We start from the raw sequence: 144,039 nt of genomic DNA on the forward strand, positions 1-144,039 counted from the left end.
CTGGACCAGACAGATAAATAGATAAACCTTCAAGCACACACAATTACTTTAGTGTTCTCCAGATTGAATTTTAAACATAAGGAATCTTAACTATCCTAAGAAATTTGGAAATAAGTGAATAACTGATTTCACCAATTATTTACTGGGAGATTATTTTGGGGAGATCATCAGCAGGTTGATTAAAAAAAATCAGAGTCAGAGATACTTAATTTGTTTTTAAATGCCAGATTTTGTATAATTTCAAGAAATATTCTTTCTAAAGTAACAATCCAGCAGTTAACTCAAAACAGTAACTCAATAATTCTCTGTAAGACACACTACTTCTCACAGGATTTGAAACAGCCAAATGGTACTTTTTCTTTGAAGATAGTTTTTCTTTAAAGGGCCATGCTGAACTGCACCTTTTCTACATGGATGTATGCTTACAGATCTCATCATCTTCTATATTTAGAGAGATGAGCTTTCCAAAGGAAGATAGGCAGCCAATGAGGAGGATCCCATCAAAAGAGAGGTGAGTTACTATGGTTACTTTTCAGGAGATTGAGTAACAGTGAACCGCTGCTCCCGGCCAAATGGACCCAGAGCAGGACCTAAAAAGATTGTTGCTCCCCATACGTGTTGATTCAATTAGTCCAGACTATACGATGTCATTTTAGCCTTAACCACAGGCTTTCCATGGTGCTTACTGCTTCCAGCTCTCCTAGCCACACACGGGCAGCGAAGTCAAAGGAAAAACACGGAGGGCTGAAAACTTGCGAACACAAACCTAGTAACGATGGGCAGGGGAATCCTTGAGAACCAATTTCATTATTAAAAAAAAAAAAATGAAATCAGGCTATTCGGGACCACCACCTGGCCGCTTTTCAATCCCTGAGGGCGGAGTAGGATCCCAGAACAGTCCCTATCCTCACCCTCAATGAAACGGGTCTTTTCTGAGCCTCAGGGGAAGGCACATTGCTGGATGAATCCAGACATACCTTGCGAGCTGGGTCCACTGACCAGGAGATCGGCGCATGCACCTGTTTCGTAGAGGCGCGGGGCTCCGTGCTCCCTCCCGCTTTTGCGGAGCTGTCACTCTTCAGCGGGGCGCTGACAGCGGCGGCGGCAGCGCGACAGCGACAGCGGCAGCAGCGGCAACTGCAGCTCGGCGGGCAGCCCTGGCTCCTGCAGGTCGGTCCCTCCAGTCTCTGAAGCGCCTCTCGCTCCGGGTTCGGAACGCGAGGCGGGCGCGCAGCTGTTCTCCGCTCGCATTGGACCAGAGGGAGCAGATGTTACCCGGTTGCTAGGAGCGTTGCTAGGAGGCGATGACGCCCCTCCACAGCTCGGGAGCAACTTTCCTGTAGGTCGGGTGCGCTGGCGGGGGCTGCTGGGAGCTAGGTTTGAGAACTGGAACGAAGAGGGGCAGCGAACAAAGAGCCCCAAACAGGGGGGGTCCTTTTCTCGCCGAAGCTGGGTCCTGGAGAGCTGGGGAGCTGCGGGTGGGCGAGGGCCGCAACTCCGTGCCCGGGCCTTCGGGCCCTGCTCCCGTGGACCTGGGCAGGTGACGGGGGCCGCCCCCCGCCCCGCCGCCGTCGCCCCAGTCACGGTCACTCGCTGCAGGCCGGCCGTAGCTGGGTGTCCCCTGGGGTGATAGGGTTTGGGAATGGGAGTGGGATGGCACTTTCAGCGACTGAGGAAGCGGCAGAACTTGGTCAGTGCCTTTTAAACACGGAGACCCACTGGGATGCTCTGTGCCTTGGGGCAGGACCCTGGCCATGGGAGAGATGGAGGAGTGTGTGTGTGACCTGGGGTGAGGCTTGTGGGATGAGGACTACAGGAACTTCCGCCTTCTGGGACTCTCCTCCCCAGTGTGTTCCTGTTTGTGTCTTCAGGTTTTCACAGTTGATAGATTTTGAAGCGGGAAGAACTAATCCATGAAAATCAGACCAGAGTCTCATCCTGTTACTGGGTATGGCTGCCAATATGGTGCCAAAGATTTCAGAAAAAAATGACCCGGTGGGCTCAAACACTGCCTTTATGGAGTGAGGAAGTCTTCATTTTGATCCAATGGCTAATTAAAACCTCAGGCTAATATGTAAGCTTCTTTAAACTAAAAATATATAAAACAGAAGGTTCTTTTCACAAAGGAAACTGGAGAAGGTATGCCTGTTTCAGTCAATTATACTTCAGTTTAAATTTACCCAAAGGATTGATTGTATTGTTTCTGATATCTCACTCAAGGCATGCTTTTTTTTTTTTTTTAATCATTTGTCGTTGTTCAATGGGGTTGTCATTCTTGGAGGGGAGGGATGATGAGGTCAAAGTGGACAAATCTGGGTAGCCAGTGAGCCAAATTAAAGAAAGATAAAATGACAAACCTAGCAGAAGAGGATTGTCCAAAGCAGAGAGGGAATCCCTCAGAGAGGGAATCTCATTGAAGACTGATATACACCACTTCCGTTGTTCCCTATAGGGTCAGGCCAGGGCCAGAAAGGAAGAGAGCACCACTGGGAATCAATTAAAAAGAAAAGTTGCTGTCTTTGGAGCCAGGGCAGGGCTGCCATGCAGTGTCATGTTGACTCCTGCAAAGGCAGACATTTTTGCAAGGCTGAGGGGCCACACAAAGTAGCCCTACAAATCTCATCGGCCGCTGCTTCCTCAGGCACCCAGTACCAACTTCACACCTGTGACCAAACTTGGAGTTAACAATCTGTTAGCCTAAAGATGTAAAAAGCCGATAACCTTGTGTTAACAATGAACTTGATTACAGGAATCCTTTAGCAATGTATATCAAATCATCACAGGTACACTTGAAATATCTTAAGATTTTATTTGTCAATTATACCTCAAGGGTGGTCCAGTCACGCTAGCTTTTCTTTTCCTTGAGTGGGGAAGGTTCTCGCTTGCCTCAGGTATTTTGTACAGGCTCTCTTCTTCCTTAACGTGCCTCCCTATTACCTGGCTTACTCCTACTCAGCTTTCATGTCACAGCTTAAATACCACTTTCTCATAGTGGCTTTCCCTCACAGCTTCCCACTGGCTAGGTTAGCCTCCTAATTACATTCCCAAATCATCCTACTGGTCCCATTTATCAATCGTCATCACACCAGGTTTTCAGCTGGTTGCACCTTGTTAACACTGTGTTTCCGGTACTGGGCACACAGGGCCTAGGACATCAAAGGTGATCATGAGCACTTGTGGATGGAAGGAGCCACCCTGCCTGGCTCAAGGTCCCTTGTTTTTACCTTAGCTATGTAGCTCTAAGTTACTGAACTTACACAAGCCATGAGGGCAGTCACTGGTTGCTGTCCTTTCAATTAAGTAAAGGAAAGGGGCAAAGCCCGTCATATAGAAAATTGTCTTCTGCCCTTTATGAGACATGTTGATAGAAAAAATTCTTTTTCTTCTTAAAGCATCTTATAAAGGTCTCTACCTGGATTTTACTGGCATTGAGAAATTACCTCAGAATTTTTTTATATATTTTTCTAATCGTGTTCTCTCTGGGTCCTTCAAAGTAAGTGTGATCTGAACTGATCTGTTTCATCTTTCCTTAAAATACTCCTCTATCTCAGGTTAAAAGTAGCCTCCATCATCACAAGCTGTAGCTCTATGGAGCAAAAAATTAAAAGTTAAAAAAAACCCAAAAACCTCTTTGGAGAGCAGCTAGCTAACTTGACCAATATGGACAGCACTTCTAGTATAGTTGATCAGAAGAGACCAGGAAACCTCCTTCTCTGTTGTCAGTATAACTCACCAAATAATTGCCAGATCCCTTCTTCACCGGGGACTCCCTCATGAAAAATAACAGCTGTCGGAAGACATGATGGAAAGGTCAGAGTTATCTCAAGGTCACGGAATGGCTTGGTAGCAAAGCCAGAACTAGAGCACAGGTATGAACTTAATCCTTCCTGGACTACTTATGTCTGCAGATACAATTTTATAAATTCCTCAATTCCCCAGGCAAGTGATCAGAGCACATCTCCCACTAAATATTTTGGATTTTAAAATTAAATATTTAAATACCGTACAGTCCACCTTAGAATCCATCTGAATTGTTATCTTCTCGCCTCAAGACAACCCTTGAATCTTGTCCCTCATTGAGACGACCACAGATGTAATGCAAATCCGTCTCCTGCTCCTTATCTGTTTGCTAAAAACAATGAGATGTTTCATTATGTGGTAGAATGCACATTAAAATTCATCAGAGCTCCAAATTGTCACCAAGCTTCCTCTTGAGCCATGTCTCTGAGTCTCCCTGGAGAACCCCAGGGCAACTGTAAAGAGACTATGGAGTTTGCAAGACATATAATGTGATTTGATTCATCAATAAAAGGTTACTCAAGATTTTTTTTTAAATTATTACAAGAGACTTTAAGAGCCATAGTCACGGATAACCATCTCAATTATTTTAACATTTAAAGATGGGTAAATCTCTGTTGAAGGAATGTCAGAAATAGCAATCGTTTGTCAAGTTTTTGGTTCTGCAGATGATTTACTTTAAAACTATTCCCTCTGCAATATTCTGTTTCTGCTCACAATTTCATATGACTTGCTTTGGTGTTTTCAACAGGTTACATATGAATGTAGTGCACATACCCATGTAGAAATGCCTCACCATACTCAGGGCCGTCAGCTCTGAGTGAGCAATTAAAATCCTCAGTCAGCCCATAATGTTCCAGTTCCACCATGGGTTAGGAAAAACTGAAGCAACAAATGAGCTTACAGTTTGCCAGTTTTCCTTAAATAATTGCCACTCCTACATTTGAAATAAGACAGTTTTTGTAAAAAGGAAAAAAAAAAATGTGTGTGCTCCTGTGTAGAAGCTTCTCACCAAATGAATTCATTTTCCTGTACATACAAATAAACTACAATCCCCAGCCTTCTCAAATATAAGTGGAGCCATGTGACTCATTCTGACCAAAGGAGTTTATTTTTTTTTAATAATTTATTATGTTATGTTAGTCACCATACAATACATCATTAGTTTTTGATGTGGTGATCCATGATCCATTGTTTGCGTATAACACCCAGTGCTCCATTCAATACGTTCCCTCCTTAATACCCATCACCAGGCTAACCCATCCCCCCACCCCCCTCCCCTCTAAATAACCCTCAGTTTGTTTCTCGGAGTCCATAGTCTCTCATGGTTCATCTCCCCCTCCGATTCCCCCCCCTTCATTTTTCCCTTCCTTCTCCTAATGTCCTCCATGCTATTCCTTATGTTCCACCAATAAGTGAAACCATATGATAATTGACTTTCTCTGCTTGACTTATTTCACTTAGCATAATCTCCTCCAGTCCCATCCATGTTGATGCAAATGTTGGGTATTCATCCTTTCTGATGGCTGAGTAATATCCCATTGTATATATGGACCACATCTTCTTTATCCATTCATCTGTTGAAGGGCATCTCGGCTCCTTCCACAGTTTGGCTATTGTGGACATTGCTCCTATGAACATTGGGGTGCATATGGCCCTTCTTTTCACTACATCTGTATCTTTGGGGTAAATACCCAGTAGTGCAATTGCTGGGTCATAGGGTAGCTCTATTTTTAACTTTTTGATGAACCTCCACACTGTTTTCCAAAGTGGCTGTACCAACTTGCATTCCCACCAACAGTGTAAGAGGGTTCCCCTTTCTCTACAACCTCTCCAACATTTCTGTTTACAGAAGTGGTGATCACTGCCTCTAACCCTGGTCCCTTAACTGTCCGTTTGATTCTCCTGCTTTTTCTTCCTCCTCCATTTGCATGGCCACATATTCCTTCAGAAGCCCTAAGAACTCTGGGATGGCCCTCAGTCCCTAAGATGCTGCTAAGAAAGAAAGCTGCATGGGCAAAAAAACATCTTAGTGAGAAATAAACCTATCCTATGCAGACTCACTGACACTTAGGGTTGTTTATTATAACAAGTAGCATTAATTACTTCAACTAATACAATTTGCAAAAATGGTAAAAATAGATTTTCCCTGAAACATCTAGAGACTTCGTTTGTTTGTTTGTTTGTTTGTGGGATGTCAATGACGTTTTTACTGTTATGGAGGTCTGACCATAATAGCCCTGCCCTTGTATTTCTAGCTCGCTGCATCAGAACCTTGTAAGCCTGTTCACACTGAGTATACACAGAGGGGCCAGGACTCCAGACAAAAGCCTCTCTGATGAACAATTACCTACCCTCTTGTATAGGAATACCTATATTTTGCCTTCTCAGAATCCTCTTCAGATGCAATTTAGTTATTTCAGGTGATCTTTATGTATATATAGCTCCTTACTTACCCAATATTCGCCACTCTAACATTTGAGTTGAACTATGTTGATTCATGCATGTGTTTAACATAAAAGCCTCGAGCATCCTAAAACCAAAGTAAATAATAGGGGTCATAAATGTAACACTCATCGTTCTAATATATATGTCTGCAGTTGGCATGGTTTTGGAGTTAATGGTCTCTGTATATACTAAATTAAGCAATATCATTCAGACCCATAAAATTTGCATGTTGATGCTGCAAAACTGTATCTTTTTTTAGCATAAAAAATTTCACACGTATACATATAAGCCATCTGCTTAAACTTTATTGATAAAACCAGTAGCAGCAGTTTTACAAAATTAGAATGATTTTCAGTTTTGAACTATCGTGAGTTCAGTTGCAGCAGACATTTTGTACAAACTGGGACTAATACTTCTTCTATGTTTCTGCTTTAAACAAAAAGCAACTTGAATGTATCCTCATGCATTTAAATATCTAATACAGAAATAGTTTTTAGGCTGCATAAAATATGCTTCCAACATCACTGTTAAGACAGAACATCTGCTTGAAGCATTATTTGTACAAGAGAAACAGTAATTCTTCTAATCACAAACCTATTCTCTAGCACAGGTAAACAATTTTATATTTTCTAACATATTTTCAAGGGTGTTTCTATCCCGAGAGTACGGACATTATTAAAAATTTCCCTGGCTTGCCCAGTTCGAACACAAGATATAACAGTACAGTGGTCATACATTAAAACCACTGTTACGAAATCTTGAACATTATAAAAGGTAGAAAGGTATTCTAGTTTTTAAGGTTAACAAAAAAATTTCCAAACCTCTTCCTATACACTAATTATTCATCAATAGAAGTAATTTTAGAAATGGGTGGATGATTACATTCTATGGCTGTTTGTTTTGGTAACGGCTGGAGATACATTCATGCTTCATAAATAGAAGACACTATAAGTCAGTAAGTCACACTGTGAGGAACACAGGGACACCTACATGGAATGTCCTGAAGATTTCAGGAGTTTCTCACATGAGAGTTCAACCCCTTGGAGGAGAAAATACTTTTTGTTTCTCTCTTGAACTTCTGGACCACCCAGGGATTGCTTCTCTGCTGGAAAACTCTGGAGGAGAAAATCTGACAGCAGTCAGATCTAGAAATGCCCATGAAGTGATGGGACAGGTTTGGAGAAGCTCCTACCTTACACTAACAAGTCTGCCCTGGAACAATGAATTTGCCCAAGGAAGCCTTCTTGTGACTTAGAAATCTAAAGGAAGACCAGATTTTAAGCCACGTTATGCCAAATTGTCCCCGCAAGTGAAATCCATAAAGTCTTGACCACCATTCAAAACCACCAAACATTCAGGACCCTCAATTCCATATAACTCATTGAAGTAAACACGAGATAGAAAAGGTACAGGCTAACAATATTAATACATCCCCAGCATCCAGCTGTGAGTTGAACAGAAATACAAAGTACACTCCCTGCTGAGAACAGTGTGCTCTATGTAGGGTAAAATCTTCCCAAAATAGTTACATATGTTCAAAATGAATGAATCATTCACATTTACTTTTTTTTGCATGCAAGTTCTTCAAGGACACCCATCAAAAGTTGGGATTTAAAGGAAAACCAATAAAATATTTTAAAACAACAGAGTTGCACACAGTATGCATATGGTGAAACATAAATGTGTGAATGTGAACAACTGTTTCGGATGCCATACGAAGACCAAAAAAAAAAAAAAAAAAAAAAGAGAGTCAAATTTTTCTTGCACTTTGAACACCAAATATTGCTATGAAATCTTGGATGTACCTTGAAAAAAAATTTTTTTTAAATCCTTACTTTTTTTTCACTGGGAGATGATAAATGGTATTTAGGAAGAAAATGATTATGTGGGTAAGGAAAGTCACTTGGGAGGGGAAAGCTGGAGAAGTCTAATTCTCCAAGAGAAATATAATAACATAGATTGAAGGACTTTTTTTTGGTGGGGGAAGCATCTTTCCAAATACTGTATTCAAATTCCATTTTGTGAAAAAAAAAAATGCTATCCAACTTAATACTTTCCCTGTACTCAAAGTTAAATTGTTCTAAAAAAGAAAGGTCTGTGTTCAACTCAAAGATTGGCAAGCCTGCCGAAAAGATGGATTTGCAATTTGTTCTGTGGTCAGCGTGTCTGAACAAAAGAATTTGAGCCTAATACTTTATTTCTAGCTTCTCAGAGGCAGAACAGCTAAAGACCGTTCCGACTGTAACTTTTAGTCAAATAACTGACACTCTATGAATATAGCTCGATGATTGGCAGAGATCTAGAAGTGTCAATTACTTTGATATATTAACATAAAAAAAGAATTGATTTAACCTTAAAATAAAAAATAAGAAAATATCTCACAGCCTTCAAAAACTCTCAACTCTGCAAAGTGTATTTCCATCTATTACCTGATCACGCCTGTGGCCCTCGTCTGTAGTGGGGACTCTGAGTGTTTGTGATATTAATGAAGGAATGAATGAATCTCATTCTTATCACAACGTGGTGAAAACAAGTAAAAAGAGTATTACTATTCCCGGCTGAAAGATACAAAATTGAAGGCTTAGAGAACTTGTGACTTGACATTCATTTTAGAGCTCATTAAGGGAAGACTTGGTATAGAACATAGGCCTCATTAATTTTAATCTAATCCAATATTCTTTCCACAACCACTTGCATCTCCGCAACAATGCCTGGTTCCACAGGTTGTTGCAGCTACAAAGCAAAGGGCAGTCAGTGCACATGAAAATGTCAGAATGTTTCCTAGATATTGATCATCAGTCAGGTCTTCCCATTCACCCAGTGTGATTATCAGTGTTATCATTCCAATATTCACCACTTGTCCATTCAGCCTATACATTTTCATGGGTCATCCTTCTATCCATAATGCAGAGCTCCTGCATGATCCAGATGCTTACGTACCACTTGCAGCTAATTTACACAATTGACTATGACGGTACAATCACAAAGCTTCCTTTCTCTTGGCAGCAGTGGCAAATGTAAAGTCATATACACTAGTAACAGAAGGTGGTTTTCTGTCATGAATCAGTAATAATGTAATTAGCACTTTTTATCAATGTATATTTAAATCAGTGCTCAACAACAGAGAATACCACAGAGTCACTAAATTTGGGGATCGTATCCTCATTGCCTTCAGAACTTTCTCTGCTTAGATTCCAATTGTGAAATTACATAATGTTTTCCATGAATCTTCTCCTCAAAGGTGAATCAAGCCTAATACCACATAGGTGAAATTCATGCCAGATTAGAAATTGCTACATGTCAGTTGATGCATCATACGGATTAATCCATCCAGTTTTCTTGAGAACATGCACATTAACAAAATGTACAATAGCAATCAGAACTAAAAATAAAAGTAAATAATGAACAGACCAGTACCTCCAGACAATGGGATATTATTATTCAGCGCTAAAAAGAAATGAACTATGAAGCCGTGAAAAGACAGGAAGGAAACTTAAATGCATATCACTACATGAAAGCAGCCAATCTAAAAAGACTACATACTGTATGATTCCAACCATATGACATTCTGGAAAAAGCAAAGCTAAGGAGACAGTAAATGATCACTGGTTGCCAAAAGTTAGGGAGGAGGGATGAATAGGCAGAGCACAGAAAAATTTTAAGGTAATGGAACACCAGGAGTGAACCCTAATGTAAAATATGGAATTTGGGTGGTAATGATGTGCCAGTGTAGGTCGTCACAGTAACAGACGTACCCACTCCTGTGGGGTATGCCCATCGCGGGGGACACTGGGCAAGGATGGGGCAGGGCGTGCACAGGAACTCTGTAGTTTCCACTCAAATTTGCTATAAACCTAAAATTGCTCAAAAAAAGTTTATTAATTTTTTTAAAAAGCAAGTAGATCACAAAGACCATTATGCCTTTTTCCATGGAAATAGAGGTCAGATCTTATTTCAAAATATTATTATAGAAATGTCTTGGTCACACTCAAGTATACAAATACTAACTTCTTATTCACAAACTTAAAATAATAGAATCTGTAATGAAATTAAAATTTTAAATTCTGGAAAACATTTTGTATTTCATAATAACAAACTTTAAGTTACACCTGCATTAGTATGGTGGCATAATAAAAGACAACAATATAATTTGGTGTAGTTGTGAATTAATAAAGATTATCATGGCCCACGGGGAAATGGAAAAATTAGTAAGCTTTGCTTAAGGTGCCAACTATAAGGAACTTGACAAACTCTTAAGAGAGAGGTGTGGCCCCAGAATGTGAACATAGTACACAGAATAGCTTCCATGGAAATACAGTCTTTTAGTGTATGTACTCCTCACCAATCAGAGTTTTTAGCGGCAGCCTTTTAATATCTTTTCCCCAAAATCAAGGTCTTCATCAAGTAAGAGATGTAAAATTTTTTATTATGGACCATCACGGGGCAACACTAAAAGACTTTCTTCAGTAAGAATTTTTAGGCCATCAAAGATTCTGACCTGGAATCATGGATTGAGACATATATAGGTGATATTTAAGGTAAGTTTCTATGATGTTAAAAATTATAAGCAATAAATCTACTGGAAAAACTCCTACTTCGTCTCCTGTTATAAAATTGAAATTAAGAGATTGTTTGAGACTGGTTCATCTGCCAAGGAAGGGACACTCCCAATGTTGACCTTTACCCATTTTATAGGGATGTCCCAAATGTGTTTAGTGTATAATATCTAAGACAAATGTTAATCAAAAGAACCAGATCGGTAAGGAGGGATCTTTGTTTCATACCCTTACCCCTTTATCTGGCAGCTACTCTTTCCAGTTCACTCTTTCAAAAAGTAAAAAGTAGCAAAGCCTCTCAGCTATTAAAACATGGAGCTTCTAAGAACCGTGTCACATTTGTTTGTACAGACCTAGCATTCCAGGCTCTGACCTGCTTACAGCTTTATAAAAGGTATTCAATGTTCAATTATAAAAGTGAAAAATACTAAATATCCAACTTCCATTTCAAGCTATAACTTATTTCATTACTGGAATGGAATGCTGCATTTCCTCTCTCAGATGTAAAATACATCCATTTATTTTGAAGGGAAGCATAGCCTGATAAACAGGACATTTATTTCTTAATCAGAGGCAGAGTAATAACCTCCATTTTCCTTAAATCTTCTCCTTTTCAACAGGGAGTAAAGAAATCATTGCAGAAATACATTTGACAGAAATTAAAGGCCATAAAAGATCTTATTGTTTACCTAGCTTTAAAAAATGGAGTATTTAGAAATAAAACAATTGAACTCAAACCATTCTCCAGCCCCTAGTCCAGAGCCTGGGATAAATACACTCAGTATCTTTTGAATGAATAAATTTTGTATTAAAAAAAAAACAGTAAGTAGATACTTTGAGGGGAAAATGAAGTACACAAAAATAATGCATAAATATGGCGGTACCAATGGGCAGGCAGCCTTCTCACCACCCTCAAAGTAGAGTTGGTAGGTAGCATTGTTGCTCAAAGGCGTGAAGTAAAAACTCCCATGGAGACAGCTTAAGGCAGCATCAGTAAGCAAGGGAGAGCAGGTAGCAACATTCAGGGGTGGTTTATTCTAGGAATGTCCACAGGGCTCCATGACTGCCTCTGAGTTTGTTCTAGAAAGCCTCAAGCTGTTTTACAGTTTCCACAGTGGCTATAAATACAGAGGATTATTGTCTGTGTCTAGGATACTGCTTTGAGACCCAGGGGAAACAAAAACACCATAGGAGAGGAAACTCACCCAGAGCCTGCAGGCATCTCCAAAGTCACCTAAACAAAGCCCAAACAGCAACTCCCCAGAGAAGACCTTCTATGATGCAGAGAAAAATCAGTGTGGAAACAATGTCCAAAGGGGAAGAGGACAGGGCTAGAGTGTTGTTATTGTTGATTCTATTTGGAGGTTACATACAAAATATTAGACTGAGAACTTTAAAAAGGCTATCTTCCTGGCTGCCCTCTTGTTCTCCTTTAGACAGAACCCACACTCCACACAGAGATTTCTATCTTAAAAGCCTTCCAAAGATGATCCTGTGCTCTCCCTGGATGATTCCCCCTCCAACGTGACTAAGACCCACTCCAGGTCCCGGCTTCTTAGACACTCTCTCCAATACATTCAGTAAATACATCTCACCTCCTTCCAACAATAACCCATAACAAGGAACTCTGCTTTTTATGGCACATGACTGGATCAACTGAACAACTGTTGATAAACATTGTTTTTATCATGATGACTAAGTGCTTCAATTGCTTCAATGTGTAATCACACCACTCCAAAAAGTTGGAAAAAAAAAAAAAAGATTTTAAGTCCTGTACTATCCCAAATAGCCTGGTGCTAGACCCAAGAAAATCCAATGAAACACATCTTGAATTGATGCAAAACAACCATCGTATCGTTCTCATGTCTAAGTTAAACTCTTGTGACTTGATTTAAATGGAAGCTCTCTGTCCATGTGACCAAGAAGAGAAGGAACACATTGTCCCCTCAGTAAGAGCTCTTCACATTCTGGATAACTATTCCTAGAAATCACTCTACAGCCTTTGAACTCCCATCTGTCCCCTTTAACTTCCCTATGCGCTGAGTTATTCCCAACAAAACCCCCTAAGCTAAGTGATTCTTCTCAAGTTTCCCCGTTTCTCCTTAATCAGAAATCCTAGAACCGGAGTCAGCACGGTGGCAATCTAGCAATGTTGGGAATGCAGGCTCATACTTCCCCATCCCAGAATCACATCTGGTTTAAAATGGCAAGTAGTGCATGACTGCTACTTGGCACTTGGTTACCCTAAACTTGAGGTGGTTTATTCCTGACCACTTCTGCAGATCAAATGTCCACAAAAGTTCCTCTAAATTCTCAGGAAACTCTCCTTTTTACTCATGGTCTGAACACTTGAGAGCAACTCAACATGCATTCTATTACATCAAGTCACTCTCTAAAACCCTCTTCAAAAAAGAGAGAGTGTGAACTCTCAACGAATTCCTTTCATTGTGATCTCCTAAGGGAAAGAGTGATAAATAATTGGTCCTGAAAAGAACTTTTCAGTTAAACAGTTAGATGAGTTTTGATAGCTGCATTAGGTCAGTTTTAAAAATTTGCCTATGAAGATATAATATGGATGTATAGCATAGGCTAAAAAACTGTCTGTTTTTAAATGAGTATCAGCAAATTGCCACACCATTTTTTTTCCTTTTTCACACCAAAATTGAAATAGGTACTCAAGCTGTCACCTTACCAACTCTTTGGATGGGTATATGGTGCTCTGTCCAGGTCTGAACTGTAGAGAAGAGCTGAGGTTGAAGGGAGTCTTGTGTCTGACTTAGCAAGATGTGCACACAAGCACCAAGGTTTTGTATTCCCTCCAAACTAAGGGGGTGAAAGACAAAGATCTGGTTATTGTACCTCATTTGGGACTTATTAAGACTCAAAATGCCAGGCTTATCTCTTTTTACTTTACCCTGTAAGACTTCTTTTTCTTTACAAATTTAGACCAGCTTTAGGAGTCTACCCTTTTAAAGGTATCTGAGAATTGTTTATAGCCTTTCTCTAATGTTACTATTACTTCCACTAGACAGAGAAACAAATCTTAAAGGCTTTATTCTTGATTAAGTATGGTTGGGGGTGGGGGGAAATTGAATGCTTATTTTATGCCAGGCTCAATGCTGTTATTGTCTTTTAAAAAACCTGATGAGGTAGGTATCACTTTTTTTGAAGAATTTTGTTTGAAGAATCAGGGACACAGACTGGGTAAGTAATTTTCTTAAGGCCATACAGCTAACGGAGTTCCATCCAAAGCCAGGGGAAGACTGCAGCCTTTGCCAACTTCATCGAACTGGCTGGGTCTCACTTCCCTCGTCATTAAGGATTTGCTGGAATTCCACAAGTTGTGAAAAAATAATAGCTAGTTAACCTGAAATGTCTTTTGGTTTATTATTTTACTCTTCTTGAATATATGCTAGCGGGGGCTGAAGGTATCTAGCAATATTTATTTATTCTTTAATTCTTCTATACACAAGCTCTATGATTTGTTTTTTATAGTTTTGCCTAACTTTCCTTTTTGGAACAAATGAATGATTTTTTTTAAGACAAAATACTTTTGCCATTTCAGGATTATCTATCATTTTTGTTTGTTGTGGATCAAATAGAATAGAATGTGCTCTGGTCACAGTTCCCTTAAAGAGGGGACACTGCATGGGTTTTCTGGCCCTGTTTATTATTAAGGCATGCATCTCCATTTGGTTTTATGTCATCTACAAATAATCTTCTTCTATCACTTTTCTGATCCTAACATACTGAGTTCTCTGCTGCAACAGGATAGCCGGGCTTTTGGGAGCCCCACAGTTCAATGCTGAACCATCAGTTTCATAAACTCAGTGGCTATTGGAGGAGAACTTTCGCTTAACCTGGTGGTAGTTTCAACCTAAACGATGCATTACTTGAAAGGAAAAGCATTTTGGTTCTCAGATAAGACCATCTAGTACAACCACGATGTAAAGCACTGAGACTGACCGAGAGGTGACAACAATTTGTAAAATCTCGCGGAAGTTCCTATGCTGCGAAGACAGAGGCTAGGTTCTCACTGCAGCTCCTCACGCTACAGAGGACATCAGTGTTCAAGCTCAGTCCATACTGTCACTGAAGAAGGAGCAGAGGGCCCAGTGCCGAAAGTGAACGACAACGCAGTAGCCTACTCTCTTGGCCCCCCTTGCAGTCACAGGATTCTTTCTCGAACTTTGTACAGGTGGATGCCAAGCGTAATCCATCCGACAGCAGTATAAGTTCTTCTACTGTTAAGGAAGGCAAGACCTCCCTCCCAGCTACGCTACATCAGCAAAAACAGGGTCCCAAACAGCTGTGCATCACACAGGGAGCCAGTGAAGGAGAGAGAAGCAAGAGCAGATGCCTGGCTGCCTGGTGAATGGCCCATTTACAAATTCAACAATAGTCAGAGGGGAGCAGGGAGCACAAGAGCCACCACCGTGATTGGTGAAACCAGCACTTCTCAATTCAGTGTAAACTAATGCCCTGAAAGAAGACACACTATAAAGCAGATTTCCATAAACCCAGTGCATCATTTACCCTCTGTAGTATTATTTCAAAAGCACTGTTTTCAGGAAAAATCACGGAAGGAACTACTCATGCAACAAATACTGTGCTTCTTCAATTTCAAATGTCTCTGTGAGATGTTAATTATTAGCTAGATCAAATAGGCAAAAGGAGCTTTTTCCACCGTGGAACCAACTAATTATCTTTCATAACTGTTAAAAAGCAAATGTAGCTGTAAGGGCTCTAGTGAAAAGAAAAACATGCTGAGTGCATTGTGTCTAGACTTTGCCAGGCAAATAAGGGAGTTGAAATGTACAAAATCAAAAGATCTTACTAAACCAGAATTTCAAATCAATGTAAAAAAAAAAATCCAGCCTCGTATTTTAATGTATCTTGTCATTAGCATTTTATATTTATACAGTCAGCTTTAGACTGCTGTATATTCAAGATGTACATGCATCCTACGTGGTGAATAGCATCAACATAGTAAAATTACAAAAATTAAAAATGCTTTTCAGGCATCTCGTTCCTTAAAACGCTGCACATTCCTGTAACAGCCTCATAGGCAGGCTATTGGAAAAGAGATCACACCCACAAGGATAGCTTCACCGTACCAGCAGAAAACCCTAAAAATGGGTGGGTCAAGGCAGCAGAAAACGAAGCATAGGTGATGATTTGGCACCATAAGACAAGGGATGCAGCAAAACATAGAGCAGGAAAATATAAGGGGGGAAAATCCAGGACGGTCAGTACAATATATGCAGGTTTTTTTTTCAAATGTAAATTTTAAAGTGAATGCTGCTTTTATGTTACTGCATAAAGGAAAGCATAACAAGGCTGCTTTACTTCCCTTTAAACACAAGCGCGGAAAGAGAGTGAGGGATGTGAAAAGCCAATTCTCTGTGCCACTACTTAGTCAATTGCACTCAGTCCTACTCGATGACACAGCCACACTGCAAAGACCACTCAGCAGTTAATGGATATAATGTTGGAAAAGCACTTTGAGGTTTCCAAAGAAAGGTAGGGTAAAAACCCAAAGGAGCATGGTTTTATTACTTCTTCCCAATAACTGAGCAGTGTTATAGATGAAACTCCCATGACCTAAAAAGAAATTAAGATATTAATTTATTTTGCTAATTCTGATTCTTCCATATGAAATCACTTCTTTCACAAATGGGTACTTGAAATCACAGAAGAATTATCTGTGCCCTGGTCTCTTCTTGTCAGGATAACCATTACACACTGCATGGTAAGGAATAAGTATGTTCTTCAAGTGTTACAGCCTACGTTTACAATCTGTCAAATGTAGAGCTGAGGAGGGGTTCTGTGTTTCTAACTGTATACATCCATCACTAGCTCCCACTCTTCCCACAGACAGCAATAAGTCAACAATGAAACATAAAAGCTAAAAATAAGTGACTGAGCAATTGCTCAGAAGAGCTGAACATTAGGCGCGGTGTTACATGGACACACATTCCTCCCCCCCCCCCTTTTTTTTTTACTGACAATTTCAGGTAATTAAAATTAAGGACTCACATATAACCAAAGGAAAATAAACATGCACTGCACAAATATGTAAAAGCCAGTCAGAGATACAATTTCATGCTTATCACCGGACAAGATGAGTGTTATGAATGGCACATGCCCAGAATGCAAGTAGTGACTAATAGACGCTGCTGCAAATGCCATGGAAAATGACAATTATAGGCACTTCAAATGCTCAAAACAAACAAACAAACAAAAAAACAAAACAAAACTCGGTGTCATTTCACACAAGCTGAAAATATTTCTTCATTCACAGGTATCATAACATGTTCATTTCTAAGAGTCAATTAAATCAACATTTATTAAGGACACATTATATACAATTTACTATGCTCTAATGAGGGAAAATAACTGCATAAAAAAGAATAAGGTTTACATGCAGGTGTGCATTCAAAATATATGTATGTGTATATATCATTGAATATAGAAAAAGTATAATCTAAAGGAGAACACTTGATTCAGAAAATCAACAAATCCATGACTTAAATATGGGTTTTTTTGTTTTGTTTTGTTTTCTTCTCATTCTGTAAGAATTTATTAGGTGAGAAAATAGCATAAAAACCTTGAAAATTACAAGTTGGAAATCTTACATATTAAAAGGAAACAAGATGTCTTTCAACAGTGTTTTTGAACTCTGTTTTACCTTCAAAATGATTCACCTAACCAAATCTCATAGGAAACCACAATATATAAGTGAGATAAAGAAAGGTATTTAATGAACACAAATTTGTTTTATAAGTATGAGTTTATAACATTTATTTTTTAAGTAAATAAATGAGTTTTCTTCACAGAGAGAAAAATGTAAAATAGGGGATTCTGGATGACGGTTACACTCTCTTATGAGCCTTGGCATCCGATTCGTTTCTGTAGTGGGGGGGGTTTTGGCACCATATTAACAAAATTCTGATTCATATACATACCTGGTTACAAATAGTGAAATTTAACAGCTCCCTTGCGATCTCAGGTTACTCTTCAATCAAACAGAGACAGCAAGAGATGCTTCATTCCTGAGGTTGAACCCAGACTCAATGATCTATTAACACAAAATAACTCATCATCACTGTTCTCAACTGTGGTTAATTTGCCATAAAGTACACTTGACCGTGTATGTGTTTTTTTAAATTATAATATCTGAATCCAAATCAAACCTTTGAGAGACCCAAAGATCCTGCCCAGAATGTCCCAGAGGTTAGTAGACTCTAATACCTATTTGTAAGCCTGTCTTTAAAACGCCTACCAGCATGTGCTGAGTTGGTATCAGTGGCCAAAACATTGGTGGCCAGGGCAGATGTCACATGCAAATGCCTGCTGGCAGAACTAAGATTCAAGCAAGGTGTGCCATCTGCAGATTTGCTGGCCTTTGGTTTCCTTCATTTCCTCCCAATGGTCTTGTTCCTCTTCTCCGCTACTGTTTTGGCCCAGAGCAATCCAACCAATCATCTCTTTACGCTTCATAGTACGCCTGTTATAAACGGAAATCATCAGTGTGACATCAGAGAGCTGAAAGAGGGCCACCTGGAAAGCAAAGGTCTCCTTGTAGACTGGATTGGGCTGACCACGTCGAATGGACGTCTTACAGCGGGACATCTCTTGACCCACAGAATCGAGAAGAAAGAGCTTTCCGTATGTATCTAAGGAAAAAAACAACAGAAATGAGAAAACATCAGAGCTTACTGTGTTGCTAGTTTTGTTGTAATATTTACATGGGATCCAAACTTTTCCTTTTTAACATACTGAGCAGCATCCTTAGGCCTGGTATTTGCCGTAGGACTAACACACTTTCCATGAATTATTAAGGAAAGGGATTATTACCTTCAATGGTTAATGTTTCATGCAGCCCACCATGGGCACCTTGCTGACGTTCATTAGAAGCTCTATACATACAGAGGTGTATACATGCATAAGCATGCGTGCAATGGTGTGTGTGGACATGCGTGGTTCTTCAGCCACATTTTATTTATGTAACAAGATAAATATATACATTTTGTTCTATGTGTATTTTTCTTTTCATAATCAAAATACTGTTTTAGGCCTAGATTAAAGAGTATCTTCTCTTCTCACTCTCCACATATTCTTTGGACCATATTATCCACTCAATGACAAGTACCAAACCTTTAACTCTGGCCTAGACTTCTCGTCCAAGCTCAAGATCCAGCTCAATACATTTTTTCCTGTGGACATCCTGCACATGTCTCACTCTTCATGTCCCCAACACTTAAAACTTGCTGCTCCAGTATTCCCCATCTCTCTGCAAACAGTAGTGTCATCCACTCAATTTATCCACATCAGGAGTCAGGACGACATTTTTGACAAGACTGGCTCCTCACTCCTAGTCCGGCCAATCAATCACCAAGTTCTGTTGATTCTATGTCCTAAATAGCTCCCAACTCCACCCACTTCTTTCCATCCCTGAGGCCACTGAACTCCATGCACAGCAATCTCCAGTCACTAGCCTCTCTCACTTGCATTACGGCAGGTCTCCTCACCCATCTCCCATCACCAGGCTGCCCAATCCCACAGTCAGAGGGAGCTTAAAATGCAAATCTGTTTATGTCACTCTCACTAATAGACAAAGACGAAACCTTCAATACTGCCCATTAATCTCAGGGCAAAAATGAAATTTCTTGGTATAGATGACATACTCTGATCCTTTTACCTTTCCGTTTCACTGGGCACCCCTGCTTCCTTTATATGCTGCGTTCCTTCTATACTGACCTCCCTTCATCCCTCCAACCCACCCTTCTCCTTCTCTTTCACTTCTGCACAAACTGTGCATGCTCTGAAACCACGAGTGATAAACACCTTCCCTTGGTTTCTATTCATTAGTTCAGTCTGGTTGTGGCTTTATGCAGGAATTTTTGCTGACCACTTGCTCCTGTTCCGACCAGCTCAGATTCAGATAACCCTTCCGTGGGCTCCATCAAAATCTAGCTTCAGGTTATCCCAGGACTTTGCTGCCTGCTTACTCATCTGCAAGGCTCTCAGTTTGAAGGAGGAATTGCCTGTGTACAACTGTACCCCTGGTTCCTGGCCTAGTGTCCAACACATGGTAGACATTCAATATATATTAAACATTTTGTAACGAACGTGCATGACCCTCCAGCAGGCTTGACTTCCTTTTTTCTTTTGGTCTTGGGTTTTCAAACTTGCAAAATGAAGATAAACCCCTTGGTTTTATCACCCTTGCACTGGAATGCTATAAAATGGGATTAGCCTCATATGTTTAGCAATTTATAGAAAGGAAAAAAATTATCCAAATTTTATTAACATAATCTACTACTGCTGCTAAAATTCCTGAATAGATAATTGCAAAGAAAATTATCCCCAAAGGCAATTATATTTTTATTAAAATCACTCAACTCATCAATTTCTTGACCCTCTCTTAATGACAATATTTACCACTACCTTATGTGTGTCTTAGCCTTTAAAAAAGAAAATCTAAGTGTTAGGACATTTCGCAGATTCTATCATTCTGTATATTCTGTTCAATGCAGGCTGAAAGCTGATTTGTGTTTACTACTCACTTTCCCACCTAACAACCAGTCAAACTTTTGAAAGTGTAAATCCAGATCTCTGTAATTTACTGTTCTCTACAAGAGCATTGCAAGATGGGAAACAAATTACAACCTGCAGTTTTCTTTCTATGTTGATCTTTTTCTATTCCAGTTTGATGTGTTATTTTATTCACTTATCTGCTGAGAAACACAAGGTGTGAAATTACACTTCAGTGTGAAAACACTTCTCTGTCTCAGAAACAGGCCTCTCCACTCTTCAAACTGCTCTTCTGAGAAAGCTGTCAGAAAACCAGCAATAGGGGAGTGAATTTGTGTTTCCACAGCTGTACAGCTCCATGATTCCTATAGGAGAAGTTCAATCCAGTCCCTGAGCCGCTCTGGCAATTCTTGCCTTGGTTTTGGCAGTGGGAATTGAGTTAATCTTGCAAACAAAAGACCTGCTCATTTCACAAAGTGCAATTTCAATCTTTATCCTGTCACAGATCACTTTCTAATGACAAGAAAGGCCATTTACTACCAAACCGCCATCACCGAAGCTGAATGATATGTGTATGACAAAAGGGGAAAATAATCATTTGATAAACAATCCAGTCTGAGGGCACCTAACCAAAAGAAGGGAAACGTTGCTGATTGTTCCAGCTCAAAGGGAACCTTTCCTCAGCAGTGATAATGTGTTTACTTTTCAGTGTCCGGAGCCAAGGCTGTGCCCAGGAAAGTCAACCTGTGAGGAACAGTGCAGAGTACACCTGAGGTCTTTTGGGGTTCAGTGACTTATTCCAATGAGTGCCAGCCAGAATGGACGAAGAAAGGACCAAGTCAATATACAACTTCACTGAATTCTGTTTTAATTTTTTGGAATTGATAATATTTGCTACAAAACAATACCAAGCAATATTTTATCTTCTGATGAGGATTCAGGTTGCCCCTCAGTGGCTCTAGTAACTCAAAACCATCATCAAAAGGTTGAATGGGTCATAATTCCTTGATAGTCCTCGATTCCACTCTTCTGACCCAGCTGTGGCAGCTGCTTTACCAGTCACTGTCTCCTTCTCCATAAAGGAAGATGCCATGTGTACCAGAAAATAATTATAAGAGTACACAATCCTCAATTTATCATGGCATAAAAGTATGTCATTTGAAACTCAGAAGTCATGTTTCCAAAGAAACAGCACAATACCATAGTGGTTACTTATGGAGCTCATACAAAACACTGCCCATTTGCAGCATGATGTTCTACCAATAGTACATCAGACCCCGCCTTGGGGCAAGACTGGGGCACCATGATTGTCAGGGCAAGGGAAAGGAATTCCATCACTTAACCTCCCCTTCCCTTTTAATTTAGTAATAATTACAGGATATTTTAAACATACATAAAGAGAGTAGAGAACAATATTACACACACCCAAATATCCACCACACAGACTTGTGATATTTAACATTTGTCATATTTACTACTGACCTTTTGCTTTTTGTTTGATTTTTAGGAAACAAAATATTATAATTGAGGATCCTTGGGTATTCCTCCTTGATCCTTTTTTTTTTTTTTAAAGATTTTATTTATTTATTTGACAGAGAAAGACACAGCGAGAGAGGGAACACAAGCAGGGGGAGTGGGAGAGGGAGAAGCAGACTCCCTGCCGAGCAGGAAGCCCGATGCGGGACTCGATCCCGGGACTCCAGGATCATGACCTGAGCCGAAGGCAGTCGCTTAACCAACTGAGCCACCCAGGCGCCCCTCTCCTTGATCCTTTTTGATTTCTTCTCTCACTAAAGGTAATTACTAGCCTGGATTTGGAGTTCATCATTTTCATTGTGTAAGTAGACATAAATAAAGATAGCCAAAATATACTTAACAGAATTTTGCACATTTAAAAGTATTTAGCATTTTACTGTAGGTATTCCTGAAACTTGCCTTTGTTCATTCCACATTAAATTTTTTATATTACCTATATTGATATATACATCTGTGATTCATTTATTTTAACTGCTGTATAGTGTTCTAAACCACAATTCACTTGTCCATTCTCTTAATTAATGGATATTTATTTATAATAACCAAGAATGGAAACAATATCACTGAACATTTTTCTATATTTTGTACTGTACCAAAATTTGATAATTTCTCCAGTATATATCTAGGAGTGGATTGCTGGCTCTTTATAAATTCTAGATACAAAATCTATGTTATATTTATTGCTAGTATCTTCTCTCTGTTCTTATCCTTTTATTTTATAGTGACTTTTATAGGATAACTGCTTTATATTTTTGTGGAGTCTGATTCATAAATGTTTTCCTTTTCAGGTTATGGGCTAAAAGAAATTCTTTTTTTTTTCTTTAAAGATTTTATTTATTTATTTGAGAGAGAGTGACCCTGTGCACATGAGCAGGGGAGGGGCAGAAGGAGAGGAAGAAGCCAACTCCCCGCTGAGCAGGGAGCTGGACATGGGGCTCTGGGGCTCGATCCCAGGAACCTGGGAACATGACCTGAGCAGAAGGCAGATGCTTAAATGACTGAGCCACCCAGGCACCCCTCATTAAAAGAAAAAAATTTTTTTTAAGATTTTATTTATTCATTAGAGAGAGAGAGAGCACACAAGGAGGGGGAGAGGGAGAGGGAGAGGCAGACTCCCCGCTGAGTTGGGAGTCCTGACGTAGGGCTCGTTCCCAGGACCTGGAGATCATGATCTGAGCCGAAGGCAGATGCTTAACCATCTGAGCGACCCAGGTGCCCCTAAAAGAAATTCTTTAAGAAACCCTACCCAGGACGCCTTGGTGGCTCAGTCGGTTGAGCGTCTGCCTTCGGCTCAGGTCATGATCCCAGGGTCCTGGGATCGAGTCCCGCATCGGGCTCCCTGCTCTGCGGGGAGCCTGCTTCTCCCTCTGCCTCTGTCTCTCATGAATAAATTAAAAAAAAAAGAAATCCTACCCAAACTCAATAGTCTCATATATTTTCTTCTACGAGTCATAAGAATTTATTTTTCATATTTGATATTTAATCTACCTGAAATCGATCTTTATGTGTGGTGTGAAGTAGGGATCTATTTATTTTTTCCATATGGGAAGCATTATTCATTAAATAGCCCATTATCTCCACAACTGATTTGTAATACAATGTCAGGTACCAACTTTCCGGGCTTGAGTGTCTTTCCCTCACCTGATCATAGTAATTAACATCATTTTATAATATGCCTTTGTATCTGCTAGGGAGACTCCTACTATTGTCTTTTTAAAAACTTTTCATTATTTTAAGTTCTTGTTTAACTGGCTGTTGCATATGAACTTAGGATCAGCCTGTCAAGTTGTTGTTGTTCTTTTTTTTTTTTTTTTTTTTTTTTTTTTTTTTTAAAGATTTTATTTATTTATTCATGAGAGACAGAGAGAGAGAGGCAGAGGGAGAAGCAGGCTCCCAAGGAGCAGAGAGCCCGATGCGGGACTCGATCCCAGGACCCCGGGATCATGACCTGAGCCGAAGGCAGACGCTTAACCATCTGAGCCACCCAGGCGCCCCTGTTCTTTTTAAAGCAAAATATACAAAAGCACCAAAACCCTGTGGGGATTTTGATTGGGCTTGTACTGGATATATAGATTAATTTGGGAAAAGTTGTCTTCACAATACAGAACATTCTCACCAATGAACATAGTTTACCCACCTAGTTTTCTTTTGTGTCTTTCAAAAACCTTTGTATCTTTTTCCATAATTTTCTTTTCTTACTCATCTTTTATTAATGTTATCCTTTGGTACATTAGGTATTTTCTTACTGTTGTGCATAGTAATGTTTTAAAACTCTTCTTTCTTTCCTTTTTTTTTTAAGAGGGGAGGAGGGGCAGAGGGAGAGAGAGAATCTTAAGCAGGCTCCATGCCCAGCAGAGAGCCTGACCGGAGGCCGGATCTCAGGACTTTGAGGTCATGACCTGAGTTGAAATCAAGAGTCGGGCGCTTAACCAACTGAACCACTGAGGCACCCTTAAAACTCTTCTTCCTAACTATTCCTGATGTATTAGAAAATAATTGGTTTTGTATGAGAAACTTATTAGTTCAAATATGTAGATCTTCTAATGTAAACAATCATTTTTTTTTTTACAAATAATGGCAGTTTTCTTTCTTTCACGCTTTAAATTTTTATTTTTTTCTTATCCTAATGAATTGTCTTGAGCCTCCAGTCCAATATTGAATAAGAGTGATGACAGTGGGAATCCTTATTTCGTTCCTGACTTTAATAAAGGGATTTCAGGATTAAGGATGACAGTGCAGATTTTCTTTAAATGCCCACTAACGAGATTAAGCAAGTTCTGTACCTCATATTAGTTGTTGATATTGAACACCATTTTCTCCTTCCTAAGCAATTTCCTGTATCAAAGGGGCATAAAATTTAAAACTGCATTTCCCTAAATCTCCTGCCAGTAAGATCCCACTAATGAAAGCATCTTGTTTGAGACTGGAAGATAGAAGAAAAGGGGAGCCGCATCTCTCCAGACCCAGTAACTGGCAAAGTAGGGGTTTTGCCCATGGTGTTCAAACATCCTTATGAGAATCTCTTCTTTCCTGCACAAACAGCTCAGACCATTTTGGCATCTTTCCTGTGATGTCTGTACATCTAGATTTCCTGAGGGAGCTTCAACCCTACAATAAATGTGTAATACTGGACTCAAAATATCTAGACTATTCCTATTTCCCTGACAAAATCTGACTGATATTGTAAGTGATAATCTGAACTGGAATGTTTCCATAAAAAAAACAACAACAACAAAACAACGTAAGAATGGGCACTGGCATCGAAGGTGGGTGCCAGATGATGAAGAGATCAGAGGCTAGGATAGTGGAGACCCATACTCCATATTATGTGATGGTGAAATCCCCATCTGACCTAAGTTAGGAGGAAGGGCATACAGCCAGTGAGTTTTTTGCTCTCCTAGGGAAAGAGATTGGAAAAGAGAATGCTAGAAGTGTATTCAGTACTACTAGCTTCACTTGGGGGGCAGAGAGAGGCAAAAGGTAAGCTTGGTAAAGAACTGGCCAGTGTGCAAGGTAAACAGAAAGGAAAAAGAAGGAATACTGAAATGCAGACCTTTCTGTGGTTAGAAAAGCTAACTGCTTCCAGACCTCCAAACAGTGAGAAATGGATTTCAGAAGAATTCAAACAATAGAGGCCAAACAAACCTTCTCAGGTGAATAAGGTGATAATATCACACTAAGGACGTAGGCTTCATACCAGATTTGAGTTGACTGGGCCTTCTGACTGAGTTCTGAATAACGGAATATGAGAAATGATAGTAATTACCTTCAATCATGACTATATTCAAGTACTCCCACCCAAGCAAGACATCTCCCATGCTGTCCCTTCCCTGTCCACGACAACAATGCAGGTCACATTTTGAATATGATTGTATTGTCTCATTAAATGGAATGAGCCTGTGTGCCTTCTTCCCAGCAGAGAGGAGTCATTTGACTCACTACAAACAGTGATGCAAAGGAGAAATAAACTTTTGCTGTGTCCAGCCACCCAGATGGCAGGGCTTGTTTGTTACTGCATCTTAGCCTACCCTATACTAACACCCTTTTCTTATCCATCTGCTGAGTTCTCTTTATCAATAATGGACAGTGCATTCTCTCAAAAGCTTCTTTTGCACCTGTTGGGATAACCATAATGGTTTCTCATATGTCAGCTAATATGGTGAACTACACTAGCGGATTTTCCTCAAGTTAAATCCTTCTTACTTGCCCAGGCTAAGCTCAATTTGTTGGTAATTAGAATTTTTTTTCTTATACATTATGAGGCAAGGTGGGCCAACATAAACTACAGTGTAGGTGGAAGGATGTGGGGAGGGGAGACAGGGAGAGATTGGGAGCAAGAGAAATAATCTAGCATTATATCTATCTTTTACATAGCAGTTTTAGTCCTTTTACATTTATTATGATCACTGATACAATTTTTATTTATTTTTATTGTTTTGGTTTGTGTTTCTATACTGCATTTTCTATGCCTTTAAATACCCTTTCCTGATTTCTATTGATCCACTGAATTTTCTTTATTCTAATTTGTTCCCTCTAATGCTTTGAAAGTTAGATGAAAACTTTAACATGTGCTTTGATTTAATGTCTAAAATTAATCAATATCTCCACTCTCCTCTTGAGCAACATAAGGATCTCAGAATTCTTTGATTTCCATCTTCCCTTCTCATTCTTCATTTTATTTCTCTTTGTTGTTGTACTCCCAATATATTAGTCATTTTTCCTACTGCTGCTGTATTGTTTCTTGCAGTCTATACATGCTGAAATTTACCTACATGTGTACCAGTTTTTTTGTTCATTATTCCTTTCTGAACTTCACTATTTCCTTCTAAGTTCAATTTCTTTCTTCCTGAAATACATCAGTTAGTAGTTCTCTCAGTGATAAACCCTTTCAAACTTTGTGGAAAACATCTTTATTTTTCCTTCACTCAAACAGAACACTAAAAGCTGAGACTGTTTTTCTCTTGAACTGGTGATATTGTCCCCTTCTCCTCTGGCTTCTGTCATTGCTGTTGAGAAGTCTGTCCTCAGTCTTTTTTTTTTTTTCTTAATATTTTATTTATTTATTTGTCAGAGAGAAAGAGCACAAAGCAGGGGGAGCAGCAGGCGGAGGTTGAAGCAGGCTTCCTGCTGAGCAAGGAGCCCAATGCGGGACTCGATCCTAGGACCCCAGGATCATGACCTGAGCCTAAGGCAGATACTTAACCGACTGAGCCACCCAGGCATCCCTAGAAGTCTGTCCTCAGGCTTACTGCCATCCTTCTGCAGGTAACTTGGTTTAAAAACAAAACAAAACAAAAAAACAAAACAACCACCACCAACAAACTAAACAGCTTGATTGAGATATAATTTATGTATCATGGCAATGGTATTTCCCCCTCGTTGCTTTTCTGTCTAGAGTTTCTGACTAACTTTAATATTGCTGTGGGAATTAAGTGAGTTAATGGAAGTAAAGGATTATCACCTATGCACTCTGTAAATTAGTGCCACATATAAATCTTTGTTTGAATTGGCCATAATTCTGAGCACACAGTGGTTGCTAATAAACACTATATTTAGCTGAAAAATGGGCCAGGATTTTGAAAGGTGGTATGCCCCATATCTGTTCATTTTCATTTAGTCCTTTTTCCCCCTGCACTCCATTTGTACAGCTCACCCTCTGCATCCCACCTGTTCTTCACACTCGACATGAGGCAGCTTGATATGCTTTTTTGTTTTTCTTTGCTCTAGTCTCTGCTATTGTGAGTGCCTAACAAGGTTAATATGGTGCTGCTTTAAGTATTATCATTTGGGATGTAATTATCACATGTGGCTAATCATGCACATGCTGAGAGGCGGGGAACTTGTTGTTTTTAACTGGAGGGGACATCTTAATGTTAGTTTTTGACAAGAACCATTATATGTGTGTATATACACACACACATATATACAACGCAGTAACGCACTGTAGAAAGAGACATAGTGAAAATAAAGATGGAGAAAGAGAACCTACCAACAGAATAGCTAATACATTTTTTTTTAACTTAGCACTTGTATCGGTAACATTAGCTTGTTAACCTCATTTAAAAGGGAAGGAAATGAAATTCAGAGAGGTTAAATCAACTGTCGAGGCCATGCAGTAATTGGGTGGCAGGCAGAACAGAGCTGCTAAATTGTTAGTGAATTGCTTTCCCATGAAGCCAAATTCGAAGGATAATCAAATGTTTCTAATTCTCCATGGAAACTTTTTCAAAAGCATTTGTAAATGCATATTGGGATTTCATATGACTACTAGATGCTACAAACTGCTTTTTCACCTGGACCATCAACCATGTACAGATGTGGAGACTATTCCTTGCCATCAGTTTGTAGACTAGCCTACACCACCTTAACAGCAATAATGAAAATATTTTTGAACACTGGCCACACATACTAAATGAGGTATTACCTTGAAAATGACTGGCATGACTCTTGGCACACTGTTATGTGATTAGTTCACGTTGTTACTTCATTTATATGTTGTTTCTAAATAGGTTCAATGGGCTAGTTTCAGTAATTTTCAAATAGCCTATTTTATCATCCCTAGCCCACCTATTATTTAAAAAACAACAACAACAACATATAACATGGGCATTTTCCAAAAATAAAGAAGAAAAAGATATGTAGACAGATGTAAATCTAGATACAAGTCTATCTATCTGTATCTACATCTACATCTATCTGTCCATCCATCCATCCATCCATCCATCCATTGGATGAACAGAGAAAAGGTTAAAGTTAGAAATCAGGAAGTGCCTAATCACATACTTTCTCTTGGGATGGGTGTGGTTTATAGAGGGTGCTACAGAAGATGCACTCAGGTTCAGTTGCTTGGTACTCTATCCTGTCCAAGGTTGAGTCAGGGGAATAAGGTTGGACCTTGAGATGTCAACATAATCAAAAACAATGTAATTCTAACCACAGAAGCTAAGGTTCATGTTTTATTTTTACCCACCTGATCCAGCTGAACTATTCTAGACCAGACTAGCTTTTTCTGCCTAATATTGTATAAATAGAATTTTCAAATACACTGAAAATTTGAAATAATTGTACAGTGGATACCCATATACTTACTTCCTAGATTCTTCATTTGTTATATTTTGCTTTGTGTTATGGACTGAATGTGTGTATTCTCCCCAAAGTTATATGTTGAAGCCTTAATCCCCAACGTGATGGTATTTGGATGTGTGACCTTTAGGAGGTGATTAGGTCATGAGGGTGGATCCCTCATGAATGAGATTAGTGCCCTTATAAGAAAAGACAAGAGAGAGATGATTTCTCTCTCTGCCATGTGAGGATACAGCAAGAAGGTATCTGTCTGCAAAGCAGGAAGAGGAACCGAATCAGCTGGACTTCGATCTTGAACTTCCCAGCCTCCAGAACTGTGAGAAATAAATTTCTGTGAAGCCACTTAGCATATGGCATTTTTGTTGTAGTAGCCCAAGCTCAGACCATTTTCTTTCTCATATACCTGCATATCTATCTACCCATCAATCCCTCTTAGCTGTATTCATCATTATTCTTCACCCCTAAACATTTCTGCATACATTTAAATAACCAGAGCTCAATATTTTATGGTTCTTTTCTACTTTAAGGTAAAATTTACACACAGTGAAATGCACAAAGCCTAGTACCATTTGGTAAGTTTGACAAATGCAAACATCCATTTAACTCATACTCCCATCGAAATATAGAACATGCCCATCACCTCAGAATATTCTTTCATGTCCATGCCCAGTTCATCTCGACACTGATACCAATCCTGAGGCAACCACTCTTCTGCTTATTCTCACTATAGATGAGTTTTGCTTATTCGAGCACTTCCTATGAATGGAGTCATGTAACAGGTACTCAGTATGTTTTTGAGATCCCACGTTAATTTCCTTTTTAGTTGTTGAAGAGTATTCCACTATATAAATATATCTTTGTTTATTCATTCATGTGGACATGAGGGCTCTTTGCAGTTTTGCCATTATGAATAAATCTGTTCTGAACATTCTTGTGCAGGTTTTTTCTTCTTCTTCTTCTTCTTCTTCTTCTTCTTCTTCTTCTTCTTCTTCTTTTTAACATGTGGATAAATGCCTAAAAATAGAACTGTTGGATTTTCAGCACAAGTTTAGTTGTATAAGAAACTGCCAGGCCTTTTCCCAAGTGGTTGTTCCATTCCCACCAACAATGTATTCTCCACATCCTCGCCAACACTTGATGGAATCAGCCTTACTTTTAGCCTTTCTAGTGCATGTCATGGAGACTCATATCTAAGAATGCTCTCACCAGCTTCTGCCCATCAAAGCAAAACCTGCCTCTCACTGAGCCCTCTCCCCCAGGTATTTACCTTGGAAGTTGGAGAAGGGGAGCTTACATTTCAGTGGTTTATTTCTTCTAAGGCCCTAATAGAGAAGAGGAATTTCGTATACTATCTGTCTGCCTTTCCACTATCTTGCTTAGAAAGAAAAGTTTAAAATGTCCGAACAGTCATCCAACTGGATCAAGCTGGCGAGTTCAAAGTTCTCCTCTGTTTCATGATACATTTTGAGGCAAAAGATTCTCCCTTCTAAATCTCAGCCTTTCTCCCAGTTTCTAGCAATATTTAGAAACTTTGATATTCGAGAGAAGAAAATTTCCCAATATTCAGGCTCAACCTATTCTCTCTCAGGCTTCTCTAAGGACCATTCTTCAATTATCATAGCTACTCTGTAAAGCAGGATTGGTGTCCCCTGTTTACAGAAGAGGGAACTGTCCCTTAGCCCAGAGTCTTATGTGCAGGGTTTTAGGACCCTCACACGAGTGTTCCCACACATGCCTCTCCCCTTGCGGGCAGCTCCTCATGGTAGACTCTGACCCATGATGCTCTGGTGGTACCTCCTACCCTCCATCCACCTCATGGGGACAGTGCACTTGGCCGTCTCCCTCAGCCACCCATCAGCCCCAGGCCCACTCATCCCCTAGCCTGCATCCTCTCTCCTCCCCACTTTCTTCCAACTCTGCTCAGTTATCTCATAAAACTCCTGTTCTGTCTCTTATTTTCTTCCATATGGGAACTAAAAATGTACCCTCAGCTTGCCTGATGACTGCCAAAGTAGTGCTGGTGGCATAATAAAGTGAGACATAATGAAGAACCAACGCCATCAACATCTAAAGCCCTCGAAAGTACCAAGAGATCCCTTTTACAATCTCCACAAAGGCACCTTCTACTTTCTCAACCCCTCCTAATTAAACTGGCTTTTCCTCAAGTGCTGGAATTCTACCTAAACAAAAAACTTTTGTCTTCACTACTGGGTTTCTGTTTTAATGAACAGCATCACAGCAACATTGTTTTCTATTACTTTGGTTGCAAAGATACAGCATGTCAGTTAGGGTTTAAATTAAATTGCAACATTATGTCTACAAAAAATCATGTAGCAAATGCCAAACTGACTTCAACTTCTGGAATAAAGTCAATTTCTAAATTAGGACTTGCCTTTTTTTTTCTGTTCAGTTTTAAATATTTGTTACAAGAATTTCCTCTTTGGCATGTTTTCTCTTATATAGAAATGTATAATGATACAATAGTACCATCCTCAACATCACAGCTTTCTATGTAGTATTTCTACCTAGAAAGTATATATGATTACAATTCCATTTTACAGATGAGGAAACTGAAATTCAGGAAAGTTTAATAACTTCCAGCTAGTAAGTGGCAGAGCCTGAATTCACACCTTAGTTTGTTAGCCTCCAGCTGATGCTTTCTTAGCTTCCATATTACCACCCAGCACACAGATTAAAGCTTCCCAGCGTGGATTGGAACAGGTCATGACTGTGTGATTCACCTCCCCACCATTCTCTGCAGCTCCACCATGTTCCTCCCAAGTAGTTATCCAGATCTCACCAAATTCCAGGAGGATAGGGGAAAACTGGAAAAAGCTCTAAAAGAAGAGCAGTAAATCCAGATCTTTAATAAATCCAGAGCTATTTTAAAAAAACAAAGCTGTATCTAGCAAAGAGACTAGCTGTGTGATTAATAATCAGCACCTATGATGTATGTTAAACAGCTCTCACGTGGCCATGAGCATCAACACAGAACATGGCTTATGTACCCACTCTCTTGTTAGCCAGTGTGCTGGGTTTCCCTTATTACGTTGCTCTAATGGTGTTAATAGACTGACTAACAAGATACACTGAACAAAGACTTTGTGGGCTGCAGCACAGATAAAGACTAAGAAGAGTGAGAGCCTGGATTTGGCTATAGAAGCTGACACTTTTCTACCAGCTTGGCTGGCTCCTCGCCTGATGCTGACATGTGAGGCAAGAGCCTATTGACTCCTTTAGCCTACCACGTTGTTATCAACTTCATCCTTATTTCAGTGAGACTCTGGTCCCTGGGATGGACAGGCTCACTTGCCCTCCACACTACCTTTCTAGTTTACCTTCTGGACTTGAAAGGCTGGAAATGCAACAACATTTTTCAGACTCTCTTGCAGCTAGAATTCTAGATACAAATTAGGTTCCTCTGGTTGTATGAACTTGCATGAGATCCAGAAGGCAGAAGTGAGGCAGAAACCATCTTCCTGTCCCCTTTTAAGCTATTTTTGCTGACAATCATTAAAACCGAGCTAGTATTTAGCAGCATTATTCCAAATCTCAGTCTCTAACTTCTTGTGTCCTCATAGGCAGTTGTGGCTGTTTCCAGCAGCACCATTTTTATTCCAGCTTTCTGAGCCCGAGACTGCAGCTACAGGAGTGTCTTGGGCCCCTCTTTCTAGTGGTGATCTCCAAAGTGGTAGCTCTCCTGGTAAGTCAGGCTTATCTTGCCCCAGATCCTCTTCCACCTCCTCCTCTGTCGGCACCATAACCCTAACATTTCTTGTATGCACACTGTGTGTTAGGCACTAGGCTAAATGCTTTATAGAAATCATTTTATTTAATCCCCACCACCACCAAAAACCCATAAGGAAAGTGTTATTGGGGCACCTGGGTGGCTCAGTCGTTAAGCGTCTGCCTTCGGCTCAGGTCATGATCCCAGGGCCCTAGGATCAAGCCCCATATCAGGCTCCCTGCTCCACGGGAAGCCTGCTTCTCCCTCTCCCACTCCCCCTGCTTGTGTTCCCTCTCTTGCTGTGTCTCTTTCTGTCAAATAAATAAATAAATAAATAAAATCTTAAAAAAAAAAAAAAAGAAAGTATTATTAATATCACTTTGTTCCAGATGAACCTACTGAAATTCAGAATAGAGAGTTAAATTGTACTGGATCAGAGCGAAGCTAATGGCTAAGTGGGTAGAGCTGGACTTTGCCCCCAGATCTGCCTCACTCCAAAGCCTATGCTCGGCCTCTTTAAAGGTATTTGCAGGCCTGGAACCTATTAGCAGATTTTAATTGCCCATACACATTATGTTGCTGAAGAGACATCATTCTTTTCCCTTTAACCATATACATGTAGGGGCCAGTCTATTTTGCATCAAGATATATCCAGATATCGAAGAAGCCTTCAATCTAATTAGATAGAAAGGCATTTAAAATATTAAGAGGTATCACTTTGTAAAAACATGTCTAAGTCATTCTGAAATCACTTCTTTATAAAAGTTAAAGAATTAAGACCAAAGCAAACACGCCTTCTGCTTGCTCCTGGAAGGCCCAGAGCTGGGCGTCCAGACATGCACTTACCAGGCGCTCTATTAACAGCAAGGTTTCGGAAATGGCTGCCTTTGATCATTTCCACGGATAATCGCCCCGTTGTGGCGTTGTAGGACAGCCCCACCAACAGCTCTGGCGCTCCTCCATGAGACAGCGACTGTGTGGATGAAGCGCTATCACTGTGAGAAACTGCAGATGGGCTGAGCGGAGACTCTCCACTCTGGAGGGGAAGAACAACAAAGAACCCATTGGTCCACGCTGCACTACTCTCTTACAGAAAGCCGATATTATGTTTGGTGAAACCGTGGCCCAATCTCAACTGCTGCCAAAGATTACTAACAGCGCACTTGGTGTGAATGATAATGGGCCTGGGGAGTGCAGTCATGGATGAGACGCCCCACGTTATTCGCTGACATATTTGCTTCGAGAGCTGTCTCCATTCAACATTTCCTCTCTAAAGACAAAATGGACAAAGATATTATTACTAGTGTAAATCAAATGCTCTCAGATACACTAAGAGCTAATAATACATTTAATATAGACCCAAATTCCCTCCTTTGTCATTTGTGCTTGGATGTTTCTATGGAACCCATCCGCTCTAGGCATGAGTTTTGTTTCTGTTCGCTGCAGCTTCTTGATGAATATAGCAACACAGGAGGCACTTTGTCTTCACTAGAAAAGAAATGACCATGACCATCTACCACCCCATAGAACATTTGGCCCCTAGTTCTGCTTCCTAGGGGTGTCAGGAACACACCAGATGCTATTACTGCTCCCCCCCCATTGAGGAAATGAATTACAATGAAAATGAGCACTTTTATAACTGTTTGGTAAAACAGTCCATGATTGGACTGTGGATCTCAGAGACTTTGCACACACCAGGTGAGCCTAGAAGAGAGACGATGCTTTCTGTCCTGTTTATTCACGCACCTGCTTCTCCAAAGTGCCCACCTTTCTACACCAGACACATTGGGAGGAGGAGAGCAAAGTAAGCCAGGATGTTGACTCTCACCTCAAGAAGCATAGTGGGCACTGGCCCTGGGGCAGGGCGGTGGGGGGCAAGACAGCCAGCCTCCAAGAACCACCACCTCCTCCACCAGAAACAAGTGCATCAGACTTAGCTCAAACTTTCTTCTCAACATCTGAAGTCATTTCCTAAACTTGTTATCAAAAACCCCACAAAGGGATGCCTCAGTGGCTCAGGTCATGATCCCAGAGTCCTGGGATCGAGCCCTGGTCAGGCTCCTTGCTCAGCGGGGAGCCTGCTTCTCCCTCTCCCACTCCCCCTGCTTGTACTCTCTCTCTCTGACAAATAATTAAATAAACTCTTTTTTTAAAAAAACCCACAAAATAAACACATTAAAAGGAATTAAATATTCTTCACATCTGTAGGAAAAAATCTTGTTGACCAAGCCATGGCAGAGCCCTGGGCTTTCAAGAACACAATATGAAAACTATAGAGAGAGCTGGTTTTGATAGTTGCCACATAGGCCCTGCTGTCTAGATGATGACAATCCAGTAGTGACATATTTGCTTAGTTTGGGTAAGGATCACCCCTCCCCTGTGCTTCTACAGAAGCATCTACCAAGGCACCTATCACAACAGAGCTTGCCTCTCCCATCACATTTGAATCCTTGTAAATTACTCAGTCTAGTGCATAGCCCAATGCCTGGCATATAATCATGATTAACAGATAACTGATGAATTTTTACCTTCCAAGTTCTTTCACACTGGCTCATCTTCCCCACTCAACTCTGTGTCTCTAGGACAGGACCTGGCACAGAGAGATAGGGGTGAGATCATACCTACTCCTATGCCTTATAGTGCAGGATTCCTTCTGACCTCCTCTGACTTCTATTTTCCATGATTTCACATATACTTTACTCAGAGCTTAAGAAAAAAGAGAGATTTAAGCAGAAGTGAGAAATGATCTGGCTTATGGTTTTTTGGGTTTTTTTTTTTTAGATTTTATTTACTTTAGAGAGAGGTAGAGAGCACGAGTGGGGGGAGGGGCAGAGGGAAAGAGAGAATCCTATGCAGACTCCGCGCTGAGCTCGGGGCCAGATGTGGGGCTCCATCCCAGGATGGAGATCATGACCTGAACCAAAATCCAGAGTTGGACACTTAATGGACTGAGCCACCCAAGTGCCCCTAAAAGGTTCATCTGGGTCCCTGGGTTGGGAATAGTCTGTAAGGGGCAAAGGCAAAAGCAGGAAGACCACTGGAAGACCATTTCAATAATCCAGCAGAGTTAGGTTCTGGTTATAGTTTGAAGATAGAGCCCAGAGGATTTCAGGTTGACCTGAACAACTAAAAGGATGAAATTGCCTTTAGCCAAGATGGGAAGGCTGCAGGCAGAATAGATTTAGGGAGACAACTCTGGAGATACTAATTTTGAGATAGCTATTAAAAATTTAAGTGGCTGGATCTCCCATCACTACACTCCAGGCTTTCTGGCTCCTTTCCTCCCCCTAGACAGGACAAGCTCCTTCCTACTTCTCGATGCCTGCATGTGCCATTTCCTCCGCCTAGAATCCTTGGTCATCCACATGTCACCAGTCTTGATCCCTTGATTTGTGGAGTTCTGTGTTTTATTACCACCTCAAAGACACATTCTCTGGCCCTCCTTAACCAACAGCAGCCTCTATCCCTCTCTCTCTCCCCTTGCAAACCCTGGTTTTCTCTTGTTGCCCCTCATCCACCAGGCTGAAAGCTCTTGAGAGCAGAGGCATCACCCTTTTTGTTCTTTCCCCCATCCCCTCTGCCTGTACAGCACCTGACATGGCAGGCACTCAGTAAACGTTTCTGAATGGATGACTGATTGGCCCAATAGCCCAAGATGAGCTACCTGATCTTTTTACATGGTTTTTAGAAGGAGGCCCTCATACTAGATGACATTTAACCCCCAGCAATAGTGGGTTGTCCATCTTGGAGACATACAAGCTGTGTGGGGATGCAGAGGATAAGGCACACGGGAGGAGCGCGGGCATACACATGGAAGGTCTTAGGAGTGGCTGGAGATCAGGGCTGCCGTGGTAGCCTACTCAGACACACATGTTAAGGAGCTCCCCTTCAAAGTCCCATCTCTGAGATCCATCATAATGCAGAGTAAGGGTGGCGCAAGAGGGAGATGGTCAGACCACAGGTCAGTTAATCAGCAGGCTACACTTGCTGTCATTTCCAAAAATGGACAGGAAATACATCCATCGGCTTATAGGGAAGATGGACACGAAGAAAAAAAAACCATTGTACCATGAAGTGCAAATCATGGCTTATAAGGATGGGGAGAGCCAAATGGAAAATTAAATTAAGGTGTTTGAATTCACAGGCTGAATGTACTAAATCAAGGGCTGACAATTCCAGATCCTTGAACATACCCGCATCATTAGCAGCACCATTTAACATACTCACGCTGATATTACTTCTTGGCTCCAGAACCAGAGTCACTTTCATTTCCCCTTCTGGGTGCAGGTGCCTGAGATGGAATAGCTTCTCTCCCATCATTCTCTCACGGGTCATCTTGCGGGCAGCATACAGACGGAAGCGGGCAGCACAGGCAGCCACATGTCTGGGCTCCAGCTTGGTGAAGGTGACCTTCTCCGTGAAGACAGGGTTGGGGCCTCTCTGTATGCTTGTCCTGCCCCTCTGATTCTTACTGGGCAGCAGCACTACGTGAACTTGCCAGGAGTTGACACCACTTCGGTCCTTATCTGGGAGGCCCTGTGCTCTGACAATGGTCACTGTGAGCTTCTGGCTGGAGGCTCTATATTCGAAGATGACATCCAGGTCACCACATTTTGAGATGGGCTCCAAGACCCCAGCTGGCACCTGGAAATTGGCCCCATCCTGTTCCTGTTGCAGATAGAGGAAGAGATTAGGAATGCAAATGATAATGCCCAAATACCCTTTGGTGAGATGGTGCCCCTCTGTGCTCCTTCGGAACCCTGTACTTTTTGACTGCTAGCACATATCCCTATACATTAGAAGGGTCTAGACATAGACATACCGGTCTATGTCTCCTTTGGACTGTGACTTCTCTAGGGGTACAGTCTGGCATATGGTGAGCCTTCATGAATGTTTTTGGAATGAATGAAGAAAGCTTTTATAATTTGCAAAGTGTTTTTATATACACTGACTCTCAAAAAGTACAAGTGACCGCTATCATTGAAACTGAGATACTAAGTCTAAAATTAGTCAACTATGCAACTGCCAAGAAACAACTTTTTCTGGAGTCCCCAGGAGAAATGGTTGAGTCTGGGCCTGTGTTCCAAGGGCCAGGACTTCCTGCAGATGAGAATCCTTATGGGGCCCAATGACAGGTGATCCTTCAGTAGATTTTCAAGCTGCATGGGAGAAAAGGTTTTAGAGTTGAGCTTCTCAAACGTTCACGTGGACTTGAGTCACTCAGAGTTTCTGATTCCGTAGGCCTGGGGTGGGGCCCGAGACTCTGAACATCTCAGGTCCTGAGGATGCCACAGCTAGCCTCAAGATACACTTTGAGTACGAAGGGTTTAGGAGGACACCTACAGCAACCACTTAGCAAACAGCAACACTGGATGCGGAGACAGAACCCCTGGGTTGAAAGCATAACTCTACCACGTGCTAGCTTTTTGGTTCTGGCCAAAAAGGCCACCCTCTCTGCGCTCTAGCTGCAAAATGAGCATTCAGATGCCTACGTGATGGAGTGCTGTGGTGAGGTTTTATGAGATAGGGAAAAATACCTGGCTTAGACCAGACTCCATCAATATCTATTCCCATCAATGGATTGATGCTGCCTATTTTCAAGCATGGGCCCCTCATTATAAAATAGCAGCCTTAGACAACAATGCACCCATAGCCACTCAGATCTGATGACCTCACAGAGAAAGCTGAGCTGACCTGCATTACTACAGTGAAGTACTCTCCAACAAACTATAAAGAATGTCAACATAATTTGATTTTTTTCTATGAAGGCATGGTACTTTAAACTTTGAGCTGATTCTTGTTGTAAATCGGAATCCATTCTCATTTATGTAATTGAACACCAGACTTTGCTAATTTAAAGACTACTTTAAAATATATAATAAAGCACCTCAAAAATGCACATTCATCAACAGGACTTTCCCCGCAGAGTTGAGGTAAAAGTGCACAGTTCCCTGGAGTGAGACATCCTCGGGAACCCAGGGTCTACCACTTCCTCCCCCTAGGGCATTGGACGAGTTATCTAATCCTTTCCACTCTTGGTTTTCTTCAAGAGTAAAACGGGGATGAAAACTATTTATAGGGTTGTTGTGAAAATGAAAGGATTTGACACGCAGAAGACATGGAATAAATGCCTTCTCTTTTAAAATTCACATTAGTCTACCAAGAAAATTTAGGCTTCTTGCAAAATAAGGGAAGCTCCTTATATTCTTTCCTCAGCATGCATTCATGTGAGAGTGTTTCTATTCAGAGGTACTTAGTTTCAAGTGATAAAAGTGGTTGCTATAGAGACTTCTGAATACAACTGACTAGTGTAGATATAATATTAGAAGCAAGTCTCCAAGGAGTTAGGCTAACTCAGAAATCAAGTCACAGTCTTCTGTTAAAACTCCCATCTATTTTAGCTTACTCTTGATCATCTCTATATTGCTTGCTGGATCAGAAGTAATGATAGCCAACATCCACTAAGCCCTTTCTTGTGCCGGGTACCGTACTAAACCCTTTACAGATGGCAAAAGCCCACTGTTAATGCACTTTAGACCTTCTTGTTTTAGACCTTTTGTTAGATCTCCCCCTACAGGTGCAGTCTTTCAGGCTCTAAGTAGCTTCGGCCTGACACAGCCCAAGGAGGTCCCACCTCCTGCCCATGCGATGCAACTCTCAACTCCCACTACAGGCCTCTCTGTTGATGTTAAGGCTTGGAAAGTTACAGAATCCTGGCTGGCATTCATGTATATAAAGTCCAGCAAGTGTGTGAGGTTAATGCCCCATGCAGGAAACTTGTCTCCCCTTGGACAAGTGTCCTGAGAGCAGTTTAATACAGCTTCTTACCGCACAGTCCCACACGATCAAGCCATGGGTCACACTTAGTGATGGCCAACTTGATTACACATTCTCATATGGCTCTCCCTTCTTCCCTGCCTCACTCCCCGCCTTGTCCCTCACTCTTGTTCCCAGGGATTGTATATCCTGACAAAGTAGGCTCTGCTTTTTGGGAAATCCAGCTAAGAAATATTATCTTTTAAAATATTCACATTAACCTAATGAAGGAGGAATTTTAATATCTTCATTTTATGGGGGAGGAAACTTAAGATTTAGAAACTCACTCCCTGCCCCCAACCTCATATGCCCTGCCAGGACGATGCAGGATTTTCCAGTATTAATGCTCAAAATCCCAAACCTTATGTCGAACTACGATGTCTTCCTTCTTCTCCCCAAGTCTCTCACCATAGCTATTTATGTTTGTAGTAAGTGTGTGGGGTGAGGCGGGGGTAAGATGAAAGATGGAAAGACATACTACTTTGAATTTCACATCCTTTTAAGTCCCTGCTCTTAATTATAGTTAATAGTTCCCAGTTTTGTCAGCAACTTCAATGCAAGGTAAAAATATTCGGGTCACTGAGTCTCTCTCCACTTATCCATCAGGCTATCTATTCAGACAAATGCTTGCTCCACCTGCAGGTCTGTGGAAGTCCTTTGGAGGTCTCTGAAATGACTCTCCTCAGAACCCTGCCTAAGACAGAGCTGGAGGCCATAGCCAGGCTCTGGACAGGGCCGAGCCAAGCAGTAGCACAGGGAAGCTGGGCTGTGTGGCCCCTTCCTGGGTTGATCTGAAACAAAGATTTGGGAAGGCTGGTATTTTCATAGCAATTAATTATTTCAACACACGTTACCTATCACCAGGCTCTCCTCATGCAGGTACTGTTAATACCACTAATCCATCTGACCTTCCTGCAAGGTAAAAATCTCTTCATTTTTATCCCCATTTGGCAGATTTTAATTAACTTCTCAAGGCCAACGAGTTAATCAGTGGAAAGCAGAGATGAAAAGTGGGACACCTGCCTCCCTGTGTGCTCAAAATCGCCAGCCACCCTCCCATTGTCTTCCCTGCCAAGCCTTGGGTCTGCAGGAAAAAGTCGATGGCCTTTTCCAGCAGAGAAGAGCAGTGTTCAAAAATCCATCAGCCTAACAGGTAGTCACACTGCATGGCTGGTTTCCTTCTGGGGCAAAATAAATTATTCTCTTAGTTCTAATATCCCGATTTTTCTTTAAGATGGGAATACCTGTGTCATGCTGTCAAAACCCTCGTAGGTTTAAAGATTTTCTATCAGATTGAAAGCCTTTGTGTTTTAGTAAGATAGGGTTGATGGCATCTCTGTGGCCCCAAATAAACAGACCTGCAATATGTTCCCGATGCCAGATACACAGGGGGAGACAGGGTTCTTAATACAGCTAAGAGGCAAATAAATCAATTCTTAAAAGGCAAGCTAAGCCTGCAAAGCAGGCAGTTACAGGAACTGCCTCCGAGCTGTATCTGAGGTTCTACCGTAGGAGCACCAAATTACAGTTTTTGTCTCAAAATAGATAGGAGGTTGAATGGAGCACACAGAGATGTCTGGGTATTTTTGGAGTCTGGGAACATTCAGTGCTCTCAACACCAAATCTTCTATGAAAGCTCCACGAGTTAGGCAGATGGGAGGTTACCTGAAGAAAGCAATCCCAAGCCTCAGGGAACAGTTATCAAGGGACAGAGTATTAAGAGGCAGGTAAACAGCTGTGTTTTGTTTTTGTGGTGAGAAAGCCAAAAAGAATATTTTAAATGTTAAATGTTTTGTGTGGAATTTGATAGGACTCCTTCACAGTAAACCAACTGGGAAGCAGAATTAAAAAAAAAATAAATTAAAAAAAAAAAACTTTTAAGGTTAATAGCTTTGGGTATCTCTATATGCAGGGCTGCTCTCGACAAGCCACAAACCACGTATCCAAGTTACTGTTTCTTGTCCTCAGCGGTAACACCAACACGTGGGCACACACCCACCCACGTGTGCGCACCTCCTTATGCTCTCTCTACACATCCCAGTGCATTAACAGTAAGGTTTTGGAACATGATTTTCTGTGATTATTTTTTTCTTCTCCTGGAGGAGCATTTGGTATGTATGACAGTCTAGGTCCTAATAAGAGATTCTACCAGTTTATTTCCCCAGGCAGACTGACGCTAACAAAATCCATTCACTTTTCTCTTCCCTCTTGCCCTACAAATTATATTAATATTTTATATACATACATTACATATTCATCAAAATTAATTTCAAAGTAGGCATTAGACATTTATTATTTTACATCTCTTAATGTCATAGATCATAATAAAAGAGATCTAGCTAATAAAGAATAACCAAAAATGCCTGTTAGATAACATAATGTTTGCAAATCTTTATCACAGTGCCTGGCACATAGTCCTTGCTTAATAAATGGTAGTGTCTATAATAATCACCTCCAATCATACCTCTGGGCGGTTAGGCATATTCTGGAGTAAGTTTTAAATAAGAAATAAATTTAGAAGGAGCATCTTTTATCAGAGATTTATTCCAAAAAGCAATGTCAATGGCCGGAGGGCCATCACAAATTAATGCCATCCCCTAAATCTTGAATTCAATCCAAATCCAACAAATACACAGCAAGATCTTCATCATAATATCTTGCAGCATTTCATTTAGAAGGCCATTGTATTTTAGTCTAATTTTCAAATAATTCTTTTGTTCAAGTAATTGTAACTCAAGATTTGGAGCAAATAAAAATAGACTCCGTTTTAATTGAAACCATGAAGGAAATAAACCAGTCTTCTCTGAAGAACTAAAAACCCTTTTATATAAACAAGAAGTGTAATTGTTGCTGGTTCCATTCTGCCACCACTCTTTTTCGCCTCTATTTTGATAGAAATTTATTTATGATTCTTTTATTGTGTACCCCCTTTGATTGGTACACATAGGGGCTGTGACTTGGTCATCTGAAAAAAAATTTTATTTCAAATAAAGTCTCCTTAGGTCTTTGTTTTTCAAGGCAATGCTTCCTTTTGGGAGAAATTTTTTTTCTTGAGGCATGGGGAGCAAGAGGAAAGCAAGAACTCACCAGAGAGCACACAACACTCAAGCAAAAAAAAGAATGGAAAACAAATAACTTGCCTCTGGACTCCACATGGAAGAGCTATCAGCAGCATAGGACTCTTCAAATCCCCGGTTATTAAAGGCTGTCTCCAATTCCAGGAGACCGAGGCTGCGAGGCATACTGGTCTTTTGGGGAGCTGCGCCATGGTGCCTGGTGTTCCCCACCTCACATGGGGACTGTGAATGGGCAGAAACAGGGTCATCTTCACCGTAGGACAGATTCTCAGAATAACTCAGCTGGCTGGCTCCATCCAAATCTAAATTTGCAATAAGGAAACTATCAAGACCTCAAAAGCAAAGCCTATCAAATAACACCTGCAGAAACATAACTGCATCCACATGGTGGATAAACTTGGTCTTTATAACCAAACAGACCATTAGTTCATTACATGGGGTATAAGAAGGTTTAATACTTTCGGGCGCCTGGGTGGCTCAGTCGGTTAAGCGACTGCCTTCGGCTCAGGTCATGATCCTGGAGTCCCTGGATCGAGTCCCGCATCGGGCTCCCTGCTCGGCAGGGAGTCTGCTTCTCCCTCTGACCCTCCCCCCTCTCATGTGCTCTCTCTCTCTCTCTGTCAAATAATAAAATAAAATCTTTAAAAAAAAAAAAAGAAGGTTTAATACTTTCTAATAATATGACTATGAAGGACGTGTGTTAATGTTAAAAGGGTAAAATAAACATACTAGCATTTTGTTGGAACTAACGGCCACAAGACCTTGGGGATAGATCTAGAAAGCAAGAGCAACAATCTACTATGGAGATCATATTGTGTCCTGACTCTACCATTCTTCTTTCTGTCTTCCATGCTCTCATCTTACCCTCTCCTTGGAAGGCTTCAGTGGTTCTCTCAAGTAAAAAGTTCTCTACTTGATCCACGGAAGGAACACTGGACTTGGATTCAGATGATCTGGATTTAAATCCTAACTCTGCATTAAGAATTTACACAAAATTTGAACTGCCCAAACCTTTGTTTCCTTATCTATAAAATGATTATAAAAACCATTAGAGAATCACTGTGGACACATGAAATAATGGCCCCCTAGCAGTCACTAGTTTTCCATAAATATTAGCCTTGCTTGCTTGTCTGTCCCCAACTGGCCTCATCCAACCCAGTAAACCACATTTTCTACTGCCTCCCACTTCGCCGTCACCTGCGGCCCCATGGGCTCATGAAAACACTAGTTGTGGATTTCTGTTCACTGTGGTCCTCAAACCCCCTCTCCCTCAAACTGCCCTCTCCTTCTTGTCCATCCAAAGCCCAACAACACCTGAATCTTCCCTGACTTCTTGGACTCAGTGTTTTTCTCTGACCTTAGTGTTATTCTACTTTCTCTGTCAGTGCTCCCTCACCTATGCCTCTCCCTCCTCTGCTCTAAAGTTTAGGGGTTACCCTCAGACAGTAGAGAAAAACAGGCGAGGTCTTCCTAAGCAATAGCTTTCGCCCTGACTTTCTTCCCACATCCAGAAGGTAGCCAAGAATGTATTCTCTCTTTGGTCTCCTGTCTCCTCCGGAAGCCACCATCCCGGTATAAGAGAAAATTAGAGATATAGACAAGATGAGTGAGTGGAATGACAAAGTATAGATCATGAATTCAGCTCTTATTTACACCGTATGGCAGCAACTGTTTCCACTGTTGGTCTTAAAGCCTCATTGAGAACATAATCTCCTTGGAGGTGCTAAGCCACATACCTATGCTTTCTAGTCTTTATCCACCAGTGGGTTTCACAAAACTCTCCAATAACTTTCAAGACTAGGCAGGTTAACAAATATTTGAAGCAGCCAGGTGTGCGGCAAAATGGAGTAGTGGAGACAGTGGTTTACCAGACAGTTTATGACCCACCTGCAGTAAACAGGCAAACTTAAAAAATATATTATCACCCTATGCAGACTATACAAAAACATCTTTAGGCAGACTTAGTACTCAGAGCACAACTTCAAACTCCCGATTTGGGATTTTGCAAAACCGTGGCAATCCACTGAGAAGTTCCCCTAACTGCCTTGTTATTCTTAATAATTCAGTTCAGGCCCCTTGGAAACACTTTCATAGGACACCATAACATTTTTACACTCACACACTCAGTTATTTGGCAAACACACTTTAAAAAGGCCACAGAAAATGACAGAACAAGGGATATTCCATATGCAAAACCCTACAACATAAAGCAGAATTGTCTTCTAAGGCTCTAATTAGCACATCCATTCCTCATATACATGAACACTAAAATGTCCTATTAAACAGTAGGTCATCCATCAACGTGTGCAGCACCCAGCAGGATTTCAGCACAAAATCTAACTTTGCCAAGAAATTACCCCCATAAAATTGTCTCATGACTTTAACTCCTACAGTGATAATACCTAGATCAGTAATAAGGGAATTTTCAAAAGCTACATTAAGCCTTGAAAAGCTATTCATAACTGAAAAACATAAGAACTATATTAATGTAACAAACCATTTTCCTTGACAGACAAGCAAGGAATGAATTAGAAAAGCAAAGCTGGGGTACAAGTCATGAGACAGAGGAAAAAGAAAGGGGATTCACCATTACATAAAGCAATCTTCCCATCCTATAAGTTAAAGAAGACCGTGTCACCTTAAACACATACAGAAATGTAACTGCCTATTGTCAGAGAAATGTATCCTAGCTTCTTAGAAATTACAGGCCATAATTATGTCACACCATATTTATTTTAACAGAAAATTTTGCACTTTTTAATCCATATCCCACTTTGACATGGTATAACCCCATTATCCAGTTACTTTATTTTACACTCCCAAACCCTTCCCTCCTACCACCATCCACAATACAAATACTTTTGCCCACCATCTACAATGGTCAGTTTTATGTGTCAGCTTGGCCAAGCTATAAGCCTCAATTAATCAATCAAACACTAATTGAGGAGATACTGTGGAGGTATTTTGTAGATGTGACTAAAGCCCTTAAGCAGTTGACTTCAAGTAAAGGAGATTATCTACATAATTAGTCCATTGAAAGCCTTAAGAGGAGAACCGAGGTATCCTTGGACACAAAGAAATTTCACCTATGGATTTCAGAGCTCTAAATTTCTGTTTCTTAGCCAGCTCCAGCAATAGCATAGGCCAATTCCTGGCAATAAATCTCTTGATATATATACCACTCTCATATCACCTTTTTAAAAAAAAAATTTTAAGTAAACTCTACCCCAACATGGGGCTTGAACTCATGACCCTGAGATCAAGAGTTGCATGCTCTACCAACTGAGACAGCCAGGCACCCCAATGTCACCTTGATATATATAAAATCCTAATTGATACACCATCCCAAACAAAACTGAGCACAGATTCCAGGGATAATTGAGCTGTTTTAAATGACACCAGGAATGTAATGTCTAGCTTTTTTGAAACATCCTAAGAACTACGTATTTCACAAGCAAAAATAAGGCTTTGCCCAAAAACAATTAAATAAACAAACAAACAAATAAATAAATGCCCCAATAAGCAGACGATTATCCTGCAGCCCGCTTTTCAGACCCACAGACCTGCTATGCAGCCTCTAATCCGGATCACTTAGCACAAACCCCTTCATGACAGTTAATGCACAGCTACACTAAGTCCGGTAAATGAGACAAGAGAGAACTTGCCAGGGATACGAAGATAGCATTTGCTTGGTTCTAACAACCTCCCCACTCCATCTAGAATGAAGGGTCCTGCTTGATGAAACATGAGACAACCTACCAATAACTCATTCATGGTTCAGATTTTACTTAGATTTGGACCTTTACTTTCACTGGTCCAACATTTTGAAAGCATTTTTAAAGTGGAAGAATTGTCTACAATTAAATTTTATCTTAGAAAATCATATTTAAGGTAGAGTGAAAAAAAGCTAAATAGATGGAGGACAGGCAAAAAAAACAAAAAACAAAAAACCCACAACTCCTCTCTGGGGTGCATGCTTAATCTCTTCCTTATTCTTAACTGCTGAAAACAAATTCACAAATCTAAAGATGAACAAAGAGAAATTACACAGAACAAAAAACCATGCAATAAAAATTACATTAACATTTCCATGGCATTTGATAACCTAAAATTTAACATGCAGTTACCCCCTCCTATGAAAACCCTGCTGATTTTCTTCAAAATCTACAGGTAATTTATCCAGTGCAGTGTGCTTTTCTTCCCTCCAATAGAGAAAGAAATGTGATCTTTCCTGTCACTCTCTGTCAAGTTTTTCAGAATCGCCAGTTATGAATAAAATTATTGCTAATTCCAGAAGCGGTGAGGGTGAGAATGGTTGTCAGGACTCTCGGAACATGGGCCATTTGTATAAATCAGAAACTAGACATTTGGGCTTTGGGGAAATGGGGCCATTAGCTTTAGAATGCAGTGAGCTGCTCCTAGGGAATCAACTGCTATTAACTTTCATTAGCTAACATTTGCCCTCTCAGCGGAGAGGGAGGAGCGCTGTGATGGAACACCAGCAAAAGAGAGAACAGGAGAGGGGTGAGTGAATGACAGAGGTCCGTAGCTACCGATACAATACGGTGGTCACCCACCTGGCACTAACAGGAACAGCAATAAAATACGTTATGTTGGCCCATATCAGTAAGTACAATTACATGACAGCGAATTATTACATTTCTGCTGACAAATAAATAAGGTTCTTTCTGTATATTTTCCTTTTTAAAATTTTTACTTCATTCTTTTTCGGGCTGCCTCATCCACCTCATCAAACCAGACATTTCTTCTCTGTTATCTTCTCTCAATCTTGGAATCTCCTTTTTCTCTTTCTATTGCTAAGTGTTGCAAAGTATGGAAGACCTACAACTACGCCCCCGTTGGTTTGACTGACCATGTGTCCAAAGGAAAGAAGGATAAGATTAGAGAGCGCAGGTCATTTAGACCAGGTCACTTAAGCGGGCGGTGTGACATTTCTTCTAGCTTTCTACCTAATACGATTCACAAACCCTTCCCTGTTTCAGTATCCGGTGCCTACTCAGGGTTCTGGGCATGAAAGAGTCAGAGAAATGCCTGACCTTCACTAGGGAAAGCACTAAGAAATATTTTACTGTTCTTTTGCCAGGTTATTTTGTGTGAGCGGTGTGGAGGGAGGATTCTTCACAAGGCCAACCTACCATAACAAGCCACAAGCTGTGCTTACTCTACCTCAGGGTATTTCCCCTCCCCACTGTGGAAGGTGCTCAGTCTGAAGACGCCGGAGAATGGCAGAAGACGCTGCTCTTGCTCAGCAAGCAATTCTCCTGTGGGGCAGGGGATGGAGGCGGGGAGGAGGGGGACGACAGAAACTACTGGGAATGAGGGCAGATGTGCAGGGTATGTGCCGTTTGGAAAAGGTTATTCAACATTACTGTAATACATGTTTTTATTTAAAAGATAAAACATACCTGTGGCTTTAATAATACGAACTACTAAAAGAAAGATTTCAAAAACTGTCTGAGGCTATATAGATAGCTAGAAAATAGACTCTGACTCCAAATGAGAGAAAAGGCACAGAATCTCAATGTCAGCAAACAAGTTATGTGAAATGTTTATATTTATCAGAAGAGATTAAGATTTTATAAAGCTTAATAAATACCATGCTAGTTCTAACCATTAGTGTTCAAAATATACCAAATGATAACCTGTAAGGAAGGAAGGAGTCCCACAAATCAGGGGTCAAGGTTTTGGCACTTCTTATCCATTCCTTCTCCCAGTTCCCTGCATGACATCCCCTCTGCGAGGTTTGAAAGAACCCCTTTACTCTGTTCCAGCCTCTAGGTCTTGCCCCATTTTCTTTTCCTCTCTGGACCCTAGATACAAGTATAGTGATTGACTCAAAGGTGTTCTTACCATTGTCCTTCCCTGTTCTAGATAAAGAAAGTGTTTCATGCAAAGAATACCTTCACAGGCAGACACTTCTGTGTTATCCTCCTCATGGGTAGAGAGCAGGTGGCTGAATTTTGATTTTTGTTCCAATCCCACCTGCTTTCCTTTTTCAGATGCTTCTGAATGGAAACTCTGGGACCGGGACACAGAAATCTCAAATTGTTTGATCACCTCTTCATCACTGTCAGAAGATGTGCATGGCTCTTCATCATCTCCAAAGCTGTTAACTGGGAGCAAACAAGAGCCGTGAGTCTCATGTGGGGCTCACAAGAATTCAGAGATCAATAATCCAGAGAAATAGAAGAACATGGAAGAACATGAATGATTAGTCTGGATAAAGCAGGCCCAAACCAGACAGAAAGATTTTAAAGCATTTTTTGAAACACAAATTTGAGTCCAAAGAAATAACACAGGAAAATAAAGCTTATGTGGGCAAGTAGAAATACATGGCCGGAACCCAGGAGGAACCATCAGGACACCCCTAGTTGACATAATAAGACCTTTTGTTGAGCAGGGCAGCCCTGCTGATTTGTTGCATTGCTGACATGTGCTTATAACTGGGAACAGGACATTTGACAATGATGACAGAAAATATGCTCTTAGCCTCACCTCTTATTAAAACACAAAGAGCCAAGCCCCACTCCAGAGAAGACATACTTGCAACTGAGAACTTCTAATAGTATCCTAGTTTTGAAGAGACACCCACAGTAGTGTATGCAATTTATACAAAACAAAACTAGTTTTTATTATAATGTTCTGATGTCTTTCTCAGCACCAACAACCCAACCCAAACACCCTTTGAATTATTTGTACCACTTTCCCCATATCAGCTCACTGGTCCTTTCAGTTTCTCCAACTAGCCAAGATGGTTCTTCCCTTTGAGTTTTTTGTCTTTGTTGTTCTTCTGCCTGGAACCTTCCTGCTCCTGGTGTTTTCCTGGCTAGCTCCTCTCACCACTGAGGTGTCAGCTCCACTGTCACTTCATCCTAAACTCGGCCTCATTATCCCACCTTTAGCAATTTTCTTCAAAACACTTCTATTCCTCTCTTCTCCCCCCATGACGTCCATGAAAATGAAGACATCATTTGTTTTGGTACCTGATGTCTCTCCATTATGTAAAACAATGCCTGTTGCATAGTAAGTGCTTAACAAATGCTTGTTAAATCTTGAAGAAACTGGTGAAGATCCAGTGTTTTCTCCCAAGACTGAGCACCCCCCACCCTCCCCACCCACACACACTCACCCAGGGTTCCCTGTGCCCGGAATATTTTCCCCCAACCCCTGTCTGGACTAGTCAAGAATCTAGCTCATCATCAGGACTCAGTATAGGCATCACTTCTAGAAAGCTTTTCACTGACCCCTTAAATCAGGTTCAGGGCTTCTTCCATGAGCTGTAAAATAGCTGTCAGCCCTGCCCTATCAGTGTTCCCTCCAGCCTTGTGACAGATTTACCTATTTAATTCCCAACCATTCCACCTAACCTGTACACGTCAGGAGAGTAAGGGGCACAACGGATCGCACCTTCCCATCCCTTCAGGCCCTATCTCCATGCCAGGCATACGGCAGGCTACTCTGTAAATATTTGCTGAAAGTAAACTGGAAATTATAAATAATGTTTTTTTTTTTTTTTTTTCAGACAGAGAGAGAGAGTTGGGAGGGGGTTGGGAGAGAGGGAGAGAGAGAGAGAGAGAATCTTAAGCAGGTTCCACACCCAGCATGGAGCCAGACAGAGGGCTCTATCTCACGACCCTGAGATCACAACCTGAGCCAAAATCAAGAGTCAGGCACTGAACTGACTGAGCCACCCTGAAGCCCCAATGGGAAATTATTTTTTAGAAATTTGTTCCTTCCATCCAAAACTCATACAGTAATTCTTGGGAAGAGTATGGCTATTAATTCACAGATGGGTCCTGAAGATCACATCTGAATCAGAAGCTAAGAAAAAATTATAAAAACACTTTTTAAGTGAGAGAAAATACTTTAAATACCAGCCTGGTCAAAACATCTATTCTCTGTCTTATTTAAGAGTTGATATTCCTGAGTTTGTTTAGAAGATTAGTAATAATAATAATCACTTATTTGTTTGTTTGTTTATGTGCCAGGAACTGTCCTAAGTGCCTTACACATATTATCTCATTTAATCCACATGAAACACCCATTATTGCTCTCATTTTCCAAGTGAGAAAATCGAGAAAAAGAGAAGTCTACAACTGGCTGAAGATTATACTCCCAATAAAGGGTAGAACTGAGATTTGAATCAAGGTAGCCTGTCTCTAGAGGCCATGTTTCTAATTATTATTCTGAAGAACCAGAGAGAGGCAGTGGAAAGAACCCTTCTGTATGCTCACATCAACCAGCTCAGTCCCTGTGGTCAAATCTCTTAACCTGTCTGGATCATTTCTAATGTCCGGATCCTTTCCCAGGTCTTCTCTAGATCTAAGTTTTCTGACTCCAACTTCCTAACGTCAACACTGGATCTGTGTTGCTCTTTTATGAAGCAGCTGATCCAAGAATACAAGAGCACATCACTGTCAGCTCACTCAATTCTGTTGGCTGTGACCAGCACCAGTAAGACTTGAAAAGCTGTGTCAAAAGACACTAGATCGGAGGGGGAGACGAACCATGAGAGACTATGGACTCTGAGAAACAAACTGAGGGTTCCAGAGGGGAGGGAGGTGGGCGGATGGGTTAGCCTGGTGATGGGTATTAAGGAGGGCACGTACTGCATGGAGCACTGGGTGTTATATGCAAACAATGAATCATGGAACACTACATCAAAAACTAATGATGCAATGTATGGTGATTAACATAACATAATAAAATAAAATTAGATTTCTTTAGGTTATTGAAAAAAAAAAAAAGGACACTAGATGCTCCGCTAATACTAAAAACCATCACAAGAGGCAGTCTTCCCATGTCTCAACATACTGTGCAAAGCACCTGTTGTGGGACAGACCATCACATATGAGAGAGACCCAGAGACCAATGGAGCAAAATGAAACTCCCTTCACCATTAGAGCAAGGGACCAGCTAAGCACCTGGGAAGGAGTTAGGGGGATGTATGCATGGGAGGGTTATTTGGATGAGCAATTCATTGGCGTTCTAAGTCTGAGATTCCATTCCATTTATATTATGAGGTCAGATTTTTAAATGTAAGTAGTCATAGTCATCAGTCTCAAATTGAGTGAGTGGATATTTCCTCATCTATAAAATCAATAATTGAAATTCATTAATTTTTTTAGAATTCATTAATTTACCATTATATGATCCCTGAGGTTTTTTTTTTTTTTTTTTCCCCAGTGAGTCACTGATCATCCACAGAGGAAAGATTTCCATTTCACTAAACATATACTACATTCCAGACACCTTCTTGGGACTTTCCATATATTATCCCATTTAACCATCACAGCAACACCATGAAGTAAGGATCATTATTATTCCCATCCTAGAGATGGAAAACAGAGGTACAGAAAGTTAAGTAACTTGGCCTAAGCAACAAAGTTAGCAAAGTAACAAAATGGGACTTGCACACAGAACCTATGTTTTTATCTAATGTGCATATCATCAAACGTTATTGCGTGAGGACACTAGAGCCATACCTAGTTTACTTTTCAGAGTGAGTGAGGGTGCTCTGCCTCTTCCACCCTGAAATCTGCCAGGAGGTTGCTTCCTCTGTGAGAAGAGAAGAGCAGTAACCCCTGTGGGAATGAATACACACAGGCAGGCTGCAGCATAACTGGCCTATTGCTCCTCATGAGATTATAAATAAAACTGCATGTGCTATTCTAAGCCTCACTCCCCAAGCATCTCAGGGAATTCTCCATTTAAAAATGAAACCCGCCATCCTTCCTAAAAACCTCTCGGCAGCTACATAAGTTACTAGCGGCACTATTACAATAATAAAAGCAATTCCATATACAGCCTGTGTCCTGTGCAGGCACTATTCTAGAACTTTACATATTTTAACTTATTTACTCTTTACAATAACCTAAAGAATAGGTACTTTATCATTCCCATTCTGTGGATGGGAAAACTGAGACAAAGTGAGGTTAGTAATTTGCCAGAGTCATAACAGCTAGTAGATAGCAGAACCGAGATTCAAACCCAGGCTATATTGCTCCAAAGTCAATGTAAATGAACATAATGCTCCCTCTACCATCTGCTGCCTCAAGAGAAAAAAAAAAAAACTTTCTTGAATCCTGGTCAAAATCTACACAACTTTGTTTTATCACTAAGAACACAAAATCACATAGGTTGAGCTGGAAAGAATTTTTATAACCATCTTTTTTTTTAGAGAGATTTTATTTATTTATTTGACACAGAGGGAGAGAGAGAGCACAAGCAGGGGGAGCTGCAGGCAGAGGGAGAGGGAGAAGCAGGGGGCTCGATCCTAGGACCCTGGGATCATGACCTGAGCCGAAGGCAGGCGCTTAACCAACTGAGCCACCCAGGCGCCCCTATAAGCATCTTTTTAAAAGATTCCTACTACTTGCCTTGTAATGAGTCTATGTCAACAACTAAATAGCTGATCTGGATTTCATTCAACTTAAATTTTTGAAAATCACAAAATCTCATCTCAGTTGTGACAATTATTTCAGAGATAAGATAGTACTTTCTGAAACACCCTATAAATAACAAGTTAAGACCTCTTTCATGCTAAGTACCTGGGAAATAACACAGTGGCAATTTGTATTAAAATCGTCACCCCTTCATCCAATTAGCTTGCTAAAATAATAGGGAAAAAATTGGACAGTTACCATGGATGTGGATACATCTTAAAGCTGAGATTGTTCATTTCACTCCAACACAGAATACAGAGGGATCATAGATAGCACCCAAATCTCCACCACCAAAGAGAAGGCAGACTCTTCGGCAACCTTTCTGATGCTTGGCCACCCAGCTTCATGCCTTTGTTCACACACTGCCGAGGTGCTATTGTGGGATTCTTGCACTGGCAGGAAGTTTGTCCTGGAAAGGTAGACAGGGCTGACTGAAGACCCCTCAATGCCAAACTCCTACTGCAACGGAGTCAGAATGTCCCTCCCTCTAATTTTTAATGATTTTTTTTTCTAGTTTAAGTAGGAAGGGGCAGAGCAAGGCCATCTTTATCTTTCACATTTAAGTAAAGACGGTGGGGCCCCAGAGCCACAGAATCTGCCTGCCAGTCAAGGCCAGAGTGGTGAAGAGTGTGGAATCCGGAGCCAAGCTGCCTAGCTTTGAATTTGGGATCTTCCATTTGCTAGTTTGAGACCTAAGCAAGTTCCTTATTCTTTCTGAATTCTGGTGTCCTTATTTTGAGATTCCTTACTTCTTAATGTTGTTGAGAGAACTAAGTGAAATAAATTACGCCTGGGTGACTCGGTTGGTTAAGCGTCTGCCTTCGGCTTGGGTCATGATCCCAGGAGTCTGGGATCGAGCCTGTTTCTCCCTCTCCCTCTGCCACTCCCCCTGCTTGTTCTCTCTCTCTCTCTCTCAAATAAATAAATAAAATCTTTTGAAAAAATAAATGAAATACACCACTTAGCACATGCCTAGTATATGATATATTCAAAAATGTTTTATTAGTAGTATTAGGATTAGTAGCCCCCATCACAGCAGTGCCCTGGTTGGAAACCCTTTTATGAAGCCTTGCATTTACATGCGAAGGAAAGAATGTGCCTGTTCTTGCAGGGTCTAACTTGAAAACTCATCATCAGGGTTGTTGTAGGGGAAAGGTGGAAGAAACAAGGGCTGGGAGAGGAGAAGATAAAGCCGATAATGTGAATTGTGTTACCTTCTTTACCTCACTATCCTTTTTCTCAAGCCTGGAGGTGCAGTGCTCTCTAAGAGTTGGCAATGCTGGCTGGATGTGGGCAGTGCCCAATGCCTGCTCATTTTCTTGTTTCTTTTAAGGCAACAAAACAACCAACTGGTGATACAAGGGGAGGATTTCTTAAGCCTGTCTGCTATTTCACAGATGGAGTTAGAATTTGTAAATGATCGGGCGCCTGGGTGGCTCAGTTGGTTAAGCGACTGCCTTCGGCTCAGGTCATGATCCTGGAGTCCCTGGATCGAGTCCCGCATCGGGCTCCCTGCTCAGCGGGGAGTCTGCTTCTCCCTCTGGCCCTCCCCCCTCTCATGTGCTCTCTCTCATTCTCTCTCTCTCAAATAAATAAATAAAATCTTTAAAAAAAAAAAAGAATTTGTACATGATCAGTGCAGCTCTGAGCTTATTAATTTGTTCCCACCCACATAGGAGCAATTAGGTGGAAGGAAGTACTGCTCATATCTTATACATGGGAAGTGGAGACAGGTGGGAAGGGTTGTGCTCAGTGGTGCAGTACCTGGGTGCTACTTTTAGCTACAATTGCAGGAAATCCCTTATATACTAGATTTCTCAAATACCCACAGTGAACGTCTGCCCAGGGTGGCTGGATAAGGATGGAAATAACAGCAAGTTGGTTAAAGTGAAAAAGTGGAAGGGAGGTCAAATGAGACAACTGCCCATTTCAGATCCTAAGAAAGTGGCCACATTTCTAGAAACACCATCTAGCCATTATTGGATTCAGGTAGGAGAGAAAAAGATTTTTATTTATTATCCAGCCTTAGGGGTTTTTTTCAGACTATGTTCTGTGGAAGTCTAGGGTTCCACAAAGGAGTTTCAAGGCCACTACAAAAGTGGACATATGCGCGGCTGTGCTGAGTAGTTTGGGCCATACATTCTTTAGAATCAGGGCTATTTTGTTCTAATATTATTTATATTTTTATAAGATTCTGTTGGGGAAAAAAATAGGAGCACTGACACTTTTTAAAAGTTTGAAAAACATTGGTATAACCCAACTCCCTCATTCTACAGAACAGAAACTGGGTCTGAGGTTACTTAAGGGACTCACCTATAGTCAAATAGCTAATTAGTGGCAAAGGACTAACACCAGAGGAAGGACCGTGCACACCTGCTTTGTCACCCTGAACCTTGTGTGAGATATTTTGATGACTCCATTTCCTATATGCACAAAGAGATGGCACTTGTAACAGATGTGAGTGAGTCAAAAAGAAAATCTTTTATTAAAACTAGTTACAGATCACTATATTAGGGAAAAGTTACAACATCGAAGATTCGAGTTCTGATAACAGCAGAATAAGTGATCTGAACTCATCTACAAGTAACAATTATAAATTCATGAAAAAAAATTTAAGTCAACTATTTGAAGGCACAGAGAACTAAACAAGAGCAGGGACAATCTGCAGAGGTTCCAACTTTTGAAAGAAGGAAACTTCCCTGGGAGAGATACATGGTTACATTGCTTTTCTGCTAAAAGTACCGCCAAGTCTATGAAGTACAGGGCATCTAGGACTCTGGGAGACACAGAAGCCTTATTGACTTAAGGTGTCAGAGGACAGAATTCAGGGCAGCCGAAAATATAGGGGGAAACACCATAAAGGAGGGAACAGAAAAAGAACTCCAAAATCTGCATATGAACTTGGCAAACACTTGCCTGAAACCTGAAATACGAATGCAGGGGAAAGAATCCAAGAAACCCCCCAAAGTAACAGCTACAGGGCTAAATAATCTGAGTAGACATTTGGGCCGCAGCCTATTTCAGGAGCCAAGAGTTTGAATCTGGCCAAGTTAGAGACCCCAGGTATTCCATTAAAACTCTAGACAGATCAACCTTAGAGCTAAGACTAAAAGTAAAACTGAAACAAACCCAACAGAACAAAGTATGAAGCCAATACTCCAAAAGATCAAAGGAATCAACTAATAATGTAATTGTGTGCTAAAACAAAAAGTAACTTACTTCTCTTCCCCACCAGGCCCAAACTCATCCAAGATAAGAAAGGAAGCATCGTGAAAGCATCAGGGGTGGGGTGATTGCCTCAGGCTATGGGGATCACACAAAGGCTGTACCGTAATAGGCAGTATTCTGAACAGACCTGTATCCATACTCACTAGGCCCTCATTTCTCATTATCTGACTCTCTCAACTACAAATGTTTCCTGAACACTTGACTTTGACAATCACTTTCAGGTTCATCACTGCAACAAGGGCTCACCTGGACAAGAGCAAGTGCTAAACTGTTAACCTCCCTGACTCTTTTCAGCTCTGCTCTCTAATACACATACCTCCAACAAGGGAATTTCTTGATAGGACCCAAGTGTTGTGTTGTTTTCCTGCTATAGTGGCATTTACATACAAATGAATGGCCAAGACTGTAATTTACTCTGCTGAGAACTGTGGTGACCTGATAATTAAATTTCTGCACATGCAGAGAAAACATAAAACCAGAATGGTTGCTCTTGCTTTCTTTTCCCCAACCCCCAACACTTTTCTATCACTCCAATGAATCCTTACAAGCACATGTGAATCAACATTTTAATTTACAAATGTTCTGATTAGGAAGACAAAAAACAAATTCCATTGCCATGGATACTAAAATGAAGGGCCTCGGATGGGTAACCAAGGCTGAGAGAGATAATAAACGGATCTTGAGATGTGCAGGTGTTGTGAGTTTTTTAAATTCTAGCTATTCAGTTCATTCACTCATCTTTCCATTCCATGCTGCAAATCATTCTCAAGGAAGTTTCCAAAGTTATTGTTTTATCTTGCAATAGAGCCTAGTTAAGCTACAGAGATAATTTCTATAAGGCTGTCTCAAACTCTCCTCGATACCAAATCTACAGTAAATATATCCAAATATATCATGATAACTGAAAAGAAATAGGTTAAAAATGCTCACTTGGCTAAGTAAGAGCTTTTTTAGAAGAAAAATAAAAATCATGTTCCAAGAAAAGGCACACAATTCATACATCATATATTCAATGGTGGTATGCATAAATTAGAATAGCAGCCCTCAATGATGCCACTGATAGATAATGAATAACTTCTCTCCATTTGCAGAAAAGTTAGTGGAAAATTTTCCAAATGTTTGACTTTTCCCATGAAGTTTCTGTCCCTTGGGTGCCTGTTATCCCATATGCTGACATGCACAAGCAGGTTAAAAAAAAAAAAATTAACAAAGAAATGAAGTAGCTAATCATGCTTCTTTCCTTAGTTGTTTTGTCATGGATATGCATACTCATACTGTGTTACATGGCTTACATCATCTAGTCGTATTTTCCCACTGGCAAAATGAGTCCTGCTTCATGATGAAAATACATACATCAAAATTGCATGGGGTGCCACCAAAATCACATCAATTTTCATTATGGAACCACCTGAACAAGCCAGGCACCACTGAATTAGAAATGTTGCCCTGAGTATAATAATGTCCCTTGTTCCATCCATATTCTTAACTGCCATGTAGAGCTTACCTCCTGTTATTTATCTTACTTACGTTTTCTAAATGGGTTTATATGGCTGTGACTCCTCTAACATGTTCAAGGAATTTGTGGTCTTAATTCATTCTTCTCTACTCTATCCCCTTAGTGTCCAACACAGTTAGGAATAAAGCAAATCCTTCAATAATGAATAAATAAATGAACTTAAAATTAGTACAGTAGTGTATTAGCCAGATTATTCAGAGAAACAGAACCAATGGTGGAGATATACGATTTGTATTTACTTATTATAAGGTATTGGCTCATACAATTACGGAGGCTGAGAAGTTCCGAGGTCTATAACTGGCAAGCTGGAGACCCAGGAGACCAGTGGGGTAGTTCCAGGCCGACTGAGGGCCTGAGAACAAGGAGAGCCAATGGTGTACATTCTAGTCCAAGATCAGGTGAAGACCGATGTTTTTGTTCAAGCAGTCAGGCAGACAAAGTTCTCTCTTACTCAGCTTTTCTGCTCTATTCAGGTCTTCAATGGATCGGGTGAGGCCCACCCACATTCGGGAGGGCAGTTTGCTCTCCACAGTCTACCAATTCAAATGTTAATCTCCTCCAGAAACATCCTCCCAGATACACCCAGAATAATATCTGATCCCCTGTGTTGGCACCTGTAGCACAATCAAATGACACATAAAATTAACTATCACAAATATCATACAAAGGCAAATGCAAAGTGGGAAGAATACCAAAGAGAAGCAAGTCATACATAGGTTTTTATCCCAGCTCTTGACACTTCCCAACTGGGTGATCTTGGGTGAACTTCAGTTTATTCATCTTTAAAAATTAGACCAGCTTTTGGAAGTCTGAGGCCATATAAAACTCCTCCTGCTACAAACTCATAGAAATGCTGATAAAGGGCACCTGGGTGGCTCAGTCATAAAGCGTCTGCCCTCGGCTCAGGTCATGATCCCAGGGTCCTGGGATCGAGCCCCACATCGGGCTCCCTGCTCAGCGGGAAGCCTGCTTCTCCCTCTTCCACTCCCCCTGCTTGTGTTCTCTCTCTCGCTGTCTCTCTCTCTGTCAAATAAATAAATAAAATCTTAAAAAAAAAAAAAAAGAAATGCTGATAAAATTCGAAAGATACCTGGTATTATCCCAGAGGGGTAACCCACTTGTTTGGCTGATATCTAGGATATTAAAGGCCTTGGCTTCATGCAAGGCTGGATCCAGGACCCTAGCATAAAACTACTACTCTTTAATAGAGGCTGCCCTTTCTATGAAGAGGGGACTAGTAAATTTCAGCTAAAGTTTGGACCTAGAGAAGTAGCAAGGAAGATTACTACCCACTGGGGTTGTAAATAAGAAAAAAATCATTCTATGAGAAATAAAAACATCAAGTCTACCTCTCACAGAGACATAGTACCAACACAGCACAGACATGTGAAGGTAAGAAATTAATAAGGGAAATGGGTAAGCACCTATGAAATCCAGGAGACCCAACAGAAGTGCAAAATTGCGCTATAGGAATACTTCCATAAGGCAGCGTAGGATTACACCCTTCACCAAGCACAAATATACCCCTTCTAAAGATGAGCTAACCAGAAAACACACAGAACATAATACACAAGAGGTATTAAACTGTCTTGAGGTGAGATGGAAAACAATCTAAGAACACATGGTGATTTAAATATGTGGAAGATTTACAAAAATTAACCATGTATTAGGCCACAGAGGAAGCCTCAAAAATGTAATTATACCACATTCTAATCTCAATACAGTTAGAAATAAAAGACTTTTTAAAAATTAAAAAATGCCTTTTGGAAACCAGAATACACATTTTTAAATAATTGATGGGTCAAAGAAGAAACCCTAATTGGAATGATAAAATATTTATAACTGAAAAATAATGAACACATCACATATCATACACTTGTGGGATATATTTAAAGTGGTACTTAAAAGAAATTTATGGATTCATTTAGGGTATATATTAGAAATCAAGAAAAAGACTGAAAAATTAATATGATAAATGGTCAATTCAAGATGTTATTGATCAACAGTTTAAACCAAAGCAAAGTACATGGAAGAAATAAAAAAGATAAGAAGTAGATATTAATAAAAAAGTTAATACAAAGAAAACATTAGAATCTAGGGAAGATGAAGACAGTCTCTTAAAGATAAGCCACTGACAAGCTTAAGACAAAGAACACATTTATAGATATAATGGACACTTAAAAATCACAAGAGAACACAAACAAGTTTTAACAATTTTAAAAAGAACAAATAGATAACATATAGACTGATAACCACTAAAGAAGTAACAGGTAGAAAAAAATTCAAAAAGTGACACATCACATCCAGATAGTTTTGTATAACTTTTTCCAACTTACAGTTAATAGGTAACTGCTCTTTTATATAAGCCATTCTAGAAAGAAAGACTTCTTGTATCACTTTTTAAGGATAGCTATAAACTCAATAAGGGAATTTATATAATAGATCAATCTCTTATAATGCTAGTTGCAAATATTATAAACTAAGCAGCAAACAAAATTTATGATATATCAAAAACAAATACATTGAGAGTAAGAATTTATAACAGACATGCAATGAAGTTTAAGCATCAGGAAAATCTCTTAAATGTACTTAACCACATTAATAGATTAAATATGAAAATGTATAATCATCTCAACAGATGTGGAAAATCATTAAATAGGTTTCAACACCCATTCATGACAATGATTCTCAGTAACTTGGAATAGAAAGAAATTTTCTCCACCTGAAAAAGAAAATCTACCATGCATCACAATCAAAGTAAACTTTAACATTCCTTAGAGACTATAAAAGACAAGAGCACTTGATGTTATCACTTCCTTGCAATTCTGTACTGGAGGTCTCAAAAGCACTATAAGACAAGAAAGATAAATGAAGGGCATGTGTTGGAAAGCAAGAAATGAAATGTCAAGAGATTGAACTTTCCACGTTAAAAAAAAAAATCCAAGAGAAGCCAAGGTCAACCTTTCAATTATTAAGGGTTCATCAAGGGGATGTCTGCCTCTAATCAAGATGAAATAACAAGTACTAAATTTAGCCTCACGTGTGAAACAACTAAAAACCTGGACATAAACAATGGTTCTGAAAATATTGAACATTAAGCAACTAAAAACAGGGATTCCTGAGAGATGAGAAATAAGCAAGTAAGTTCTATGCTTACCCAAACTGACTGCCTGAAGAAAGTTTTGAGGCAAAGCTGATGTTCTCCCTGATTTGAGGAGAGGGACTTAGGGGGCCAAGACTGTGAGGACTTGCTAAAACAGTACTGAAGAGGAGAGCTACAAAGAGAACTCAGAGATCTGCTGTATTTGGAGTCTTCAGACAAACACTGATAAGTGCATGTGAGGAAAAATATTGAAGCCATAGAATTAATGGAAATGATTGGAGGTAACAGTACCTGGAGCTCACACAGAACCAGGAATATTGCCTGTTTCAAATAGCAAGCATAGAAAACCCCCTCATTAGTGGGGCATTAGTTAAACTACTTGGGAGGTTTTTGCCTCAGTAGGAAGGAGCAATTAGCCCAAGATAAAACATTACTTCAGCCCTACCTAACAAAGTTTAAAACCAAGACCTGAAAGGATCAAACAGTTTCCAAGTAACTTATCCATGTTCCAGAACCAAGCTCAAGAAGAGTTACACATCCAGCATGCAACAAGGTAAAATTTACAATGTACGCCATCTGATCCAACATTTCTAGGCATGCTGAGAAGCAGAAAAATATCACCCATAGTGAAGATAAAGCCAATCAATTGAAATGGTCTAAGAAATCACACAGATAGCAGAATTTGTAGGCAAGGACACTAAAACAATAAATATCACTATATTCCATATATTCAAGAAACTAAAAAAGAAAGACAACATTATAGAGATATGAAAGATTCAAATGAAACTTAGAGATGAAAACTACACTAAGATGAAAAACTACATTGATTGGAATTAATGGCAGATTGTACACTCCAGAAAGAAAGACTAGTGAGCCTGAAAACGTAGCAATAGAAACCTATCCAAAATGACACAGAGAAATATAATCACTGTAAAATTTGAACAGAGAACCAGCGAGCAGTGGGGACAACTTCAGGTCTTCATGTAATTGGAGACCCTGAAGGAAGGAGAGGAGCAGAAAAAAAAAAATCTGAAAAAAGGCATGTACAGACAATCTTCTCCATGTTTGATGAAAGTGATAAACCCACCAATTCAAGAAGCTCAACACATCCTAAGTCCAAGAAGTATGGTGAAAACTACACCAAGGCACACCATAACGAAATAGCTAAAAACCAGTGAGAGATAATTGGGAACAAAACAACAGAGTGAACCCTAATGTAAACTATGGACTGTAGTTAGTAGTAATATATCAGTTTGTTTCATCAATTGTAACAAATGTACCACACCAATCCAAGATGTTAATAATAGGAGAAACTGGGCAGGAGGAGAGAGAGTATATGGCAATTCTCCATAATTTTTGCCCAATTTTTCTACAAACATAAAACCACTCTAAAAATAGTCCATTTATTTTTTTTAAAAAAGTAGTCAAAGGAAAAAAGACAGTTTATGAGCAGAGGAGTATAGATAAGAACAGCAGGTTTCTCACTGTGAAATCCCACAGTGAAGAAATATTTTTAAAGTGCTAAAAGAAAAACACTGACAGAATTCTATACCCAGAGAAGGTATCTTTCAAAAACAAAGGGAAAATAAAGACTTTTCAGAAAGAATTCATCACCAATAAAACAGGAATTTTAAAAGAAGTCCTTCAAACAGGAAAAAAAAAAAGATAGGATATAAATCTGCATCTATACAAAGAAATGAAGAGCAGAGCACCTGCTATGTGGGTAAATACATAAAAGTTTGGATTCTTATTATTAAAATTTTTTTTTAATTTCCCAACTTTTATATATGTGCTATATTATACAGATGTTTATCTATATAAATCTAGAATCTTTCTCTCTCTTTTGGTAATGACATCCTGATTTTCTTTTTAGGAAACCACTCCTCTCCAAATTTCAATCCATGACGTTGGGGTGAGGCTGACCTTTATCTTAGGGTAGGCAAACAACTCAAATCTGGTCAATGACAGCCAGCCCTGGGCCTTTGCTGGAAATATTGAAAAGGAGCACTCCCATTCCTGCAGCTAGGGTTGATAAGCTAGTAGGATGTAAGCCTGTATCTGCCAGCACCTGGAGGATAGCCTGTCTTAGAAAGAAGCCAACACCGAAAAAAAGAAGAACCAAGAATTGTAGATTCCTGATACCCACTGTGAATGGGAGCCAATCATTCCTACATCCAGAATAACCCACTGGGCTTTTCACTTATGTGAGCCAATAAACTATTGTGTGCATGTGTGTGTGTTTAAGCCCCTTTTGAATTTTCTGTCACCTGCACTCAGAAGGATTGTGCCTAATATAGTAATAAAGTACAAAGAATATTATAGGTGATAGTGAAGGGATCTCCATTCTAGATCTGCCTCTTTCAACACATAATTATGAAATCTTGCCCAAAGAACTTTATATCTCTCTCCTCTGAATTCCTACAATAAATGCTCTCTGCATAATTCATTAAGCAAATAAGTATGTACTGCTTTTGATAGGTCTTCCCTCTTGGATAGCTATTTAAATTCTTATTAATATTTTATTCACTTAGTCTTATTTCCCCAATCAGATTATATGTCCTTGACTCCTCATACATAGCTGATGCTGCTCCCTGAACCCAAATACACATATAGCACACCTAATATGAGTCACCTCATCTTTTAGGGCCCTCTCAGTTTTCTGTGTTTTTTTTTTAAGATTTTTTTTTTTTTTGACAGAGAGAGAGAGAGAGACAGCGAGAGAGGGAACACAAGCAGGGGGAGTGGGAGAGGGAGAAGCAGGCCTCCCGCCCAGCAGGGAGCCCGATGCGGGGCTTGACCCCAGGACTCTGGGATCATGACCTGAGCCAAAGGCAGATGCTTAATGACTGAGCCACCCAGGCGCCCCTAGGGCGCTCTCAGTTTAAAAGAAATTTATGATTGCATAAGAATCCGGTGGCCACAAGTATTATGACTATTTTCTGATTTCACAGCATATCACTCATATTGACCCCCATGCCTTATCCCTGAAATACCATGAGTTAGTGGAAGCAGAGTCTGCCTTAGGCCTTTACGACCCCAAAATGGAGCATAAGGCCCTTGACACTGTCAGCATACTGAAAGAATTGGCTGAATTGAACTGAATTCTATCCAAATTTTCCTTTACACCCAGAAATATTCTCCTTCACTGAAGAAGAACAGAAGTGAAGAGCAAAGCATTTAGAACCAAAAAACCTAAGTTTTAGGTTCTGTCACTTGTTAGCTGTGTGACTTGCCATTTGTTACTTAAGGTCTCTGAGCTTCCATTTTTCTATACAAATGGAAACAATGATCCTTTACTTTTTAAGGTTACTGTGAGGAGCAAAACAATTGTTTATAGACAAAGAAGGACTCCAAGCAACATTTATTAAACATTCTGATGTACTCATTGCATTACATATAACATCCCATTTAAAACTTATAATATTCTTGGAGGCAGCTATGGTATCCTGACCTGACAGATGAAGTTACTGAGGTCCCCAACAGTTAAGCAATGTGCAAACTCTGACTCCAAGTCCATATTCCCTCCATCACATTATTTTACTTGGTAAATACAAATTTATGTACAAATAACAGGTGCTCCATTCCCCAGGTGCCAGGAAACTATGAAACAGTTTGAGTCTGGGCCTCAAAACCAAAATGACAAAGAACAAATGAAAATCACAGCAGGACCCAGAGTCCCTGCTTATCCATAGTAGGTAGGATTGACAAAATCATGGAACACATACCATTACAACTTTTCCCTCATTACCCAAAGCAGAGGATAGTCACAGGCTGTGGCACTCTTGCCTGATAAGCTTGGGTGTGGTCTCCGAATCTGCAAACCTCACTCCAAACAGCAAAATCCACCCATCAGAGCTGCCTGCAAGAGGATGCTCCTGGCCATACTTGGGCCCTGTAAAGACCCTGCCTACATCCTGGTCAGAGACTGAAGACTGGAGCTAAGGCCACACCTAGAAGTAGGATGGGGGGTGGGGAGAGAATGCAAAAAATTCACTTATTTAAAAGTCTATCTGCTTGGCAAAGAAGAAGTGAAACTCTCACTTTTTGCAGATGATATGATACTTTATGTGGAAAACCCAAAAGACTCCACCCCAAAACTGCTGGAACTCATACAGGAATTCAGGAAAGTGGCAGGATATAAAATCAATGCACAGAAATCAGTGGCATTCCTATACACCAACAACAAGACAGAAGAAAGAGAAATTAAGGAGTTGATCCCATTTACAATTGCACCCAAAACCATAAGATACCTAGGAATAAATCTAACCAAAAAGGCAAAGGATCTGTACTCAGAAAACTATAAAATACTCATGAAAGAAATTGAGGAAGACACAAAGAAATGGAAAAACGTTCCATGCTCATGGATTGGAAGAACAAATATTGCGAAAATGTCTATGTTACCTAGAGCAATCTACACATTTAATGCAATCCCTATCAAAATACCACCAAATTTTTTCAAATAATAAATCCTAAAATTTGTATGGAACCAGAAAAGACCCCAAATAGCCAGAGGAATGTTGAAAAAGAAAAGCAAAGCAAAGCTGGTGACATCACAATTCCTGACTTCAAGCTCTATTACAAAGCTGTCATCATCAAGACAGTATGGTACTGGCACAAAAACAGACACATAGATCAATGGAACAGAATAGAGCCCAGAAATGGACCCTCAACTCTATGCTCAACTCATCTTTGACAAAGCAGGAAAGAATGTCCAATGGAAAAAAAGACAGTCTCTTCAACAAATGGTGTTGGGAAAATTGGACAGCCACATGAGAAAAATGAAACTGGACCATTTCCTTACACCACACACAAAAATAGACTCCAAATGGATGAAAGACCTAAATGTGAGACAGGAATCCATCAAAATCCTAGAGGAGAACACAGGCAGCAACCTCTCGACCTCAGCCACAGCAACTTCTTCCTAGAAACATCGCCAAAGGCAAGGGAAGCAAGGGCAAAAATGAACTATGGGGACTTCATCAAGATAAAAAGCTTTTGCATAGCAAAGGAAACAGTCAACAAAACCAAAAGACAACTGACAGAATGGGAGAAGATTTTTGCAAATGACATATCAGATAAAGCGCTAGTATCCAAAATCTATAAAGAACTTATCAAACTCAACACCCAGAGAACAAAGAATCCAATCAAGAAATGGGCAGAAAACATGAACAGACATTTCTGCAAAGAAGACATCCAAATGGCCAACAGACACATGAAAAAGTGCTCAACATCACTTGGTATCCGGAAAATCCAAATCAAAACCTCAATGAGATACCACCTCACACCAGTCAGAATGGCTAAAATTAACAAGTCAGGAAACGATAGATGTTGGTGAGGATGTGGAGAAAGGGGAATCCTCCTACACTGTTGGTGAGAATGCAAGCTGGTGCAGCCACTCTAGAAAACAGTATGGAGGTTCCTCAAAAGTTGAAAATAGAGCTTCCCTACGACCCAGCAATTGCACTACTGGGTATTTATCCCAAAGATACAAATGTAGTGATCCAAAGGTGCACATGCACCCCACTGTTTATAGCAGCAATGTCCACAGTAGCCAAACTATGGAAAGAGCCTAGATGTCCATCAACAGAAGAATGGATAAAGAAGATGGAATATTATGCAGCCATCAAAAAATGAAATCTTGCCATTTGCAATGACATGGTTGGAACTAGAGGGTATTATGCTAAGCGAAATAAATCAATCAGAGAAAGACAAGTATCATATGACCTCACTGATATGAGGAATTTGAGAAAGAAGACAGAGGATCATAGGGGAAAGGAGGGAAAAATGAAACAAGACAAAACCAGAGAGGGAGACAAACCATAAGAGACTCTTAATCTCAGGAAACAAACTGAGGGTTGCAGGAGTAGATGGGGGTGGGAGGGATGGGGTGGCTGGGTGATGGACATTGGGGAGGGTATGGGCTATGGTGAGCACTGTGAATTGTGTAAGACTGATGAATCACAGACCTGTACCCCTGAAACAAATAATACATTATATTTTAATAAAAAAATAAAAGTCTATCTGCTTAATAAACAGTACTGACAGTACTGACCCCGTGACATGCTCGGCCCAGGGCCTGATGTCAGCATACAATGGTAAACAGTAACGTCCATCAATAAATGAATGAACCTTGTGAACAGGGTTCCTGCCATAACTAGGTTGGAGGGGCAAAAAGCTCCTGAAAATCACTTAATGTAGGGACTAGTGTTTTCAGAACATCTGACACCTGCTTTTGTAGCTCAGTGGCAAAGGCGTCTAAGAAGTGCACTGACCTGTCCCTTGTTGCTGCACACAACAGATGATTCTCAGTTCTACTTGACTACCCCCTCACAGAATGTGACACCACTGAGAACATTCCTTCCCTGGTCTTCCACAGCAATGCAGCCTCATGTCCTTTCACCCCCCCACCCCGGTCCTCCCTGCTCATCTCTTGGCACCAGACCTTAGGATTCCACCCTGAGCACTATGTTCAGTACACCTGGTCTTCCTGCAAACCACCCACAACTCCAACTACCACCTCCACAACGATGACCAGTAGAGGAGCTCTGCCAGCCCTCTTTACTGAGCTCTACACTAATATATGTATCCAATACCTGCCTCTGGCCTGGCTTTCTCCACAACCCCCACCTGGCCCATCCTGTTCCCATCTTCCCCAATCTGTTACATGCTTCCTTTATTCTCAACATTTTGTCTCTTTGCCCAGAATGACCTTCACCTGCCCCCAACTTCCACACCCAATTCAACCTCACTCTTCAAAGTGCTTCTGGCTTCATTTGCTGCAGGATCTATCCCCCCACCCCCCGCCAAAAGACAAATCTAAGCCTTTCCCTTATTCTTGCTCCACCTGTCCTCTGTGCTTACCCCTATGAAAGCACTAATCAAAATAATTTCAAACTGTCCATTTACTTGCACATACTCCCTCCAGACCGATGGCTCCTAAAAAGTGGGAGCAGAGTCCTTATCTCTGCATCTCAGAACCAAGATAGTGTAGTGTCAGGAGCAGTGTCAACTGCTCAATAAATATTGATTGAGAACAGTAATTAATTAGCCCCATCCCACTTCAGTGGGAGGAGGTGGAAACCCAAAAGCATCTAACATGGAAAGCACCTATCACCATAATCAGGCACAGAATCAGGCTTAACACAGATGTGTTGAATGAGTCAGTTATATATTTTATTAGCGTTTATGGGACTCTTTGTCTTGTATTTTAGATACACACAGATTAAATGAACTCTTGTGGTCTGGACTTGAGCCCCAACTTTTAAAGTAAAATGCCTCTCAAGCTTTAAATAGCTTACAAAGCCACACTTAGAACACAACTCCTTGGTAAGAAGGGGCTGAGGGTACAATAGTGACACACTATTTATCCAATTTAGCTTCTATTAACCTATTTTAATTTCTTTTCACTAAACCTGTCAATGGATAGCTACTTGTCTCTTTAATGGAATTACAAGTATTTTCCCTTATTATTTCCTCCCTGTATTCTGGCCTTCCTTTCTTTATCTTCATGGGTTTTTTCTTAATTAAATGAATTCAACACTGTTAGGAGCTATTACATGATTAAAAAAATGAACAGAATCATCTGACTAAACAATTAGTAAAGGTAAGACAGGGTAAAAATCAAGGCAGTGTACAGCAAAAACAGAAAGAATTAATATTTTCAAAAATAAGATGCTAACAAATTTGGGCTATGGGCCCTTAAAACTACTTCACACTAAGTTCTAGAACATATGCTAAAACTGATCATGATACAAATTGGATTTAAGGAAGCTACCACCTCTAGCAGTATGTCTAATAACCTGCATGGAGAATTGGATGCCAAAAGTGCCTTAGGGGCAGGTGCCCTAGAAGATGTGATCCTCCATACTCAAAAATGACCCACTGACTGCCCCAGGAAAGCTCATGTATGCACATGCATGCACACACACATACACACACACATACTTAAGGACACTTCAAAAAACACTGCATCTGTCATTGCTGAAAAAAAACCTCAAGGCAAACTGAAAAAACCTGTGGTCTGCAGGTATGATGTTCAGTCAATCCCACTGTCGACAGTAAAACTTTTGTCATTTGCCAGAAGATGCCTGTGTAGCACAGTTTTCATTTTGTTTGTGATGAGGGTTATTTTTTAAACAGCTTTATAAAGATATAATTCACATGATATACAATTCACCAACTTCAAGGGTGCAATTCAGAGGTTCACAGAGCTGTGTAACAACCACCACAATTTTAGAACATTTTCAACATCCCAGGAGAAAACCTCCCACCTCTTTCCCATCACCTGGTCCCCAAAGTCACCTCATTCCCCCCAGCCCTAGCTAGCCATTTAATTACTTTCTATCTCTATGGATTGGCCTACTCTGGACATTTCATATAAAAGGAGTCATATAATATGTGCCCTTTGTGACTGCCTTCTTTCCTTTAGCATAATGTTTTCAAGGTTTAACTATGTTGAAGCATGAATCAGTACTTCATTATGGTCAAATAACATTCCATTGTATGGATATATCACATTTGCTTACCTATTCAGTTGATGGACATTTAGGTTGTTTTCACTTTTTAGCTAGTACAAATAATGCTGTTATGAACACTCAAGGGCCAAACTTTGTGTGGAGCTATGTTTCCGTTTCCCTTGGATATACACCTAGGAGTGGAATTGCTCAGTCATATGCTAACAACTCCATGTTACCAAAGAGGCTGCACCTCTGGGAATTTTGCATTCCCACTAACAGTGTGTGAGGGTTCCAATTTCTCCATATCCTCACCAACACTTGTTATTACCTGTCTTTTTTATTATAGCCATTCTAGTGGGTGTGAAGTGGTATCTTACTGAGATTTTAATTTGCATTTCCCTCATGGCTAATGATATTCAGCATATTTTCCTGTGCTGATGGCAATATGTAAACCTTCTCTGAAGAAATGTTTATTCAAGTCCTTACCCATTTTTAAAAAATTTTTTTGAAGATTTTATTTATTTATTTGAGAGAGAGAATGAGATAGAGAGAGCATGAGAGGGGGGAGGGTCAGAGGGAGAAGCAGACTCCCCACCGAGCAGGGAGCCCGATGCGGGACTCGATCCCGGGACTCCAGGATCATGACCTGAGCCAAAGGCAGCCGCCCAACCAACTGAGCCACCCAGGTGCCCAAGTCCTTACCCATTTTTAAGTGGGTTATTTTCATTTTGTTATTGAGTTGTAGTTCTTTATATATTCTAGATATAAGTCCCTTACTGGATATACAATTTGCAAGTACTTTCTCCCATCCCTTAGGTTGTCTTTTCATTTTGTTGATGGTATCATTTGCAGCACAGAAGTTTTTCATTTTTAGGAAGTCTAATGCATCTAGTGTGTGTGTGTGCCCCTTGTGCTTTAGTATCATATCTAATAAGGCTTTAGCTAAACCAAGGTCATAAGGTTTACTTCCAGGTTTTTTTCCTAAGAGTTTTATAGTTTGGGCTTTACAGTTATGTCTGTGACCCATTTTGAGTTAATTCTTGCTTGTTCTATAAGGAAGTTTTGTTTTTTTAGTTGGGTGTTAGTTATATATTCACAAATTATAATGTATCTCTTCATCTTTCATTTTCCTACATGGTACTAACCCATTCCCTCTTCTCTCCTCTTTGCTCATGCTCTAATACACTCTTTCTGCATAATGGCTAATGAACTTGTTCTTGTCAAACAATTCATTTGACACATGATTGTTAAATTTCTTCCAGAATATCTGTGTTTACTTTGAAAGTTAGAAAGTGGGGTATGCAATGCTAGTTTCCATTCTTTGTGCATTAGGGTAAGGGAGGAGGGATATTTTTGATTTCATAACCAAAATTTATACTTAGTACATTTATTTGTCATATTGTCAAACATTTTATTTTTACTTTTGACCTGCTGGAGGAAAAAGTTCAGCTTATTTGATTAGTAACAAAATCTAAAAATATATTTTTATCTCTGATTTTATAAAATGTCTCATAGTACCTACTTCTCAATTGTCCTGTGGTTTTTGAGATGTACTTTTGCTTTATATTTTCAAATAAAATATTTAGTCTTCTATATATATTTTTCTGAGGTAATATTTTCTGAAATATTAACAGAAAAGTATTTTTCTCAAGTTTATTATGCTAACTTTACATCAGACATACTTTTAATTTCATGAAATGTAATGTCTTTCAAAGGTTGTAGTATAATTTGTGATCTAGGGTTAGATTCATATTTAATTGGTGTATTTCTAAAACTACAGAATTTGGGGCACCTGGGTGGCTCAGTTGTTAAGCGTCTGCCTTCAGCTCAGGTCATGATCCCAGGGTCCTGGGATCGAGCCCTGCATCAGGCTCCCTGTTAAGCGGGAAGCCTGCTTCTCGCTCTCCCACTCCCCCTGCTTGTGTTCCTTCTCTCGCTGTGTCTCTCTCTGTGTAAATAAATAAATAAATAAATAAATAAATAAATAAATAAATAAAATCTTTTAAAAAAATAAAAATAAATACAACTATAGAATTCAAAATAAACCAATTTGGATGAGTACGCCTGAAATAATTAAGAATAAATATTTCTTTCATCCATTGCAATGACACTTTCATTAGGTAATTAGACTTAAAAAATTTGTTTACCAAAATATTCTTTTCCTAAAAAAACCATCAACCGCCCCCACTTGCAACCCTCCTCAATTAAATGTTTTTAAAATTTTTGTTACACATACCTTAGTGTTTTTTCACTAAGTTTAGAAGCTCCCCAATCTATCAAAACTTCTAGATAAGAGCAACCAACCGGAATTTAGAGCCAAAAGATCATTATCATTGTTCAGTATCATTACCCTATGTGGATTCACTTTTATAAACTCAAATACATAAATATTTATGAACTCAAGTAAGAATTTGCTGTGTATTTGGATAAACAAAAGCATCTTAAGCTAATGGATATTACAAAAGAATTGATTTGGAACTGTCACTATTTGAAGGAATTTTTAAATAAACGATCCTTGATTCTTCTAAATGTCCTAGAATAACAGACCTTCAGGATGGCATACCATTTTAATTCTTATCTTACAGAGAAAGTAATTAAAACTGAGAAAAATTAAATGGCTTTTCCATAATGAAGAAAATGACAGAAGTTATCTTAATAGCATCCTACATTTCTAAGAAATTTTCAATTTTATTAAGATGTTCAGTTGCTAGCAATAATAACAACATTCACCCTCTTTATTTTCAGGCTTCTACCATCTTTCTTTTGTAACTTGACTTTCTTTCCCATGCTTACCTTTCTTTCAACTTACTAGGTCATCTATCTCATCATTCCCTTTTTATTCATCCAAACTACCAAATTCTGTTTTACCTTCTCTAGCCATTGTCAAAACAATTCACCTTCTGGGGCGCCTAGGTGGCTCAGTCGTTAAGCGTCTGCCTTCGGCTCAGGTCATAATCCCATGGTCCTGGGATCGAGCCCCAAATCAGGCTCTCTGCTCGGCGGGAAGCCTGCTTCTCCCTCTCCCACTCCCCCTCCCACTTCCCCTGCTTGTGTTCCCTCTTTCACTGTGTCTCTCTCTGTCAAAAAAAATAAATAAAATATTAAAAAAAAAAACAAAAAAACAATTCACCTTCTATTCTGAACTACATTAAATTCCCTTCCATTTTTAGTTTGAAAATCATGCTGCTGCTTTTTTCAGATTTTAGTGTTCGCAGCCTCCTGCTTTTAGGGTTCAGATGAAGTCCATCTTCCCTGTATAGGTCTTTCCTCATGTCCCAACGGTCTTTTAGTACCAGATAAATCTAAAGCCTTCCTCTTGGGGTCACACAAAACTATCTGACACACTTATCTTCAGTAGGAAGCTTGAGTCCCTGGTGTCAAGGATCACTGAATTAGAAGTCAGCACGTTATCAAGATTTTCCAATTTACCCAGGGAGGTGAGTTTGATATTGAGTCATTGCGTGGTTCATGATGTGTGTCCCCTGTCACCACCTATTCATGTGATTTAGAGGGAGTTCACTATATCCTCCAGCTCTGTTTCCTGGACTGTAACATAAGGGGACTCTTCTGGTTTCTAAGTTACTTTTAGCCCCAAGACACTATCATTCTTCTCACTTCCAGGCTCACATTTGCTTTTCTTGTTTTCATGATTAGTAGAAGTGAAAATATGCTCAAAAGTTCAACTACCTGTTCATGTAGATTAGTAACTATTTGCCTTTCAAATGAGGTTGAACTATTTTTTTCCACCTTTAAAATATACTGTGAACATCATCTCCATTTCTGAACAGCTCCACAGTGTTTTTCTAACTATAGTGTTTGTGCTAGATGTGAATAGACCTGCAAATTAATGCAGTTTAGCTCACTCGAAACCCAAATTGGCAAGTCTCTTTCTCTGAACTCAACTGAACAGGAGTCAGTTTTGAGGACATGGTTGTGTTTAATACAAGGAAGCATGTATTTATTTGCACATTATGACCTTTTATCTTTTAACACATTGCATACGTTTTCAAAGGGGCTTTAAAGCAAACTTCTAAAATACTAAACTAAGTAGGTTTTAAGAGTTCAAGAAAATCTGTTCTGGGTAGCTTGTGTGCTTTTCAGTACCTCATGTAACTCTCACAGCAATGCTATGAGACAAGTACTATTATTTCCCGCATTTTATAGGTAAGGAAACTGAGGCACAGAGGAGGTAAGTTAACCTGCCTAAAGTTACCTAGGCTTTAATCCTAGACAGTTTGGTTCCACACACATGTTCAACTTGAGATCAAATGATACAACATCTCTGATGCTTATTAATAACCAAATGCAACAGATAAATCATAGCCTGCATTTTCTTTCTTTGCAGCTTTTCATTTTTTTAATACAAAAGGCCATGGTCTAAAAATCCATGTTCTTTCATTTATGCTTGGCTTCAATCACTGATAAAACACTCCATTCACTAACTGAGAGAAAGGTTAAAGCCACCTTTGAATCTGACTAACAAATAGCAAAATAAAAACCTCTGTAACCTTGTTGCAGACTGATCAAAGCCATATTCTGCTCCTGGCAAGGAAGTGAAACAGGTAGTTCAGCTGTAACTAAGAGAGAAAGTGAGAGTGAAAAACAGAATTTACAGCACCAAGCTAGACAGGATTTGAACTGTTATGGAGATGGCCTCTATAGATCCTCTATTTTCCAACAAATTAAGGTAAATCAGGGCCAGATTAGTCTTCAGTACAACTCATCATTCAAAAACATTTCAAAATTATTTCTACACAAGGGATTCATCACTTTATGCAATGGGTGAATCTTCAATATTCTATGAGAAAATTCTGTTTATCACACTTTCAAAATTACTTTTTCCCACTAGCAGCACAATATAAAGTGAACAAAGCTACCATTCTATTGTTAAGAAAACTGATTTTTTTTTTAAAAAAAAGAGGGAAAGATAGGCAAAAAAATGTCTTTGAGCAGAAAGATACACTTCAGTTTGGCTCTGTATTGAATATTCTCAATAATTGTCAAACTTTCCCACTGTCCGAACTTCCCTAAAAGCATTAAATATCCCATAGCTTTTCTGCACTATCTGTTGATGCCTAGCCATGGAGGAGGGTAGGAGGAATGGGTGGTGGAGGGTGGTCACCTACCAGCTGCTGTTAAAATCTGTCAACTGGCAAATGAAGCCTCCTGATTTGTGAGCAATTTCCAAAAGAAAAAAAAATCACAACTACCATCTGGGAAGTGGGAAGAAGATACCACTTGGCAAAAATGTTTCAGAAAACACAGGCAAACACAGAAACACACACAAACACACCAGTGTGTACACACACAGAAATGCAATGCCCTCAAGTTGATAAACGAACAACCCTCCTTATTACTAAGCTTTTTTCCTAATTACCCTAACATTAATTAAAAGGGAGATCAGAGAGTCAGTGGGTAACAACAATTGGATTCTGTCGGTAGTCCCACTGATGACTCACCACCCGACTTCAAGCAAACCACCTGTTACGAACTCATGGCATAGCTTATCAATTTGCAAAGCAGGTGTGAGCATTCTCACCTTCTACAAATCATGAAGCTCATTTAAATGAGGATTTCAAAGAACTGTGCTATTCTGGGAATAGCATTCCCGAAAGGGAGTGTAACATATCACTTTTAGAGTTCCACATGATCTCCATACCCTCATCAAGGATCTTCACAATCATGATAAAACCACCCGTGGGCATCGCTGTTTGTTCATACAGGTGTAGCAGAAAAGCCTGATGTCTGTTCCCAGTGTGAAGTGTGGCTGCCGCAAGTATTGGGAAGCTGTGATAGATGCTCTTTGTATCTCCTTTTAACCTCACATTCATCCAAGACTTTGATCCAAAAGGGCCACTTCATTCCTAATTATGATATTCGGGCTGGCCCTATGGGAGCCACTCAGATGGAAGGTAATTGTGCAAAGCATCACACACTGCTTGAAACTCTGGCCCCTGAATCTCTCACTGAGAAATAGACATAGCTACTTTTGCTTTAAAGAAATAATTCCCAGAATTTGATATTTGAAATGTTCTATGTTTGTTTTTTATTATAGCTAGTAAATTCCACTAAGTTTCACCTGCTTCTTTTCCTTGGTTACACTTCAAGGTACTGTCTATATACTTAGTACTTTCAAGTTTGCATTTATAAATTCATTTTCAAGTTCCCTTTAAGTTGTCTTTTAAGCTCAATTGAAAATATTACTGTAATTCACTGCAACACACACATATATTTCAACACTGGTTGTAATAATAACATAAGACTTTAGCTTTTCAGATGTTTATGCTTTAGTGACTTTACCCTTTCAATAATAAAACCTGTTCTTAATCAGTCCCTTCAAATAATTCTTAATTCTATTTTGATAACAATAATTAATATGAAAATTCCTATAAAATATCCCCCAACTTACCTAAAAGTTTAAACACAGGGATGCTATGGGTTATTTACAGAGGCAGCATAACATTGTGGTTAAGAGTCAGAATGCCTGTGTTCAAATCCTGCTCTGCCATATACTAGTTATGTGCCTTTGGGTTTAAATCCTCTGTGCCTCAGTTTACTGTTTTGTCAAATGGAGTCAATAATAGTACTTATGGAATTGTACATATGAAGCACTTAGAACTGCTTGACACAGTTAGCTTTCAGGAAATATTATCGTTTATAATCACCATCATCACCTATTTGGACAGGTGCATAATCTGCTTATTTGAGGCTCTGATCAAATAGTTTCAAGACAACCAACTGAAGGCAGAGGCCAAATATAAATGACTACTCAGGGCACAGTATGGCGGCACAATCCAACTGAGCAAATTCTGCCTTCCAAAGCCCATTGAGCAGAGAAACAGCACAGGAATGGCCCATGAACAAAGAGATATTCAGATGGAACATCAAAGCTTTTGGTGACAAGGAGGATACAGAAAACAACCATTTTACAACCATTCTGGTGTAAAAACAAAAACAAAAACCAGAGATTTCTCCAACCTAAGGAATCATAGCCCACATTTGACACCCCCAGCAGTGAAGAAGTCTGCAATAAAAATGAGCAATTTTTCAGGGATACACTGACTGCACAAAGTACAAAATTCCCTCTGAAATAAAGGCTCTTTTCATGCAGTTTGGGGGAGGTAACAGAAGGGACAGAAGACTCAAACATGGCTGCCTTGAGACTTCTGAGTTATGTTGTGTTTCCAGTCAGGCACCCAAGCCTAATTCAATGGGAAGGTCATGGAGAGTTGAACTCCCAACATTACACCAAACATGCAAGGTCATGACACTGCAGGAACCAAAAGAGAATATTAATGCAGTAAATGTAAGGCTGGATTGAAATACAATGGATGGCAAACTCATGCTTCAATCTAAAGAGAAGAATTTTAAACATTTTTAACAGCCAACAAGACATTAGAACCAACCAATCAGAGTAGTCTCTGGCTGTAAAAGCTCTTCTACCCATCCCTGCCATGTACTCTTAGGAAACCCAGGTCTAGAACCACCACCAGAAAATAAGGTCTCTCTCCAGTTCAGATCACAGTCCCCCTTCTTGGGCTCTACTTTCAAGATGACTAGAATCATTTTTCATTCCATGTCCTACATTGATACCATTAGGTCTACATTCATTCTGGAAAGCACTGCTATCACAGCTGTAACATGGCCAGGCTGAGCTGGGATGTGAAACCATATACTGCATCTTATGGATAAAGTTCCAGATACTAGAAGAGAAAACAGGAAAAGTAAGAGGCTCAACATGCTCTTAAGGAACTTTCCCCACTTTTTCCCACAGATTTTTTAATGAAGTAAGTTATTACAGGTTAATTTCAGGAAAAGATGAGTTTAAGACAAAGAGCATGAAGTGGACAGAGAAGTTAGTTTTACAAATGATAAAAGAGAAAATCACAATGAAGACATAATCATTACAAACAACACTGTGGAGAATGTGTAGCATTTAAATGTGTACAAAATATTTTAATATACACGTGAAAAAATACTTCCCAGTCTCCAACAGATCAAGTAAGCAAAAAATAGTCAAAAATATGAATATAATTAATAACTACATGTACATCAAACACCATCCCTTCAAAGCAGAGAAGACATCTTATTTTCAAGTGTCAATAAAGTGCTTATAATACATCATATACTTGGTTCAGAAGGAAAAACCTAATACATTCCTAGAAGGAAAAGATGTTATTTGTTCATCAAGTTTTATCTGAGAACCTACTACATTGCCAGGCTGTGTGCTGGTTCTGGTGTTATATTAGTAAATAAGGCAGATAGAATGCCTGCCTCCACAGAGCTTTCACAGAGCTAGTGAAAGTAAGAGAAAATAATGGGTAATTATAATACAGTTTGAAATATACCTAATTACGGGAAACACATGAGTCAGTGGAGTCTCCTCCCCTTACACACGATGTGAGACTTAAGGAAAAATAACAGTGTGCTAATGAAAAACCATCCATAAAAGTTGAACAAAAAAACCTGTACCTCTGAAACAAATAATACATTATATGTTAAAAGAAGAAGAAGAAGAAGAAGGAGGAGGAGGAGGAGAAGGAGAAGGAGGAGAAGGAGAAGAAGATGATAGTAGGAAGGGAAAAATGAAGGGGGGGAAATCGGAGGGGGTGATGAACCATGAGAGACTATGGACTCTGAGAAACAAACTGAGGGTTTTAGAGGGGAGGGCGGTGGGGGGAGGGGTTAGCACAGTGATGGGTATTAAGGAGGGCACGCATTGAATGGAGCACTGGGTGTTACACACAAACAATGAATCATGGAACACTACAAAAACTAATGATGTAATGTATGGTGACTAACATAATAAAATAAAATTTAAAAAATAATAATAAAATACATATAAAACAACTGTTTGAACAAATGTTTGAAGTTATTCAAGAATTAACACAGGTAGGATTAGGGTCTATGATCCTTGAAAGGAAGCAAGCATTGAAGGTGAACTACACATTCACCTCTACTACCTCCTTGAGAACATTTTTCAAAATCCCAGGATGGAGAACTAGAATGGAAGAGAAAAAGGTCAGGGTTTAGAGCAGCCAAAAGCAGCTGAGGCTTGGGGCAAAATCCTAGGGAGAAACTAGCCTCAGAAGAATCTGAATAAAAATTCCCCTCAAGTTGTTGACTAATTCCTAAGCTGTACATGAAATTAGGAAAGCTTATAGCTGGAAGGCTAAAAAGCTAAACATAGATTTTATCAGCTTCATGTTTTAGGAGAGACAGAAGTTGGAGGTCAAGCTCCATGAAGGCAGAGTAAATTTGATAAACACTCTTTCAGTTGAGACGTTAGAGGCTGTACAGATGAGGAATAAGAAACACTCCAAAAAGTAAAGACTGTAAAAAACCTGCCTCCAAATAACTAAAAATAAATTCTTATAAGTATCAAAGTGATCCACTGGTACTCTAGCTGCCTGCCAGTGGAAAAATTTGCCTTTTTTTGGAAGAAAACAAAATCATCCAGAGCCTCTACAATTTTGGGTCCATAATGTTGGTATTCAGTTACTATTTGGCTTACTAAAATGGAACATACAAAACCAAATGACATCAAATCAAAGAGAAATATAGTCCATAGAAATAGAACCACAAGTGATTCTGATAATGGAATTATCAAACAAGGACTTCAAAATTTTTAAGATTAATAGGTTTGAGAATATGAATGTTAAATATTTAGACAGAGATCTGAAATCTTTCTTTAAGTAGTGAGTCAAATGGAAAATCTAGAACTTAAATTTGAACTAAAATTAAGAACTCAACTGATGGGCTCAATAGCAGATTGGACAAAGCAAAACAGAAGTGAACCAAAAATACCTATATTGAAGCACATAGAGAAATAGATTACAAACATGGAATAAAAGCCTAAATAGTTTATGAAATACACACACACGCGCACACACACACACATAATGTGTATGCATTATATGTGTATGTGTATGTACCTATATGTAACTGAAATCCTAGGGAATATAGCAGAAACAATATATGAAAAAATAATGGTCAAAATCCTCCAAAACAGATGAAAGACATCAAACCATATATTCAAGAAGCCCTCCAAACACTAAGCAGAATAAATGAAAAGCAAACCACAACTAAATATATCATGGTAAAACTGCAAATAAACTCATAAATGCTGTCAGAGAAAAACACACTAGCTTCAAAGGAAAAACATTAAGACTGAATTTGGGGGGGCACCTGGGTGGCTCCGTCAGTTAAGCATCTGCCTTCGGCTCAGGCCACGATCCCAGGGTCCTGGGATCGAGCCCCGCATTGGGCTCCTTGCTCAGCAGGGAGCCTGCTTCTCCCTCTCCCTCTATTCCTCCCCCTGCTTGTGTTCGCTCACTCTCTGTCAAATAATTAAATAAAATCTTAAAAAAAAAAAAAGACTGAAGTTGGGTGCTCAAATTGTACCACCCCAAGGATCAAGAGTCACATGCTCTACCAACTGAGCCAGCCAGGTGCCTCTAAGGTCTAAATATACTAAAAAAAAAAAAAGATGAAAGCTGACAATAGAATGACATATTTAGTACTGAAATAAAAAGAACTACCAATTTTGAGTTTTATATCCAGTAAAAATAAACTTCAAAAATACATTTCAAACACATAAATTCTAAGAAATTCATAACTAGTGGACTGGCACTGTAAGAAGTACTAAATGGAATTCTTAAAGCTAAAGGGAAATGATCCTGTGTGGAATTATGGACATGTAGAAGGAATTAAAAAGAAAGTAATTATGGTATTCTTCCCACTAGAATAGATTCTCTCCTACTCCTGCAAAAAAAAAAAAAATGTAAAATTACAACTTTTCTTGAACCCATTAAAGACAGCTTATCTTTCAGGTCAACCAACTAACCCAACTAACTAAGGAATGACAAGAGCCTCTAAAGAGATTCAAGACCCCAAAACTTGCTTATCTGAGATAGACACTGAACTCCAATCAAGCCATTATGAATAATTGCTAAAAACCAAGTGAGTTACCATGAGAGCCTACAACCTCTAGGAGCTGCAGACACAAAAGATATTTACTCCCCCTCAGAGAAGCTTCTCAAGTATCTTCATCAAGTACTGTAAGAAAGGCTGGAGGCAGCCTCTTTCTTGGTGCAATCTTGTTGGAGGAAAACAACAGCCATTGTGGAAAAGGTTCACACAGATTCTTCCCTTCTATCTCCCCTAGGGCACAAGAGACATAAACCACTGGAGGGAAAACAGAAAATCCTGTTGGTTTTAGGGCACAGGTGAAGACCTCTGCAGCTGGAGAAAAGGAACAGAGAAAATTCTCTAGCTCTATCAATGGAGGATGGCAGGAGCATACCCTATATCTCCACCATTAGCCATCCGCTAGCTCTGGGAAAGAGTCACGATTACTGAGAAGGCCACACCCATGAGAGTCTGGGAGAGAACACCCCCTAAAACCAAATCAGTAACAGAACAACAGAGAACACCACCCCACTCTGCCCACTAGGCTAGCAAGTATCAATAACTAGAAACAGCAGTTTCCTGCTGGGGTGTGTCAAGACCTTCTATGATGTGGAGACTAAAAGGAAAATTTAAACCTAAGGGTGGCACAAACATTAAGAGAAAACCCTCTGGCAAACCTGCCCCTATCCTAAATGCCAAAGTAACACTAGAAGAATTTGAAGAGTGTAGTGCCTAGAAGATAACCATAGCCATAATAAAACCTAAAGCCAGCTCAAATTTTGGCTATGTTGACTCAACTCCTCACACTAAAGTTGTAGTAAAAGATAAGGTATTTCTAATCATAAATGCTATTTACCTTAGTTCTCAATCTATATATCTTACACAAGATGTCTAAATTTCAGAAACAAATTACGACACACAAAAGACAAGGACAAACAAGACACTATCAAGAGGCAAAGCAAGTAAGAGAACCAGATTCAGATGTGCCACAGATGCTAGAACGATGAGACTGGGAAATTAAAGCAGCAATAATGAATATGTTAAAGAATAACAGAAAAGGAAGCATGCACCATTAGATGAGGTATTTCAGGGGTGGAAACTTTAAAAAAGAGCTTGATGGAAATGCTAGGGAAAAAAAAAACACTGCAAGAGATAAAGAATCCCTTAATGGAATCAGCATTAGACTTAACACAGTCAAGAAAAAAACCACTGTAACATTTAAAAAAGGTCAATAGGAATTATCCCAACTGAAACACAAAATTAAAAAGAGATCTCCTTTTTTTTTTTCCTTTTTTAAGAATAGAACATCCAAGAACTGTGGTCAATATTTAAAGGTGTAACATGAAATACTGGGATCCCATTAGGAGGAGAGAGGGAACAGAGCAAAAAAATGTTTAAAGAGATAACAGCCAAGAATTCTTCCAAATTAATAAACAGCCAACCACTGATCCAAAAGTTTAAAGAACCTTAAAGAACACAGAACCAGATAAATTAAACACACACAAACATACACACACATCTCATATTCAAACTGCTGGAAAACAAGGTTAAGCAAATTTCTTGCCAGCTCTCAGAGAGAAAAAGACACATTGCATATGGGGGAACAGAAATAAAAATCCTGTTAAAAACTATGTAGCCATAGACAATTGGAATGGCATCCAAGTGTTGAGAGGAAAAAAAACAAACTACCAAACAAATGAAAATATCTATCAAAAATGAAATAGAAATACAGAAATTTTCAAACAAAAACAGAGAACTCATTTGCTGCACACTTGTACTAAAGATGGAGTTCTTCAGAGAGAAAACTGTTAACACAGATAAAAACTTGAACCTATTCAATGAAATGAAGAGTACTGGAAATGACATAAATGAAAGGAAATTTAAAATTTTATTTTCTACTTATTTGTAATTTTTCTAAAAGATAACTGTCTAAAGCAAAAATAATAGCAGTATTTTGGGTATTCAGAGCATATATTAAAGTAAAATGTATGATGACAAATGATAGGAGGAAGTAAATAGGAATATACTGTTGTAAGGTCCTTACGTAACACATGAACATTTAAATTATACTTTAAAAAACAAAATTAGGAGTGCCTGGGTGGTTCAGTTGGTTGAGCTTCCAACTCTTGATCTCAGGGTCTTGAGATGGAGGCCCACATAGGGCACAGAGTCTGTGTGGGATTCTCTCTCCCTCTGCTCCTCCCCCCCCAGATAAAGAAATAAAATCATCAACCCCCCCAAAAAATTAATTACAATTCCTTGAGGATTTAAAATATTTGAAGAAGTAAAAGATAGGACAACAGAAACACAAAATTACAGAGGTGGGTATATGTGAAATTAAAATGTTATATAAAGTTTTTGCATTGTTCAGGAAGTGATAAAAGTATTCATTTAGAGTAGACTTTAAAATATCAATAATGAATATCATAATCTGTAGGGTAACCACCTAAAGAATAATATACAACTAAGAAGTTAAAGAAACTAGACTAATACAAGTGTTTGATTAATCCAAAGGCAAGGAAAAAATAATGGACCAAAGAACAGACAGGATGAGGATAGAAAACAAAGAGTAAGAGGCCTTAAATCCAATTATCAATAATTACACTAAATGTAAATGGACTGAATACTCCACTTGAAATATAAGTATCATCATACTAGATAAAAGTAAAGGAAACCCAACTATATCTATCTTCTTTATTTACAAGAGGCCCACATTAAATTTGATAAAATTAGAAAGAAAAAAGATGTAGCATGCAAATAATAACCAAAAATAATATGGTATAATTATTATAATATCAGACAGAGTAAACCTTAAGACAAGAAGTATTCAAAATAAGAAATGATATTTCATGGTAAAATAGTGAATTTATTAGGAAGACATAATGACCCTAAATACAACTTCAAATTATAGAGAGAAACAAGGTCTGTAATCTTATTTCAAGATTTTAACATTCTTCTCTCTAAAACTGATATAACAAACTGAAAATAAAGTATATAAAAATAGAACATGATTAATTATATCACCCTAGCATAGGAAAAAAAAGTGTATATATATATATATATATATATTACACACACACCTTCATGATATGCATTCTTTTCAAGTTTAAATGGGATATTTACCAAAAATGGACTATACCGGGAAAAAAAGGACTATATGTTGTACCATAAAGTATCACAAATTTCCAATTTCAAAGGATTGAAATCACAAGAGAATATTCTCTGACCACAGGGCAGTTAAACAAGAAATCAATAAAAGAAGGACAAACAGGAAGACATTTTAGATCAACTTAGAAAATATGTTGAGCTTAATTATAAGGAAAATACAACATACTAAGGCTGTGGGAGGCAGCTAAAGTAGTGTTTTTAAGGAAACTTATCACTTCAAATGTATACATTAGAAAAAAGTTATATATTTGAAAAGATGTGACAAAAGAAGAAAATTTGAAAGGTTCATTATCTATTAAAGAAATTTAATCAATTATTTCATTTCTTTTCACAAAGAAACTCCAGTCCCAGATGGCTTCACTGGTGAAATCTGCCTAACTTCAAAAAGGAAAAAATACCAAACTTGCAAAATAAGAGAAGAGAAAAAGAGGTAAACATTGCCCAAATCATGTGATGATGCAGGCATAACCTTGATACTAAAACCTGAAAAGGACATTACAAGAAAGGAAGATGATAGGCCTGTATTTTCATGAACAAAGATGTAGAACCATAACCAAGATATTTGAAATTCAAATCCCTTTATATATAAGAAGAATTATATATCAAAACCAGGTGAGATTTATTCCAAAAATGCAAAGTTAGTTCAACATTTGAAAAATCAACCAATATAATCTACCCACTAATAAATAAAGGGAGGGAAAAAATCATATAGTTATTTCAATAGATGCAGAATAAGCACACAATAAAATTTATCTCCTGGTCTATTCCTAAACAAAGTAGGAATAGAAAGAAATTTCCTTGATCTATGGTGATAGGTGTTACAACAGTGGTTACCTTAGGGACAAGCATGAGGGAGCTATCTGGGGTCTCTAATTTGATGTGTATGGTAGTTACAAGAGTGGAAACATAAATAAACAGATAAACAGTCCTCAAGACTCATGCACTTTATTGTGTATGTTATACTTCAATAAAAGAATAAATAAAAAGACCAAAAAATAAACAAAATTAAAAACCTAAGTACTAGGGTAAGAGTTGACCAACAGCTAATGGACTAGATAAGGCATCCCTGACACAGATTAAGAGACAGAAGAACATGATAAATGATAAAGGAAGCCCTACAGCTTTACAAAAATCAACAGGGAAGGAAGAAATTGCTCAACAAATTCTACTTTGAAAAATATGGCCCACAAGAAAAACCTCCAAGTTAGAACTTCATTTGATACTATATACCAAAGTGAACTCCTGAGGGATCACAAAGTCAAATGTAAAACAACCCCCTTCCTATCAACCAGGGACAAAAAGTCTAAAAGAAAATGTAGCTGAATATTCAACTGACAGAACTTCAAATGGTTAATGTTTATTAAGAACCTACTGCAGGTCAGGCATCACCCTAAATACTTTGCATATAGCACACACTAAATACTTAAAATTAGGAGGTAACATAGATTGGAAAACTGAGGTCCAGAGTCTCCAAGAAATTTGCCCAAGGGTCACCCAAGAAATAAATGGTTGGACCAGGATTCAAATTCAGATGGTGAAATGCCATGGCAACTGCTGCTTCCAAGTGATACCTCAGAAAAATGGGACTTTACATAAAATTGACTTGGGATTTTATTCTTGCCTCTTGGTGATTCTGAACATAAAAACAATGAATAACCACTTCCCTCCAGATGACCAAATGACACTATATTAAAAGCATATTTGGAAAAAAAAATATTTGCAAAACATGACAAAAGCTTAACAGTAATGACACAATATGAGTTCTTAGAAGGGGGTGGCTTAAGAAGAAAACCCCCAACAATGAATAAAACCAGGAAAAGGGCACCTACGTGGGCTGTCAGTAGACATGTTTTTAAAAATCAAACAGTTCACACTCCAAGATAGAATAAAATTCCTCCTCTCATGAGTGTGAACCTTCACAACTTTTCTTTTTCTCAAACTACTTGCATCCTGAGAACTCAGGACTAGAGTTTCCAGTGAAGACCCACGTTAGCCACATCCTTGTGAATTTCCGTGCCTGCTGACCACCAAGAGTACAAACCGCGTGCACCGGCTCTGGAGATACTGGGCTCCCTAATCAGCACAAGGGCCCTGTTCACTCCTGAACCTGCCAGGGCCAAATTCCCAACTCACTTAGTGTTGTTTCCTTAATCCTGGGAGGTTCCTGGTGCTCACTTTTAGCTAAGCTTTGCAGAGACTCTTGTCCTGAACAAGAGTGTGTGCTTGAACAAAGACTCCTTAGGGGTTGTTGAGTCCACTGCTGGAGAGGCCAGAGTCCATGGTTCTGGCTGAGAGCCAGAGCTGCCAGTTGGTGAAAATGAATTGTGGAAGGCGGACTACAAACATGGAAGCTTTTTGGGAGATGGAGTGGAATCTCCATTACGGTGTGCCACTCTTTCCCCTTGTAAAATGTGGAAAACTGTGCAAGTGAACTCTCCAAATTCAGTTCAACATTTCCTTGGTGAATTTATAGGTAAATTTCAGAACTCTCCCAAGATCTCTAGAATGAAGTGTTTTTGTTTTTGTTTTAAAGAGAGGTGCTGGGGGTGCCTGGGTGGCTCAGTCGTTAAGCATCTGCCTTCAGCTCAGGTCGTGATCCCAGGGTCCTGGGATCGAGCCCTGCATCGGGCGCTCTGCTCTGCGGGAAGCCTGCTTCTCCCTCTCCCGCGCCCCCCTGCTTGTGTTCCCTCTCTTTCTGTCTCTCTTTGTCAAAAAATAAATAAAATCTTTAAAAAAGAGAGAGAGAGAGAGGTGCTAGACTTGTAGCTACTCTCCTAAAAAAGAAATAAGGTAATAGGGATAGAGGGAAAAAAAAATTATGTAAACTCAAGTGAAGTCATATGTTAATTTACTTTTACCTATCTACTAGGGAGAAGGAAAAACTCTTTAAGAAAATGAAAGCAGTGAGGGTTTTAGAATCTCTACAGTTCTTTCCAGCCTGCTAAAATAAAGAAATCACAACACAAGGAACTCTCCAGAATTCAACAGGAGAAAGCCAAGATTGTCAGGCCAATTTCTTTAGGAACTATTAAGTCTGATTTATGAAGCGATCCAGATAAAATCAACTGCTTTGCTAATTCAAGTGTATCTCTAACTAATAAGTTAGGGGGTAAAGGAAGTAAAAGGATTTCTTTATTAAAAAAAAAAAAAAAAGAATTCCCTTCACTAATTCCCACTGCATCCGATCTCCAAGGTTTCAAACACTGCAATAGCAGTCTTTGATGAGATTATGATCAGACCACCATTTAGAAGACAGTGTTGGATTAGCACTTCGAAATGATGTAATCAGCAGCTCATCTTTAACGGAGGCCCCAGTAAAAAAGGCTGATGTCCCCTCCTCTTGGTGTGATCCTCCCACAGAGCCTGCCAGGGTCCTTCCCATGACTTAGATTCTATTCCACTTACTACCTGATTACATAGCCAGATAGCAAAAGAAGGCTCACTGTGTTTGCAAATATATCACATGAAACAAACACCTGGGAGCCTAGAGCATCTCCTCCAAGATTCTATTTGAAAAAAGACCACAAGGAGCCAAAAAAAAAAAAAAGGAGGAATATTTGAGAAAAAGGAAATTGTTACATGGATGGCTAACTTTGTGCCTGGTTTTGTGCAAGTTCTCACATTTAACTAGATACTGCTATCCCCTGTTACAGATGAGAAAAGAGAGCCTCCTTAGCTTAAGTAACTTATTTTGCTTGTATAGCAAGAAAGTAGCAATTTGATATTTGAACCCCTATGGCTCCAAAGACCAGAGTCTTCACACACATCTCTGTGATAATTCAGAAAATGGAACTGATGTTTTTTTTCATGAGGAGAAAGATATAAAATATCTTCCTTTGTGAGGTGCCTGGGTAGTACAGTAGGTTACATGTCCCACTCTTGATTTCAGCTCAGGTCATAATCTTGGGGTCGTCAGAATGAGCCCTGTGTCAGGCACCATGCTGGGCATGGAGCCTGCTTAAGATCCTCTCTCTACCTCTCCCTCTGCCCCTCCCCCCCTTGCTTGCTTAAGTGCCCTCTCTCGGGGGAAAAAAAAAAAAAAACCAACTTCATTTGTGTGTTTTTTCCATGTTCCCGGATTCTTTTAAGAAATAGGCACATTCTGATGGTTCTGACATAAAAACAGACACATAGATCAATGGAACAGAATAGAGAGCCCAGAAATGGACCCTCAACTCTATGGTCAACTCATCTTTGGACAAAGCAGGAAAGAATGTCCAATGGAAAAAAGAGACAGCCTTTTCAACAAATGGTGTTGGGAAAATTGGACAGCCACATGCAGAAGAATGAAACTGGATCATTTCCTTATACCACACACAAAAATAGACTCAAAATGGTTGAAAGACCTAAATGTGAGACAGGGGTCCATCAAAATCCTAAAGGAGAACACAGGCAGCAACCTCTTCGACCTCAGCCACAGCAACTTCTTCCTAGAAACATCACCAAAGGCAAGGGAAGCAAGTGCAAAAATGAACTATGGGGACTTCATCAAGATAAAAAGTTTTTGCACAGCAAAAGAAAAGTCAACAAAACCAAAAGACAACTGACAGAATGGAAGAAGATATTTGCAAATGACATATCAGATAAAGCGCTAGTATCCAAAATCTATAAAAAACTTATCAAACTCAACACCCAGAGAACAAAGAATCCAATCAAGAAATGGGCAGAAGACATGAACAGACATTTTTGCAAAGAAGACATCCAAATGGCCAACAGACACATCAAAAAGTGCTCAACATCGCTCAGCATCAGGGAAATCCAAATCAAAACCTCAGTGAGATACCACCTCACACCAGTCAGAATGGCTAAAATTAACAAGTCAGGAAATGACAGATGTTGGCGGGGATGCAGAGAAAGGGGAACCCTCCTACACTGTTGGTGGGAATGCAAGCTGGTGCAGCCACTCTGGAAAACAGTATGGAGGTTCCTCAAAAAGTTGAAAATAGAGCTACCATAAGATCCAGCAATTGCACTACTGGGTATTTATCCCAAAGATACAAATGTAGGGATCCGAAGGGGTACGTGCACCCCAATGTTTATACCAGCAATGTCCACAATAGCCAAACTGTGGAAAGAGCCAAGATGTCCATCGACAGATGAATGGATAAAGAAGATGTGGTATATATACACAATGGAATATTATGCAGCCATCAAAAGGAATGAGATCTTGCCATTTGCAACGATGTGGATGGAACTGGAGGGTATTATGCTGAGCGAAATAAGTCAATCAGAGAAAGACATGTATCATATGACCTCACTGATATGAGGCATTCTTAATCTCAGGAAACAAACTGAGGGTTGCTGGAGTGAGGGGTGGGGTGGGAGGGATGGGGTGACTGGGTGATAGACACTGGGGAGGGTATGTGCTCTGGTGAGCACTGTGAATTGTGCAAGACTGTTGAATCTCAGGTCTGTGCCTCTGAAACAAATAATGCAATATATGTTAAGAAAAAAAAAAAAGAAGATAGCAGGAGGGGAAGAATGAAGGGGGGGAAATCGGAGGGGTAGACGAACCATGAGAGACGATGGACTCTGAAAAACAAACAGGGTTCTAGAGGGGAGGGGGGTGGGAGGATGGGTTAGCCTGGTGGTGGGTATTGAGGAGGGCACATTCTGCATGGAGCACTGGGTGTTATGCACAAACAATGAATCATGGAACACTACATCTAAAACTAATGATGTAATGTATGGTGATTAACATACAATAAAAAATTTTTTAAAAAAAGAAATAGGCACATTCTGGGGCGCCTGGGTGGCTCAGTCATTAAGCGTCTGCCGTCGGCTCAGGTCATGATACCAGGGTCCTGGGATCAAGCCCTGCACCAGGGTCCCTGCTCGCTGGGAAACCTGCTTCTCCCTCTCCCACTTCCCCTGCTTGTGTTCCCTCTCTCACTGTGTCTTTCTCTGTCAAATAAATAAGTAAAATCTTTAAAAAAAAAAAAAAAGAAAGAAAGAAGCACATTCTAATTCTGCTTGATCGTCTGTTAAAACCCAACTCTCAAAATAAAGTCTTTATATTACTACAGTGTTATTTCTTCTGTCAAAGTTTTAGCTCACTTCTAATACTTGTGAAAAGTGAAGAAAAACTGCAATCTTTACATTTCAAAAGCTTATTGTTCCTCTTATTACAAATCTAAAAGCATCTCAAGGCAAATTCTGCCACTCAATTTGTGAATGCTGTCAGAATAAACTATTTGAAAGTAGGATATGCCAAATACAAAAAAAAAAAAGTATTCATTCCTTTTTTTCAACAAATATTTATTTCTTACCACCATAAGGCAAGCACTTCTAGATGCAGGGGATACATCAGTGAACGAAATGGATAAAAATGCTTGCCCTGATGGAGACAATTAAGTAAAACAGGTCAAATAGTGAAAAGTGCTGTAAAAAAAATGGCCTGGAAAGGGGATGGGTACAGCCTGCGTTCATGTGATCAGGGAGGCCTCTGAGAAGGGCCATTTGAGTAAAGACCTGTGTGAAATGAGGGAGCAAACACCAAAGACACCCAGAGGACAGGCCTTCCAGGCAGAGGAAAGAGCTCATGCAAAAGCCCTGAACCAGCAGCACAGCTGGTGTTTTAGAAGAAGATCTGAGGGCCCCAGAGTTGCTGGGACAGAGTAAACAAGGGGGGAAATAGTGGAATGAAGTCAGAGAGGTGGCATGGGGTGAGGGTATGAAGGACCACCCACAGCCACTGAAAAAGCTCCGGCTTTTCCTCTAAATCAGATGGAAACTATTAACAGCAAAGGAATAACAGGTTCTAACTTAAGTTTTAAAAGGAACACTAAGCACTGTGTTGAAAATGGGCCATGGGAGAAGAAAGGTGGCTATAGAGAAATCAGGATATAAATTCAATAACACGGGGGAAAGATAATGGTTGCTTAAATCACCATGATAGCAGTGATAGTAGGAAGAAACAGCTTTATTCTAGACATATGTTTATTGTAGAGTCAATAGGATTTAACATCTCCATGAACTTAATTGTGAAACATTTATTGTGACTCTAGCATATGCAAGTCACAGCGCTAAATACAGTGGAGATGGGATACAGGAATGATTATCATGTGGTCCAAGTTCTAAGGAGTTTACAGTCCAGTGGGGGAGCCTAAACATGGACACGAGAATAACAATACAAAGTTAATGTAGATAAAATCACAGCAGTTTCAGAAACACAATTGGGGGTCAAATTCTGACAGTTCAACAAGAATTCCATTGTTATGAATGCCATAACTATAAACCAAAAATATAAACCAGAAATATTTCAAAGACTCAACCGATAACCAGAAAAATATTCTTCTGCACTAACACTGAATGAATGTTATAGATATGACATCTTTCCCATCTTAGCTAAAAACCTTTTGACAAGAAGACACCTCTTGTGAAAGTGACTTGGGACCATGCCACTGAGAACCGAAATAGCGTGACTTCATTTCCACAGCAGGAGTGCCAAAGAAGAGCTAGTGCTCCCTTGATCTTCTGTCCCTGGTTCATGCTCAGGAGATGTTGCCAGGACATATCAATTGGCTCTCCATTGTAATGGCTTTACTAGTGCCAAGTTGTCTGAGCCAGTCCATTCACAGCTACTCTGCATGATGATGCCACAGTAGCTTCCCCAGAGCTCCTGACTTTAATTGCAGAGGGCTCATAGGTCTTGCTTTATATCTCAGAAAAACAACTAAAAACTAGAAGTGAAGGCTCACACAGTAACATCTGCAATTCATTTTCCCTTGCCTTGTAAGCCTTCATTAACACTGGATGGAGAAAGTCAAGGCAAGTCTCGAGATACTGTCTTTTTGCCTATATCTTCCAACAGTGTCAAAAGTGTTAAGAAACCTGGAGGGTGTCATTGACTAGATTCTTTCAACAATGTGTAATCTATAGTTAATGGTAGGATATCTACAGGCTGATCATTTTCCTGAAGGTAAGGAGATATGGTAGTGACCACTAAGATTAGGTTTATGTTCAATCATTAAGTCATTCATTTTTTTTCATTTCGTGAAATTGATGTTTGCTAAATGCTAGAAATGTAAAGATTTTAAAAAGCCTTGCCATCAAAGAGCCTACAGACTTGAGTGGGTACATTTATTTTTTTTTAAAGTTCCATATATACAATGGAATATTACTTAGCCATCAGAAAGGATGAATACCCAACTTTTGCATCAACATGGATGGGACTGGAGGAGATTATGCTAAGTGAAATAAGTCAAGCAGAGAAAGTCAATTATCATATGGTTTCACTTATTTGTGGAACATAAGGAATAGCATGGAGGACAGGAGAAGGAAGGGAAAAATGAAGGGGGGCAAATCGGAGGGGGAGATGAACCATGAGAGACTATGGACTCCGAGAAACAAACTGAGGGTTTTAGAGGGGAGGGGTGTGGGGGATGAATTAGCCTGGTGATGGGTATTAAGGAGGGCACATATTGCATGGAGCACTGGGTGTTATAAGCAAACAATGAATCATGGAACACTACATCAAAAACTAATGATGCAATGTATGGTGACTAACATAACGTAATAAAAAAATAAATAAAGTCACATACAATATAAAGTCTATATTATTGAGAAGTGAAATAAACTATTGGAACACAGAAGAGGAACAGCTAACCTCCAGAAAAAGGCAGGGTAGGGAGCACAGGGGAATAGTGTGGAGAATATGACAGAAGCTGGAGAAAGAAGATAGGGAAGGATTCTTTCATGAACTAAATATTATGCCCCCCCCCATTCTTCTACTGAATGTGATGGTATTAGGAGGTAGGGTCACTGGGAGGTGATTAGCTCTGAGGGTAGAGCCCTCAGAATGGGATTTCTACCCTTAGCAAAAGATCCCAGGGAGTCTACCATGTGAGGACACAGCAAGAAGATGGCTGTCTATGAACCAGAAGGCAGCCTCTCACCAGACAGAATCTGCCAGTGTCTTAAATTGGGACTCCCCAGCATCTGAAACCATGAGAAATAAATGTTGTTTAAACAGCTCAGTCTATAGTATTTTTAGTATAGCTGCCTGAATGGACTAAGAGAACTTCCCAGAGAAAATGATATTTGAGATGACTCTCGAAAGATGAGCAGTTTTCACTAAGTAGGCACAAGAACAGCGAGAAAGAAACCAAATGTTTAGGTGTGAAATGGGCTCAGTGTTTCCAGATGCTGGAAGATGGTGGGCCCAAATCATTGAAGGCTATGCTTCTTTCAAAGGAAAGAAATCATCCTGGAAGGCTTTTTATATGAGAAGGTATAAAATCTAATGCAGAGTTTAAAATGATCATCCTGAGGGGAACCCTGGGAATGAAGAGAGATGGAAAGAACATAGAAATAGAAAGGCCAGTTACCAATTATTGAAATAAACCAAGCAAAAGAGGATATATATCTGAATTAAGGTAGAGGGATAAAGAGGAGTTCGATGGACAGACACAAGAGAAATTGGAGACAGAACCAATAGGATTTAAGACATATGAAAAAATACAAGTGCGGTAAGGGAGCTGGGAGGGATAAGGAGCTGAGAGAAACGTCTATCTTACTTTGATGACTAGCTTTCCATACATGAAATAACAAAGGAAGATGATTAGTTATGTTTTTCAACATGTTGAATTTGGAATGTGTGATACCATTCAAGTGAAGGCAGTTGGATATATGAGCCCAGAGCTCAAGAAAAGGTCTAAACAAGAGACACAGATTTGAAGTGGAAGTCATGGAGGAGTGTGTTAAGAGGGAAACCAATATTCAAGGGATAGGCAGAAGAAGAGGAAAGATAAGGAGTGAATAGATGAAGTAAGGAGAAAACTAAGAACTCGTGGAGTCCAGAACTTAGGTGAGGAATGAGTTTCAAGAGAAGAATATTTAGCAATGTTCACAGGCAAGATAAGTAGAATGGGGATGGGGTGCTGCTTGTATAATGAACTGTGTGGCCATCGCAGTGGTAGAGGAGAAGCCAGACCTCAGTGATTAAAGCAGCAAGCAAGGGAAATGGAGACGGCAAATATAGCCTGTTCTCCCATTAATTCCTTAAACTCAGCTTAGGAGTCCACTGTCAGAAGCTATAATGTGCAATAATTTGCTGCCCATAACTGCTGTGGAGCTGGAGGTGTGGGATGGAAGTGGGAGCACTTCAGCCCACTTTGGGACAGTGACTGCATGAGGAAAGCACCTTGATGTTTTGAGTCAGACACATGTGGTTTGGAATTCCAGCTTCTTTACAGGCTAAGGACATTGAAGAAGTAACTGAGCCACAAAACTCTTGTGTTTTCTTTAAAAATAATAATGATCCATTCACCTACCAACTTCACAAAATTATGATTAAGTGAGACCATGTTTATAAAATGTCTAGCCCATAGTCAAGGTTATACTTTATCGAATACCTATCACTGTTATATTTATTATTATAGATATTAGCAAACCAAGAAAATCCTCACCTGCAGTGATCTACAAAATCAATAAGGACTCTTGGCAAGGTCTCTTGGGCACTTCCCATGAGACAGCATGCGCCAGTGGCGAGTTTTCCTGTGAAGGCTTCATTCCCTCTACACTACCATTCCAAAATCAATTCAAGTCTACAGATTTAGCTTCTAACCAAAATCTTTTTATGAACAATTCCTGGATGAACCATTTGCAGAGAAGCCAAGAGAAAGGAACAGTTGCCTTTTAAGATAAAAATACCATTTCTTCATTTGAAAAAAATCTTTACATTCGAATAACTCAAATGAAGGCATTTCCCTTCATAATTATCCCACTTTTCGTGTAACTTCTCTACTTTATTTAAATAACCAATCTAGGATCCTGTAGTGCGCAGACCCCAAGTGGTAAACCCTACCCTTATTCCTGCTTCCTAATGTTCATACCTTTGTGTGATCCCCTCCCCTTCAGTATGGCTGGGACTTGTGATGTGCTTCTAACAAGTATAGTATGTCAAAGGTGATGGAATGTCACACCCATCATCATATTACATAATATAAGATTCCTTTGCCAGCAGGCTCTCCTTGTTAGCTTGATATAGTAAGCAACCACACTGAGGAAGCCCATGTGGCAAAGAACCAGGAATGGCCTCTTTGAACTACAGGCAGCCTCCAACCAACAGCCAGCATAAAGCTGGGGCCCCCAGTCCTATATCCAAGGAAACCAATTCTGCCAATGACCTGAGAAACTTGGAAGTGGATTTTTCTCCAGTCCAATCTCCAAATGAAAATGCAGCCTCGCTGATATTTTGAGCCTTGTGGGACCCTGAGCAGAGGACCCAGCTAACCTATGCCTGGATTCCTAACCTATAGAACCTGAAATAATAAATGTATGTCATTTTAAGTCACTGAGTTTGTGAAAATTTATTATATACCAATGGATAACTAATACAGATCCCATACAGTTAATTGTGCAGCTAAGTGAATCTAAAAAATGGTGAGTTAGAGGGGTGCCTGGGTAACTCAGTTGGTTAAGCACCGACTCTTGATTTCTGCTCAGGTCATGACGTCAGGGTCATAAGATCAAGCCCCACGTCAGGCTCCACACTGGGAGCGGAGTCTGCTTAGGATTCTCTCTCTCCCTCTCCCTCTGCTCCTCCTCCAATCTAAAATAGATAGATAGATAATAGATAGATAGATAGATTGATTGATTGATAAAAGGGTGAGTTAGGGAGATTTTCTAACATCCAGGAGAGGTGCCATGATCTAAATCAGAAGTATAATATGAAAAATTGTTTTTCCTGACTTGAAGCAGACATGTATCCCTAAGCTCTGAGAAGCAGGTGTTCATAGCACCTGTGGTGACATAAGGTATATGTGGTGACACAAGGAATCTAGATTCATCCTTGGAACAGGCTTGTAATCAGTGTACAATATACAGACAGTAGAAAGATCCATGAAAGACATTGATTCCTCCGATAGAGCTCTTGGTTTTTTGTTTGTTTGTGTTCTGTATGGATAGATGTTTTTGTGATTTGTCCTGCATAAGCAACCACCTGGACCTGCATGTACACAGGCAGGCTAAGGAATGTTGTTTGTGAGACTCGTGCTGTGTGAATAACCTTGGGAGCCTGGTAGTTTGAAATATATTATCTGGCCTTCCAGGTCAGAACTTGTCCTTCTGTTCTGGGCACCAAGGGCTACAAATCTTGTCTCACATCCTCTCCTGCTCCAGGCTGGGCTGGCCCCTGAGAATTGAATCTGGGAGGGGAGGCAGAAAATATAAACATGACAACATGGAAATGCAACTTGCTCTAAACTGCACATAGGCGAACAAATGTTTAATTTCAACCCTGTGATTTGCCTTATAAATATGGCCCTTATGCGGATGGCCATTTGGAAGTCTCACCTGAGGGGAGGACACTCTGCCCAGGCCTCTCAATCAGGACTCCAGCCTGGCCATTTCCATGGGGCTTCCACCGCTGATGAGGTTAGATGTTGTTAAGTACCTGATTTGATGTAATTTTGCCTTATTCTCATTCATTGCCTACTATTACCTTCATCTATGTGTAGATTCCTTTCCTCTTCTGTTTCTATTAGGCTTCTATAATAGTAGTAAAGTTTTCTTTCCTTTTCAAAACCGAAACACGGCTGTTATGAATCTTTTGTTCAGAACAGTTTGGCCACCCAACATCTTTTCTTCCAATTTCTGAAATTCTGATTTTCTTCTGGTAAGCCACTTTTCCTCCATGATCAGACCACTTTTCTGGTAAAGCTCTATCTATACTAAGTCCAGGAGTGACATGTGACATAGGCCCATCCAATTAGAGCATCACATTTCCCTGATTTCTAAGTGATCACTAAGGTTTGCCACATAATTCAAGCCAAGCCAAGCCAAGCAAATAAAAACCAATTAGTGCTAACCCTGGAATTATTTTTTCAAGTTGCCAGGGATTTGCATTTCTTTATCCACCAGATTATAACCTAAGAAGATATAAACCTGGAGCTTGTGGCAACCATCTCCCTATAAACAGAGCCAAAAAGTGGAGCCAGCTCAGATGGAAGCAGAGAAGAGACTGGTGGTAGGGGAAGAAAAACCAGGTACCAAAGATAACATTTGAACTTTTCTGAGAGAACTCAGGAAACCAGATTTACTGCCAGGTTTATCAATTACTTGAGTTCACTCCCTCTTTTTCTTTGCTTGTGAGAGATTGAGAAATTCCCAGTATGCCTTGAGTTTGGTTCAATTACGAAAAGAGCACGGCTTCTGGGACACAAGCAGTACCACCTCGATGCCGTTTTATGGCGAGGAAGTTCAGCCTTGCGAAGGGAAGTATCAAGAGTCAGAAACAGTGGTTTATATACAAACTTGTCTAGCACAGGTTCACATAAAAATAACTGTTTTTATGCTCACATAAAAAACCTATTTTTCCAACTTCCCATATATAAGTTTAGCAGTGGCTACTTTTTGCAGGATCAAAACAGAATAAAAAACCAGAAAAACCGAAGTTCTAACTTGGCTTTCTTGAAATAGGCTCTGACATTACAGCTTAAGCAGGTAATGCTTGAAATTTCAACTTCCTGTTTCTTCTTACTCCCTCCCCACAAAGAAACTGATTTGTGAGATGACATAGCTGTGAGTTTTTGAAGTCTTTCCATGAACAAGAATGTCTCCTATGATAATCTCATACCTGACCTCCTTAAGCAATTTATGAAACATCAGAAAATTTCACAAAGAGCAAAACTTCCAGAGTAACCACTGGTCAGTATTACTCATGGCCAGATGCTGATAAGCTCGGGCAAAGCCACATTTTACAATCAATCTGCCAAACACACTTCTCACCCTACCCCACGGCTTGCCCAACTACTTTCCCTCTGTTGGCAATGCTCTTCCCTTAGATATTTGCATAGCTCACTCCCTCACTTCCTTCACAGCTCTGCTTAACTTCTGCCTTCTTGAAGAGGTCATAGTATATAAAATAAAGCACCACCTATATAAAATATAGAACCACCTATATAAAATACAGGTCATTCTATATAAAATATAAGGCCATCCTATATAAAATACCACTCACATGATTAATTTTTACCCCCTAAACTGCTTTATTTTCCTACATGGCACTTATTACCTGACATGACATTTGTTTGCCTGGTGAACATCAGATATGGGTAAGATTTAGATGCTCATTTTACCAGTTACCTATCACCTTCAGAAAGTCTCAGTTCACATGCACATTCTAGCTCTTCCACAATTCATATGGACTACTTCAAAATCTATACAACTGCTTGGACACCACTTTAATAACTATTGGTCAAGGTCCAGTCAGGAAAACAAAAACCACAATAGGCTTTTCAATAGTGGGAATTTAATATAGAGAATTGGTTCTATAGCTATTGGGTATTGAATGAATAGAAAGAAGAACATGGAAATAGCTCAGAGATTATAACTGCAGGAAGCAGCTACCACCCCTGCAGCTGGAGAAGCAAAGGGAAGCAGTCAAGTTTATTGAAACTAGAAGCTCAGAGATAAGACCCAATGGATATGAGACTCAAATATTGGCTGTGAGGGCAGGGGTATCACTCAGCTGCTGCTGGTCGTTCAGGATCTCAGAAGAGGAGCCCCACTGAGTCTGGGCCCTGGGGAGGGGAAATTGCCTGGACAGGGTTGTCACCTCTGAGTGGGGTGCCATGAAGCTGGTTCTGGAATGCTGGAAGAAGATGGAAACGAGAACCCAAACTGCTGGCAGCAGTGTGAAGGGCTCTGCTGAGGTGCCAGTAACAAGAACAATGAGGAAAAGCAGAAAAAAGCAGGTCCTTTCTCCCTTCCTCCCATCTTTCAATATCCCTCCACCGCTACTTTTGGCACAACATAGGAGAATACCCCTGGAGAGGAGAACTGTAGTTTGCAGAATTCCAGTCCCACAGCCAAAGCAGGACATAGCAGAATAGATTTAAGCAAAGAGATAACAGCTTAAGACCAACACAGATCCTAATGGATTTCTCCAATTTTGTTTTCTTAGGAGAAAAGCCAAATTTCAAATGAAATTTGAAATGGTTGACTCTTCACTATATTATTATATTAGCTCTTTCTTGTAAGCCTTGTAGACTTTGGAGTATCACAGATGAACTTCAGGTGGTCCATGAACACATGAAATAAAAACATTTTGATATACCATGGTATTTTTTTAATAAGTTAGTTCATAACTTTTCTTAAAGTTTCAAAGGAGCCTGAAAGCCCCCTAAAATCTGGCATCACTTCCCATTTTCTCATTCAATACTTAAACTTGCTATGGAAAACACACACAATTCTTAGATTCTTTTAATGCCTTCAGCACACTATTGGTTATGACTCTCTTGGTTACAGAACCAATCTGAATCACCTCAAGAAAAAGTCAGGGAGGACCAAGGAATCTATTCAAAGGACCTCAACCCAGGAAGAAATCACCTAGTTAAAGGAAGGGGCCCCAAATAGCACTGTCTCCTTCATAAATGCCATCTAAAGAAACTCCAGTATATGTGCTCAAAGATATTTTTACATTGCAGAATTATTCACTATAGTGAAAATTTGGAGATAAATTAGATGTTCATAAGAATGGATAAGTTATGATAAATCACTGATTTCTACTCCAGAAACCAATATTGCATTGTATGTTAACTAAATTTTTTTAATGAATAAATTAGATCAACATGCGAATGGATAAGTGGCATATTATTTAATATAGTGGACTACTGTATAACAGTTAAACCAAACCTACATGTGTCTGAATAACTCAAAAGTGTAGCATTGGGTTGGAAGCAAAAACAAGTTGTAGAATAACATGCTTAATATCATATAGTTTGTACCATTTTAAAACATGCAAAATTATGTCGTGCAAATACTTACAGCAAAAGAATAAAAACACACTGGGAATCATACCCCCAAATTTAAATTTGTTTTACCCCTAGTGAAGAGAGAAGAGAAAGAAAATAAAGAGGAGTTCACAGGGAGTTCTAATTATATTGGTCCTAGATGACTTCTTTCAAATAAATCTGAGTTCAATATAGCAAAACCTTAAGATGTGGCCAAGTTAAGTGGTGGATTTGTGGGTGTTTGTTATATCATGCTATATTTTTCTATGTTTTGAAAATGTTTCGTAAATTTAAAAACTAGGAAATGTAAAGGGCACTAAAAACTCCATTAGCAGTGGCCTAGACCACCCCCTGAGCATAATTAACAGAAGCTCAAAGGCAAGAAGAACTCATCATCACAAATCAGAAACCCCATTATAAGGCTCCTTTTCAGAAACAAGACCCTCTCTCCTCAGAGGTGGATATCTGACAAGAGTACAGGGAGAGGGAGAAGGGAGATTTATCAAAGAAAGGAGAATAGAAGAGGGAAAGAAAATAGTATCTCTATGGCATTTTAAAAGATGAAAAAACAACACACAAACACCCAGGTAAGAACTCCCTCAGCAAGAAGAAACAAGATAGTATATGAAGAAAAGGTCTTATTAAGTTTATAGTTCCTACCTGGCTCTGGTTTCTTCCCAATTAGGCTAGATAATTGCAAAAGATTCACCTGGTTCTATTACTCTCTGAGTCTCAGGGCAAGGAAGATTCCTGAGTTTTTCTTATTTCTGAGTGTTTTTATTATCAAGTAGTTCCATTATTAAAGAGAAATTTCTGGGGGCACCTGGGTGGCTTAGTCAGTTGGGCGTCAGACTCTTGGTTTCAGCTCAGGCCCTGATGTCAGGGTCCTGAGATTGAGCCCTTCATTGGGCTCCCTGCTCAGCAGGGAGTCAGCTTGAAGATTCTCTCCCTCTGCCCCTCCCCTCCCCCACACAGCTTGTGTGCGCGTGTGTTTTTTTTTCTCTCTCTCTCAATCAAATAAATAAATCTTTTTAAAAAGAGAGAAATTTCTGGTGTCTTGGGAATTAGAAAAATGGAACTTAAGCTTATTTGTAGTATAATTTATCTCTAATCCCTCTAATTCACCCCTAATGATGGTAAGAATGGGAAAACAGAAAACGGACTTTATTTCCTCATTTTAAACCTGTCCTTAAAAGTGTCCAAGTATTCTATTATAGTAACATCAAGAAATCAAGGTAAAAATTAAATCCACATTTTGACCATTTGTATAAGTCATATGTTCTAACTTCTGTCCATATAGGATTTTGTTACACGCCTAAAATTTGCTTTAAAAATGACACAAAAATTGCAAAATAAGCAACAGTGGCAATAACAATCTCCTCGCCTTCAATGTCAAGGCTCTGAAAACTGTCAACTCCTAGCATATTCATTAACGCCTACCTTTTCTAAAATATGCAAGTCAATGTATCAAGAAAATTAACTTCAAAAAGTTTTTTGAAAACAAATTCTGAAGATTTTGCAGAATACTCAACTTTTTTCATGGACAGTTCTGGATAACCAAGGAACATGATGGCATATGCTATCAAATGAAGTACTAATGAATGAAGACAAATTCAATTAGGGATTGGTGTACTTTCAAGAAAGAACTTGTACAATGCAAAAGCAAAGTTCCAGTGTTGCAAATAAAGGAAAGGCAGGATGCAACATTTCATGTGCAGTAACATGTCCTGTTGAAAAGAAATGAAGCCTGTATGATTTATAAATCAATTGCATTATATTGCCTGATACATTTAGTCTCAATTGCCACAAGCACTCCTAAGAACATCAACAGTGCAAAATGCCTCCAATCCATAAAAGATTGAGACGACCAGCAACTAAGAACACTGTAAGATTTTCCCTTTCATGTTATATTAGCCTCATAATCTGACTGAAAAGTCAAATTGTATCACCATGATTCCAAAGCCTGCTGTTCTATGTTTTTTAAAAATTCATTCCATCTAGCCAAAGAGTGTTTCTAAAGTTCTATATGCCAGTGTACTTGGAACACATTAATTCCATTAGCAGGCTATTTCAGGAAATAGTGAGCATATTTCTTGGAAACAAATACATGTGGCTAAAAAACAGCCTCAAAAAAAAAAAAAGTAGGTGAAAAACTGAAAACAAAGATGATTTTTAAATGTAATTAGAACTCTTTCCCATCACATATCAAAGGTGTCATAACTGCTTCTTGACTGAGAAGTTGGTGTTTTGGATTTGGGTCTTTAAACCAAAAAACCTATCTTGAGATGGCACTCTAAGGAGTCTATCTGCCTCTTAATCATAGGCAACTGCTAAATGAAGTGTATCTCTTTTCTCTGTTACATTACTATTGGCAACCAGATCCTCAGTAAGTGCCCAGAAATGTTTCCATGGTTACAAAAAGAATTCAGCATCGCTCTTGTTTTGGGCCAATTTAGCTTAAAATCTATTGTGGAGAAAAAATATGGCACATTAAGGAACATAAAATCAAGATACAACGTTATGAAAAGAATTCAAGGTTAAATGGGAAAAGCAGGCTTGACAAGGCTTTTTAAAAAATGCGTATAAATCACTGATTAAAATGCCGCCTTTTCCTAGCGTATCTCCAAATACATCTCTTTAATAGACTGCAAAGCAGCCATGTACTGCAGCTGCCGTGATCCATTAGTATAAAAGAAAAAATGAGCACATGATGATAATTTAAGACTGCTACCAAGCAGGTAGAATCCCCCCAAAACAAGTGTTTAATAGTCATACAGCTAAGAATCCAGTCCCTTATCCTGGTTTCATAGGGTGCTCAGGCTAGGTAAATATTTTGAGAAAAGAGGAATAAGAGCTTTTTGTTCATTGGTTATGAGGCATTGGAAGTAAATTAGTGGGCTATATCACATCAGGAAGAAAGACAAAGATGGAAGCTCCCTAGAGGCAACTTAGTAAAGCTCCCCCACCTATAAAGTCATGAGTGAATTAGGCCAAGGGGACTGTCTCATTCTAGATCTCTGCTGCATCCCCATTCCCACTGCCACCAACAGCCAGGACATTAAAAACATTTGTACATCTTCTGGAATATATTAAACAAATGGTATAAGCTTTTCAATAATCTGAAGGAGAGGCCCATGGCTTATACTTGTGTATACTTATCCATTCCCTATAGTGCTTTGTACATGGTAGACAGTCAATAAACATTTGATTAAGTGAGAACAGCCATCATACAAAACCTCTCATTTTAGAGAAATGTTTCTCCCCATATCAATCTATAGATACATGTCTCCCTTTACCATTTTCTGCTCTTATTTTCACTGTGAAATGGAGAGAAGTGGATGAGATTTAGTCATAATGCTGTTAAGGACTAATTTAAAGACTTACACTTCCAGGAAGATAGAATAGCTGTACTTTTCCCTATTCTTCCCCTAAGTATAACCAAAAATCCTATATGAAACAAAGGTAAGCAGACCAAAAGGTACAGAGAAGATGGCAGACTTGCCAGGAACCATGAAATTCAAGGAACAACATGGTGGTGAGTTTCCTGGGTTCTTTCGCCACACATATCCCAGAATGAAGCTGAAGAAACTGGCAACCCAGAAATTCCAACAAGCACAGACAACAAAGGCCCCAAGAAAAGCCTACTCTCTTTATGCAAAGGACCAGGGAAGGGACAGCCTAGCAAAACAGAAAACTCTTAGACAATAAATGTTCTACTCTAGACAAACAGCACAGAAAAAAACTGTCTCTTACCCTCATCCATGCCAGCAAAGTCCAAATGGGGAGCCTAGGCTTCCATCCTCACCAAGATGTAATGAGGCACCCCAAGACCCCCACCAGAGAGTGCCAGAGAAGGTAAAGGAGAGATCCAGGACTTTCATTTTTGATAGCCAATAATGAGCATCCTCCACCACTGCAGTATCAGAATAGGCCACGTGAGGAGCCTGGACCCTGACCTGAAAGTATTGAGGCATTTCCACCCCTCCCAACTTGGGTGGTATCAGAGGAGCTCTAGCGGAGACAGAACTTTCACCATCACCTGACAGTAATAAGGCTACCCTCAACTCAGTATTAGTGGAAATCACATGGGAAGATAGAACTCCCATCCCAACCCAACATTAACGAGGACCACCCCTTCAAGAGTGAAGGAGGCCAAGAGAGAAACCTAGACTTCTGCCTCCATTGTAATAAGCCAATGGACTCTTGCTCTGTCAGAGCCCTGTCAAAGACTCTCTGAGATGCCTTTTTGATGACATTATTTTGTCATGAAAATAATGACAACTATTTCTCTATATATATTCATGTTGTTTTAGACACTATTTCTTCTTATAAGTTACTACAATAGCTCCCTAACATACATTCTTTCTCCCAAATTAGCCTCCAAACTGATGCTAGAGTTATCCTAAAACAAGACTCCACTGGTGTCACTTATGATTATGATATTTTTGAGATTCCAACTACTTACAAAATAAAAGCTAAGTCCTTAATACAGAAAAACAAAGACCTTCCCAACTGCAACCTAAGATCTAGCCTCATTTTCCATCCCTGAAAATGTCAGACTTGTCCACATGTCTGTGTTCATGCCATTTCCTCCAAAAGAAATGCCTTTCTCCCTCCATTCACCATTAAATTCTGACTCATGCTCAGAGTTTGCAGTCCTATATCATCTGCTTTGTGGAATCTTTGGGATCACCTCTGGCAAAATCATCTCAAGAGTTACCATGTAGTTAACTGTTGTAACTTTATACAAACTTTTTTTATAGGACTTATTACATATAACTATCTTTTAGGAATTAAGGAACTCATTACAAAAAAACCAATATCTTCTTTGTACATTTATCTTCCAGCCCAAACACGCTGCCCAATTAATGAGAATGTCCAATTCAATTTTAAAGTACAGTGTTAAGTGTGTAAGATCTAAGTCCCGGCTTCCAGTTAGGATGTAGAACATTGGAAATAATGCTCCCACTCTTTAAACAACAACAACAATACAATTTAGGTATTTTGTAAAATGACACATTCTCTTAAATTCATCAGAGAGCCGAGATCATAATGCAACCAACAAATCCAAAAGCTAAAAAAAAAAGAAAACTTCTTTCAAAGGGATAAAAAATTCAAGCATTTTCTTGCTAAAGGCGGTTGTTGGATTTTTACATAGGACGGTAAGAAGAATTAAGTTAATATTTTCAAGAAATTTCTAAAGGCCAAGTGTGGACCAGCACAAGAGTACAAAACCCAAAGGAGTCACAAATCCAAAGAAAATTGAAGCCCATTTAGAAGCTCTTCTCCACAAAACTCACCTAGTACTCACAAGAAAGACTGAGGGCCCAGCAGGGCAAGAGTGAAGAAAGTTTCTCTCATTGTATAGTCTGGAAGATGCCATAGGAAAGGTAAGAAGTCTCACTAAGATTCCTCTATTATATTCCCATTATGGAACAAAAGCTTTAAGCCACTTGGGGAAGGGCAGCAGATTTTGTCACCCCCCCCAGACTACAGATAAAGACATTAAGTGAGTGAATAAAACAAAACAAAAACTTCCACCTCTGGGGAAGGGGCAAAAGAAGTCTTGGGGTCATACCATTGGGGGAGGGCAGGATTATTGAGAAGACCCTAGCCCTAAGACATAGGGACATAATACCTGCCTAAAACAGGCTGCTCCCTAACAGCACAAAACAGAAACTTAAAACACAACCACACCACATTAGCAAACACCAAGTAATAAATACAGAGCAGGTTCCTTCTGGGAAAGGGACAAAGCCTAAAAAGAGAGACCTTTCTGAGGCACAGACAAAAAGAGGAGACTCAAAGTTGAAGATGGAGAAGATTTTGACAAAACTCTGTAGAAAACAAGCCCCTATCCCAAACACAATGTAATAATAGAAACTTTTGAAGCTTATACAGCACTGAGATTAACCAACAGCAAAGCCCAAACCCAGATCAAATTCTGATTAAATTGACTCAACTTTCTCCCAGCTTTAGAAAAGCTAACCTATTTCCAGACAGAAATACTATTTACATTCCCTACCTATGATGTTTGATTTTGAATCAAAAATTACAAGACAAGCAACAAAAACAGAAAGGAAAAATACACTGTCAACAGACAAAGCAATCAAAAAAGCCAAACTCAGAGATGACTCAGATGTTGGAACTATCAGACAGGAAATTTAAAATAACTATAATTGGGCGCATGGGTGGCTCAGTTGGTTAAATGACTGCCTTCGGCTCACGTCATGATTCTGGAGTCCCGTGGATCGAGTCCCGCATCGGGCTCCCTGCTCGGCGGGGAGTCTGCTTCTCCCTCTGACCCTCCCACCACCTCGTGCTATCTCTCTCTCATCCTCTCTCTCAAATAAATAAATAAAATCTTTAAAAAAAATCCCTAGAATATTTTAAAAGCCATAATAAGAAAAGGGGGAAACATGCATAAACTCATACAGAATTTCAGCAAAGAAGACTGAAATTATTTTTTTAAAGTCAAATCAAAATGCTAGAAATAAAAAATATGGTAACAGAGATGAAGAATGTTTTCAGTGGACTTATCATCAGACCTGATACAAAGAAAATATTAGTAAACTTGAAGAATATATGACATTAGATTGTGCTACCTATACTGAAATATAAAAAGGTAAAAAAGAGTGAAGGAAAAAGAACACTCAAGAGCTGTGGGATGATATCAAATGGTCTAATATTTGTATAACTGAGATGAGCAAAATAGAATGTATTAGAAGCAATATTTGAAGAGATGAAAGCCAAGAATTTTCCAGAAGTAATGAAACTCACTAAATCACAGACATAAAAAGGTCAGAGAACACCAAGAAAAATGAATACCAGAACACACACACACACTCACACACACATGCACACACACACACACACACCTAATACAGCTGCTGGAAACCACAGATAAACACAAAATCTTGAGGGTATCCAGTAGAAAAAAGACACATTACACACAGAGGAACAAAAGAATTATAGCATACTTCTCATAGGAGAACTATGCAAGCCATAAGACAGTGAAATGGCAACCTTAAAGTGCTAGGAAAAAAATAAGTGTCAACTCAGAATTCCATACCTTGCTGAAATAGATTCAAAAATAAATATTTTTCAGACAAACAACTAAGATAATTCAGTAGCAGCATATATGTACAAGCTAAAGAGCTTCAAACAGCATAAATTAGGTAAATATAAAATTCTTTTTTCCTTATTTTAATTATTTAGATTATTAATTATATTATTAATTATAACCATCTAAAGCAAAACAGCATCAATGTATTGAGTACTTATTACATGTATAAAAGTAAAATATATCACAATAAAACAAAGGACATGAAGGAGGAATTGGGGATACACTGTTGTAGCATCACCAAACTATGAGTAAAGCAGTAAAATATTATTTCAAGACAGACTGCCATAAAGGATATATATCATAAATCCTAGGATGACCACTAAACATTTTTAAAAAGAGATATACATTTTTTTAAAAATTTAAAAAAAGAGATATAAATAATGAGCCCAGAGTAGAGGTGAAATGGAATCTTAAAAATATTCAATTCAAAAGAAGACATGAAAAAAATAGGATAAAAGAGACAAAGAATAGATGAAACAGATAAGAAATAATCTAATAAGATGACAGATTTTAGTTCAACAATATCAATAATTACATCAAATATAAAGTTAAGACCAATTAACAGTGAAAATTTGTCAGATTGGATTTTAAAAAAATAAAACCCAATTTTATGCCATGTACAAGAATCCCACTATAAATATAAAGACAAATTTAAAGTTAATGATTAGGGGCACCTTAGTGGCTCAGTCGGGTAAGCATCTGCCTTCAGCTCAGGTCATAATCTTGAGGTCCTGGGATGGAGCCCCATGTCAGACTCCCTGCTCAGAGGAGAGTCTGCTTCCTCCCTCTCCCTTTGCCCCTCCCCCACCACTTGTGCTCTCTCTCTCTGTCAAATAAATAAAATATTTTAAAATTTTTTAAAAATAAAGTTAATAATAGAAAAGACTATATCATGCCAACACTAATCAAAAGAAAGCTGGAGTAGCCATACTAATATCAAAATAGACTTTAGGGATAAAAAAGGTATATAACACAATGAGCAAGAGGTCAATTCATCAAGGAGACACATACTTCTAAAATGTGTATGGAATTAACAATAGGGCTTCAAACTACATGAAGCAAAAACCAATAGAACTGGAAAAGAGAAATAATCAAATCCACAAGAAGAATTAGAGACTGCAATACTTTTCTCTCAGTAATCAACAGAACAAAATCAGTTGGCAAAATTAGTAGATAAAATAAGTACATAAAAAATCTGAAAAAATAGCCTCAAAAAACTTAAAGTAATTTGCAGAACACTGTGCCCAACAACAGCAAAATACAGTCTTTTTCAAGTACACAGGAAATACCCAAGTCAGAACATATTCAGAGTGATAAAACAAAACAATTAATTTAAAAAAACCAAAATTATATAAAATATGTGCTTAGACCATAACTGGATTAAACTAGAAACTGGTTACACAAAGTCATCTAAAATATTCCCAATATTTGGAATGTAACTAACATACTTTTAAATAAACCATGCATCAAAGAGGGAGTCAAAGGGAAACTAGATGTTTTTAATAGAATGACAACATATTAATAATTTCTGGTTGCAGATAAAAGTCAATGGTATTTTTATATACTAGCAAGCAGCAGTTTCAAATTGAAAGTTATAAAAGTACTATTTACAATAGAATCCAAAAAAAAGGAAATACTTAGGTATAAATCTAACAAAATATGTATGAGACCTTTATGCTGGAAACTACAAAATAAAACACATAGACAAAATCCAAGCACTAAATAAAGCAATATACCATGTTCATGAATTGAAAAACAAAAGTTATTAACATGTCATTCTTTTTTTTAATTTTTATTAACATATAACGTATTATTTGTTTCAGGGGTACAGGTCTGTGATTCATCAGTCTTGCACAATTCACAGCACTCACCATAGTACATACCCTCCCCAATGTCCATCACCCAGCCACCCCATCCCTCCCACCCCCCTCCACTCCAGCAACCCTCAGTTTGTTTCCTGAGATTAAGAGTCTCTTATGGGGGCGCCTGGGTGGCTCAGTCGTTAAGCGTCTGCCTTCGGCTCAGGTCATGATCCCAGGGTCCTGGGATCGAGTCCCACATCGGGCTCCCTGCTCGGCAGGAAGCCTGCTTCTCGCTCTCCCACTCCCCCTGCTTGTGTTCCTGCTCTCGCTATCTCTCTCTCTGTCAAATAAATAAATAAAAAATCTTTAAAAAAAAAAGAGTCTCTTATGGTTTGTCTCCCTCTCTGGTTTTGTCGTTTCATTTTTCTCTCCCTTCCCTTATGATCCTCTGTCTTGTTTCCAAATTGATCTATGGATTCAACATAATTCCAATCAAATTCCCAGCATAATTTATTTTATTTTTTTATTGTTATGTTAATGTACATCATTAGTTTTAGATGTAGTGTTCCATGATTCATTGTTTGTGCATAACACCCAGTGCTCCATGCAGAACGTGCCCTCTTTAATACCCATCACCAGGCTAACCCATCCTCCCCCCCCTCCCCTCTGGAACCCTCAGTTTGTTTCTCAGAGTCCATCATCTCTCATGGTTCGTCTACCCCTCCAATTTCCCCTTCATTCCTCCCCTCCTGCTATCTTCTTCTTTTTTTTTTTTCTTAACATATATTACATTATTTGTTTCATAGGTACAGATCTGAGATTCAACAGTCTTGCACAATTCACAGCGCTCACCAGAGCACATACCCTCCCCAGTGTTTATCACCCAGTCAGCCCATCCCTCCCACCCTACCCCCCACTCCAGCAACCCTCAGTTTGTTTCCTGAGATTAAGAATGCCTCACATCAGTGAGGTCATATGATACATGTCTTTCTCTGATTGACTTATTTCGCTCAGCATAATACCCTCCAGTTCCATCCACGTCGTTGCAAATGGCAAGATCTCATTCCTTCCCAGCATAATTTTTTAATCAAAAGCTTATTCCAAAAATTATATGGAAAAGCAAATAAACTAGAATAGTCAAACAATTTTTTTAATAATAAAGTTGGAGGGCTCACACTACCTGATTTCAAGACCTATTATACAGCTATAGGAATCAAGACAGTGTGATACTGGAGAAAGAATACAAATGTAGATTAATGGGAAAATAAAGAGTCTAGCAATAGACACACATATATAGATAATATATTTCTGACAAAGATACCAAAGCACATAATGAAGAAAGGGTAGTCATTTCTACAAATGAGGTAAGAATGATTAAACATCTATATTGAGGGTGGAAGGGAAACACCTCCATCCATACCTTATATCATATAAAAAATCACCTCAAAATGGATCAAAATGGATAGCTCTAAATGTAAAACCCATAACTCTAAAATTTCTAGAATAAAACAAGAAAAAATCTTTGTGACTCCAGGCTACATGAATTATTTCTTAGATATGATAACAAAAGCACAATTCATTTTAAAAAATTGATGAGTCAGGTCTCATGTAATTAAGAAACCCTGTTTTTTGAGGGACACTGTTAAAAGAATAAAAAGTCAAGCCACAAAACTGGAAGAAAATATTTGTAAATCATAGACCAATAGAAAAGACCACAGAAAAGTAACTCATACTCAGAATATAAACATAACTTTCAAATCTCAAAATTAAAAAAGCAATTCAATAAAAGTGGACAAAAGATTTGAAGACTTTACTAAAGAAGCTACACAGATGATAGGTAACTACATGAAGAGATGCTCAGTGCCATTAGTTATTAGGGAAATGCAAATTAAAATCAAAATGATATGTTAAAACCTAGGAAAGGCCTGAGATTTTATCTTACTTGCACAGCAACAAGTTAGCCTGCTACTGTTTTATGGTTGTTGGCAGAAGATGCAAGACTTCTCGTCAGAGACAAAGGACAGTTTATTCCAGCGCAACATACATGAACACCACATTCACGTCAGTCCCCCACTGTCCAAGGACTATAGGGGCGATGCAGAGACAGGCGCAGATAGATGCTGTGCATGCAGTGGGTTTATGTCACAGCCAAGGAACACCAACCTTGCAAAATCTCTATCATTTGCAAGCAAATCTGCCTAAGCTTCACCCTGAAGAGAGACATTATCTTTATTAGACTGAGAAGCAAACAAATCTCTCTACTCTGAAGAGAGACACTATCTCTATCTTCCAAGGTTCTTTGTCATACAAACATCCTTGAAAAGATAGTCCAAAATAAAAGGCTGTTTGTGGCTTTGCTCATAGGACATGCAAAAATGCAAAAGACCAATGGAGAGTTATCTCCCAACATGAGCTATCACTACATACCTATGAGAATGGCTAAAAAAAAGGGTTTTTTTATAATAACATTACTGCAAAGTGCTGGTGAGGATATCAGTGACTAGAAATCTCATGCATTACTTTGGGGAATGCAAAATGGTACTTCAGAAAACAGTAGAATTTTTTTCATAAAATTGAACCTATACCTCCCATATGACCCAACAATCCCACTCCTAGGTATTTACCTAGTTGAAGTGAAAACTTACATTTGCACCAAAGCCTGTTTTGCAAATGTTTGTAGCAGCTTTATTTACATTGCTAAAAACTGGAAACAACCCAAATATTCCTCAACTGATGAATGGATCAACAAACTATGGGGCATTCATGCAATGGAATACTACTCAGCAATTTAAAAAAAAAACAAACAAAAAACAGTGAACTACTGAAACACACAGCAACATGGATGGATCTTAAATGCATTACTGTAAGTGCATTATAAAAGAAGTCAGACTCAAAAGGCTACCATCTGCATATTTCCATTTATAAAGCATTCTGGAAAAGACAAAATGATAGAGAGAAAATATACCAGCAATTGGAGGAGCTGGAAGTAGAGAAGAGAAATGAGTACAAAGGGAATTGGGGGAATTTTTTGAGGTGATGGAACTGTTTATACCTTGATTATGGCAGTGGTTACAAGACTGTGTGTTAAAACTCACAGAACTGTATGCTAACAAGAATGAATTTTGCCATATGTAAATTATACCTTGAAAAGGGGGAGAAAAAAAAGAGAAAGAATATGTATAAACTCTAGAATCAGACTCCCTGAGCTGTGCCTCTTTCTAAATATGGATCTTGCATATATTCTCAAACATTCTAAGCATCAGTCTTCTTAACTGTGAAGTGAGAAGGATAATATCTGCCTCTTAGAGTTGTTAGCTTTCTTTGTTGCTGTTCTATCATTAATTATTATTTGGTGTCCTGTTATATACCTAACATTGTGCTTGATGTTAAGGATACAAAAATTAATATATGGTGTGGCCCCTGCCTTCCAAGAGGCTACAATCTAGTGAATAAACATCCCCGAATAAACAAATGAACACAATTGTTTTACTGCCATTAGATTACAACAACTTAAAAATTTTTAAAAACCCAATGTTAAGCAACTATTAAACCAAATTCATGTTAATAATTTTAAATGTAGTTCAACTTTAGAAAGACTTTTTAAAATAATAATAGAAATTTCAAGTCAAATCTAAGAAATCCTATTGGTTGCCCAGATATTTCTAGAAATATCTCCACAGATAATTTTTAAAGACTTGAAATTGCATTTATTTATAGGCTTATCAGATTCAGAAAGAATATCAGCCTACCCTGTTTTTACCAATTTATTTTAGCATTTCAACATTAAATAAGAGTATCAAAAAAGTACTATAAAAAGAAAATGAAATCATGCTTCTTCATTTTCTAAGGCTTCATGTATCTGGATAAAATGTTTCCCTAAAAAGATAAAGCTAAGAGGAATTACTGAAAATGGATGAAGATGCTGTGAAGTATTCTGGAAAATTCTGCTCCCTCCAAAAAGAAAAGAATTAATGACTTCAACTTTATGTCACATAAAAGATCCAATAATCTTGGTGAGAGATGCATTACAGCCACATGTCACATACACACACCCAACACCTTTCTTGGCCTATCAGCCACCTCTGTCCCCTCAACCAAGTGGAATGTCCTTAGTTCAGGCTTGAGCATTAGAATCCTGAAAAATTCATGCCAAGACATAATACAGCTACTTTTACAGAGTTAATTACATTTCACTATATTCAAGGTATCTGACAGGATAAAGCTCTAAAGACAGTTTGTTTTAAATGTGTCCTTTCCACTCAAGGCTTAAAGAAAATCAAGCTATTCTTATTTCAAAGATTTCCTATCTACTGTCATCTCATATCACGTCTCAGTGAAACACTGTGAAAAGTGTTCTTGGAGTGTTATCAACTAAAAATTTTGCAACAAGTATGGCTTTTTGCACAGGATTTCACACTGAATAATATAGTAACATCTAGAGATTCCTAACCTAGTGAAAAAAAAGAAAACATTTTAAAAGATATTTTAAAAAGCATGACATATGCACAAGGGCTTCTCAAACAGAACCTACAGACGTGTTTTCACCATTTTACTTGCTCTGAACAATTGTTCTGAAATATGGAGGCCACAAATACGGCTCTCCCGAAGTTTTATATATTGAAAATATTCCTGAGTACATCTCTCAATAAGAAGCCAGCATGTGGAAAGGTATAGGAGAGGAAAAAATAAACTTCATATGATAACTAAAGTAAAAAAAATATAATTAGGAGATATGTCCCTTGGAAGAACCCAGAGAAAATGATCACTGGCTACCTTACCTTGCTTTTTTCCATTAACACTTTCTAAAATACCAGAGAGCTGGCTGTGTTGAAGGTCACTCCTTTGCTTTTCAAGGTGGTGTTCTTCCTCAGCAATAGAAGAAAGCACATGTGGTGGCTTTTGGTCATCAAGGGTCTGATTGGGCCACTGGGACATTATGGAACATGAGTCCTTTGCATGTTGGCTAAGTCTGGGGCTCGAACTTTGGGCAGAGTCCTGCAAATCCCTATTACAACAGGAGAAATGATCCACTTCAAGAAACAAGGGATTTGCATCCTCTTGACGCCAATCATTGCCTTGTTCTTCATCTTCAAAGTAAGTTTCCTGAATCTGAATATCATCTAAGTCCTGGTCTAGCTTTTCACTCAATTTAGAGTCTTGTTTGCTTAAGTTAACCAGCGAAGCAGATAGCGTATCTCCTGCTTGCTGGAGAGCTTCATAAACCCGAGATATCCAGGAAGAGAGAGGCTGGAAGAAGTTCTGAGCATCCTGAAATGCCATGGCCAAAACCATAGCCAGCTATCTGATGTCTACAAGTCCACTTGTTCAGCTCCTTCAGTACTCTGGACTTAATGTGAACTACAGAATAAGCATGATGACAAATTAAATTGGAGGTCTCTTAATGGCTGTGAATAGTTCGCTCTCAAAACTTCTCAGCTGAAACAGAGGAAAGAAATACTTACACCTATTACAGTAACAACTCAGTAACAACTCAGATCCATTTTCAGATACCTATAATCAATGTCAAACAACATTCAGGGACAAAAAGAGATCATCATTGAAATCTGAAAGTAGCTAAATAAAAATTACTGTGAAAGTCTAAATGTGGATTACTTCAATGTCTATTCACCTGCTCAGGCATGTGCAAAACTTCCATCGGCAGTAATGGGCTCTATTCATGTGGACTGAGAGAAGTCTATCCCCATAGACCATACTTAACAGTGTGAAAAGGATAAATGAATCTTCATTAAGAAGCAGTTGGATATGACATTTCAAAATACAAGAAAGGTTGGATGCTTCATCTACAAACCTGCAGATCCCAGCGAGCAGGCTAATAACCATCTCTGCTTCATGACACAAAAGATTTATCCTTTCAAAGGAAATGTGTGCCTGGAATTAAAAAGCTTTTAACAGATCTTAAAGTAAGATTTTATATTTTTATGCAATTTCTACAAATCATATCTATTCTTGGGGACCAAAGAACCACTGAAAAACAGAGCGGCAAGTGGAGTATGCAGCTTACTGGAGAATTGAATCTAGCATCTTGTTGCCTTTGTTTGTGTTCTAACTTCCCGAAGACAGCCCTCCACAACCCAGAAGACTCCTGAGAGACCCTCCTGCCCCCAAGATTCACAACCTGAAGGAGGCAGCTATAGGACATTGACAGAGCAACAGGGCACAAAGATTCTAGAGCTGAACATCTATACTTTTATACATATACATGCATACAAACATTACACATATATACATTTGCATGTGTATGTGTATTGTGTGTGTGTGTGTATATATATATATATATATATATATATATATATAATATATATCTTATTGCCCTTACAATGCTCATCAACAGCTCAGGATAAATGCTATAAATGACCACAAAGCCTAAATTCACTGCTTGCACTTAATTACCCCATCCCTTTATTGCAATAGCTTCCTTCTGAGTCAGTCTACCAACACTCCTATGTTTTAGCCTTCTTGTCCTCCAGCTACTGCAATTGATAGGATTGCCTACATTTTCCTGAAAATGTCTTCTTAGCTTTCTGGCGGGGGGGGGGGGGCTTTTGTAATAGCCATTCATATATACATTGATTCATCAATAAACAAATATTGATAAGTACCTATTAAGTGCTGGGCACAATGCCAAGTGTGGGGGAACCCTGAGGTCTGTCCCCACGGTGCCCATATTCCAATTAAAGGGAAACTGAGCTTTCTGCATTTTCCCTTTATGCTAAATAATTCATGTGTTTGTCTTTCAGGCTCTTCCTTGTCTTCCCATCAACTACATATATGCAACCACGCATTGTGCTATGGTTACTCCTCCTGCCCCTTAATACTCATCAGCTGGGAGAGCTGACCCATCCATAAGTCTCAACACTTTTTTTTAACTCCAAAATATATATCTCCAGCCCATAGTTCAATCCCTTTATACCGGCTTAGATCTCTGGTTATCTAAGCTAGTGGTTCACAGAATTTGTATGAGAATCACCTGGTAAGCTAATAAAAAAAGAGGTTCAGGTGGGTTGAAGGAATAGGCCCTATATCTTTTTATTTTTGTCAAGTTCCTCAGATGATTCTGACACACACCAAAATTTGAGAAATGCTGATCTAAGGAAAGAGCTACACTTGGGTGTCTCACCAAAATCTCAAATTCATCACATCACTTTTATTACTACAAGTGTTCAACACTCCACACTCACAATTGTGATTTTTTCTCTTCAACCTTGCCCCCTTCTATTCCTTCCATTCCAAGTTCTGCTACTTTTAGGTCTATGCAGTCTCTTCTGTTGTGTTTTGTACAGTGATCACCTTTCTGGCATTCTAATTTCCCCAGAAATTACATACCTAGCTGGTTCCCATCTCAAGTCTTCCCCAGCCTCAATCCATCCTTCTAGGTTTGCTCACGATAACCTGATCTTCTAGTAGGTTTATTGCCTGTCTCCTCCCCTAGAATAGACATTTCTGGAAGGCAGGGATTGCATGTTTTATTCTCTAGTTTATCCACAGTGCCTAGAAGTGTGCTAAGTATGTAGTCAATTCTCAATAAATGAAGTAATGAGTGCTATTTAATATTGTGCATAGAATAGTGTCTAGCATATAATATATACTCAAATTTGCTAAATTTATGAATAGACCTCAGAATTGTTAAAAACACCTTAACATTACTATATAAATCCCCTGCTTGGTAGTATTAAAGGGTTCTCTCAGCATTTCTTCCACTCCATTTCACCACCCACAGATTTTTTGTTTGTTTCTCCACAAATACTGTGACTAAATTGTGCTTCAGAGGATCGTGGACCTAGAAAGTTCCCTGAGAAATCATTGGGTTTAGCTTCTACCACTGTCCTTTTGGTACTTGAAACTTTTTAAGACAGAAATATCTGTCTTAAAATATCTGTCAGAAATATCTTCCTTAATAATCCTTTCTATTGTTTTATTACACAGAGAAAACTTTGTTTCCATATTCAATCTAAGACCCTTTAATTTAAGCCAGCTTTTTCTTATCCAAACTTTGAACTAGTAACAGCTCATGTTCTTGGTCTCATATCTCTTTCTTCTGTAATCTCTGTCCATCAAAGCCTATGGCAATTTTTCTAAAAAAATGAAGCTTATATCACTCCCCTAGTTTAAAAAGAAAATCAAAAAAGAACCCGCACTATGGTTTTCCTATTACTTATACTGCAGAATTTGAGCACTGGCAGTCTATCTGTCAAAATCACCATTCACTTACATTTACTGACACAGTTTTTAAAAAATTAATTTTGATGCCTCCAATTCACTACAGTCCTCACCTCTCTCTGTTATATGTACCCACTTGCTTCATTCATTTCTGTGTAGCCTGCCTGATCCCTGGAAGCATCTGAATTTCCAAGCCCTACATTATATGATAAAGTTCACATTCTCTACCATGGCATACAAGAGGAGAGATGCTCAAAAATGTACAGTCGGCATTGCCTGACTGACCTCAGTGCTGGAGGGGGCCTAGAGGCCTCCTGCAAGTTGCCAACTCTTTAACTGCTGAAATCACTGGGTGTGAGGACTTCTGGGAGGTACAACAGGACCGTAGAGGGGAGAGGGTCTCAGATCAGTGGCTGTTTATCAACCAGTTTGGAACTATATCAACATTTGCACAACTCACAGAGTCTTGTCCTGACAGAATGTCTCGCTCTGTATGAGATGTTCCCAATAACACTGCCCCACAGTGACAACTTGGCCCTTCTTCACCACCCCTCATTGTAAAGTCCTCTGTGCCTGTCACACTCACTAACACACTAAGCATTTTTCATAGCAAATGTGCTCGTCCCTGACTTCTGTTTGCTCTGCCCAGATGCCTTCTCTCCCTACCCTGCCTGGTAGATACTTAACAGTTCTTTTTTTAATTTTTTTAATTTTATCTTATTATCTTATGTTAGTCACCATACATTATATCATTAGTTTTTGATGTAGTGTTCCATGATTCATTGTTTGCATATAACACCCAGTGCTCCATTCAATATGTGCCCTACTTAATACCCATCACCTGGCTAACCCACCCCCCCAACCCCCTCCCCTCTAAAACCCTCATAAAGTACTCATGAAAGAAATTGAGGAAGACACGAAGTATCTTTGTTTCTCAGAGTCCATAGTCTCTCATGGTTCGTGTCCCCCCTCCGATTCCCCCACCTTCATTTTTCCCTTCCTACTATCTTTTTTTTTTAACATACAATGTATTATTTGTTTCAGAGGTACAGGTCTGTGATTCATCAGTCTTAACACAGTTCACAGCACTCACCATAGCACATACCCTCCCCAATGTCTATCACCCAGCCACCCCATCTCTCCCACCGTCCACTACTCCAGCAACACACAGTTTGTTCCCAGAGATTAAGAATTCTTCATATCAGTGAGATCATATGATACTTGACTTTCTCTGATTGACTTACTTCGCTTACCATGACCCCCTAGTTCCATCCACATCACTGAAAATGGCAAGATATCATTTTTTTGATGGCTGCATAATATTCCAGTGTGTGTGTGTGTGTGTGTGTGTGTGTGTGTACATCTTCTTTATGCATTCATCTGTTGATGGACATCTTGGCTCTTTCCATAGTTTGGCTATTGGGGACATCGCTGCTATAAACATTGGGGTGCACATACCCGTTTGGATCACTACATTTGTATCTTTGGGGTAAATACCCAGTAGTGCAATTGCTGAGTCATAGGGTAGCTCTATTTTCAACTTGTTGAGGAACCTCTGGTTTTCCAGAGTGGCTGCACCAGCTTGCATTCCCACCAACAGTGTAGGAGGGCTCCCCTTTCTCCACATCCTCACCAACATCTGTCATTTCCTGACTTGTTAATTTTAGCCATTCTGACTGGTGTGAGGTGGTATCTCGTTGAGGCTTTGATTTGGATTTCCCTGATGCCGAGTGATTTTGAGCACTTTTTGATGTGTCTGTTGGCCATTTGGATGTCTTCTTTGCAGAAATGTCTGTTCATGTCTTCTGCCCATTTCTTGATTGGATTCTTTGTTCTCTGGGTGTTGAGTTTGATAAGTTCTTTATAGATTTTGGATACTAGCCCTTTATCTGCTATGTCATTTGCAAAAATCTTCTCCCATTCTGTCGGTTGTCTTTTGGTTTTATTGACTGATTCCTTTGCTGTGCAAAAGCTTTTTATCTTGAAGTCCCCATAGTTCATTTTTGCCCTTGCTTCCCTTGCCTTTGGCGATGTTTCTAGGAAGAAGTTGCTGTGGCTGAGGTCAGAGAGGTTGCTGCCTGTGTTCTCCTCTAGGATTCTGATGGATTCCTGTCTCACATTTAGGTCTTTCATCCATTTGGAGTCTATTTTTGTGTGTGGTGTAAGGAAATGGTCCAGTTTCATTCTTCTCATGTGGCTGTCCAATTTTCCCAACACCATTTGTTGAAGAGACTGTCTTTTTTTCCATTGGACTTTCTTTCCTGCTTTGTCAAAGATGAGTTGACCATAGAGTTGAGGGTCCATTTCTGGGCTCTCTATTCTGTTCCATTGATCTATGTGCCTGTTTTTGTGCCAGTACCATACTGTCTTGATAATAACAGTTTTGTAATAGAGCTTGAAGTCTGGAATTGTGATGCCACCAGCTTTGCTTTTCTTTTTCAACATTCCTCTGGCTATTTGGGGTCATTTCTGGTTCCATACAAATTTTAGGATTATTTGTTCCATTTCTTTGAAAAAAAGTGGATAGTATTTTGATGGGGATTGCATTAAATGTTAGATTGCTCTAGGTAGCTTTGACATTTTCACAATATTTGTTCTTCCAATCCATGAGCATGGAATGTTTTCCCATTTCTTTGTGTCTTCCTCAATTTCTTTCATGAGTATTTTATAGTTTTCTGAGTACAGATTCTTTGTCTCTTTGGTTAGATTTATTCCTAGGTATCTTATGGTTTTGGGTGCAATTGTAAATGGGATCGACTCCTTAATTTCTCTTTCTTCTGTCTTGTTGTTGGTGTATAGAAATGCAACTGATTTCTGTGCATTGACTTCATATCTTGCCACTTTACTGAATTCCTGTTTGAGTTCTAGCAGTTTTGGGGTGGAGTCTTTTGGGTTTTCCACATAAAGTATCATATCATCTGCGAAGAGTGAGAGTTTGACATCTTCTTTGCAGATTCGGATGTCTATTATTTCTTTTTGTTGTCTGATTGCTGTGGCTAGGACTTCTAGTACTATGTTGAACAGCAGTGGTGATAGTGGACATCCCTGCCGTGTTCCTGACCTTAGGGAAACGCTCTCAGTTTTTCCCCATTGAGAATAATATTCGCTGTGTGTTTTTCATAGATGGCTTTTATGATATTGAGGTATATACCCTCTATCCCTACACTCTGAAGAGTTTTAATCAAGAAAGGATGCTGTACTTTGTCAAATGCTTTTTCTGCATCTATTGAGAGGATCATATGGTTCTTGTTCTTTCTTTTATTTTTATTTATTTATTTTTTTATTATGTTATGTTAATCACCATACATTACATCATTAGTTTTTTTTTTAAAGGTTTATTTATTCATTTGAGACACAGAGATACAGAGAGAGAGAGAGAATATGAGCAGGGGGAGAGGCAGAGGGAGGGGGAGAAGGAGGCTTCCTGCTGAGCAGCAAGCCTGATGCGGGGCTCAATCCCAGGACCCTGGGATCATGACCTGAGCCGAAGGCAGACACTTAACCATCTGAGCCACCCAGGCACCCCACATCATTAGTTTTTTATGTTCTTTCTTTTATTAATGTATTGTATCACATTGATTGATTTGTGGATGTTGAACCAACCTTGCAGCCCAGGAATAAATCCCACTTGGTCGTGGTGAATAATCCTTTTAATGTACTGTTGGATCCTATTGGCTAGTATTTTGGTGAGAATTTTGGCATCCATGTTCATCAAGGATATTGGTCTGTAATTCTCCTTTTGGATGGGGTCTTTGTCTGATTTGGGGATCAAGGTAATGCTGGCCTCATAAAATGAGTTTGGAAGTTTTCCTTCCATTTCTATTTTTTGGAACAGTTTCAGAAGAATAGGTATTAATTCTTCTTTAAATGTTTGGTAGAATTCCCCTGGGAAGCTATCTGGCCCTGGGCTCTTGTTTCTTGGGAGATTTTTGATGACTGCTTCAATTTCCTTAGTGGTTATAGGTCTGCTCAGGTTTCCTATTTCTTCCTGGTTCAGTTTTGGTAGTTGATACATCTCTAGGAATGCATCCATTTCTTCCAGATTATCTAATTTGCTGGCATAGAGTTACTCAAAATATGTTCTTATAATTGGTTGTATTTCTTTGGTGTTGGTTGTGATCGCTCCTCTTTCATTCATGATTTTATTTATTTGGGTCCTTTCTCTTTTCTTTTTGATGAGTCTGGCCAGGGGTTTATCAATTTTATTAACTCTTTCAAAGAACCAGCTCCTAGTTTCATTGATCTGTTCTACCTTTCTTTTGCTTTCTGTTTCATTGATTTCTGCTCTGATCTTTATTATTTCTCTTCTCCAGCTGGGCTTAGGCTTTATTTGCTGTTCTTTCTCCAGCTTCTTTAGGTGTAGGGTTAGGTTGTGTATTTGAGGCCTTTCTTGTTTCTTGAGAAAGGCTTGTATTGCTATATGATTTCCTCTTAGGATCACCTTTGCTGCATCCCAAAGATTTTATGTTTTCATTTTCACTTGTTTCCATGAATTTTTAAAATTCTTCTTTAATTTCCTGGTTGACCCATTCATTCTTTAGCAGGATGCTCTTTAGTCTCCATGTATTTGAGCTCTTTCCGACCTTCCTCTTGTGATTTAGTTCTAGTTTCAAAGCATTGTGATCCGAAAATACGCAGGGAATGATCCCAATCTTTTGGTACCAGTTGAGACCTGATTTGTGACCTAGGATGTGATCTGTTCTGGAGAATGACCCATGGGCGCTAGAGAAGAATGTGTATTCTGTTGCTTTGGGATGGAATGTTCTGAATATATCTGTGAAGTCTATTTGGTCTAGGGTGTCATTTAAAGCCTTTATTTCCTTGTTGATCTTTTGCTTAGATGATCTGTCCATTTCAGTGAGGGGGGGTGTTAAAGTCTCCTACTATTATTGTATTGTTGTCGATGTGTTTCTTTGATTGTGTTATTAATTGGCTAATATAACTGGCTGTTCCCAAGTTAGGGGCATAGATATTTACAATTGTTAGAACTTCTTGTTGGATAGACCCTTTAAGTAGGATATAGTGTCCTTCCTCATCTCTTACTATAGTGTTTGGTTTAAAATCTAATTTATCTGATATAAGGATTGCCACCCCAGCTTTCTTTTGACGTCCGTTAGCATGGTAAATGGTTATCCACCCCCTCACTTTCAATCTGGAGGTGTCTTTGGGTCTAAAATGAGTCTCTTGCAGGCAGCATATTGATGGGTCTTGTTTTTTTATCCAATCTGATACCCTGTGTCTTTTGATTGGGGCATTTAGCCCATTTACATTCAGGGTAACTATTGAAAGATATGAATTTAGTGCCATTGTATTGTCTGTAAGGTGACTGTTACTGTATATTGTCTCCATTCCCTTCTGGTCTATGTTACTTTTAGGCTCTCTCTTTGCTTAGAGGACCCCTTTCAATACTTCTTGTAGGGTGGTTTCGTGTTTGTAAATTCTTTTAGTTTTTGTTTGTCCTGGAAGCTTTTTATCTTTCCTTCTATTTTCAATGATAGCCTAGCTGGATATAGTATTCTTGGCTGCATATTTTTCTCATTTAGTGCTCTGAATATATCATGCCAGTCCTTTCTGGCCTGCCAGGTCTCTGTGGATAGGTCTGCTGCCATTCTAATGTTTCTATCATTGTAGGTTACAGACCTCTTGTCCTGAGCTGCTTTCAGGATTTTCTCTTTGTCTCTCAGACTTGTAAGTTTTACTATCAGATGTTGGGGTGTTGACCTATTTTTACTGATTTTGAGGGGGGTTCTCTGTGCCTCCTGGGTTTTAATGCCTGTTTCCTTCCCCAAATTAGGGAAGCTCTCTGCTATAATTTTCTCCAATATACCTTCTACCCCTCTCTCTCTTTCTTCTTCTTCTGGGATCCCAATTATTCTAATATTGTTTCGTCTTATGGTATCACTTATCTCTCAAATTCTGCCCTTGTGATCCAGTAGTGGTTTATCTCTCTTTTCCTCAGCTTCTTTATTCTCCATCATTTGGTCTTCTCTATCACTAATTCTCTCTTCTGCCTCATTTATCCTAGCAGTTAGAGCCTCCATTTTTGATTGCACCTCATTAATAGCCTTTTTGATTTTGACTTGGTTAGATTTTAGTTCTTTTATTTCTCCAGTAAGGGTTTCTCTAGTATCTTCCACGCTTTTTTCAAGCCCAGCTAGTATCTTTATAATCCCTCAGCAGAGCAGACTTCTAAAAGTTCCGATTTTGTGCTCTGTGGCTCTATCACTTGCCAGAAGCAGCCGACGGAGGCCCCCTCCCCCGCCGTCTATCCTCCTGAATATCGCCTCGGATTCACTTCTCCTCACGTCCTACCTTCCAGAAAGGTCGCTTTTCTGTTCAGAGAGTTGCTGCTATTCTTTTCTTTGATCTCCTGTTGAGTTCATGTTGAGTTCATGAGTAGGTGTTCAGAATGGTTTGATCCCTATCTAGTTGAATTCCTGGGACCAGAAGAAATTTAGGTCTCCTACTCCTCCGCCATCTTGCTCCTCCTCTGATATTTAATAGTTCTTTACAATGAAACTCCTATTGCCTATGTCAACTCTTCTACAGTCAAAGGTGTGGCCTCAGAGAGGCTTTAAATGTGCCTTTATGATAATTAGTTTTTCTTTTTTTTTTAATTTAAATTGAATTAGCCAGCATCTAGTACATCATCAGTTTTTGGTATAATGTTCAATGATACATTAGTTGCGAATAACACCCAGTGCTCTATGATATAAGTTTTCACTGGATATGATAATTATTTGTCCATTTTCCTCTTCCAATGGACAGTGTTTAGACTTAACAGCTCTAGGACCCATACAGGGTAAGGACTCTATCTAATGTTTGTTGAATAAATGAATGAATGAATGAATGAATGAAAGTTACTCATGAACAATTTTAAAGCTAAGTAACCCTGATGCCTTCATTTTTCTTTATCTGTAGAGTTAACTCACTAGATGACTCCTAATAGTTTCTTTCTGCTTTAAAACCCAAGAATTTACCAGTGTTGGGCAAAAAGCATGTAATACTGAGGCTAGATATATTCAACATTAAGTTCCCTTTTCAGATTGGTTCTGTACTTTTGTCAATAACCATTGCATGGAGTGGCTGGAGATGATCATGGAGCAATTGGAAAGAGGTCAAATATCAGTATATATATGAAACAGTGTCCAATTGTTATATTCCAAAATATTAAAAAAGGAAGGGCAACCGAAAGCTGGAAACTGAAAAATTACCTAGTTAGCAACACTGGAGACCTTTTATTTTATACTAAAGCAGTCTAAAGCCAAGAGAGCTAAGTACTGGTAGGGTAACCAGGGAGATATCTCTGTGGCTTAGATAAATTTCAACTTGCTTGGTAGAACATGCCAAAGGTAATAGCAGATGTATATCTGGTATCCTAGTTCTTCAGGAACTTTCTTACAGCTGAAAAGACAAAGTAGCTTCTGGTATTATAATAATAATTTTTTTTTTTAAGATTTTTATTTATTTGACAGAGAGAGACACAGCGAGAGAGGGAACCCAAGCAGGGGGAGTGGGAGAGGGAGAAGCAGGCTTCCCACGGAGCAGGGAACCCGATGCGGGGCTCGATCCCAGGACCCTGGGATCATGCCCTGAGCCGAAGGCAGACGCGTAACGACTGAGCCACCCAGGCGCCCCTATAATAATAAATTTTTAAAAACACATAGGAAAAGAAAAATAGTAAAGAAAAGATAGTCCAGTAATAATTTTTGACTTATTTAAAAGAGTAAAGAGTACAGGAAGTATGTATCTGAAATACTGACTTTTATACATAGTTTCATTATATTGATTACCAAGTTGAAGGCAGGGAGAAATAATAAAACATTTAATATCAAAAAAGAAAAGAAAAGATAGTCCAGGTCCTTGGATTAGAAGGAAAAATATATGTAAGGTCTGTAGTAGCTGAGAAGGCTCACTATTTGAAATGAAAGATCATGATACTTCATTATTAAAGAAGTACCAAAAAAAAAAAAAAAAAAGCCAAAGGTGGGTGTATGTATGTGCGTGTGTTTAACATAAGAGCTCCTACCATAAACATAACTGAGGAAAGTTTACAACCTCTCAAAGTACTGAGAATAAACTAACAATCTAATAAAGAATTAGTAACCACTAAGTCATAGGAGTAAATGGCGCAGCATAGGGAATATAGTCAATAATATTGTAATAATGTTTTATGGTGACAGATGGTAGCTACACTTGTGGTGAGCACAGCATAACATATAGAGAAGTTGAATCACTATGTTACACACCTGAAACTAAAATAACACTGTGTGTCAACTATATTAAAAAAAATGTTTTTAAAAAGTATTAGTAACAACCAATAAATAAAGATGAAAGGAATGCCATTGATACATTCCTAGGGGCTACATTTCTTTAAATATCATTTTAATTAGAATCCTATTTTAATTATAAAATGTTCAATTAAGGTCATTTTAAACATAGGAAATGACTAAACAGCAAACACTCAAGAGTTGTTTCTGTAGGGGGGAGAACTATCAAATTCCTGAGCCATATGCTTTATCACATATTTTGATCATCCTCACCAAGGGTAATTGTGAACAGAAAAGATCTGGTTCCATACCCAGAATAATAATGCTCATGGTCCTTTAAAGGCTGTTAGTTAAATCTTTTTGACCCCATTTTCTATCTGATGACAGAAGCTTGGAGGAAGGGAAGAAAGTTATCATCTAAGAAGAAATATTGGCTTCCGGGAGATATGCCTTTAAAATGGATGTTATTTTGGTGAAAGATAAAGTGGAAGCCTGTATGTCTGTGTGATTTTTAAAGGATTATGAGCCCCTGGAGAGAGTCAAACACATTCTGAGAGAAAAGAAAATGTTTCCAATAATATGGTCCCCAGGTAACCTAGTCCCAAGTCAAAATCTTATACAAGTTCATCTACTGAAGTGGGTTAATGTTTAGCAATTTTTAAAGGAGAAATCACCTTGGAAAATCTATTCTTATTCTCTACCAACATCTGTAGGGCAGTCATAAGTAAAAGTCAAGAATACTAGGTGTGGTGATGGGTGAAATAGATGAAGGGGATTAAGAGGTATGAACTTCCAGTTATAAAATGAGTAAGCCATGGGGATGAGAAGTACAGCATAGGGAATATTGTCAATATTGTAATAACATTGTATGGTGACAGATGGTAATGACACATACCATGGTAAACAGTACATAATGTATAGAATTGTTGAATCACGATGTTGTATATCTGAAATTAATATAACAGTATTTGTCAACTATAATTCAATAATAAAAAGAATTATTTAGGGGCACCTGGGTGGCTCAGTTGGTTAAGCCACTGCCTTCGGCTCAGGTCATGATCCTGGAGTCCCGGGATCGAGTCCCGCATCAGGCTCCCTGCTCGGCAGGGAGTCTGCTTCTCCCTCTGACCCTCCTCCCTCTCATGCTCTCTGTCTCTCATTCTCTCTCAAATAAATAAATAAAATCTTAAAAAAATTATTTAAAAAAGAATACTGGGTTAATTTGAAGTGTCTTCGCATAGCCATCAGTTAACTTCCTTGTGTCATCTATTAAATGTGAGTTACTTATCACTGACTTCTTAGAGAGGTCATAAGGCTAATTAAGTCTACGATTTTTATGACAATTATCATGCTCTTCAGAGAAAGGCATTTTGTATCACCTAGTGTGAACAAGACTTAGAAACATGAATAACTCATGGAGTAAAAATAAGAACTATAAAATGGGCTGTAATTCATCTTTAACATGATTCAAAAGGAATTACAGGTGTTTTCTGTTAAGAGAAAATTTATGTGGGTAGGAACATGTGCCACTGAGATGAAATATCTTTTTTTTTTTTTAAAGATTTTATTTATTTGACAGAGAGAGACACAGCGAGAGAGGGAACACAAGCAGGGGGAGTGGGAGAGGGAGAAGCAGGCTTCCCACTGAGCAGGGAGCCCGACGCGGGGCTCGATCCCAGGACCCTGGGATCATGACCTGAGCCGAAGGCAGACGCGTAACGACTGAGCCACCCAGGCGCCCCGAGATGAAATATCTTTTGTAGCATTTGTCCAAAATATGTTCTAAAGGCTAGAATCTTAAATATAAAAACGGACTACTGAAGACTATTTATGTCAACAATATGGATACAATTCAACCATATTTTCATTGCTATGGCATGTGTAATACATCAGACCCTTTACCACTAGGCTTCAGGTGGGGGAAGGGAGAGGCAATTAGTGTAAAGCTAAATGTGAAATTGCCCTATAATCAAAACATACTTTGATCAGTAGACATTGAGAAAAATGAGACAGCATGAGGAAAAGCAGTAGCAATGGCCTTGGAATCACAAAAAACAAGGCTCAGTGTTGGATAATCTCTCAGTTATGCCACAGCATGGGGCAAATCACATTACCTGGGTGCACCTAAATGTCTTCATCTGCAATATGGGGAGCACTACCCCCTGTCTTGCAATTCCCAGTGACAATTAGATTACATAATGTTTCTAAAGCACCTAGAACAGAGTCCATTACATAACAGGCCCTGAATATCAGTTATTCATTACTAAACCCAAACTTGTGACATTTTGAAAGTTGAAAACATATTAAACTCTTGTAATCCTTTCTGTAAAGTGCTAGGACCCCAGAAACACGATGCTGTCATTATAGCTAACATTTGCCACTTTACAGCATGCAATGCTTTTTGACAACTTATATGAATAAACTCTTTGTGAAAGATATTAGCCTTCCCATTTTATAGTTGAAAAAAACTGAGGCTCAGAAAGAGCAAGTGATTTGCTCCCCAAGGTTCATATCTATAATAAAGAATGGAGCTAGTATTCCAATTCTCTGATTTCCAAATTCTTGCTTTAACCTCTATTCCAAATCTTCATGAAATGCCAATAAGACAGTGAAGACCTTAGAAATAAAAAATGTGAAGGTATTTCCCTCATTAGTGGGCAACGTGAGGTTCAAATCCAGGTTTGTCTGACTCCAAAGTCTATTCTCATTTTGTTTCCACTCCACCTTGGCTGCCTTTTTCACCAATGAAACTCTTTACAAAATGAAAACTGTTGGAATTCTTTTTCTAAAATAATTGTAATAAAGTTTTTAAAAAATATTCTGAACTACTGCTTAAGTTGAGGAAGGCTTATTTTAAAATATATTTTTCAAACTATCCAACAGACAGCTTTGTGTTTGAGCATGATGACCACAAAAAGACCACGGTTGGCTCAACCAGAGCTTTAAGTTGCTCAGTGCTTTTTCCATTGTAACAATAGAACCTTTAGATATTCTCCAGATTTCATAAGCCCATTCAGTAATTTAGACCATCCATTATATCCAAGGTAGAATGGCATCCATGATGTTTTTAAGACACATATTTGATTGTGTCATTCTATGTTTGAAATGACTTAAAATTACTTCTGGTTGCTTCTAAGACAAAGTCCAAAATCCTCCACAGGACTTAGGAAGCTAAGCATGCTTTGACCCCTTCTTATCTTTAACCACTCTCTATTTGCTCTCTGTTCTTCAGTATCTTGCCCCCTCCCTTCAACATCTTACTTCAGCTGGCTCCTCCCATGGCTCCACTGGCTGAGACTGTGCTCCTTCCTCCAAGCTTCCTTCCTGTCCTCCAAAGCCCATCCATCTCTTTTCAGGGCTCAGCCTGACAACCAGCCCCCATAATTCAGACTCAATTATGTCTCCCTGAAATAGTCTCTTTTTAAAAAAACATATTTTATATATTTATTTGAGAGAGAGAGAATGTGTGTGGGGGGGAGAGAAACAGAAGGGGAGGGAGAGGGATAAGAAGGCTGTGTTGAGCATGGAAACTGACACAGGGCTCGATCCCTTGTCCTTGAGATCATGACCTGACTAAAACCAAGAGTAAAGCTGCTTAACCAACTGAGCCACCCAGTTGCCCCTGAAATAGTTTCTCTTAACACCTTTTATACCTTCTTATTAACACTTACTATATTATAATTGTAGCTTTTTTTTACCGCCCCGCCCCCCACCTACCTCCCTTCTGGTACCCCTCAGTTTGTTCTCTATAGTTAAGAGTCTGTTTCTTGGTCTGTCTGTCTGTCTCTCTTTTTTCTCTTTGCTTGTTTTGTTTCTTAAATTCCACTAATGTGAATAGATCATATGGTATTTGTCCTTCTCTGACTGACTTATTTCTCTTACTCTCTAGCTCTATCCATGTTGTTGCAAACGGTAAGATTTCATTCTTTTTATGGCTGAAAAATATTCCATTGTATATGTATACCACATCTTCTTTATCTATTCATCAGTTGATGGACACAGGCTGCTTCCTTAGTTTGGCTATTGTAAATAACACTGCAATAAACCCAGGGATGCATATATCCCTTTGAACTAGTCTTTTCATATTTTGGGGGTAAATATCCAGTAGTGCAATTCCTGGATCATAGGGTAATTCTATTTTTAATTTTCTGAGGAGCCTCCATACCATTTTCCAGAGTGGCTACACCAATTTACATTCCCACAAACAGTGCAAGACAGTTGTTTTTTCTCCATGTCCGCACCACCACTTTGTTTCTTGTGTTGTTGATTTTAGCCATTCTGACAGGTGTGAGGTGATATCTCACTGTAGTTTTGATTTGCATTTCCCTGATGTTGAGTGATATTGAGCATCTTTTCATGTGTCTGTTGGCTATCTGTATGTGTTCTTTAGAGAAATGTCTGTTCATGTCCTCTGCCTGTTTCTTTATTGGATTATTTGTTTTTTGAATATCAAGTTGTATCAGTTCTTTATATATTTTGGATACTAACCATTCTTCAGATATGTAATTTGCAAATATCTTTTCCCATTCCATAGGTTGCCTTTCAGTTTTGTTAATTATTTCCTTTGCTGTACAGAAACTTTTTATTTTGATGTGGTCCCAATTGTTTATTTTTGCTGTTATTTCCCTTGCTACAGGACACATACCTAGAAAAATGTTGCTGCAGCCAATGTCAGAGAGATTACTACCTATGCTCTCTTCAAGGATTTTTATGGTTTCAGATCTCACAGTTAGGTCTTTAATCCATTTTGAGTTTATTTTTGTGTATGGTGAAAGAAAGTGGTCCAGTTTCCTCTTCTTGCATGTAGCTGTCCAGTTTTCCCAACACCATTTAGAGAGTTTTTCCCATTGTATATTCATTCCTCCTTTGTCAAAGATTAATTGACCATATAATTGTGGGCTTATTTCTGAGTTTTCTGTTCTATTCTATTGATCTATGTGTCTATTTAATGCCAGTACCATACTGTTTTAATTACTACCATTTTGGTTTTGTTGTTGTTGTTGTGTTGTTGTTTATTATGTTCAGTTAGCCACGGTATAGTACATAATTACATAATTTTTGATATAGTATTCAATGATTCATTAGTTAAGTATAACACCCAGTGTACTATAACTTGAAATCTGGAATTGTGATAGCTCCAGTTTTTTTTTTTATTTTTCAAGGTTGCTTTGGCTGTTTGAGTTCCATACAAACTTTAGGATTGTTTATTCTAGTTCTGTGAAAAATGCTGTTGGTATTTTGTTAGGGACTGCATTAAATCTATAGATTGCTTTGGGTAGTATAGACATTTTAGCAATATTTCTTCTTCCAACCCATGAGCATGGAATGTCTTTCAAATTCTTTACATCATCTTGAATTTCTTTCACTAGTGTTTTATAGTTTTCAGAGTACAGTTCTTTCACCTCTTCGGTTAAGTTTATTCCTAGATATTTTATTGTTTTTGGTGCAATTGTAAATGGAATTGTTTTAACTACACTTTCTCCTTAATTTCACTTTCTGCTACTTCATGATTAGTGTATAGGAATGCAACAGATTTCTGTTTATTGATTTTGTATCCTGCAACCTTACTGAATTCAATTATCAGTTCTAGTAGTTTTTTGGTGGAGTCTTTAGGGTTTATAATTGTAGCTTATTGATAACTTATGTAATTATTTCTTTTAACATCTGCCTTCCTCACTAAGCTAGAAGCTCCATGAGATCAGGTAACAGTTTAGTTTTGCCTTTGCCTATTGTCAGCAATCAATAGTTGTGAATATCTGAATATACCTTTTGCAGAGTCTCAAAAGGATTCCTCACCACCACCTCCAACTGTCACTGCTATGAAAAGCACAGATTGGTGAGATTAGTCTGTTTCTGAAAGATACCCTGCAACCAACAATTACACCATTTTAATTTGGATCCCACTATGTTTGTGATGAAGAAAATATGAATCTTATATCTAATGAAATTTCCATATACAGCCAGAAAACCATTCCAGCACAAAGTATTAATCTATTATATGTGTTTCTGCTAGGTGTTAGGACATGGCCTCATATTCTTATTTATACTGGCCCCCTTCTGTCTATGAATGAACGTATCAATACTCTTTAAGTTAGAACTCTCAACCTAAATCAATGCTAACAAATGTTCAGTATTTTTCCTTATATATTCCCTTTTCATTTGTTTACATAAGCTTCAAACTAAGCCGGTAGTAAAATTGTTCATTACAAAAATGACTATTGAGACACATTTTATCTCCTTCATTAGTGGTTATCAAAATAAGATCTCCTGGGGTCCTTGATGACTGGGCTCTTAGAATAGTAATGCTAATAATATGACAATATCAATACTTCTGTGTTTGGCAAACATTAATAATCAGTTCCCCCTGGGAGCCCAACAAAAGCAGCAGACTTAATGGGATCTTTGTGGTTGCAAACACAAGGAGGTTAGGCGGGTGGTACATGACGTCTCTCAGTCCTGCCCAGCCAAAGCGGCCCCTGTCAAAGAACATTTGAAAACACTCCTTTCTTCACATTTCCCTTCCCACTGGTGGGGAATTTCACATAAGAACTGGGAGCACTGTTTTCTCAGCATAATAGTGGATCCAAATGTTCTTAACTAATTCTACATACACGTGTGACCTATTTTATAGCATTATATATAGTTACACAGATTGTATTTATTCAGTTAAACCAAAATGCTAGTTATATTTCTATTTTAAGCCAACAATGCCTGCCTTTTACTTTTTTCTTCTCTTTCGCTTTCAATTTCTTCCAATTTCTCTCTAAAATATATGAAAGCTTGCTTGCTGAGGATTAGCAAATGCCCCTGAAGTCTTAGCACAGTTCAGTCCAACGCAGATTTACTACCATCACCCATAATGAATGTGATTCTACTTTCTAGTAATGAAATGAAACATTTCATTCCAAAAAGCATACTAGTATAAATGTGAGTCCTACAATAGAGCAGCTAATGAAAAGAAAAATCCTCCAACTGATAGGGAAAGTGACATTTCACGTTGGTATCCCATTTCTAAACACAGTCCCACACAAAATAGACATTTTGGTTAGTTTTAGATTCTTTGGGGAAAATTCTAAATGGAACTCTTACCCTAAAATGTTCTTAAAACTAACCAGTTTAGGTCTTTGACTATAAAGCCAACCCACGAGAAAAATAAAAAATGTTTAAACTCTGACATCTTTTCAACATAGAATCATGAGCTACCGAGTATAGCTTTAATAAGCACTACTTGTTTAGAGACAGAAGAGTGATAAAAGGATTTGGGAAGATTAAAAAAAAAAAAAACTTAAAAAAAAGGAGAGAACTTTCTGCTAAAGAGTCCAGGTAAGAAATTGAGAATTTCACCATACTTTCCATAATGTGCCTTATAATGCCATGGTTTGTATTTTCTTTCAAAATAATTTTAAAAGAAATATTCAAATGCCCTAAAAGTAAAGTTTTCTCCATCACCCTCCTCTCACATTAAGTGGCCCACACTTTTGTGGGATGACAACTGTAAATTACCACTCTACAGTCAATGCTCACTGGAGGAAAAAAAAAAAGTTTTTAAGCAGATAGCCATTTCATTCTATAACACTGACATTAATTGTTCCTGAGTTTTAGGAACTGTTTTGAAGACCCAGAGTATAGAAACGAAGAAAACAAGATTCAAAATGTTTTTGGAATTCCTAAATTCACACACTTCAAATAATACCTGTCACCTTGTTAAACCTCATTCAGCAAGCCTAGAATAACACAGACTTGCAATTATTATGAGAGTTTTTGTGAATAAAGCATTTGCTCCTTTAAGTGGGTTTTAGAGGGATGCAGATGTTTTTCTGGAAATGTGTAACCATAGACATGCCTTTTCTTTTACTTTCATCTGTCAGGCTAAGAAAATGATGATATTTTAAAGCTGTTACTCCAATAACTAGCTTAAAACTGATTACTCAAATAGCTAGTTAAGCATATAAACTCATAGATACCCACTTTAGTACAGAAAATGATCCGTGCTACTAACCATTTTACACAAACAATAATCCTTTCCCCTTGCCGCCCACCTATCAACTGAAGTTTTCTTTTTATTTAAGGCATGTATCTCTTTAAAGTATAATAAGCATTGCTGTCTTGCTGACAAGAGAAGCACAAAAACCTAATGTCCTCTGATAAATGTAACTTTTGGTATCCTCCAGACACTGTGTCTCTGGAAGATATCACAAAGAGAACAACTGTTGTTAATTATGCCATTCTTTCACACCTATAAAAGCACAAGCTCGTAAGTTTATTACGAGCAATTTCCTGGTCTATAAGTGAAAATAACAGGTTCATCTCCACTACATCAAAATCCCTCAAAGCTACCCATAAAGTTGGTGAGTTAGTTTCAGTATCTCCATTCAAAAGGATGTATGTTTAAGGCCTCCTCATACAATCCTGAGGATGTGTGCTGAAGGAGGAGAGGAAGAACTTCAATCCGCCAAGCAAGAAACATTTAATGGGTGCCTCTATGTTGACTGCCAAGGTTGACAGAGGTCTACCTAGAACTCTGTCATAAAATTCCATGCTATGGCTATTCAAATGCAAAACGGCTCCAAAGTCTCTGCCAAAATTAAGACTCAGGACTATATATGTTAGATATATAGACATACACACACACCTCCATATGTTACATAGTCACTGGAAAAGGGAAAACTCATGAAAGAAATTTTCTACAGTTTCTGAAATAGTGATGTGTGTTTAGGGAGTTCTCAAACTTAGATGTTAAACATTTCCACAGCATACTTACAGAGAGCTTCAGATTTGTTTTTATTAATATCCTAGCATCACAGAGGAAGCTTAAATGCCACAAGAATCTGTTTCTAAGGTAATTCATTATATACCCTCACATAAATAGCTCAGAAAGCAGAGCTCCTCATATTCCAACTGTAAATGTGCCCAGATTTGTCAAAGGTCCTCTGAACCCTTAATCTAATGTCTCCCATCTCTAGCAATCAGCTAGCGTGTAACATGTTCATTTGTTGGGTCAAATTCTTGAGCAGAGGATAATAACCCATCATCTAAGTTGCAAGAAAACAAATAGTAAAGGATGAGAGATTTTAAAGGAACAAATCTATTCCCTATATTTACCAAGGAAAACAAGGAAATGGAGACAATAGGGTTTAATTTAGAAATGAATTGTCTTTGTTAATAATTTTTGAAATTGAGTGATGGGTACATGGGTTTCATTGTATGATTCTTTCTCTACTTTCTTGTCTAAGAATTTCCATAATAAAAAGTTTTTAAAAAGTGAAGATCTCTTCCCAACCTCCCTACCATTATACACTGAAGGAAATAAGAACACAGAGATGTTAAGAAAGCACCTGTGATGGTTAATTGGGTCAACGTGACTGAGCCACAGTGCCCAGATATTTCATCAAATATTACTCTGGATACTTCTGTGAGGGTGGTTTTTGTGGATGAGAGTAACATTTAAATTGGTAGACTTCGTGTAAAGCAGAATGCCTTCCATAATGTGGGTGAGCCTCATCCAATCAGTTGAAGACTTTAACAGACCAAAGATTGACCTCCCAAGAGCAAGAAGGAATTTGGCCAGCAGATAACCTTTAGATTTCAATTTGGCCAGCAGATAGATTTCAACTGCAACATCAGCTTCTCCCTGGGTTTCTAGTCTATCAGCCCACCCTGTAGATTTTGGACTTGCCAGCCACTATAATTGTATAAACTAATTCCTTAAAATAATCTTTCCCTCTCTCTCAATCTCTCTCCCTTTCTCCATCTCTATGTCTATGTCCATAAACATAGAGATGAAGAGAGCTCTATATCTCTCTCTATTATTAAATGTTAATATTTATATAAACTACATACAGGTATAGGTTTAGATAGATAGCAATAGAGATAAATTTAGATATAGGGTAAGATAACTAAAAAGTCTATAGTGGCTATTAGGAGCTGTATTAATAAGGGTTCTCCAGAGAAAAAGAACCAATATAAGGTAGTATGTGTGCATGTGTGTGTGTGTGTGTTTCTTTCTCTACCCAACAATGAGGAAGATGTGTTCAACTCTATCTGGTGTAAATCTCAACACCTTGTCAATTGTTATTTTAATCCCCAACAGTATTTGTAACAATCTATATTTTGGCTCTTTACTTTCAGTTTTGCTTTTGTCTCTCTTCGTCCAAAAATTTAATTAACTAATTTCCAAGAGTTACTCCTTAGAAGTAACCAAGGAGTAGATGTAGCCCTTATTGGACTACATCTTTCTTTATCATCATTTTATTTCTAACACTTAGCATACTGTAGTATAACACAGATTCCCAACAAATAATACTGAATTGATGAACAAATATTCTCAAACCAGTAACTTCTCCACTGGGTTCTTTGGAATTCTCACCCACCAAACAAGGTACAATTAGTCATACTTTGATAGGTCCACTGAGAAGTATTATCAATTATTTGTGTCTTAATCAAGTCAATAAAACAAGTACCTGGACAACACAATGAGACAAACCATAGCTTGCCTTAATGTTCAAACTTATACAGCACCTCAATTTTTCATCTCATGTATTATGTTGAATCTTATGAAACTTCCAATCTACAAAGAGAGTAATTTCATAGAGCTCAACCTAATATAACACATAGAGAAATCCATATTCTATGCAAATTAAGGCCTTAAAATCAGAAGAGAAATTACTTTTCAATTTAGATTGTTGAAAAGTGAATCTTCCACTCTAGGTACTACCCTTCAAGTTGGGTCTTGTTTTGCATATTCCTCATTGGGGAAGGATGACATAAGAAGTATAGAGGGGCTATTCCATTTATCCTACTATTTCAGAGCAAAAAAGGTGGGGAAAAGGAGGGGGTGCCCGGGTGGCTCAGTGGTTAAGCATCTGCCTTCGGCTCAGGTCATGATCCCAGGGTCCTGGGATCGAGCCCTACATTGGGCTCCCTGCTCCATGGGAAGCCTGCTTCTCCCTCTCCCACTCCCCCTGCTTGTGTTCCCTCTCTGACTGTGTCTCTCTCTGTCAAATAAATAAATAAAATCTTAAAAAAAAAAGAAAAGGAGGATTAGTTTCAAAGATTATCCAATCCATAACTATAAAACAGATTATTGTGCAATCCAGAAGTTTGTAAATTGTATAAAAAGCATTTCAGTGGCATGTATAGTTTTCAATTATCCTATTAGAAACAAATGGGGGGGGTCGCCTGGGTAGCTCAGTCAGTTAATAATCCAACTCTTGATCTCAGCTCAGGTCTTCATCTCAGGGTTGTGAGTTCAAGCCCCACATTGGGCTCCATGCTGGGTGTGGAAGGGAGGGAGGGAGGGAGGAAGGAAGGAAGGAAAAAAATATTGAACTTTTTTTAAAATTCCAAAATATTTGATTCATTTACAATTCATCCAAATCATCCAAGCCCAAAACCAATGTACAGATCTACAGGTGAAGAAACCTAGACTGTGGGTATAGGTAAAATAAAATACAGTGTTAAAGATGACATCTAAGACCTCCCAGTAGAGATGGATTGTACTGTGTTTACCGTATCCTTAGGAAAAAAACCCTCCCTTTTCTGCCTTTATTTAATTTATCAATCATACTAAACGTAGAGTACAAAGAAGCTGATGCTCGTTGCTTACAACTGTAAGATGAGCACATGGCTAAATGTCCCTCTCACTTCAAGGAGCCAAAAATAAATTAAAAAAGTGAAACCATTCCTACCTGCTGGTGAGTACCCTTTATATTTTTATTTTTGTAACTGTTTCAGATCATGATTCATACCATTTTGTAAAGTTTGTCATTGCTCTTTCTTATTTGGTCACAAAAGGAAAATATAAGTTGTCAAAATCACTCAGAAAACACTGGAAGTTTTATCAGTGGGACAACCAAACTCTTCTGTTTGGGTCAAATTCACTAAAAACTTGTAAAACTCTCTGAATCTTGAATATGAATTGGAATTGGTTGTAATTTGGCAACTCTGAGTAATTTTATAAAGTAAGTACTTTTTCTAAATATCTTATTTTTTAAATCCCCATACAAAAGTAAACTGCTGGTTGTGTCATGGTACATGTGGGGCTTTGGAAAGGAAAATATCATAAAGAGAAAAGCTTGCTTGATGACAAAAGTAGAATTGAATTGAACTAGTTGGGGAAGGAAACGTGTGGGGAACCACCAGATGGATACCTTGTGGGCAGAAGCAAGGGTGGATTTGGTCAGTGTTAACACTCTGCTCACACACTATCCTTCCTGACCTGAAAGGGGATATTAGCAGTGAACCTACCCCCATGTCCATCAATGGTACTCCACCCTGGCCACACCTTTAAGTCACCTAGTATTCTTTTTTTTTTAAGATTTTATTTATTATTTATTTGACAGAGAGAGAGAGACAGTGAGAGAGGGAACACAAGCAGGGGGAGTGGGAGAGGGAGAAGCAGGCTTCCCGCTGAGCAGGGAGCCCGATGCGGGGCTCGATCCCAGGACCCTGGGATCATGACCTGAGCCGAAGGCAGACGCTTAATGACTGAGCCACCCAGGCACCCCAAGTCACCTCGTATTCTTTGTAAAGCATATGATTTGCCCTGCCACTGTATCTCTCCATTCTGATTTAATTAGTTTGCAGTGGGATTTGGGCACTGTTTTTGTTTTGTTTTGTTTTTTTAAGTTTCCCAGGATTGAGACCCAGTATAGTTCAACTGGGCTTCCAGTTGGAAAGCGTGCTAACTGATGATTACAATCCATATTGTAAACATTTGACAAGGTTTTGTTGCATCTCTTTATAAGAATCATTCTAACCCCAGATGGGGCATGTGGAATATCACTGAGGAAAATGGAGAAAAGAGAATCCTGCATCCAGTTCTTTATCAACCCTCCTAATTTGGAATGATTAAAAACCACTTCCAGGTTATGCTTTCACCTCCTCTCCTCCTTGTAGTGGCTGAATGGTGGCCCCACAAAAAGATATGCCCATGTCCTAATCCCTAGAACCCACGAATGTTGGCAGGGTCTTTGCACCTTTGCATCAAGCTTCCACCTGCGCTCCCTGATATACCAGAAAAAGAGGGTGGGAGTGGAAATCCCAAAGCCTGGGGATTTATCCAAAATGAAATTGACTGAACTACTTTAAGTGGGCAACCTGAAGTTTAGTTCTCCTACCCACAGGGCCTTGCACAAACTTCTAAAGCCCCTGAGACATCAACTGCTCACCTGAAGAACTACAAGGGAGTCTTTTCAATTTCTTTCTCCTTCCATTCCCACCAGTGTGTTCTACATGCTGCATCTGCCCTTGGCCCACATGGGACATGTGTGAGACCATCTCCTGCCACAGTTCTAAATGGGAAGCACATGGCACTCTACTTTCTGCCTCCTCCTCAGGCCATGTTGGCTTCTGATCTCACCACAACTACTCCAACCCCACCCACATCTGCCACCCTTCTCAGGGTCCAGACAAGGTCTCAAGCCTTCTGTATCTCTTTCCCTGCCATCTTTCCAAGCTGTGGGATGCCTTTTCTAGCAATGGAAGGGCCTTCTTCTTCCCCTCCCTGCCTGGGAATATCTCCCCACAGAGCATATCCCCTATCCCTTCTACATTGTGTCTCTTAAAATGAAACTCTTTGCTCCAATTTCTAAATGTTGTCTTTGATATATAAAGAAAGGCTTTGAGGGAGAAATTAAAAAAAAAAAAAAAGAACAGAAAAAATTCCTCTCTCTCTCTCACAAAGCTAGGCTTCTTTTAAAACTATTATCTCACAATGGCAGTTTTATTTTTAATCAGGTTTTTCTCTCAAAGCTGAACAATGCCTCCTTTGTTACATGTAGTACCCGCCCTTTCCCCAAACAACACTAATACCTTGCATAAAGAAATCGAGTAATGCATGTAACATACTTAGCAGGTGCATGGCAATATTAAATGCTAAACAAATGATAGCTGTCAGTCGTTACTGCCTAATTATTATTACTATCTGTGTTATTAGGAAGAAAGAGTTGCAGTTTCTTTGTCCCCTTACCAAACCCAAATAGAACAATATGTTTAAGTTCTTTGAACTTTGAAAACTTATAGCCTAAAAGAAAGCAAAGTATTTTTTTTTAAATATTTTTATTTATTTGAGACAGAGAGAGAGAGAGTACAAGCAGAGGGGACGACAGGCAGAGGGAGAAGCAGGCTCCCTGTGGAGCAAGGAGTCAGATGTGGGACTCGATCTCAGGGTCCTGGGATCATGACCCGAGCCGAAAGCAGACACCCAACTGACTGAGCCACCCAGGCGTCCCAAGAAAGCAAAGTATTTTTGTCAGGTAAGTTATTTTGCATGATGGCTTCAGAAAATAGATTGTCACTCTTGCCTCTGTGATATTACCACACAAATGAATTATTTTATTCTTCAGAACCTCACGTGTATTAGATTATAATGATTAGCTTGCAGATAGCCATTTTTTGATCTGTAAAAATGGCATTTCATATGGTTCAATCTGAGAGTGGGATGCTGTAGTTGACTTTCAATCATTTCTGTTAGGTCTCTTCCATTCATAGACTGAGATCTAAAGAAGAAATTGCGATGGTAACCCTAAGAATCCAAGAGGACTACACAAGAGAAATTGGGAGAAACCTAGTCCAGACTCAACACTTTGAAAATGAGGACTTTAGGCCCAGAGAGGTGACGTGAGCTTCCCAAAATATCGCAGCTAATTAGTGGCAAAACTAAGCTCTGGCTGTCTTCACCATGCTTCTTTCTACCACATCAGGCTGCCTTCCTTACTTCTTAACATTTGCCAAATTCTGTCAAGAACATCCCAATTTCACTGAGAAATCAGTACTCTGAGGATGGTAATTAAGGCAAATATCAAAACTTAGATAAAATCTGGGATAGAAGCACATTTTTCAAAAGACTTTTTGATCAGTGATAATTAGACTTTTTAATCGATAATTAAACTTTTAAAGGGAGAAATGTCATAATGAAGGTGTATAGTTCTTAGACATTATAATTTGGAGATTCTCCTGATTAAACTATTTTTAAAGCTCCCTTTCTATGACCCCACTCTGAGTTTGAGACATGGATTTTTCAGTGTTTCTTCAGCTGACAGCTTCTGGTTTATGCTTTATTGTTATTGTTTCAACATTATCTTCAAACCTCAACTTATTTGCAAGTATAATTCATAATTGTCTCTAAAATACTCAGATAACATGTCAAACAAGACAAAAAAAATCTTAAATAGTTCTAACCTTAGCTCTCTGTACCCAATATAGTTTGCAAAGGAGAAAACATCACCACCTTTAATCTCCCAATTTAAATAATGAATACAATGTGTTCATGGGTGATGGCCTTCCTAGAAGCCATTACTGTGACTGGTATTTTGTTAATGCTGCACAGCTATGTTTCTATTAGGACTTGCACTATAAACACCATGCCAGTAACTTTACAAAGGTAATTCATTAGTCTAGATCAACCCTGTAGAGAATGTATTGATTATCTCAAAATACAGATGAGGAAATTGAAGTTTAGAATGGTTCCATAATTTGCCAAGGTAACACAACTAGCGATAACCAGCTGCTTAAGGGGGGAAAAGTGGAATCGCTATGAATCTTACCTCCATACCAACCCATGGCCAAGCAGAAGCCTATCCATCTCACACACCTATGTCCCTGCTGCGAGAGTAGTGGCTAAACCATTTGTAAGTCCCAGATTTCACCTGACAAGGTCTATTAAAATATTCCATTCTATTTTCAGAAGATGAGTCAGATGTCCCAAGCCGTATTCAAAAGATAAAGCTACAACACAGCAATGCCAAACAGATCGGCCAGACCTGCAATTTACACCACCTATATTATCTCCTGTGATTATTTAAAAATATGTACACACATTCTTTGATACTCTTCCCTTCAAAAGTGGAACATAATTTCCCTTCCCTTGAGTGTAGGCTGTAAGCACAAAGCAGTAAATGACTAGCATATGGTGGAAGTGACAATATAGGCCTTCCCAGACTCAGTTATAAAAGAAACTGTGGTGTTTTCTTGCTCTCCTCTCTTGGATCTCTTACTCAGGGAAGCCAGCAGCCATGTCATAAATATAGTTCAGCAGCTCCGCGGAAGGTTCCGTGTGGATAGGAACTGAGGGCTCCTGCCATCCTGGAAATAAGTCCATCAGCCTTGGTCAAGCCTTTAAATAACCACAGGTTACATTCTAATCACAACCTCATGAGAGATCCTGGTCCATAATTGCCCATTAAGCCAATCCCAAATTTGTGAATTTCAGAAACTATAAAATAAATATTTGTTGTTTTAGGTGTTTGTATTTGGGGATGTTTATTATGAAGCAATAAATAATTAATACACATTTATCTCTAAATATGCCTTTTCTTATAACAAAGGAAGAAAGCTGAACCATGGCTACAAAAGCTGCCATATCAATAAGCCAAATATATTCTTTGGTCCAGGCTCACCTCAAACATACCCAGGAGGTAGGATGAGTAAAGGGTATATTCCTCAAGGCCTTGCCCCTGCTCAGAAAAATAAGATTGTTCCAGGAGACCAGAGTGACTCGGTTGGGCATCCCACTCTTGCTTTCAGTTCAGGTCATGATCTCAGGGTTGTGAGATTGAGCCTCACGTCAGGCTCTGTGCTCAGTGCAGAGTCTGATTGAAATTCTCTTTCTCTCTCCCTCTGTCCCTCCCTCCACTCATGATCTCTAAATAGAAAATAGACAGATAGATAGACAGATAAAATATTTTAAAAAATAAATAAGATTGTTCCTCCATCAGTGACAGCATGTCCCATATGGGGCATGGGAGAGGAAGTGAGAATTAGACTCTTTTCAAAAAAAAGAGAGAGAGCAGAGTTGTTACCTGTAAGATAAGAGCACTATCTTTAAATATCCAGCTTCAGTGTGATGATAACCCTCACTCTGTGGTAACCTCCTGTACCACAAAGTTCTACACCTCAGCAATTGAAAATAAAGTATGTCCTTTAAGAACAGGAAGCCAATTATTTCTTTAAGTATGTTACTTTCCTCCAACAAATTGAAGGCGATGAGTAAATGTTGTAGTTTCATTGAGCTTAAGGAGTAAAAACCTCCCTTTGGAAAAGTGGCTATTGCCGTATGAGATGGGAAGTGGCCCTGAGCAAGGAAAATCTCAAAAATAGCCAACTGAAGTGAAATGTCAACACTGCTCCAATATAATGAGACTAAAACATATCAAGGCTCTTGTCTGTGAAAAACCATTTTTTTTGTCAAGCATTAATCAGAGGGAAACTCAACCCAGACACTTAAAAAGCTAAGACGACAGGAAGTGGTGGTCAGTTTTTTCCCATCTGCTCTTCAAACTTGAAGGAGGGCATTACTTTCATAAGGCTAATGTATTCTTTGGTAATATCCATTCATCATGTCTACCACAGTTCACGTTGATTTCTTAATGAGGCCTATCCTGGAAACAGTGACACTCCTCCCCTCACCCAAACCACAGCAAGTTGTCAAGCTCAGGAGAATGTAAAGCATCATGCTTACCCAGCCCCTCACGGATCCCAGTCTTGTCTTTAGAGTGCTTCCTTTTCCCTCGTTGCTCCAGGCATGGAAGGCCTATTTTTTCTAAATATATCTTCTTGTTGATGAAGAGGAAGAGGACAACTAAAAGAACAATAAAGACCCCAACTGCTGACAAGAAGCCAATGGCTTCAGGAGGAACTGGCAAGAGAACACAAAAGAAAAAACATCATCAAAATGAAAGTAAACCAACTTTTAGTTCTAACAACTGATCAAAGTTCATGTTTATTAATTAGAGTGCCAAATACTCTACAAGTCTTAACACTTGCTGGCATTCCCAGGACTGTGTACAGGAGAAAGAAAAAAAAATACTGGTGCCCAGTACATCTGGTTAGGCTGGCTCTTGGATGACAGACCTCTATAATTTAGCACTTGTGCTTTCTTCCTGTCCTTAGCCTAATATTCAGCTCCAAACACACAAACTATAAGAGAGATATCTGTCAAATGGGTTGAGCTAGAAATGGTTGATAAGTGCTATAAAACAAGTCCCATGGGGGCTCCTCGGTAGCTCAGATGGTTAAGCATCTGCCTTCAGCTCAGGTCATGATCTCCGTGTCCTGGGATCGAGCCCCATGTCAGTCTCCCAGCTCAGCAGAGAGTCTGCTTCTTCCTCTCCCTCTGCCTCTCCCCCTGCTTGTTCTCTCTGTCTCTGTCTCTCCAAAAAAAAAAAAAAAAAAAAAGCATGTCCCTTAAAAACACAGCTACTTAAAACTTAAAAAATAATCACTTGAGACAAATTTTAAGACATCTTCATTTATCAATACTTGCAGTTGGAGAAAAAGTCATTTCCTGGATATAGTTTTGCAAATCCAACTATGCAATATGATGATTATCATCATCAATGGTGACAAGAAAATTCCTAATCCATGTAAGAGATCAGAAGTATATTTTAACTGATTAATATTTTAGAACTCTAAAAAATGAAATCCCATCTTCCTCCTCCTCATCAAAATATCCTGAGCTTTATTTGACCTTGGTTAAGTGCTACCCAGTGTACCTTAAAGAGTCCCAGCCACTGAGTTCAGCTATGAGGTGCATATAGCAGGGAGACCAGAACTAAATCAGGATTGAGGGAAGACTCCTCTAAGGAAATGACATTTGAGCCAAGACAACACTCGGTAAAAAAATCCAGAAAGCAACATGATTAAGGAATTAATTACAGAGCAGGTGTCAATAAGATTTATTCAAGGGAGTTGGGTACATGGAAAGCTTATGAAAATCAATCTCCTAAAAGCAGCTTTAATCCTTGGGCAGGTTTAATACGTAGACTAATAATATGAAGGGATAATATTTACCTCACTCTACCATCCAGATACACAGAGAAAGGATGGTTCAAACTGGTTCCAGTGCCATGGAAAGATAAAGAAAATAAATGGTACTGCTTCACAGAACCAATCCAGTGGCAAGCCAATGAAAGAACAAACAAAACAAAAAATAGCAGGCAAGATAGTAGCTTGGTAGTCTGCAAAATGATAATAGTGTCTGCTATCAAAGCCAGCATATACCATGAGGAAAAAGTATGCACATATTGATTATTCCCTCTGTCTGCAGAGGCAGCTTGGGTAGTAGTGCTTATTGGCATGGGTTTGGCAGTTATATTGCCTGAGAGGAAATCACACTCTACCACTTATTATCTGCGTGGCCTTGAGCAAATGATTTAACCTCTCTGTGCTTCAGTTTCCTAAGCAACAAAAGGAAATAATAAATCCAGCTATATCAAAGATTCAATGTGGTAACACATGGAAAATAATCGGTGTGACACCTGACATATAGTGAGTTCTCAAACAGGAGTAACCATCTTCCCCAACATCACCACCATCATCTTGGCAGAGCTGTTAAAATATCTAGGAGCAGTCATTTGAGGAGATACATGCACCTCTATGTTTATTGCAGCATTATTTACAATAGCCAAGATACACAGTGTCTATCAATTGATAAATGAATAAAGGGGATATGATATATATATATATATATATATATATATATATATATATATATATATA

At 39.0% G+C, this 144,039-nt stretch overlaps 1 protein-coding gene across 1 annotated transcript; it reads right to left on the reverse strand.

The window, feature by feature from the left end:
• Positions 1–18,167: 18,167 nt before the first annotated feature.
• SYT16 (synaptotagmin 16) lies at positions 18,168–113,386 on the reverse strand. The gene is made up of 6 exons (XM_021701500.1): positions 112,873–113,386; positions 48,503–48,715; positions 42,645–42,883; positions 36,916–37,356; positions 33,535–33,724; positions 18,168–18,481 (listed from the first exon to the last, which is right to left on the reverse strand). The coding sequence occupies exons 1-6, from the start codon at positions 113,384–113,386 to the stop codon at positions 18,168–18,170; spliced, it is 1,911 nt and encodes a 636-aa protein (XP_021557175.1).
• Between the last annotated feature and the right edge of the window lie 30,653 nt (positions 113,387–144,039).

The sequence above is a fragment of the Neomonachus schauinslandi genome, chromosome 9 (assembly GCF_002201575.2).
Source record: "Neomonachus schauinslandi chromosome 9, ASM220157v2, whole genome shotgun sequence".
In the NCBI taxonomy this organism is placed as follows: Eukaryota; Metazoa; Chordata; class Mammalia; order Carnivora; family Phocidae; genus Neomonachus; species Neomonachus schauinslandi.

What these genes read in the sequence shown, in the direction of transcription:
- SYT16 (XM_021701500.1), bottom strand. Translation starts at nt 113,386, where the DNA reads ATGGTTTTGGCCATGGCATTTCAGGATGCTCAGAACTTCTTCCAGCCT. An exon ending in CTTCCATGTGGAGTCCAGAG is followed by an intron (nt 37,357 to 42,644) that starts GCAAGTTATTTG and finishes TATCTGCAACAG; the next exon opens with GAACAGGATGGGGCCAATTT. An exon ending in AGCCAAGAAGTAATATCAGC is followed by an intron (nt 33,725 to 36,915) that starts GTGAGTATGTTA and finishes CTTCCCCTCCAG; the next exon opens with AGTGGAGAGTCTCCGCTCAG.